General features: G+C 45.7%; 4 protein-coding genes across 21 annotated transcripts in view; 2 read left to right on the top strand and 2 right to left on the bottom strand.

Moving 5' to 3' along the window:
* The window catches only part of FKBP1A (FKBP prolyl isomerase 1A), a 24,713-nt gene extending 19,863 nt beyond the window's left edge, over positions 1–4,850 (top strand). Inside the window, exons 4-5 of the mRNA XM_057701233.1 lie at positions 1,686–1,850; positions 3,753–4,850. Coding sequence (XP_057557216.1) covers positions 1,686–1,814 — 129 coding nt within the window. The 3' untranslated portion in view covers positions 1,815–1,850; positions 3,753–4,850. The remainder of the gene's footprint in view (positions 1–1,685; positions 1,851–3,752) is intronic.
* Positions 4,851–33,847: 28,997 nt separating this feature from the next.
* Positions 33,848–52,080, top strand: SDCBP2 (syndecan binding protein 2). Of its 3 annotated transcripts, none has more exons than XM_057701230.1 (9): positions 33,848–33,986; positions 42,588–42,686; positions 43,322–43,385; positions 43,990–44,090; positions 48,046–48,204; positions 48,854–49,029; positions 49,109–49,280; positions 51,226–51,317; positions 51,568–52,080. In XM_057701230.1, exons 2-9 carry the CDS (start codon positions 42,633–42,635, stop codon positions 51,620–51,622), a joined length of 873 nt encoding a protein of 290 aa, XP_057557213.1. In that variant the 5' UTR covers positions 33,848–33,986; positions 42,588–42,632; the 3' UTR covers positions 51,623–52,080. The 3 variants fall into 3 exon arrangements, with proteins under 3 accessions (XP_057557213.1, XP_057557215.1, XP_057557212.1); XM_057701232.1 differs by having other exon boundaries at positions 33,894–33,986; positions 42,614–42,686; XM_057701229.1 differs by lacking the exon at positions 33,848–33,986 and adding an exon at positions 37,174–37,479.
* A 603-nt stretch (positions 52,081–52,683) lies between these two features.
* SNPH (syntaphilin) lies at positions 52,684–93,730 on the bottom strand. Of its 3 annotated transcripts, XM_057704271.1 has the most exons (6): positions 93,630–93,730; positions 93,280–93,386; positions 65,108–65,204; positions 64,310–64,417; positions 60,192–60,341; positions 52,684–57,053 (listed from the first exon to the last, which is right to left on the bottom strand). In XM_057704271.1, the coding sequence occupies exons 3-6, from the start codon at positions 65,155–65,157 to the stop codon at positions 55,871–55,873; spliced, it is 1,491 nt and encodes a 496-aa protein (XP_057560254.1). In that variant the 5' UTR covers positions 65,158–65,204; positions 93,280–93,386; positions 93,630–93,730; the 3' UTR covers positions 52,684–55,870. The 3 variants fall into 3 exon arrangements, with proteins under 3 accessions (XP_057560254.1, XP_057560255.1, XP_057560253.1); XM_057704272.1 differs by lacking the exons at positions 93,280–93,386; positions 93,630–93,730 and adding an exon at positions 67,796–67,833; XM_057704270.1 differs by lacking the exons at positions 93,280–93,386; positions 93,630–93,730 and having other exon boundaries at positions 65,108–65,896.
* A 7,838-nt stretch (positions 93,731–101,568) lies between these two features.
* RAD21L1 (RAD21 cohesin complex component like 1) lies at positions 101,569–130,347 on the bottom strand. Of its 14 annotated transcripts, XM_057703697.1 has the most exons (15): positions 130,245–130,255; positions 128,700–128,803; positions 128,304–128,479; positions 126,998–127,127; positions 125,290–125,383; positions 123,474–123,580; positions 119,038–119,208; positions 118,006–118,101; positions 116,952–117,062; positions 115,404–115,630; positions 115,071–115,170; positions 114,105–114,229; positions 111,001–111,096; positions 108,654–108,731; positions 101,569–103,104 (listed from the first exon to the last, which is right to left on the bottom strand). In XM_057703697.1, the coding sequence occupies exons 3-15, from the start codon at positions 128,445–128,447 to the stop codon at positions 102,916–102,918; spliced, it is 1,668 nt and encodes a 555-aa protein (XP_057559680.1). In that variant the 5' UTR covers positions 128,448–128,479; positions 128,700–128,803; positions 130,245–130,255; the 3' UTR covers positions 101,569–102,915. The 14 variants fall into 14 exon arrangements, with proteins under 14 accessions (XP_057559680.1, XP_057559679.1, XP_057559690.1 ...); XM_057703696.1 differs by lacking the exon at positions 128,700–128,803 and having other exon boundaries at positions 130,245–130,347; XM_057703707.1 differs by lacking the exons at positions 128,304–128,479; positions 128,700–128,803; positions 130,245–130,255 and adding exons at positions 123,802–124,597; positions 126,730–126,807 and having other exon boundaries at positions 126,998–127,050.
* Positions 130,348–142,763: the final 12,416 nt, after the last annotated feature.

The raw sequence follows: 142,763 nt of genomic DNA, 5'->3' as shown, positions 1-142,763 counted from the left end.
GCCAGGACAAAAAGCAGAGGATCTTTGTGGCTTACTTCCCTTTGGAAACCTCTTCAACCATACATTTCTGTCCCGTCCTGTCCCTACCCCAGAAGTCTAGCAGGCTCTTGGGTCTGTAGCCCATCCCCCATCTCCTGTGCCAACCATTGTCCACCCCACAACTCATCTTCTGTGGCTGTTCCAGCACTGAAACAATTGTTGTGTGTTTTGGGAGCCATAGCTGCCGCCGAGATAGTGTTATCAGCCTGTTTCACATCTCAGGTGTGGTGAGGCCTGATGGGATTTTGGGGAGATGCCCAGTCTCCCCCTGCACCCAGGGTGCTTTGGGTCAGTTATAGCTCTGTTAACTTGTCAGAAGTCTGGGTGGTCTGAGACCTACATAGAGCATCTTCTTTTAAACTCCTCCGTAGAATATTTCTTTAGCAAGTAAGTTAAAAGCACAGGAGGAAGGGGGGTTGTCTTGTGCCCCCTTTCCTGTTCTTTTGGTATTGTTGTTCTGGTTTTCTTTGTTTACAGGTCTGCAATCCTGCCACATGTACTGTTTTGGCAGCTTGCTTTTCTCATCTAACAATGTGTCATCTTGCCGTGTTAGTATAATTAAGGCCACTGTATTCTTTCTGTTGGCTAACCCATGGTGCACATGCATGTGCTCTGAAACCACTCCTCTTGCAGTGGGCATCTGGGTTGCAAGCAAATTCTGGAAGTGGAATTGCTGGGTTAAAAGGATATGATTGTTTTGAAATTTCTTAGATTAAGCCATATGCTTTCAACTGTCCTTACCACCTTGGTCCAGCATGTCCCAGTTTCTGAAGGGAGCTATAGAAGCTAAGCCTGCAGCTTTCTCTTCAGTCACCATCTCTCAGGCTGGGTCAGAGAGCCAGAAGCGCACACAGGGATGCTTAAAAGAGATAGGTAAAGGGTGGGAATAGAGCGGAGAACCTACTTACTATTCAGAAAAGAGATATTTAGACTTGTGTATTTGATTAGAAAATGAAAACCTACAAATAAGTTTTTTAAAGTGAAAAATTTCCCTCCACCCTCTGTTCTCCCCATAGAAAAATGCTGGTATTATTTGTGTCCTTCCAGAGATGTTTTCTGTTTAGACAGGCAGGTGCAAATACGTACGTTCCTCTTTTTCACACAATCGGTAGCATGCTGCTTTGCACATGCTACTTTGTACCCCAGAAAATCATACTATCCTTTTTAGTTTTTCTGTATTTCTGAGTACGAGTATGAATATAGAAAGTACCAGAAAAGTAGACTGCCTCAAATATTATCTTTTGTGTGTTTTCTTTTAAAGCAAAGTTTTGATCAAAGCACTCCTTTTTGAAGAGTATAGATGCTTCTAGTGACAGGCCACTGAAGGATTAGGTGGTGACACTTCTAAAGTGTTGGCTACCCAGAGTCAGATCAGTGAGACCCGGATGGAAAGATTGAGAGCCTGGCGGTTCTGGGAGTCAAGAGGGATTTTTATCTGCTGTCGGGTCCCTTGGAGCCAGGTGTAGGGCTCATCCAGCCTGATTGCCTACCTCCACGTCCTGCATAGGGGGTGCCCGGTGCCCAGGCAGCCGTGCAGTCACTGGAATGTCCTAGTCACACCGTCCTGGCAGGTAGACAGCTCTGCTTCTTAAGGAGACAGTTGGGGAGTTCATCAGCTCATTCATTCTTCCTTGCTCTTTTCACAGATGAGCGTGGGTCAGAGAGCCAAGCTGACTATTTCCCCGGACTACGCCTACGGTGCCACTGGGCACCCAGGCATCATCCCACCAAATGCCACTCTCATCTTTGACGTGGAGCTTCTAAAACTGGAATGACAGGAACGGCCTCCTCCCTGAGCTCCCCATTCATGGGTAAGGAACTTAGTGCTAAAGGACCTTCCCTCCCTTTGCTCCTCCCAAGTCTTGCCCAGTGTTTGATGGGCATCAGAGAGAACCAAAAATGCCATGGGTTTTTTTCCCTTCACATTCTTCCTCTCTCAGCTATCCTTTCAGTTTTGTTATAAGTGTATTCCTTGGAAAGGGATGGAAAGAGCTCATGGGGATGGGGCAGCTGATGGTAGCTGTTTAAATGAAATGTTTTTATAAGTAGCTTATAAACTAAAACTGAGTTGGGAGCTGGAAATATAGGCCAAATTTTTAGTGTCAGCATTTTAATTCTTTAGAAGTAAGATTGGGATGACTTTGCTTGCCCTGCCTGGTTTCTGCAGCTCCCTCATCCATACAGTCTGTGGTTGCTGCCTGTTAGAGGGTATGAGAGAGGCATCACCACCTGGCCCACCTGCCTTGGGGAGCAAGCCCAGGACACGCAAGGACAGCAGGGCAGCTTGTTATCAGTGTGTTGAAAGGTGAGGCCTAAGGATGCTTATGAAGTGTAAGGGATGCTCTCAGTCTAGGAGAGGATCTTAGGGATCTGAGTCAGCCTCTATGCAACAAGTGAGGAGACTGAGGCCCAGAGAGGGAGAGGCCTTACTGAAGGTCGCATCTAGAAAATGGCAAATTAAGATAGAGTCCTTTCCTGCATTCCCTTCCTGGACCTTTTTTTCCTTCATCTGCCCTCGTTTCTAGGCAACCAAACTCAATATCCTAATGGCACCTGACTTTTCATGTGGGTATTAGAATCATAAGATGACATGAATGCTGTCATCTTTCCATGTAGCCCCAAACCTCTGCACTTGCTCCCCTCCTGCCCCTAGAACCAGTGGACCACAATCAGGGGCTGGGTGAGAATGCTTTTGTTTGAAAACAGTAGCAAGTGGTTGCCAGCCTGTGTTAGAGTACCTTTGTCCTGTTGTGGACTTCTTTAAATAGAGGAGCCTTTTTTATTATTAGCTGTTTCCTCCCAGTGGTTCAATCCCTAAACCAGGCCATCCAGACTTGGTCAGGTTTGAGGACTCTGGCTTCTCTTGTCATTCCTGCCAGGAGGGAACTCTGACACTTTACAGAGCCTTTCTCTGCCCAGAGGTCTACACCTAGCCCCCACCCTAGAAAGCTGAGTGCTTTGAACATAAATGTACTTGAGGAAACCTTGGAGTTACCCTGATTTGGAAACAGGCGTTCTGGAAGTCTGGAAGGATAGGGGAAGGAGAGAAAGAGGGGAGAGAGGGCTGAATGACTGTGAGTCACCCTGGCCTAAGCCTCCCCACACATTGCCAAAGAACAGCTCAGAGCTTCTTGCAAGGGTCTTGAGGGAAAGTGCAGGGGCAAACCCAGAAAGTTACAAGTTCAAGGGAGTGAGTGAAGACTGCAGACATTTTCTCAGTCTGTTCGACATGAGGAAAACCAGCTTTGGGCTGTGCACATTAAAGTCCCCAGGAAGCTTTAAAGGCTCTCTTGATGCCCAGGCCACCCTCCAGACCAGTTAACTGCCGTCACTGGGAGTGGGGTACAAGCATTCAGGTTTTTTAAAGTCCCCAGGTGATTCCTATATGTAGCCAGCTTGGAGACTCATTGATAATGGGGAACTGTATTGTGTGCTGCGTTGGTGAGCTATGCCTCTCCTGTCCTCAGCAACAGAAACGTAATCTTAGGTTTAAAAAAACGCGACCAAGGTGAGCAGGAAGGAGGCTGCTCGCCTGGGAATCCAGCCCGAGCCTAGCAGGCCCCCTCCCCAGCTGGAGCAGAAGGGGCGAGGGCCAAGTCAGATCTCACAGCTGCTGGGGAAGGGAGTTGGTGTGGCAGCAGCCTTGTGGCTGTCCCCACGGCACACAGAAAGCATTGAGTTGCTAGAACTCACCAATGTTCTGTCCCCAACAGATGTGCCATGGAAGGATCTGGCGCCTCCAGATGCGCACAGCGAGTCCTGTATGGAGCTTTTCCTGACGTTCCACTACACTCTTTGTATAAACATCTTCCCCGACTGAATGTGTTCTGTCACCAGCTTTGCTCTTCCCCTTTCTCCTTGTATGTGTGTTGACCTGAACTATATGCCATAAACCTCAAGTTACCCATTTTAGTTTGTTTTCGTTTTGGGGTGAAGATTGAGTTTCAGTCCTTTGGATCTAGGTTTCCAGTTAAGTATTAGTCAAGTATTAACAGCACAAGTAATGGGTTAACTTTAGAATAGGAATTGGTGTGGGAGGGGGAGGGTGCAAGAATCTTTATTTTATTTTATTTTTTTTTTGGATGAAAGTTTTATCTATTATATATTAAACATTCTTGCTGCTGCGCTGCAAAGCCATAGCAGATTTGAGGCGCTTTTGAGAGCCGAATTATTCTCCAAGTTGAGAGATGTCCTCGGGTTGAATTAAAAGCCCTACCCAAAACTAAGTGGGAAGGGGAGAGCCTTGGCCTCCACTGTCCCACCCCCACCCTCCCTTTAAACCTCTGCCTTTTGAAAGCAGATCATTTTCACTGAGATGTTGGACACTACAGGTGTCTGTCACCAGGCCAGCAGGGACCTCTGAAGCCTTCTTCATGGCCTGGCTTTTTTTTTTTTTTTTCATCCTGTGGTTTTTCTAATGGATATTTAGGACTTTTGTAATCTCATAGCTATCCAAGCTCCACTTCCTAAATTTTAAGAACTTAAATTGAAAGTTAAATTGAAGGTGCTGTTTGTAGACACTTAACACCCATGAAAGCCCAGCCATCATGACAAATCCTTGAGTGTTGTCTTAAGAAAATGATGCTGGTCATCACAGCTTCAGCATCTCCTGTTTTTTTGATGCTCAGCTCCCCCTGCTGATCTCAGAGTTTCCTGGCTTCTTCCCCCCTCTCACCCCTTTGCTGTCCTGTGTAGTGATTTGGTGAGAGAAATTGCTGCCTACTCTCCCATCCCTACCCCCACCCCCTGCACTACATATGAGTTTCAAGTTTTATTATTGCAATAAAAGTGCTTTATGCTGGCTTTTCTCAGCTCTGTGTGATGGTGGTTACTTTCAGGTGCTTCCCCCTGCCCTTTGGTGCAAGGGGATGGGGTCAGGGTGTGACAGTGGGGGTGTAGTGTTGGAGGCTGTCTTTGCAGAAAAACTGCAGCAGGAACATCCTTCCCTGTTGCCCTCTTGGGAGATGGGATGGGGCCAGTAGATTTGCATCTATGGAGGGAACTATATGGAGGTCAGGCTGGGGTCGTTAGGGAGCCCCACCCCCTTGCCCATCATCAGATGTTCATTAAATGTGTGGTCTGGGCAGAGCTCTATACTGGGTTCTCTAGGGTTGCCAGGAAGTCGGGGATGCAACCAACAGAAGAACTGAACCACAACACATTTGGAGATGTGCTACCAGCAAATTGATGAAATGTTATGAAGGGAAGATTTGGGTTTTATAAAGGTTTTGTTGTTGTTGTTCTTTAGATTTATTATTTATTTATTTTATTTTTGGAAGATTTGGTTTTAAATCCATGTTCCTTGATGGTAGTTGGTATGGAGGCTTTTTGTCATGTGGATAGTCTGGTTGCAGTAGGTTTCCTGGCCCTACCCTATATATGCTAGCAGTATTCCCCTCCTCTCTGGTCACGGACACTAAAAATTGTGGTGTCTCCCTTCCAAAATTTCCCTGGTTGAGAGCCTTTGATTTTAAATACAGTAGTGGTTCAAGGACTTGCTTAATGATTTTCCAGATCCATCCTTTTATTAAGTCACCACAGTATCGTTTCAGGGTTATGTCTTATTTTCCCCAAAATTCTTTTATAAAAATTGCCAAACAACTAATAAAAGATTTTTCCCGTGAATATCTGTATACCCGCCACCTAGGTTCTGCCATAAACATGTTACTATACATCTATTTATCACGTTTATTCATCCCTCTGTCAGACTGTCCTTTTATGTCACATTTCAGAATAAATGGCAGATATCACTACAGTTTCCCCTAAATAGATGTCATTAGAATTTAGTATTTGTTTACACTTTTGTACCCTAAAACCCTACCAAAATACAGAATATCATCTCTGAAAGTTCCTTTATGCCTTTTCCCAGTCAGTCGCCACCCCACCCCTGGAGGCAACAATTGTTTTGATTTTTTTCTCCCGTAGTGTTGCCTGTTACAGAATTTAATTTCACTATGATCTTATGCTACGTCTTCGTGCACTCAGACACACAGGGAAGCTTTTAGTTCTCATTGAACTTAAAGTTCAAAGAAATCATCTGAATCAGGGTCAGTTATCTGTGACAGGCAGAACCATGGGCCCCAAAGATGCGCACATCCTGATTCCCAGAGCCTCTGAGTACCTTACATGGCAAAAGGGATTTTGCAGATGTGATTACGTTAAGGACCTTGATGTGGGGAGATTGTCATGGATTACATGGGTGGGTCTAGTATAGTCTCAAGGGTTCTTAAGTGAGTCAGAGATGTGAGGATGAGAAGACGTCTGAAGATGCCATGCTCTTGGCTTTGAAGATGCAGGAAGGGGCCACAAGCCAAGGAATGCTGGTGGTCTCTAGGAGCTGGGGAAGGTGAGAAGACTCCTCCCCTGGGGCCTGAAGGAACCAGCCCTGCTGACACTTGAATTTTAGCCCTGTGAGACCCATTTTGGACTTCTGACCTGCAGAGCTGTAAGATAATGCATCTGTATGATTTTAAGCCACTAAGTTTGTGGCGATTTGTTACAGTGGCAGTTTGAGCAAGAGGAAACTCATATAGGGTCTTTGTTTCTTTTACTTTTAACTTATAACAGAGAACAGAGTAATAACAACTCAGGGGTTTTTAAGATTCTCCAGGATTCTGCCACTCTAACAAATTAGACTTCAGTTTTTTTCTCCTTTTTCGCCTCCAGTTCTTGCCCTAGGCGCTTGCTGTTTTTAATTTTAGTCACAGCCTAGTATAAATTTTGCCTTCTGGTTTTTTCCCCACTGAATGTTTTCAATCAAGAATATTTGTGCATGTTGCGATCAGGTCTTTATAACTATTTTAAGAGAGCTGTAAATAAAATCAAATGAATACATTAAAATTAACTGCCTTTTTGTTTGTTTGGTTGGTTTTTTGGTGGGGGTTTTTTTGGGTTTTGTTTTTTTTTTTTTCTTTTTTGGCCGTGGCTTGCAAGATCTTAGTTCCCTGAGCAGGGTTTGAACCTGGGCCCTGGCAGTGAAAGCATCAATTCCTAATCACTGGACCACCAGGGAATTTCCCTTAACCACCTTGTTAAAGAACAAATTTTTTTTAGAAAGCAAAATCATGACTCAAATACAAAATGAACATGTGGGACTTCCTAGGTGGCGCAGTGGTTAAGAATCCGCCTGCCAATGTAGCGGACACGGGTTTGATCCCTGCCCCAGGAAGATACCACATGCCTTGGAGCAACTAAGCCTGTGTGCCACAACTGTTGAGCCCATGTGCCACAACTACTGAAGCCCACACGCCTAGAGCCCATGCTCAGCAACAGAGGAAGCCACCACAGTGAGGAGCCCACGCACCACAATGAAGAGTAGCCCCCATTCGCCACAACTAGAGAAAGCCCGTGTGCAGCAACGAAGACCCAACACAGCCAATAAAAAAATAAATAAATTTAAAAGAACTCCATCTCGATTTAAAAAAAACAAAAATGAACATGTTAAAGGTTTTAGTTAACTTTTTAATTAATGAGAGAACCAGTAAGATGTTTAATAATTTCAGTAGGAATACTGAAATGAATTTGCTTAATAGATACAAAACTGGCAAAATTGGCCAGTTTCCACAGAGCAACAATCAGTTAAACCCCACTGGATGAAGCCTGCATTTCTCTGCACAGGAATCATCTGCATTATCAGTTTCCCTCAATGTGCATCATTGTAAAGTAGCTTAAGGAGAGTGAAAGGTGGAGACAGCCCAGAAAGGGGTGGGGGGTGGATGGGTAGGTGGAACACCCAGTAACTGGGGAGGGAGGGACACTATTTCAAAGTCTTTCTCAATGTTTTCTGACACCCTATTGTTGGGTACTTAGGTTATTTCCAATTTTTTGCTTTTATTAAAACAAAAAGTCAATATACATCTTTAAACATGTAGTTTTTTTTCTTTCCTAAATATCTTGATTCTATAGGATCAAACACTTAGGAGGAGGACTGTAGGGCCAAAAGAGATTTTTATGACTTTCAGTTCGTATTGCCAAGTTGTGTAAGCCTTTTCCCACACACCGAGAACAAACCCCACCTATGTACCATGGCAGAAAATGGGCTGTCACTTCCATGGTCTCCTTAAAAAACAAGCACTTTATTTTTCGAGACACCTTCCCACCCACCCACTTTTCCCTCATGTTCCTTGGCCATAATTCAGTGTGGAGAGTTGACTGATCTGGACCAGAGGCACATCACCCCTCCTCCCGTTCTGGCTCTACTGAAGCCCAGAGCCCCGGAGCCCCAGGACAGTATCCGGGATCTGTTACTAAAGAAGCAGGGGCACCAGTGAGCCCGGCTAAAACGGGTTTATATTGCTACTGACTTTGTTTTCCTTTTCTTCTTTTTTGTTTTATTTTTGAGAAGCATGATGGTTACATTCACAGTCCTAAGATTCAGGAGAACTCTCTAATTCTGCTTCTGACCTTTGCTACGGCCTAGACACTGAACTACACTGTTTGAGTTTTTTCATTTGTTGAATGGATTTGGGGTGGGGGCTGGGGTATGCATAGTAGATCAGTGACCAGGTGAACTTTAAGATAACTTCCAACTCTAAAATGGTAATTATTTTAAATTCAGTGATCATGTGAAAAACTTCCATTTGTGTGGCCATGCCAGCCACACACCTCCCCCACCCCCCAATAACCAGAATGACAGTTTGACTACAAAAATGCATTCCACTGACCCCTACTTATTCCAGGAAATGGCTGGCCACACATCCTCCACCCCTTCCTCTTTTGAAATGTCCCCAAACTGCTTGCCTGGCCCCTTGCAGCTAACCGAAGATGGCCAAATGTACTTGAAGAGCAGTTAGTCTCTCCCTCACTCCCTAAATCCTACCCTAAGGGAATGTTTTCCCGTGAGACACTGCATCAGTATTTCTTTTTTACTCAATAAAATATACTCCCTGACACCCTTGAACCCCTGCTGAAGCAAAGGTGACAGCAGAAGAGTTCCCTTGCTGCAAGTTTCTGAATAAACAGGCTTTATTAATCTTGTCTTAGACTTAGATTTGTCTTTGACACATGTGGGATGTGTGTCTGTAAGAATTCTGCCCTCAGCAGACACCTGCTTCCTGGATAAACGTGGGTTCATTTTGGTTGACAGCCTTCGACTGAGCTGGGTTCTTAGGAAACAGCGAGAAAGCAGGGTTTAGGGATTCTTGTTCAGCTCTCTAATTAAATTCAGTGAGTTAATGAAGGACAGCTGACACCAAAAATGCATTAAAATTAAAATGCCAAGGGCAGCCCTCCCCTGGCTTCTGCCCAGAGTGGGTCTTATGAGTTCCTCGAGTTCCCTGCGTGCATCGGGCAGATTGATTACGGACCATCAGGATCTGGGCTTTGCAGCAGCTGCCCTGTAGGGTACACAGGAAAACAGCTGTCAGCTTTTATTAGGAAGGTGGAAATATTTGCTAGTAAGTATGTAGGTCTGATATATTGTTGGATCTGTCTGCCAAATAGCGCTGTAGTTTTTCCTAGTTTAGAATTAATTTGTACATAGGAAAATAAATTTAGTTAATCACAGAGTATGTTTATGGTATGCCATCCCTGTGATCAGTGCTGTTCTAGGTGTTAGAAGTGAGTACAGGATAGGAAAGAGAAAAGGTGCCACCTGCAAGGACCTTCCATTCTAGAGGACCTCTCCTTATAGTGGAGACCCAAAACATGAACAAATAAATAATGTCAGGTATCCAGAGTGTGACAGCAGTGAGGAGAGTGGTGGAGTAGCCAGCTGAAGGCTGGGAGGAAAACTGTTCTAGGAAAATGGAACAGCAAGTACAAAGGCTCTGAGAGGTGGTGAATTAGGGGTGCTGGGAAAACAGTAAGACCTTATGGGGAGAACAGAGGTGTGAGAGGCAGAGCTGGGCAAGGGCCAGGTAAGTCGGGATGTTACATTACAGGTTTATATAGTGAGCATGGTGATGGTATTTGTGAATTTCAGCAGGGGAGTGATCTTTGTTTTTAGAAGATGTCTCTGGAAACTGGAAAATTGGAGGAGATCATGGTAGCTGGTCTTCACAGACAGCCCCCAGTGATTCCTATACTCCCCTTTAGTCTGGGCTGCCTCATGACTGCTTTCACCAATAGCAGGCGGTGGAAGGGATGTTCTGGGACTTCCAACCCCAGACCGTAAGAGGACTGCCAGCTTCCGCTTACTTCCTCTTGGAAGCTACACAGAAAGGCCAAATGGAGGAGAATTGAAGCCTGCAGCCCACAGGTCCCAGCTAGGGACCCAGCCAACTGCCAGCACCAACTGCCAGCCAGGTTGCATGAGCCACCTGGATGATCCACCCAGCCAAGCCCACAGATGTCCACAGCCTCAGCAACATCACATAAACAGAAGAACCACCTCACTCAGCTCAGGAAAACCACAAAATTGTGAGATTTAATACACGGGTTTTGAAGTGGTTTATTTCACAGCAGTGGATGATTGAAACGGGGGTAAGGCAGGAAGCACATACCAAGGAGCTGGCTGTTGGGGTTGCTTAGTCCAGAGATGAGGGAGGCCTTGACCAGACTGGTAGAAGCGAGGGTAGTAAGTAAGTGGTCAGGTTCAGGACACACTTTATCAGTGTAACTTTCAGGCTGGACTGTGAGGGAAAGAGTCCCAGTAGAAAAGCAATGCTTTCCTGCTTGGCCTTCCTCACTCCAGCCAATCCATAGAGACAACTAGTTCAAACTCCTAGCACTCTCTTCTGCAGTTACCACTGTGTTACACCAGTTGCTTATACTGTTGTTTTGGTTTTTGTTTTTTGGCTTTTTTTGTTGTTTCTAAGAAAATAAGATTACAGTAAATCTTTGGAAAGAGCCTGCTTAATCAAGAAGGAAAATTTCAGAGACGTAAGGGAAATTATTGATAGATGTGACCACCTAAAAATGAAATAAAGAACAAAATTTCTGTATCATAAAAAATACCATAAACAAAGGAGCCATAATGGAGGGAAAATTTTTGCAAAATATAACAAAAATCTCCTACCTAAATATATAAATAATTCTAAAGAAAAAGGCAATTTAGTAGAAAATAACATTAAGCTACTCTAAGAATTTTACATTGCATTGCTGTCTCAATATATCACTTTTAGATATCTTCTCATGTGGCCTCTTGTCCTCCAGTAGACGTGCCCAAGCCTCTTCACAGCATGGTGGTCTCAGCTCCACCCTGCACTAATGTGATTGGGGGGACACCCCTCCCCCACCCCCAAACTCCGTGGTATGCTATGGCCAGTGCAGGGTGGAGCCCTGTCATTCTGGCTCTGCACTAAGCAAAGGTGGCAAAGAGGCAGCACCCACACCCTCACAGCCAGAGTGTGTGGGGAGGGTTACAGAGAAGGGAGAGCTGCAGAAAGAGATTCTTTTAATTTGTGTATGAAGTCCTGAGCTCACAACTCAAGTGTCCTATGAGTGAAACCCACCAGAATTAACATACCAAAATTTTTGAGAACTGAGCTATGACATGGAATACTGCATGGTTTCAGACTGGCCTCTGGGTAGCACACGAGCAGGACAGGCCAACATAGCCCTGAATTTGGGACTAAATTGACATTCAAACACACAGGCTGCAAAAGTGAGCCAGGAAGTGCATTCTGAACTGAAACAGGTTGAATGCATGCTAATGTAGAGGGTTTTTTTTTGCTTTTTTGTTTGTGTTTTTTTAAATGTATGTATATATGTATGTATGTATGTATGTATTTATTTATTGGCTGTGTTGGGTCTTCGTTGCTACACACTGGCTTTGTCTCGTTGTGGCGAGCAGGGGCTACTCTTCAATGTGGTGCACGGGCTTCTCATTGCTATGGCTTCTCTTGTTGTGGAGCACGGGCTCTAGGTGCATGGGCTTCAGTAGTTGTGACACACGAGCTCAATAGTTGTGGCTCACAGGCTCTACAGAGAAGGCTCAATAATTGTGGCTCACGGGCTTTGTTGCTCCGTGGCATTTGGGATCTTCCTGGAGCAGGGCTTGAACCCAGCTCCCCTGCATTGGCAGGCAGATTCTTAACCACTGCACCACCTAGGAAGTCCAAAGTAGAGGGTTTTAAAAGGAGAGTCTTGTAATATAATATGCAAAAAGTCCAGGATAAAATCAAATGTTACCAGTTTGAGCTGGAATGAGAAAAGGCAATCAACAGATGCCAATATCAAGATGACACAGATGTTGGAATCATCTGACAAGAATTTTAAAGCAGCCATCATAGGAAAAAAGAATGGGGGAGGGGGAGGAAGGAAAAGGAAAAGGATCAACAAGCAACTATTAACAGTCTTGAAACAGGAAATAGAAGATATAAAGGAAAACCAAATGGAAATTTTAGAACTAAAAAGTAACAAAAATAAAAAACTCACTGGATGGACACAGTGGCAGAATGGAGATGACAGAGGAAGGAAGCAGTGAACTTGAAGATAGGCCAATACAAATTACGCAACCTCAACAAAGAAACAATGGATGAGAAGAGCAAACAGAATGTTAGGAGCCTGTGGGACAATACCCAATACTCCAGTGCTTATGCCGTTGGAGCCCCAGAAGGAGAGGAGAAAGAGTGCAGTGCAGAAAACATATAAACAAATAACTGGAAAATCCCCAAATTTGGCAAAAAAACATAAACCTACCTGTTTAAGAAGCTGAGTGAACCCCAAACTGAAAAGACATAACAGTCCTAAAATAGTATTCACTAAAAGCCAAATTCATAGAGACAGAGAGTAGAATGGTGGATTCCAGGAGCTGGGGATGGAGGAAATTGGGAGATATTGGTCAAAGGGTACAAACTTCCAGTTACAAGATGAATAAGTTTTGAGATCTAAAGTACTGCCTGGTGACTATGGTTAACAATACAGTATTATGTACTTAAAAGTTACGAAGAGAGTAGATCTTAAATGTTTTCACCACAGAAAAAGAAATATGTGAAGTGATTGGAGGTATTAACTAATGCTATTGTGCCAGTCATTTTACAATATATAAGTGTGTCAGATCATCACACTGTATACCTTAAACTTACACAATGTTATATGTCAACTATATCTCAATAGGCTGGGAAAAAATGAAAAGTGAAAAAAAAATCTAGAACAGAATATCTACGAATTGTGGGACTTTTACAGGTGTAACGTATACATAATGAGAAAACAAGAAGGAGAAGAGAGAAAGAAGCAGAAGACATATTTGAAGTAGTAATGACTTACAATTTTCCAAAATTAATGATAGATGCCAGACTACAAATCCAGAAAGCTCAAAAAATACTAAGTAGGATAAATACAGAAAAATCTACACCTAAGCATATCATATTCAAACTGCAGGAAACCAAAGACAAAGAGAAAATCTTGAAAGAAGCCAAAAGGGGGCGGCAGGGGGAGGGAGAGGCACCTTACCTGTAGAGGAACAAGGATGAAAATTCCACTGGACTTTCTCATCAGCAACCATGCAAGCAAGAAGAGTGGAGTGAGATATCCAAGTGTTGAAAGAAAATAACAACCAAGCTAGAATGTTGTATCCAGCAAAATTATCATTCAAAAATGAAGAAACAAACTCCTTCTCAGACAAAAAACTGAAGGAATTTGTGCCGAGTAGACCTGCCTTGCAAGAAATGTTAAAAGAAGTTCTTCAGAGAAAAGGAAAATGATATAGGTTGGACACTCAGATCTACATTAGGAAGGAAGAGTATCAGAGAAGGAAGAAATGAAGGTAAAAATAAAATCTTTATTGCTTGTATACCTACCTAATCTTAGAGATAATTATTTGTCCAAAGTAATAATAGCAAGAATGAACTGGGTGATTATAGCATATGGAAAGTGAAATGAATGGCAGCAATGTTTTAAGGAATGGGAGGGAGGAATTGGGAATACTCTGTTATAAGTCACCTGTGCTACCCATGAAATGGTATAGTGTTATTTGAAAGTGGACTTATAAACAAATATCAAATCATTATGTTGTACACCTTTCAGGTAATATAATGTTATATGTCAGTTGTACCTCAATAACTAACAATGTAAAAGAAAATGGACTTAGATTAGTTGCAAACATGCATTGCACACTCTAGGGAAACCATTAACAACTTTTTAAAAGAAGTAATTGAGAAGAGAGAAAATGGAATCGTATAAAATTAAAACCAAAGAAGTCAGGAAAAGAGGGGAAATTTAAAAAGAAAGAAAGAAAAAGAATTAATGAAAATAGTTACAAACATGATGGATATCCAACTAAAGCAATAATTACTTTAAATGTGAAGATCAATTGTCATTGTGAATGAAAAAAATAAGACCCAACTATAGGTTTTCTACAGGAAACCCACTTTATAAAGACACACATGGATTAAAAAGTAAAGGGATGGAGAAGGATATACCATGCCAACATCAATCAAAGGAAAGCTGGAGTACCTATACTAATTTCAGACAAAGCAAATCAGAGCAAGGAAAATTATCAGGGATAAAGAGGGGCATTACATAATGATGGAGTTATTCTATAAGAAGCAATAAAAATTCTTAATTTGTATGCACTTAACAACAGAGCAAAAAAGAATATGCAAGGCAAAAACTGATAGGACTGTAAAGAGAAACAAATGAGTCCACTATTAGAGTTGGAGATGTCATCACCTCTCAATCAGTAATTGACAGATCCAGCAGGCAGAAAATCAGTAAGAATATAGTTGAACTGAATAGCACCAATGATCAACTAGATCTTATTGACGTTTATGAAATACTTAGCAGCGGAATTCACATTCTTGTGACGTTCACATGGAACATTCACCAAGATAGACTACATTCTGGGCTGTAAAACACACCTTAAAAAATTTGAAAGAATAGAAATCATACAAAGTTTGCTTATAACCACAGTGGAATTAGTTGGAAATCAATAACAAAAAAATAATTAGAAAATCTCAAAATATTTAAACAACACACTTCTAAATAGTGTTGGTTCAAAGAAGTCTCAAGAGAAATTTAAAAATATTTTGAGCTAAGTGAAAGTGAAAATACAACTTATCAAATTTGGGGGATGCAGTAAAAGCAGTGCTTAGAGGGAAATTTATAGCATTAAGATACATACTTCAGAAAAGATTATTGATTAATTTTTTTGCTTAATTATTGATTAAGCAATTATTCGAGCTTCCACCTTATGAAATGAAAGAAGAGTAATATAAGCAGAAGAAAAGAGGTAATAAAAAATTAAACTAGAAATCAATGACATTGAAAACAGGAAAGCAACAGAGATCAACAAAACCAAAACTGATTCTTTGAAGAAAAATCATTAAAATAGATTAGCCAAGCTAATCAAGAAAAAAAAGAAAACACAAATTACAGGACTCCCCTGGTGGCACAGTGGTTAAGAATCCTCCTGCCAATGCAGGGAACACGGGTTTGAGCCCTGGGATGGGAAGATCACACATGCCACGGAGCAACTAAGTCCGTGCACCACAACTACTGAGCCTGCGCTCTAGAGCCTGCAAGCTACAACTACTGAGCCCACACACTGCAGCTACTGAAGCTCACATGCCTAGAGCCTGAGCTCCACAACAAGAGAAGCCACCACAATGAGAAGCCCACACACTGCAACGAAGAGTAGCCCCTACTCTCTCTGCAACTAGAGAAAGCCAGTGCACAGCAACAAAGACCCAACACAGCCAAAAATAAATATAAATTAAAAACTAAAAAAATAAAATTAAAAAAACAAATTACAAATATCAGAAATGAAGGAGGGGTCACTTTTATTGATCATGTGGACATTGAAAGGATAGTAGAGGAATTTTATGAATAGGTTAATGGCTACAAATTTGATAACTTAGGTGAAATGGACCAATTCCTTAAAAAACACAAACTACCAAAACTTATAAAAGGAGAAATAATCTGAATAGACCTATATCTATTAAAGAAATTGAATGAATAATTAACAACCTTGCAAAAGAAGAAATCACAAGTCACAGATGGTTTCACTGGCTAATTCTACCAGACATTTAAGGAATAATGATGTCAGTTCTCTATAATCTCTTCCAGAAAATAGTGATAGAAGCAGAGAGAATACTTTCTAACTCATTCTGTGAGGCCAGTGTTACCCCACTACTAAGACCGGATTAAGACATTTATAAGAAAGGAATATTACAGACCCATATCACTCATAAACACAGATGCAAAGATCCTCAAAAAAAATTAGCAAGTTGAATCCAGCAACGGATAGGAAATTATACAGCATGACCAAGTGAGATTTATTCTAAGTATGGGAATCTGGTTTACCATTCAAAAATCAGTTATTGTAACCCATCATATCAATAGGCTAAAGGAGAAAAATCATATATCAATAGATGCAGAAAAAGCACTTGACAAATTCAACACCCATTAATGATAAAAACTCAGTGACTTAGGAATAATAGAAAACATTCTCAAACTTATTGATAAAGGGCATTTACAGTAATCCTACAGTTAGTATCATACTTAGTGGTGAGACATTGGATGCTTTCCTCCTAAGATTAGGAAATGCAGGGACTTCCTTGGTGGCGCAGTGGTTGAGAATCCTCCTGCCAATGCAGGGGACATGGGTTTGATCCCTGGTCTGGGAAGATCCCACATGCCTCGGAGCAACTTAGCCCGTGCACCACAACTACTGAGCCCGCGCTCTAGAGCTTGCGAGCCACAACTACTGAAGTCCGTGCGCCTAGAGCCTGTGCTCCACAACATGAGAAGCCACCGCACTGAGAAGCCCGTGTGCCACAACAAAGAGCAGCACCCCCTCTGCACAACTAGAGAAAGCTCGCTAGCAGCAACAAAGACCCAATGCCGCCAATAAATAAATAAATAAATAAATAAATAAATAAATAAATAAATAAATAAATAAAAATTTGTATTAAACAAAAGGAAATGCCAAGATGTCCTCTCTCACCACTCCTATTCAGCATCATACTGGAAGTCCTAGTTAATGCAATAAGTAAAAGAAAGGTATACAGATTGGGAAGAAGTAAATAAAACTGTGCACAGATGACATGATTATCTATTTATAAAATCATGAAGATTTGACCAAAAAAAAAAAAACTAGAATAAAGGATTATAGCAAGATCACAGGATATAAAGTTAATATGTAAAAATTGATTGCTTTCCTATATGCCAGCAATGAACAGTTGGAATTTGAAAGATTAGAAACACAATGCCATTTACATTAGCACCAAAAGTGATTAAATACTTAGGCATAAACCTAACAAAATATATACAGGATCTGCATAAGGAAAATTATAAAACTCGAAAGAAATCAAAGAAGAGATAAATAAATGAAGAGATATTCTATGTACATGGATAAAAAGATTGAATATTTTTAAGATGTAAGTTCTCCCCAGTTCAATCTATAGATTTAACACAATCTGAATAAAAACCCCAGTAAATGTTATTGTTGGCATTGACAAACTGACTCTAAGTATACATGAAAAGGCAGAAGACCCAGAATGGCCAGCACAATACTAAACAAGAGTAAAGTCAGAGGATTGACTGCCTAACTTTAAGCCTTATTATGAAGCCACAGTAATCAAGACAGTGTGGTGTTGGTGATGGGATAGACAGATTGATCAATGGATCAATAAAGAGCCCAGAAACAGACCCACACAAATAGAGTCAACTGACCATTGACAAAGGAGCAAAGGCAATTTAATAAGGGAAAGAACAGTCTTTTAACAAATGGTGCTAGAATTATTGGACATCCATATGCACAAAAGTGAAGCTAGATATAGTGTTTAAACTTATTACAGAAGTAAATTCAAAATGGATTTTAGACCTAAATGTAAAATGCAACAGTATAAAACTTATAGAAGATAAATAAGAGCAAATCCAAGTGACCTTGGATTTCATGATCAATTTTAAATTCAACACTAAAAACATGATCCGTAGAAGAAAAATTGATTACATTGGATTTATTAAAAGTAAAAACTGTTGCTCTGTGTTAGAATGTTGAGATTGAAGAGATAAGTCACAGATTGGGAGAAGATATTTGCAAAACACTTATCTGATAAAGGACTGGTATCCAAAATACACAAAGAACATTTGAAACTTGACAATAAGAAAACTAACAAGCCAATTCAAAAGTGGGCAAAAAATCTGAACAGACACCTCACCAAAGAAAATGTACAGGTAGTAAGTAAGCATATGAAAAGATGCTCAACATCATATGTTATTGGGGATTGCAAATTGAAATGAGATATCACTTCATACCTTTTGGAATGGCTAAAATCCACAAAACTGACAATACCAAATGCTGGCAACGATAATAGACCAAAAAGAACCCTTATTCATTGCTGATACAAATGCAAAATAGTACAGCCACTTTGGAAGATGATTAGCAGTTTCTTACAAAACTAAATATGGTCATACCATATGATCCAGCAGTTGTGCTCCTAGGTGTTACCCAATTGAACTGAAAAGATGTCTACACAAAAAACTGCACGTGAATGTTTATAGCAGCTTTATTCATAGTCTCCAAAAACTGGAAGCAACCAAAATGTCCTTCCGTTGGTGAAAGGATGAACAAACTTTAGTAACAAACCTTCGTAACCATTTCTTTTGAGGACCTACATTACTATATTGGTTCTCCTGGAATTCGAAGGAACCTGAATATGAAAGACCTTGTGGCATAGCAAGCACTCGGCCTTTTTCTCTGCTCTGGAAGGATCCTACCTACTCAGAGAAAGTAGCAACTGCCAGGTCCTACAGGGAAAGGGAGAAGCCCAGCCACCACCTGCTGCATCTGCTCTTGCCCTGTGGCCATCTTGCTTCCATGAGATCTGCACCCTTGGCTAAATCCTTATGATATTAGGGTGTGCATTTGAGCGTCCCCACAGTCCTCAGATGAAAAGTGGGAAGGGAGCAGGGGTTCCGGGCAGGGAATGAGGCTTCCTCTCAACCAACTTCCCCTGCACCACAGCCCACAAAAAAGGAGATGGCCGAGTGAGAGGATTGAAAGAGGAGGTCATTTGGGGCCCCAGTCCAGGGCCCTGGGGTCCCTGCAACAGCTGGACACTGGGAGGACATTTCTGTACAGGTTGGGAAAGAGATGGCCACAGTGGCAACCATGAGACAACTCCAAGGGTCATTGGGGGCATCCAGAGCACTGGAGATCAGTCCCTTCACTTGAGGCCGCATTACGGCACATTAAAGGCCTATGGATAGCTAGGCAGCTGGAGCAGGAGGGGTTACAGTGGGCGAAGCTGCACCAGTGTGGGTTGGGCTCCAAGAGAGGTGCCTAGGGTTGGAGCAGGCATGCATTTGTCACTTACTTCTGCCCCTAGGCCTGACCTCTCCATCACCCAGGCTGAGTAAAGCAGGGGAGAGATAACCCATCCCTTCTGAAGCACAGAGAGGGTGTGACTTCTTAAAGACACACAGCTTGTTATAAGGAGTTAGGCCTGGGACTCCCTGTTGTGGGCTCCTCCCTCCTTCCCTCATTCACCCCTCTCTGAGGATGCCCAGTGGTTAAATCTTGTGTTGATCATCAAAATGACACTTACCAGGGAATGAACACAGTGGAGAGCTGAGGGTGGACAGAGAGAGGCCGCCCAGTGCAGGCAAGGAGTGGGGTGTTGTCTGTAGAGAGTTTAGAAGCAATAACAAAATCACTGAAAGTCGCCTGCTTTTTATTAGCACTGGCAATTCTAACCGAAGTCAGTGATTAGATTTCCTCTCCTGGTAAGAATCTTTTCTTAGTCTATGTTCTAAATAGTCACTGTAGTTACTGTTAAGTTTTAATAATAGGCTATTAGCACATTTTAAAACCACTTTTCCTGTAATAAACGCTGTGTTCTACATGGAAGTTAATCCAGAGAACTTCATATTACACTTGGCTCCCAGTACACCCAGACTCAACTACGGACATTCATTTCAAGTTTGGTAACAATATGTAACAGTTAAACTCAACTCCAGACACAGCCTGTGCACCCTCCGGTGTTCTGCACACCCCTGCACCTGAACAGCAAGTGAATAAGCAGTGACAGTTCTGTGACCGTGAGAGGCAGAAACAGCCCGAGTGACCTCACGCCATTGCTCCACATGTAGATCACACTCCGAACTTCTTGGATTCACTTTTTGGGGAGCATTTTTTAATGTGTTGTTTTTTGCAAAAGAGAAAAAGACATTAGTGTGACTTAAAAGTATTAATTCATTATGGTTTCCCTTTTTTTTTGTACTATAATACTATATTTCTTGATTTAATTTGTTATTCTTCACTGCCACAATTATATAAATGTGAAGTCCCATAAAAGAACTTTTTCACACTCTGAATTTCTTTTCTGGACATTATTCTTATTACTTATTTCATTTTGTGATTATTAATGACAATAATTATGTTGCATAGAGGAGAGGGTAGTGAGAAAACAGCTGCTCATGAAGGCTAATTCCTTGTCAGGCTGTGATCAGCCCTAACCTCACCTGAAACTTCACGTCGACCCCATTAGATGGGCTTTTGCAGCCCATTTTACAGGTGAGGAAACTGAGGTTCAGAGACGGGGGAAAGAACCCAGGATTACACAGTTAATAAGTGGCAGGAAGAGGATTCAAATCCAAGCTTGGCCTGACTCCAAAGGCCATGTCTGAAATGCCAGGAGGTATTGACACCCTGCCAGAGAAAAGCACAGGGACGTGGACTGCGGTGGTCAGGGAGGACTTCTTGGAGAATGTGGTGCCAGGATGGTCTGTGGGGAGCAGTGAGGCGTGAGGACCATGTGAAGAGTCAGCGAACAGGGATTCCAGCCTGAACCTTGGCCACTCCCTGAACATATGGCCTTGGACCAGTCCCTGGGCCTTGGTGTTTCCTCTCTGGAGTTTTCAAAGGCCCAGGATTCACAAATCAGGCTGAGACAGTGATCTGGGTGGTGAGTTTGGCTCATGAGCGAGTATGATCTCTCCCTACCTCATCTGAGAACTAAACCCCCAAGTCCTCTCTGGCCCACCCCACCCCCACCTCTGGGGTTAGGAGCCCAGCTGGAAGTCCAGATGGCATAAGTTAAAAACATAACCCTGGGTACTGGACAGGCCTGGTTTTGAGTCCCAAATCCACCACCTCCTTCTCAGATGAGTGACCTTGGACATGACACTTGTCCCTGTTCTCAGTGTCCTAAACCGTAAAGTAGGATCTTCATATAGACCTCAAAGAGTAGTCAAAGAGAACGAAACAAAATAATCATACCTGATATTTATTGGGAAGTTCTGATATACCAAAACTGTTCTAAGAGTTGCACATTGATTTTTCTCATTAAATCTTTCCAGCAACACTGTGAAGCTATTACTCTCTTTTACAGATGTGGCAACGAGGAACAGAGTGGTGATATTACTTGTCCAAGGTCCCACCTCATTCTGCTTAGCTCAGGGCCTGTCCCCCAGGAAATGTCTCACCCTTATGATGGTAACTACAGTAGTTCTGACACATAGGTCCCACATACACACATCTCACTGGTTCTGGAATGAGGATGTGTCCCACAACTGATGTCCAAGGAATATGCCAGCCAGCAGGCAGAGGGGGAGTTAAGTGTCCTCACTGTCTGCTTCCAGTTGCTCAGATGGCTGAAATCCAGGCCTGATGGAATTTTACCAGATTGGATCCCTGATTATCACTTAAAGTGACTTCTAAAATGATGCCACATGGAAACAAAAGGTTATTGAGTGTTCAGAAGGCTATCATCAGCCAGGCAAAATAAAAATTGCTGAATTCATCCAAAGAACGCGAAGAACTTTGATCAAGTCACCAAAGAGACCGTGATGTGCAATTTTAGAAATAAAACATACTACTGTCAGTTTTTAAAGAGCACACCTGATATGCTTGCTTTTTTCACCAAGAAGTTATTAAATACTGTAGATATATTTTCCTTTAAAAAAAACCCTACAATTAATGGTGTCATAGAATCAAGTACACCCAAAACTGGTCACCATTCTTTAGGTTGTGAGCACCAGAGAACCCACTTCAGACTGACTTAAGTGAAAAAGGCATTTTATTGGCTCTTGGACACAGAAAACCTGAGAGTAGGCAGTTGGCTTCAGGCACAACTGGACTGGAGGATTCAGGCTATAGCACAAGCCCTGACCTCCCAGCCCCTAGCTCTGCCTTCTCTGCAAAGGCTCCATTCCCCGTGGAGGCAGGATGACTGCAGCAACTCCAGCCACCAACCCTCCCAGGTGTGAGGCTTCCATTCTTCTCAACATTTGGGACAAGTCCTAAGCCCAACTGCCAGGGACTGGAACGGGGCTGCATGACTAGCCCCTGGACAGTTCACCGGAGGCTCAGGGAATGGAATGCAGGCATTGGCCTGGCCTGGTCACTCTGGTCTCCTTGTAGTCAGGGGTAGACTCAACTCTACCCACTGCACAAGGCTGTGGTAGAGGAAGGAGGCTTCCCCTGAAGAAAATTGGGGGCTGACAGCCTAAGAAGGGGAAGTGGATGCTGGGTGACCCCCAAATTATAGCCATCTTTGGAAGATAATAATTGGTGATGAAAGGAAGGTTCAGAGAGGCAACCTGTACCCGATCATCCACCTGGCAGCTCAGGTGGCCCCAGAAAGGGAAAGTATCATTGTCAGACCACCTGTCAAAGTAGGAAGAGTCCTTGAAAGTCCCTGGTGTGGTAGGGATGAGAAGCTAGAGGCCCAGAGAGGGAGAATGACTGGTCCAAGGTCATAGAGCAGCCACCAGGTGGGGGTAAAACCAAAGCACAGATCGCAGGTATCTTGGTTCTCCATCCAGTGCTCCCTGCTGACCTTGTGAGGGCCCAAGGGGATTTCAGGAGGGGGGACTCCAGCTGGTTCATCGTTCTTGGAGGAGAAGCCCCATCAGCCTCTTTGGGGAAAGGGGTTTCTCCCAGCAGATGTAGTGGAGTGACTTTAACAACCCTCACCTCATCCCCACTGCACTGGGGCTCCCAGTGTGTCTCAGTTGTAAGGGAGTTGGGTAAGAGGAGCCCTAGATTCCCACAGGCCTTCCCAGTCGTTGGCAGTGCCAATCTGATGCCTTAATCTTGTATAAAATGCAAGCCCCGGACTTCCTAGGTGGCGCAGTAGCTAAGAATCCGCCTGCCCAGTGCAGGGGACACGGGTTCGATCCCTGCCCCAAGAAGATACCACATGCCGTGGAGCAATTAAGCCTGTGTGCCACAACTATTGAGCCTATGTGCCACAACGACTGAAGCCCACGCACTTGGAGCCCGTGCTCTGCAACAAGAGAGGCCACTGCAATGAGATGCCCGTGCACCACAAGGAAGAGTAGCCCCCGCTCGCCACAACTAGAGAAAGCCCATGTGCATCAACGAAGACCCAACACAGCCAATAAAATAAATAAATAAATTTATTAAAAAAAAAATGCAAGCCCCAGGCCAGCACCTTTACTTGCTCCAGCTACCCAGGCCTTCTGGAGATTTTGGAGCCACCACCACTGGCCAGGCTGGATCTTCCAGTGTCTTCCGGATCCTAAGAAGGGCCACATCTTCACCCAACCGGAGCCTAAGAAACCTGCAGTGTTTCCTCACCTTGTTTTCAAAGCTGGGACCCACGCAAGCAGGAACCCACCAGCTTGCTGTCTCTGGAAATTCTCTGTGGGAGGGGCTTGGGTGCAGCAGTCTGATTGGGGGTGGGAAGGAGGCCGCTCTTAAAGTTTCATTCGCACGTCATAAGCACATCATTTTATCCAGATGGTGCATCTTTTGGGTGGTACAGGGGCTTCTGATGGAGATTAGGAGGGGCTTAAACACACCAGCCCACCCCTTGGTGCCACCAATTTAAGTCAGAGGAACCATACCTAACTCAATGACAAGGTCCCAGTGGTGGAAATCCAGGCCCCTCAAATGGGGGGAAAGACATACGGGGTGAGGGCTGGATACATGTACAACATCTCCCCAGCATGTTAGGACTTTAAATAAGGATAACTGAGGACTTTAAACAAGCATTTTCGCTTAAAATGCTTTAAGTGAAGAAAGGAAATTTATGAGAAAATGTGAGGGGTAGGTGTGTATAAAGTTTATGGTGGTTAGGAGCATAGGATTTGGAGCCAGACTGCCTAGGTTCACATCTCGCTTTCACCTCTTACTTACCTTGGGCATTTTATTTAAACTCTCTGTGCCTCAACTTCTTCACCTGTAAAATGGGGCTGAATAGGGATAAGGTGAGGATTCCGCGAGATCTATCTAAAGCACTGAATGCACGTCCTGGCATACAATGAGTGCTCAAACGATGTTAGTCGTTAATCTTGTCAGTCTCCTGTGCAGGGACCTCGTTCCCACAGACTTTGTGGCTGCCAGGCCCCAGCCGGCCCCACCCCGGCTCAGGAAGCCAGCAGCCTGGCTGCGGCCAAGGCCCATTGTTCCTGCCTTCCTGCTCAGCCCGACTCCGGGAACCGGCGGAGCAGCTCCAGCCGGGCTGGGGGCGCATCCGGGCTGGGGGGCCGCCTCTGCCCCCCGTGTCGCGCTCAGCCAGGCCCCTCCCACCACGAGCGCTGGACAGGGGTTGGAGCACTGGATGCAAGTCCCAAGGCCTCGCTCCTACTCGCCCCAGTTTCCTCTCTGGAAAAATAAAAAACAGCGGAGGTGCCCATCTCACAGGGCCGCCTGAGGGTTCAACGAGATCACAAGTGCAGGAGGCCAAGCCCCGGGCCTGGCTTCCTGCCCTGAGCACGGCTGTCCTTGCAGGTACTGTCTCCTTGGGGTCGGTTTTGAGATCACTGCTCCCGTCAGAGGGCAAGGGGCACCGGTTCACCCCTAGTGTCCGGGCCTGAGTGGATTTCTTAGACCATGCTGCCTCTCCTCATCCCGCCCACTCAATGTCTCCCCGAGCAGAGGCAAAAGTGGGCGAAAGGGAGGCCGGGCAGCTTTCCCAGGCTGGCAGCTGGAAGAGATAGGATCTGGAGTCCTTGCATCCTGGCTCTGCTATGGAATTGCTGTGTGACCTTGGGCAAGGCCTTCCCCTCTCTGTGCTCCAGTTTCCCTCCTCGAATGGCTGTAGGACCCTGGTTGTACCACTGGCTGGCTGGGTTACTGTGGGAAAGTTGAGGCCTCCAGGATTCAGTTTGTCCTATCTGCCAAATGCCCTGCACACCTAGATTAACGAGATAACTCCTGATCTCAGGAAGTTTCTTTCTTGTCTTTCTCCTGCTGTCTCCCCATTTCTCTGCTGAGAGGAAGCTGTGCTACCACACTGGGTCTGGCCATGTGAGGGTTCTGGAAGAGTACATCCAAGCCTTATTGGTGTGTCTCTCTGTGCTGGTAGGACCAGGATCCGTTTTTTTTGTTCTTTTGTTTTTTAGTGGAATGCATTTTTTTAGTTAATTAATTAATTTATTTTTTGGCTGCGTTGGGTCTTCATTGCTGCACACCGGCTTTCTCTGGTTGCAGCGAGGGGGGGGCTACTCTTCTTTGTGGTGCACGGGCTTCTCATTGCGGTGGCTTCTCTTGTAGTAGAGCACGGACTCTAGGCTCTCTGGCTTCAGTAGTTGTGGATGGTGGGCTCTAGAGCACAGGCTCAGTAGTTGTGGCACACAGGCTTAGTTGCTCTGCAGTGTGTAGGATCTTCCCGGACCAGGGATTGAACCCTGAGTTGTCCTCTGCATTGGCAGGCAGATTCTTAGCCACTGAGCCATCAGGGAAGTCCCCAGAATCCAGTTTTTGATAAGCTTTCTCTCCACCCTCAGCCCAGGAAGCAGCGCGGGCCTCCGTGTCCACAGGTTGGCTTGGATGTGACATGTTCAACACACGGCAGCATGTTGAGTGACACTGTGCAGGTGCAAGCCTCCTGTCATCAGAGGGAGTTTGCTCAAGGTCTGAGGAGTGGGGAGCGAATGGGCTTACATCACATTGCAGCTTCAAAGCCTCACCCTATTTCAGAGTACCCTCCTGCTGCCTTCACCCTCCCAGGAGACTTCCCTGGAGGTTGCATACCTGCCAGCCGCTGTCATCACGCTGCTTCCTTTCTCCTGCTCCCCTCTTTTTGCTCCCCTGTCTTGTGGACTGCTACGGGAACCCCCAAATCTTCTCTTCCTGTTACACAGAACCACTGATCTGTTCCCAGTTTCGATGGGGGCAGTTGTGGGGGGTTGGATACCCCCATAATCTCCATCAGCTCCCCCCAAACCATCCCAGATAAACAAGGTCACCCTCAAAGAAATCTTAGGGATATTTTGTGCTTTGTAAGCACACACAGCCTTAAAATAAACCCCTTCCGACCCACCTCCCCCAAGCCCCATTTCGCCAAGCCCCTGCTCTCAAATTTGCCCACCTGAGTTCATCAAAGGGCTCAGAGGGCAAAGCGTCTTTCACTGAAAAGTATTTCCTTCTGTGGAAGGCTGCTGGGAGTATAAAGGCACATTTCCCCATGTTACTCGTGTATTTTAATTAATCTTCACTAAAATCTGCCAGTCAGGAAATGCTCTTCCGATTTTGCAGGAGAGGAACCTGGCTGGATTGATTGGAAGGCCTGCCTGGCATGACAGCCCCAGGCTCTGGGGTGTCAGATGTCTTTCTTCTCTTCAGGCCCCTCATCCCAGGTAGGTCCCAGCTGGGCTCCATGCAGCACCACCCCCACCTCCAGGACACAGCTTCTCCCTCTGCCCCTGCACAGGTGACCCCAACCTCCTGGCAGACATTCCAGAGGCCTAAGGTGGTCCTTAGTGTCATTCTCCATGTTACTTCCCAGGCTCTGCCCTCCAGGCATGTGGGTGGTTGGCACTTCCTGTCCCCTTGTGATCAAGTGGGGTCATATTTCCAGCCCTGGCCAATGAGGTGTGAGTAGAAGTCACATGTGTCCCTTCACGCTGGAGCATTCAATTGCCAGGTGGAGACGCTCTTCCTCCACGGTGGCTTCTGATAACCTTTGAGGTGGTGGCTGCCCCATCGTCTGGGCCCTGGGGGGAGGTGACTGGAGAGCCCCACCAGCCCTCCATAGACGTGCCAGTGCATGAGAAATAACTTCATATTATTTGGGTTATTTGTTACTGCAGCACAACCTTGCCTACCTTGACTAGTACAGATCTCCAGAAAGCAAAACCAAGATGAAGCTGAGAAATGGCATGGAGGACGTTCTGTCTCTGGAGACCAGTCTTGTGTTCTTTTATGAGATGGTCCATCAGGTGCGGCCACAAAGGAGACAGAGGAAAGGCTCAGGGAAACAAAGTTTCTCTATGCACAGGTCCTAGAGACAGGAGACACACATGCCACACGTGGAAAAACACAGGGTGGTCAGGAAAGGGAGAGGAGAATGCTTAGGCCACAGTCTTTACTGGGGTTTCCATGGGAAAGACAAGATAGGTCAGGGTGAACAGTTTGGGATAGACTGGTCTGAATAATTTCGGTGGGCTATGGGCTGTAGGGGTCTCTAGATGCCAGGCCCCTGGCCTTGGGGTGATTAAGGCAGAGGAATATGGCCTCCTGGGGTGCACGGCCTGATAGAGGTCTGGCTCGGGATGTACAATGCCAAAATCCCAGGCTGGATACCTGTGGTGTCCAGCAGGAACCAGGTGACACTAAGTTGGCCCTTTGTTGGATCTTAACACATCTTGACATGAGTGGCTGAGACTGCTTGTTGCTTACCCAGTTACCCGTGTTCCCCTTTTCCTCTGAAACAGAGCCCCCATATTATCTGGCAATGTGCCCAGTCTCAAGTGCAACTGTATGGCCATGTGACTAAATACTTGCCACCTAAATAAGTTGAAGTCCACCTGGACTTGGTGGGCTTCTTATAGGGGCTGAGTCAGCTGGAGGTCCTTCTGCCTCCTCCTTCCTGCTGCCAGAAACACAGCTGTTGCTGCAGTCATCTTGGGTGGTGCAGTTGGTACACGGTGAGTGTGAAAATTGTGAAGACGGGGAAGATGTTTCAATATCTAATGAAGGTGTCACAAAATCTGTAAAAATCGACTATGCAGGAAGATGGGCCACAATTCCCATGTGGTTTTGTACCCAGCTAGCAAAGCCCTACTGTATCAAGTAAGTCACAGAAGGGGCTGGAAGAGATCTCTCTGGGTAGGCTGAAGGGACTGGGGACATTTCTCCAGCCCTGGAGAGGGCAGTTCTTTGGCAAAGCAACTCAAACAACTGGAGAAGCGGGGCACTGACTGTACATTCCAGGGCTCTCTTCACCTTCCTTCTCCTGCCCAAGCTGTACCAGGGCCCATGCACCCCCACCCCACATCCTTCCCTAGAAGCTGGATTTTGCCAGGCAAAGGTAGGGAGGGGGGTGTTCCCAGCTGGCTCTCCAAGCTGTCTTCAGAAGAGCAGCCAGGCCTCCCCAAGAAATGGGGCAGAGAGTTAGTGAGAGAAGCCCAGTGCAGGGAGATCCCAGACCTACAATGACTGCTCCTTAAGCCAGACAAATCTTCCCCACTGACTTAGGTTCTCCATCTATAAAATGGGATAATAATACTCACCCTGCCTCCCTCCCAGGGATGCTGAGGGGTCATTCTGCTGAGCTAGGAGGCGTGCAGGAGGCAGGGGAAAGGCAAGTGTGCAATCTGGAGGTGTGGAAACTGGTCCCAGTCACAGGAAGCAAAAAGCAGTGACATACGTCCTGGTGGTCACCAACCCTGACTCAGGTGTCTGATGGACCTGGCTCAACAGCGCAACCTGTCACTCACGCATCTTGTGATCCTGGACCTGAGCTTTCTCATCTGTAAACTGGGTGTTATTTCTACAGATAAAGATTGAAGCTAACAAATGTGAACCACCTGGTGCAGTGTCTCGTGCGTGGCAGCCCTCAGTAACCAGTGGGTCTTCAACAACCCATTCTTGGTCTTCGTGAATATTTGCATTCTTACTGGATGCCCTGTTTTCAAGCCACCTTTCCACGTCTGGTGAATGCCCCACCTAAGGACACTTCCAACAGACCAGCCTCAAATTACCAGCACGCTTTGCGGCAAGGGCTGGGCACAGGACCTAGACTCCTCCAATCACACGCCCCCAGTGCAGAGCTCTGAGGGCCTCCATGACCCAAGGAGGCAGGGACACACAGACCCACTTTGGCAGTGCCTACATCCCGTGTCTGGACAGGGACAGAGGTTCTGTAGGGACTGGCCAGGTCTGGGTGCCAGCGGGATGGGCTGCCATGTCAGTGCCTCACGGTGGGGGGCTGAGGGGTGATCTGGGCCATGAGACCTCCACACTGGGCTCTCTGACTCTCTCAGAGGTTGTGGGCTCCCCAGTAATCTTTAATACGTTTCTTTCCTGCTTAAGTAACCCACAGCCAGTTTCTGTTGATGGGCGATCACAAACCCCGGCTGACTCCCCTGCTCAGGCCCAAATGCTGACATCCTCCCCACCCCCCATCACCCGTGTGTATTTAGATGCTCCTCCTGTGCCTCTGGCCAAGAAGCTTGGCTGTAGCAACCAGCTCTCACCAGAAAATTACAGAGTTAGACCCAGGCCCAGACTAATGGGGGTGGCACAGCCACATTTATGGGAGAGCCACATCTGCAAGGGGAAAGCAGACAGATTCTGGGTTCAAATCCCAGTTCCATGGTTCACCACGTGTGATCAGGGGCCCACAGTACACCTCTCTGAGCCTCCGTTTCTTTATCTGTCACAACACCCCAATGGTCATTTTTTGTATGTTTTAGGGGTTTAAAGGATGTAAGGGATGGAAAGCCCCTTGCCCCATGCTTAGCTCACTGTAGGCATTCGATCTGAAAAGAAACTGGGTCAGGAAGGAGCAAGACAGTTCTCATGTTATAGTTCGCATCTCAACCACCTGGAGAGGTAAGTCAAATGCAGAGTTGGATGCAGCAAGCCTGGCTGTGCCCCTGGGATATGTATTTTCAGCAAATGTTCCCTGCGCAGAGGTCTCTCTTGCAGGTGGCTGTGGGGTCATTGCACTTGGAGAAATACAGGATCCAAGGGGAAGAACAGAGGAGGCGAAGGCCCAGATGGCTGGGCCACCACAGCAATGGGGCCTCTGAGGACCTTAGCTTCCTTCTGGCTGAAAGCTTCTACAGTGATGGTCTCAGGGAGAATCCAGCCTGGATTTGTGTTCCAGAAAGGATGCGGGTAATTTGTTTGTTTGATCTTTGATCACATTTAGGACAGTAATGGATACATTTTTCTCACTTGGATAATGCAAAATCCAATAATGTGGATATTATAATAGTTCAGATTTATCTGGCTCTTCCCATGAGCCCTGAATAATGTGAGTACTCTGTCTGTGCTAATAAATACAAAGTGAAATCATTCTCCCCATCTCACAGGTGAGGAAACTGAAGCCCAGAGAGGTAAAGGGACCTGCCCAAGGTCACGTGGCCCTAAGTGCAGGGATTTAAGCCCAGGCAGGCTGGGATTCCATAGCCATACAACATGCCGTGCCCCCTTTAGGATGTCAGTTTAGGGTACTATAAGGGCATTATAGATTGGGGTCTCTGGCAGGTGCCTGTGCTTCCAAGCAAGGGCCTGGGGTCCTGGGCAGGACTAAGTGGGGTGAAGTGTGAGGGAGTCAGCACCCTGGGCCTGTGACTCACCAGGGCCCTGGGCCACCAGCTGAGAAATCCATGACTCAGCTGTGTGGGGATGGGAAAGACTCCCGCAGTCCCCATGGCTCCATTCAGCTCACAGCCAAGGCCTGCTCACACTCTTGGGCTGCGTGGCCTTGGGCAAGGTGCTCCATTCTCTGAATCGGGGGGGGGGGGCTAGAAACAATGTGAGACCGGGTTCTACCCCATGCGCATCAGGGCACCCAGCATGCAGACAGAGCACTTCCTGTTATCATTCAGTGGTACTGATGCAGCTGTGGTGACATAACCTGGGTTTTCTACATCATCCCAATTCCATGCAGATGGCAGAAGTGCGCACCTGGTGCTTCTCTCTACCCAGCAGCCATTCCTCCTTCTTCCATGAAAAGCGTCCCCGTTTTCACTTGAACCAGGTGCCTTTGTTTCTGTATTATAGCTGGATTCATTCCAGGAGGAAGTTGGAAACTTACATTTATTGAGTGCCAGCTATGTCCTAGGCACTACACATGATTCATTTAATCCTCAGGACAAACCCGTAAAGCAGGTACCAACACTCCATTTGTAGATGTGGAAACCAAAGCTCAGAGAGCTTTAGTAACTTGTGCAACATCACAGATCTGGGACACGGATCTGATGCCCCAGCCCAGCACATATTTTAAATGAGTTAGCCATTACGTTTATAACTATGATTGACTTTTCTAGGAGTGGCATTCACTCACTCAATAGATACTTACTGAGAGCCTACTATGTGCCAGGCATGGTACTAGGCCCTATGGATAAAAACCCCACAGACAAGTCCCTGCCCTCAGGGAGTGCCCATTCCAGATGGCACAGAGCTTTCATCTCACAGGCCAAATCCAGGTGGCACTAGCTACCTATGACATTATTGTGAGAGAATTCTGAGTTGCCTCTGGGCTCAGCAGGAAGGGGTATAGTGGCTGATTACTCAGATCTGCGAAGGGTGCTGTTAGAGAGTTTCTGAGTATATGGCACGTATTGGATACCCATGGTTTAAATTTTTGAAGATTGTTCATACAAATGTATAACAGAACGGAAACATATCCTGGTCATAGCACAGGTTCCAGTTTTCATTTTGAAAATAACCACTGTAGATCTAATAACTGGGCTCTACTCTCAAGGAGCTTAGGGTTTAATTGGTAGCCTAAGGACACATGAATAATACAAGATGATCACTATCAAAGAACAGCACGGAACAGCACAGTCTGATCCAGAGCTCAGAGGCAGGACAGGCCACACGGATGGGGGTGACCAGGCAGGCTTCCTGGAAGAGGAGCTCAGTGGATTTGGCTAGGTGGAGTGGGGGCAGGGGAAAGGCATTCCAGGAGAAGCAGCAGCACAGGCAAAGGTATGGAAGTGTGAGGTGGGAGTGGAGAGGATTGTGGCTTGGCTGGGGCAGAAGCGCTGGGGGAACAAGGTTGAAATGGTAATGATGGGGCTGGACCGTGGAGTCTCAGTGTCAGGCCCAGGAATTTAGTCTTTTTTTTTTTTTTTAATTTAATTTATTTATTTATTATTTGGGGGGGGAGGGGTACACCAAGTTCAATCATCTGTTTTTATACACATATCCCCGAGGAATTTAGTCTTGATCCTGACCCTCCCTCCCACCCTCCCCCTTCAGCAGAGAGCCCCTGAAAACTTCGAGCAAGGCGTGCCAAAGAAAAGTACTTCCTGTTGGCTGGAATAGGGGATAAGTCAGAGCTGGAGGTGGCTATAACACCAGGGCATGGAGTGAGTGCCCCTGCATGTAGGTGGGGGTGAGGGGACATGAGTTCTAGTCCCAGATCTGTGCTGATGTGCTGTGTGACCATAGGCAAGTACCTTAAACTTCTGGGCTGGCGTCTTCCTCCATCTTCTCAAAAAGGCCCCTTTTAGACCTTGACTGAGTGAACTGAGGTATGTGTGTGGGTGGAGATGGGGGTGTCACTTGGTTCAGTTAGGGTCTCTATTTTCTACTTTTCTTTGGCGTTGAAGACCTGACCTAAGGTGGGTCTGTCACCTACCGTTTACCACACGCTTCAGGACCCTATGGCTCAGCCCTCAGGTGTGTCCACATCTCAGCTTCAAGTGCATTTGTCTCACAAAAGAGAAAACTGGACCTTGGAGCCACTCTGCAGCTGTGTCCCTTGAGAGAGGGACTTTGCCTCTCACCTGCTGCACAGGGATGGCAGGAGCTACTGAGATAATGACGGAGAAGCACCTGGGGCGGGGTCTCGTGCTCTGCAGGCTCTGAGGGTTCTATTGGCCACCGGCTTCCTGGTTGTTGTTCCTGTTTCTTGCTATTGCCTCTGGTGTGGGGCTCTTGGCTGTAAGCCTCGGAGGCTGGCAGTGTCTCTTGCACGGGCTGAATGCCAGCTGGGCCCTGGTCAGGATCTGACGCCCAAGGCTAGTGCCCCTCTTCCCAGGCTCGTCACGGGGACCGTGAGGTAGGCCGGCTGCTCGGCCTGCCGAGCAGCCCCGCCCTGGGCGGCTGTCCTGCGTCACTCCTCCCGGGACTGCCCAGCACACGGGGCCGCCCCTCCCCAGGCACCCGGTGTGACAGGCACCTCTGTACAACCAAAACCACCAGGACCCCAACTAAATTCCTCTCCCTTTTCTGTTTAATTTTTATTTGGGGGGTGGGGGGGATAGTCAAATACGTTAATTTTTTTCAAAATTTAAAAGGCACCAGAAAGTGTGCCATTAAAAACTCCCCTCCCACCTCAGCACACAGCCCCCTAGTTCTCCTTTCTGGAGACAACCCATCTGAATTCCTTTTAAAAACTACCTTAATTTGATCCCCCTTACAAAAATCATAAACATTCAAAGCAAAAACTAACTTCAAAACAAAAAGAAACAAAACCCCACCACCTTGAAACAGACACAAAACCAAAATCCCACCATCCGGATTTCCAGTGTTTTAGGATATGCCCTCCCAGACTGTTTTCACTGCATGTTCACTTTTCAAAAAAACGAAAAACATGGTTATCACAATATTGAGTTTTCAATATCTTGCTGGAACATGTCCTCATGGCTTCTTTCTTAAGTAGGAACCCAGCTTTGTGATCTTCCACAGACGCTGCCTTATTTAACTGACCCTAGCTATGGGCATTTTGAGATTTCTAGATTTCCCTATTATAAGACACAGTGATGGGACCTGAGACCTCACTGCCTACTTATTTTCTTGAAACAAGGAAATGCTGGGTCACAAGGTATGGCCATTTTTTAAGACCCATCAAACTGCCCTCATGTTCAGCAGGACTAGATGTCCAATCCAAGTCCGATTTCCTCAAGGCCAAGAAGTCTTGGTTCATAACCCTCTCAACAGGAACTGTGAGCCCCTAACCCCACCTTCACATCCAGACTATGGCCGAAGTCCTCCTCTGAACCTGGTGACCTAGGGCAGGTCGACCCAGCCACAGGTCCTTACCTGGGCCCAACCCAGTCCCAGGTGAGTCAGCTGACTGGGGAGTAGGAACCCAGCTGGGACAAGGGCCACCACTTTCCAGGGAGGGGACCAGACTCTGTCAGCAGTGGCTGGAGAAGGACGAGCAGCAGCACCTGGCCTGCAGGTAAGAGCAGGGCACGGGGTATCTAGAGGTGGGGACAGGGATAGGCAAGACCTGCTCTCACCTGCCTTCTTCCCTCCCTGTCCCAACCCTTCTGGGACTTCCAGGCCTTTTCCTCGCAAGGTGATTTTCTCTGGCAGTGAAATGTGAACTGGGGTTTCCTCTTCTGAGCCCAGCCATGGGCCAGGTTCGAGGGCTGGGTCATCTTCAGCCAGACATCACTAGGGCTCCAGGCTCCTTCTGACTGCCCGGGACAGTTCTCATGGAGATGGGACCCACCCTTTGCTCCTTGAAGTGGGCCCTCGGAAAGCCAAAGAGCAACTTCCACAAGGAACTGAGTGCAGGCCTCAGTTTATGTTACTTACTTCTCTGCCTGAAGCTGTTTTCATCAACAAGCTCCCTACCAGGGCAAGGAGAACCTGCTGGGGAACTGGGCAAGTGGCCTGATCTGAGAACTGGTTTCCTCCTGTGCAGACTCCCACACAGTCAGGGGAACTGAGTGAGGTGGTGGATATAAGGAGCCGGTACGTGCCCTCCACACAGCAGGCCTCAGAAAATGGTGCTTAAGATAGGGCTGTTGTGTGCTGGGCAGGCACTGTACTGGCTGCTGCACATGCGGTGGCCCCAACTACTAACTCTACCACATCACTTCTTGCCTGTGCTCCCTGCCCACCTGTGCACCCTAATTTACCCTCCAAATGAAAGTTATACCACATCACTCTGCTGCCCAAAACTCTCCAGTGGCTCCCATCTCACCAGAGTAAATGCCAAGCCCTCAGCACGACCTATAGGCCCTACAGGATCTAGGCTCTCTCACTACCTCTCCAATCTCCTGTCCTACTACTTCCCCTCTGAACAACTGACTTCAGTCTCACTGGTCAGATGTTCCCTAAACAGAGGGCAGTGGCTTGCCCTCAGCCTCAATGCTTTTCCCTCCCCACTTAGGCTTTTACTCAAAAGCCGCCTGTAATCCCCCTACCCTACCCCCCAGCAGTGAGGTTCTTCCAGATCTCTGGGCTCTCTCTATCCTCCACTCTGTTTTCTCTTTCTCTCCATCACTTCCCACCACCTAACATGGCATACACACTTATTTATCCAGCTAGGAAGTGACACTCAAGGACAGATTTTTCTTTTGTTCCTTGCCTTATTACTGGTACTTAGAACAGTACTGGGACTTAGGCACTCAGTAAATGTACTGAACAATAGCTAATGATTATTGCATGCCCTTTATGTACTAGTGCTTTCCATACATATCTCTTTTCAAGAATCTTTTAATCTCTACGATAACTCTGTGATGCAAGTATTGTTACCCACATTACAAAGGAATAAATGACATGCAAAAGGGACTTGTCCATGCTTGCTCTCCCAAGTCAGAGGCAGCTGTCTGAACCCATCCTGCCTGCCTCCAAAGTCCCTGCTCCTGCGCTGCCGCTCCTGCGCTGCCTCTCCTGGGCCTGGGTTCGGGAGCATCCGCACTCCTTGAAGAAGTCCACAGCTTTTCTCCAGTAAGCAGTACAGCTGGAGAGAAGGAGGGGAGTGTATGCTGGTGGCCTAGCAACAGCCTCTTCCTTTCCAACTCACCACATCCCTGGGCTAATTTGGCTTTCCAGGAGCTATTCCTCTGACACTCTAACCCACGCTTCCCTCCCGCACACTGTCTTCTGAAGGATGGATGAGTTGTCCACAGGAACAAGTGGGCGTCCGGTAGTTTCAGCTCTTTGGAACAAAGTGTTCCAAAGGAGTGTTCTCATTCCAAAGTCCAAAGATGGGGGCTGGCGACCCCTTTTCAGCCCTGCTGGTCTCTGAGGACCTGATTGCTACTTTGTTGTGGGAGTTGTTTTCACTCAGAATAACACAAAGCACAGCTCAGGGATGGAAATCCTGGAAAATGCAGTGGGAGAGGAAAATTTCTCTGGGTGAGATAGGTTAGATGGGTTCTTTTCCTTTCGGAGGAGCCAATTAATTGCAGGAAGTCATCAGCAACCAAACTGAGCAAACTCTTCCACTGTCAGATTGCAAGAGCCAGCCTTTCAATCTACCTCATCAGGGCACTGTTTTTCCTCCCTTTCTAGGCCCAGGATTTTTCTTCAAAGGACTTTTTGGGGCTTTCTCTTCCCCTTGGGTCTGCTTTTCCACTTAAGAAACAGTAACTGGATGCCTGCTGTGTGTCAGGCAGTGGGCACAGCACTGGGGCTTCAGAAACGAGCAACATTCCTGACCAGAGAGGAAGACAGGCAAACAAATACAGCTCAGTGGAAATCCAGCCCAGGAAATGCAGAAGACCGTGCTCACAGTGGGTGCTTAATAAACTGTAGTGGAATGAATGATGAATAGGCGAATATGAGAGTCTGTAGGCTAGAGAAGGGAGGCTTGACTAACTTTGTGTTTTGTTTTGGGGGCTTGACTAACTCTGTGTTTTGTTTTGGGGACTTGGGGGGAAAAGAAGAGTTAACCAGGTAAACAAAGTGGTGGTGGGGGTGTGTGAATGGCGTTCAAGACAGAGGGAAGAGCACCTGTAAAAGCACAGAGGCATGAACTAGCAGGCTGAGTTTTAAGATCAGCAAGCAGTCTGGAATGAGTGAAATGCAGGGTGAGTGTGCAAGATTGAGGTTACCAGAAGTCACTGGAGAAGGTACCAGGAATCAGGTCATGGAGATCTGAATATCAAGTTGAAGTCTGATATTTTATCCTGCGGGCAAGAGCTGGGTATGGCTGGAGAGCAGGAGCTAAGGATAACTCCCAGACTTCTGGCTCAGACCATGGGGTGCATTTGGTGGGGTCACTGTAGAGGGGCAGCAAAGCTGGGGAAAAATGAGTTCAATCTGAATAACCTGCAGGAGGTAGTAAAGATCTGGAAGGCAGTTGGACTCTTGGGCCTGGGCCTCCCTACCCTTGGAGTAACATACTCCACTCTCAACCTCCTGAACTTCCATTCTTCAACAGTCCAGTCGTTGCCTCCTGCCTACCTCTGGGAGGCCTTCCTTTCCTCCAGGCTCTTATCCTGCACCCCACAAACCCAACTGCCTGAATCTCTAATAACGAGCTGTGGATCCAATTTTGCTGCCGGGCCAAGCCCAAGACCTCTGCCCTAAGCGGCAGGCACTCAGTCATCCTTGGGTGGGATCCCAGGGAGAATCTTCGTGGAGTGGGGCGGGGCAGGTGCAGTTCAGCACGAGGACAGGAAGTCAGGGCCAGGAAAGAAACCTCGGGCGGTGACGTCACATCGGATAGGAAATACTCGACGATCCAAGGCGCTTCCGAAATCGTACAGAGCGAGCGAGGGAGCTTCCTCTTCATTATGAGCAACAGGCAGCCCGGAACGCAGGCGTGTCAACTTTGCCCTCTTCCCTCCCACAGCTGCCTTAGAACGGAATCTTATCAGCAGAGGGTGGCTCAATCGCACCCTCACCCCTTCGGGAGGCTGTTAATGGACCAGGCGTCAGGGGCGCGGGGAGGCGAAAGAACACTCGCTCCTTTAAGGCGCGATTTGATCCGCGTAAGCCTCCACACCCGTAAAGAGCGCGGAGCCCAACCGAGCCTTCCCATCCCTTACTTTGCTGCTTTACCTGAGTGTGTGTGGGTGTGGGTGTGGGTGCGTGTGTGTGTGTGTGCCAGCCAGGAGCGCCTGGAAAAAGCAAGAGGCGGGTGGATTCTAGGAACCCACCCGACCAACAAACCACGGACAGAGGAGGCCGCCATTTCCTACCCCCCAGCCGCTGGGCACCCTGGGAACCGCCCGTAGCCGCGCGCAGCCTTGGGTAGGTGAGACGCATGCGCTCTAGCCGCCGCAGCGCGCCCCAGCGGCCTGGCGGGGTCTCTGCGCAGGCACCGTAACCCATAGCAACCAGGGGAGGTCGCCTCTGGTAGCGTTCAGAGCTAACGGGAGGGTCAGAATAGGAGTTATTTGGAGATGTTTGGCACGAGATCGTTGTACAGATTGGGCAACTGATGCCTGGGATGAAGAGCAGGCCCTGGGGACCTTTGGGGCTTTCTCCGGTGTCCCAGTGCACGGAGTTTTGTGCCTGGCTCCATTCAAAAAGCGGAAATTGAGGCTGAGGGAGGGGGCGAGTTCGTCCTGAGCAGTGGAAATAGATAGATGGATAGATAATAGATAAACAGATAGGTAAATAGATCGATAAATAAATAAATAAATATCAACGTGATGCCCTGTCCGTACTATAAAGGAGAAATGAGGGCAATGAAAGTAATTTATAATAAAAGAATATGCACTTCATTATGTAAAATCTCAGACTGGATTACACCCGATTACGCCGATACCTAACTTAAAATGAGAAAGTTTGGATTTAATAGTATTAAACTGAATTTAGCCAAAGTTTACATTTGGCATCTTGAGTCAAAGGTTAAATGTATTTGTATACAGGCGTGGAGTCACTGTGACAGCTACACAGTAGACGTAGATGGGCGCATTATGGTGACTCACCTGTGCTCAGAAGGATTGACAATGATTTTCCAAAGCGGTAAACAAAACAAAGAATAACTTCCTCGGTTAAGCTGGTGTATACATTTCTGGATAATAGATTGTATATTAAAACCAGTGAAAGTTTCATTATATTTGTATATAAAACAGGTTATAAACAGGCTTTTTGCCTCCATGAAGGTTTGACAGGATATTGGAAAGTTGTGCAGGACAGTTTGTTGTGCTGAGCTGTTCTGTGCATTTCAAGAGGTCCTGGTCTCTACTCCTTGCTTCTTAAACACTAGCAGTGTCCCCTCTGTCTTGTGAGACCCCAAAATGCCCACACAAATTTCCAATCTGTTCCTTGGGAAACCACTGATTTATTCAGTCAAATAGCAATTTTTGCCAGCCTACATGTTCTGGGCTCTGTTTTGGTGGGGAGGCATAGGGTGATGAACAGGACACAGTCCCTGCCCTTCTGAGTTGAGGTCCAGTATGAGGAAATAGCCAGGTAGTAATCATATAATATGATAAATAACTTGAGAATGGAGCAGTATAAGTCACTTTGGGAACACAAGAAGACCCTGCCAACTAGCAGGGGTCCCACGGCCCAAGAAAGCCAACCAGAGAAGTAGCATTTGAGCTGAGCCTTGGAAGAGCACTATGAAGAGAAGGCTGGTGTGCTAAGCAGAGAGTACAGCATGACTGAAACAGGCCCAGGGTCTCTGGCACACAGTGGACACTCAAGTGTTGTGAATGAGTAGATGAATGATTGAATGAGATGCATATTTGCTGGCAGGGAGCCATTCCCCACCATATGAGGAGCTGCTAAAAGGCAGGGCAATACCTGTCTCTTGATTCTGCCCAGAGCCCAGACCTTAGTTGAGACCCAGAGAAGGTGGCAGTGGTGAAAGTGTCCCATACACAGAGGAAGGGTTGTATGGTTCTAGCCTGGGAGTGATTTCTAGGAACTAGATGTCTGATTCTGTTCTCCCAGAGGGCAGCTGCTAAAAATATAAGTTCTCTGCTGCTTCAGTGTTTGAAAAAGCAGGGCAGGGGTGCCTCTTATTTTCACATCTGTCATTTAAGCGTGATCCTGGTGGCAGGGCATGTTTTTGGCAGATGGTACCTCCTGAGATCTGTCCCCCCAGCCAAGAGTCTCTCAGAGTGTGTGCACATTGGGGAAGGCCACAGGCAAAGTGGTCTCTTCCCCCAGCTGATTTAAAGGAGGTCAGAGCCGGTTTTCTTCCCCCGCTAGGACAATCCCTGTCCTCTTGAGATGATCATTTCTGCCCCAAAGTCCAGGCTAGGGCAAAGATCTGGAACTGCCTGCCCCCAGGAGCCAAGCAGGCAGTGTAAGTTGGCTGGATAGGTACTTTGGGAAACAAGGTACGTGCAGCCCTATCTACGGGCAGGCTGTGACTTGGGCCTGGCTGAGCGTTGCTGTGTATGATTCCTGCTCTTGTGTTGCCAAATATTTTGATTTTTTTTTTTAGTACAAGTTAGAAGTGAGGAATTTTATATTCCAGATTTTTAAAAAGTTGGCACTCATTCAAAAGAAAACAAACAAAACCAAGCCTGTGAGAGGCGAGTGAAACCTGTTTGGGACCTATTATCCTTGTTTCCATCTTAGGAGGGTGTGTGTCCTTAGGACATCAGAGCTTTACTTTACAAGGAGAAAAGTGGAAGCCCAGGCAGAATGTACTGATTTGGTGTCCATGCTAGGGGCTAGGGGTCCCACGGCAAATTAAAAGGTCCATTTCCTTCCCTTCTGGAACTCCCAATACGTAGACAAAGAGGCAACTACAGGAGTTGTGTATGATCAATAGAGTAAGAACATGAATTGGCTGAGGAGGGGGCATGCGGAGGCAGGGGAAGCACAAAGCAGGGCCAGCTTCCTGAAAGGAGGGCCCTCTGGTCTGGGGACTTGAAAATAATTGACAATTAGCCAGGTAGGGAGTGGAGGTGGTTGGAAGGTATTCCAGATAGAGGGAATAATAATACATGCAAAGGCCGGGGGACGTGAGAAAATTCAATTCATTCAAGGATCTGAAAGTAGCTCATTGTGGCTGAAGCTGAGGTGGGGGTCGGGAGAAGGATGTGTGGAGAGAAATAGGCAGGAGAATTAGGCAGGGGGTGCAAGCAAATGTCTGCTGGGACTCAGTGCCAGTGAGTAAAGCAATCTTGATGTAAGAGACAGCAGAGGCTAGTGGGGTCTGGGGAGCCCCGGAGTCGGCTGTGGCTCAGCTGTAGCCACTCAGCAGCGGTCTAGGGTTGTCAAAGTGTCCTGTTTTTCAGGAGCAGTGTGAAGTTAAATTATTAAATGCAGTGTCTTGAGTTCTGCTTTTAGGTTGCAAATAAAATCTGTTCGCATCTGGCCTGTGAGCCACCAGTTCCATCTCTGGAGGAATCATAAAGGGAATGTGGGCAGGATTCTGAGACGGGGGGAGCCACTGGGGGCTTTAAGCAAGGACATGACATTTCAGGCTCATGCAGAAAGGGCCTGTTGGCTGGAGAACAGCAACAGAGGAATTAGGACTCACTGGAGATGTTGTGGTACCTGCAGAAGGGCGGGGAGATGGTGGAGGTCTGCGTGACAGCATGGGATTACGGATGGGAAGTGGGGGAGATGGAATTTGATGTCACATTAGAAGGGATGGTGTGTGGGGCGTGGGGGGTCGTTGGGGAGGGTTAAGGTTGATACAGGGTCAAGGCAGCAGGTGGAGAGGAAGGACAAGGAACAGTGATGGATGAAGATGACCTTGGTCCCTGTGGGTCACTCAGGGGAGATGCCCAGAGGATCTGGACCTGGTCCAGGGGACGTGGGCCCAGTGGGGTGAAGGAATTGCAGTTCAGGTGGGAAGACAGACTGAGGACGATTGAAGAGTCCAGGGCCGGAGGCTGGCCCAGGGTCTCTTCCGAGGGCAGAGCCCTGGGAAGGAGTGGCAGTGACCTCATTGCCTGAGGAGCCAGGGTGGGAGGGTGGGGCAAAGGCCTCCAGCTGGCGTGGACTGGCCCAGCAAAGGCCTGGAGATGTGTTAGTGGGTAAGTGGAAACGAATCCAGAAAGACAAGCTTCTCCTTCCTCACATTTCACCTAGGAAAGAAATAAAGCATTTCTGTGAGGTAATTTTTTTTCTTTTTTTTGGCTGCGTTGAGTCTTTGTTGCTGTGTGCAGTCATTCTCTAGTTGGGGCCAGCTGGGCTACCCTTTGTTGCAGTGCATGGGCTTCTCATTGTGGTGGCTGCTCTTGTTGCAGAGCATGGGCTCTAGGCACACAGGCTTAGTTGTGGTGCGCGGGCTCAGTAGCTGTGGTGCACGGACTTAGTTGCTCTGAGGCATGTGGGATCTTCCTGGACGAGGGACTGAACCCATGTCCTCTGCATTGGCAGGCAGATTCTTAACCACTGCGCCACCAGGGAAGTCCCAGAGGTAATTTCTTTGAATTTCTTTGGATACCTTGCTCCAAGGTCCTACTGGTTCTCCTCTGAACGGGTAGAAGGCATTTGGTAAATGTTTTTCGTGCTCCCCGCCCCATTTCCTCTTCCGTCTGGAGCAATACTCTGTTGAGTTTATAAATTCTGCTACAGTTTGTATGTGTGTTTTTAGGAGTTTCCTCTGGTCTTACTTCATTGTGATGAAGATCAAGAGTCACCGGCAAGGCCAGAAATGGCTGGTATGCAGTAGGAGCTCAAATGCTCAGCGATGGAAAGGGGTGTGGAGGACGGGGGAGGAATTCTAAAGTGCCCGCTGCCTTTCTGCTGTAATATTGAGTCCCCCCTCACTTGACACTGGACCGAACCCTGCGTAGTTATGGGATGATGCTGTGCAAACCCCTAACGCCGGCCGGGTATACAGCAGGTGTTCACTATGCACCACCTGGACTGGATTTAGGTCTTGAGTGATCAGACCTCATAAGCCTGTCTGATCTTTGAAACATGGCAGGGAAGGACGTGGCCCCTAGCCCTGCTCTGCCTGGTCAGCACAGGTTTTAAAGCCCAGAGTCGGCTGAACATGGTGGGATGGGATTTTCATGGGGTTGAAAGTATGGGCTTGGGAATCAAACAGACTTTGGATCAAATCTCAGCTCCCCCATCTCTAAAATGGGGATAACAATACCTTCCTGACATTTTTCTCATCCTGAAGAGTGCTGAGTGGCACATGTCTGTACCTCCTTTTACCCCTCAGCCCTCCTCACCCTTCGTGCCCTGCAGGGTATTCCAGAGAGCAGCCATGTCCACCCTGTACCCGTCTCTGGAGGACCTGAAGGTGGATCAAGCCATGCAGGTAAACCGCCAGGCTATCAGCCTGGGGTCCCTGGACAGGGCCTTTGGGATTTCCCCAGGGCAGCTAAGGGAGGTTTGTCTTGGGTCAAGTGTTGGGGACCCCAGGGAGTTCCCGATGGGCCCCAGGGCACGCAGGTCCTCACTTCAGGGCCTGCTGGGCAGAGCAGGTGTCCAGAGGCCAAGGCAATGGAGTTACAGCAGGTGGAGAAGACCAAGTAGCTGCAGACAGGCCCGTCTGGTGCCTGCTCTGTCCTGGTGCTTCCTCCATCCAGGGTCATGTAGAACCCATGCTCTAGGACAAGTTTCCAGAGCAAACCCCGTGGCCGTGACTTTTGACCTACTCAGCCCCCAGAAGCCCTTTCCTGCTTCTATCCCACATGAAGTCCTGGTGGGTTTTGAGAATTAGGGGCTTTTAGACAGACAGTTTGCCTTGGCTGCCTCAGGTAGTAAACAAGTCGTGACATCTGGTGGGTCAGGGGCCCCTGGGAGAACCTCCCTCCAGAAGCGTGGACATCTGCAGAGGTCCAAAGGGTCAGGGACACCTAATGCCCTGACCCCCAGGCTCAGGGAGTCCCAGGCTCCAAGGGCTCTGGGGGTCATGGCCACAGCTGACCAGTACTCCCCATGCCTCCCCAGGCCCAGGCCAGAGCGGTACCCAGGATGCCCGCCCTGCAGGGAACAGAAGACTCCCAGCCTTCAGGTGAGTGAGTGGGCTGGGGTGCTCCTGGGTGAGAGTGACCTCTGCTGGACATTTCTGAGAGTCTGTCTCTTGCCTGGCACTGAGCTGTGGGCACTATGCACGTGATCCTCCCTAGAACACTTTGAGGGGGACACTGAGAAAGCTGTGGCTTTGTGAGGGCACTGACTGCCCTGACTTGGGGTCACCGGGGAAGGCTGCATGTGGTGGCCCTGGAGTTGCTCGTGGCCGTCTTGATTCAGGCCCTGTGGTAGCAAACCTGAATTCAGGCGCAACTTTTCTCCTCCTCACTGAGCCGTTTCCTGGCGCTGCCCTTGGGTCTAGCCGGCGCCAAGTGAAGTCAGTTGAATTGAACACCAAAGTGATACACGAGGGACTCAGTGTCCCAGGCTGCTCCTGGGGAAAGCTTACCATCTGAGGGGAGGACCCACGTTGCCAGCGAGTGTTCCTGGGGGTGCAGAGTGATCGCAGGGATATACAACAGCATCCCCAGGCCCCGTTTCTTAATAAAAATGAGTGACCACCTGGGAGCCAGGCAGGTGTGGTTAAGCTCATGCCCGGAGTAACACCTTTCTTCTTCTTCCTGCCTTCCTCCCCTTCCCATCAGTTTTGTACCCAAACCTGGCAGAGTTGGAAAATTATATGGGTCTTTCACTCTCCAGCCAAGAAGTCCAGCAGAACCTGCCTCAGATTCCAGAAGGTGCCATTGTAGGTATCTGTTTCTTGCCTGATGTGGGCCCTCCTTCTTGGACTTACCCTTTTTTTTTTTTTTTTTTTTTGTCTGCCTCTGCTGGGTCTTCGTTGCAGCATGCGGGCTTCTCTAGTTGTGGTGCCCAGGCTTAGTTGCCTCTGTGGGATCTTAGTTGCCTGACCAGGGATCAAACCCACGTCCCGTGCATTAGAAGGTGGATTCTTAACCCCTGGGCCACCAAGGACGTCTCTGGTCTTAGCGTTTAAACACACTTGAATCTCCTCTTTCCCCAGCATTGCTGTAGCTCTGTTTCTTGATGACACTTTTCATTTTCATTAAAAGTGCTGAGGGGTTTCAGGGTTTCCTGAGGGCCTTGGGGCTGAAAGGCCACTGCCTGCCCTTTGTTCTCTGACCTGCTGGCCTGAGCCTGCTGGATGAGAAGGGAGGACATTAAACCCAGCCTGAGCCTGGGCACTTCTAATGAAGGGCTGCCTGTGACTTGAGAGCAGCTGCATGGTTAGGCAGAGCCCACCGGGGAGGAGCTTGTCACCCAGCCCCAGTCCCCAAATTAAACAATAATGTTTGATTCCTGCTCCCCATGGCTTCGGGGAGCAAAGGAAACCATAACATAGAAATATTTACTTCTGAAAATGTATTCACTTATAGAATCAATCCCAAACCCTCTCCAAATCAGCTCCGGCATCCCTGTGGGCCATTTGTCAGCATCCTTGTCTGCCAGCCTCTCCCTGGTCCAGTGCAAATCGATTGCAGAGTGCAAATGCAAATCTTACTAAGGCTGCAGGATTTCATGAAATTGGTGGAAATGAGGATGAAAACTGCCACCCTGACAAATGAGGATTTTGCATGAGAAATCAACAAGGATGAGGACATGTGGGACCCTGAGAAAAACTGGTGACACCCTGGGGTGTTTTTCCAAAATGACCCCCTTGACAGTCATGTAGGGAAGTACACACATGAAGCAAAGTAGGTCATGTTTTATACAGTCCAATTTTAATCCATTGATTGAATCTCTCTTTGGTCCAATAATTAGGACAACCTAAATTTTGATAAAAATATAACAGATAATGCATTTTTATAATTAAAATTTTTAATTAGTCTTTTTCATTTTAACTTCTTAATTTTAAGTAATCATAAATTCACAGGAAATTGCAAAGGTAGAGAAGTCCTTTGTACTCTTCACCCAGTTTTCCCAATGGTTCCATTTTATGAAACTATACTATAATGCCAAAACCAGGCATTTACATTGGTACAATGTACATCTAAGGGTCGATGTCATTTCTCACCTGCAACCACCAGCACAATCAAGATACAGAACTATGTCATCACCACAAAGGTCTCTCTCATGCTGTCCCTTCATAATCATGCCCAGCCTCCCTTTCACTGTGCCCAGCCCCTTGTCAGCCACTGACATGTTTCTGCCCCTATAATTTTGCCATTTCAGAAGGCTATGTGAAATCACATGGTGTGTGACCTTTTCAGATGGGCTCTTTCCACTCAGTATCATGCCCGGGAGATCCTTCCAGGCTGTCGCCTGTATCAACAGTTCACTTCTTTCTATTGCTGGGTTGTGTTCCATGTGTGGACATACCCTAGTTTGTTTAACCTGTTGAGGGACATTTTAGTTGTTTCCAGTTTTGTCTATTATAAACTAAGGTATTATGGATGTCTGCGTACAGCTTTTTGTACAGGCATAAGTTTTCGTTTCTCTGGGATAAATGCCCAGGGGTGCAATTGTTAGGTAGTGTGATAAAGGTATGTTTAACCTCTTTTTTTTTTTTTTTAAGAAACTGCCAAACTATTTCCAGAGTGGCTGTACCATTTTATTTTCCTGCTAGCAACACATGAGGGTTTCTGTGTCTTCATATCCCTGCCAGCATTTGGTGTTATCACCATTTTACATTTCAGTCATTATGATAGGTGTGTGGTGATGTCTTACCAGAGTCTTAATTTGCATTTCCCTAATGGCTAGCGATGAACATCCTCATATGCTTTTTTACCAGCTATCCATTCTTTTTGGTAAAATGTTTCTTCATATCTTTAGCTCGTTTTCTAAATGGATTTTTTTAAAATTTATTTATTTACTTATTGGCTACACTGGGTCTTTGTTGCTGCTTCTGGGCTTTCTCTAGTTGTGGTGAGCAGGGGCTTCTCTTCGTTGCAGTGTGTGGGCTTCTCATTGTGGTGGAGCACAGGTTCTAGGCGCACAGGCTTCAGTAGTTGTGGTGCACAGGCTTAGTTGCTCCGTGACATGTGGGATCTTCCCAGACCAGGGATCGAACCTGTGTCCCCTGCACTGGCAGGCGGATTCTTAACCACAGCACCACCAGGGAATTCCTAAGTGGATTGTTTTTTTAAGTCAACTTTATTCTAGAGTCCTTTGTCAGATATATGATTTGTAAGTATTTTCTCCCACTGTGTAGCTTCTCCTTCCATCCTATTAAAAGGGTTTCTTGTGGAGCAAAAGTTTTTAGTTTTAATGAGGTCCAATTTATTGATTTTTTCTTTTGCGGATCATGCTTTAGTGTCCTATGAAATTTCACTGAGCCTTAGGTCCTGAAGATTTTCCCTTTTAGTTTCTTCTAAAACTGTTATAGTTTTATGTTTTACATTTAAATGTATGATTGAATTTGAGTAAATTTTGTATAAGGTGTGAAGTCAGGGTTCATATTTTGCCTATGGATGTTCAGTTGCTCCCGGACCCCATTCGTTGAAAAGACTCTTCTTTCTCCATTGAATTGCTCTTGCACCTCTGTTAAGAAGCAGTTGCTCCCTCCTCATGTGAGGCTATTTCTGGATTCTCTTTTCTGTTCCATTATCCATGTGTCTGTCTCTCCACCAATACCACACTATCTTGATTACTGTAGCTATATAATAAGTCTTGAAATTTTGTAGAGTGAGTCCTCTTGCTTTATTTTTTCAGAATGGTTTTAGCTATTCTAGTTCCTTTGTCTTTTCATATAAAGTTTAGATGAACCTTGCCTGTAACTACAAAACATCTTGTAGAGATTTTGATAGAATTTGCATTAAATCTGTATATCAATTTGGGGACAGTTGACAGCTTTACTACGTTCTTCCAATGAACGAATACAGAATATTTATTTAGATCTTTTTTGATAACTTTTATCAGTGTTTTATAATTTCCAGTATACAATTCCAGCATATGTTTTGTTAGATTTACACCTAAGTATTTTTTTTTGAGTAATTGTAAGTGGTATTGTATATTTAATTTCAGTTTCCACATGTTCATTGTTAGTATATGAAAGTACAATTGATTTTTTGTATACATTGGTCTTGAATCCTGTGACCTAGTTGAACTCACTTATGAGTTCTAGGAGTTTATTTGTAGATTCCTTGGAATTTTTTAGTAGAGCATCATCTCATCTGCATACAGGGGCCATTTTATGTCTTCTTTTCCCAATCTATATCCCTTTTATTTCCTTTTCTTGTCTTATTGCTCTGGCTAGTTCTTCCATTACTATATTAATAGTAGTGATGAGAGTGAACATCCTTGCCTTGTTCCAGATCTTGGGGGGAAAGCATTCATTCTTTTTGATAATATTAGCTTAATTTTTTTTCAAGGCAAAAATCAAATTGAGTCCCTTTCCCCCCATTGTTTACTATTTTCTGTGAAACTTCTATTTCGAATGGATTTTACAAGGTTCTTCTCCTGACACCAGTTTTTCATGGAATATGGGGACCCCTTTCCTGTTTACCTGTCCTCTCTACCTACTCTCCTGGCTGTTTTTCAGGGGTGTGGACTTTGACATCCCCTAGTGGCTTCACGGGAGCCATGTTCCCTCTCGCCTGCGTGCGGGAAAGTGTGTGGTCCGGGGTGGGCTAGGGCCCAGGATCCACGCCATTCTCCTTTCCCCATCCCTGTTCCCACCCCGGGGACCCTGAGGCACGAGGCCCCAGGCGCTGGCTGACTCCCTGCTCCCCTGATGTCTGCAGGCAGCGGTCTCGGGCCCCTCGCCGGGCCAGGTGGTGGCGCCGGTGTCCGGGAACAGCCTGGGGGCGCTGCGTGCAGAGATCAAGCCCGGGGTACGCGAGGTTCACCTGTGCAAGGACGAGCGTGGCAAGACGGGGCTGCGGCTGCGGGCCATCGACAAGGTGGGGCTGGGGGTCGGGCGCGAGAGGAGGGGCCCTAAGGAGGGCGGAGGGCAAGCCCGCGTGCTGGACAGTGCGCGCCCGCAGCCTGAGCTGCCCGTGCTACCCCGCGAGCCTCCGGGGTCCTGCCACCTGGTCCACCAGCGGAAGAGGAGGCAGCGCGGAGAGCCCCGTCCGCAGTAAGGAAGGTGCTGTGCGGGCTGGGAGCCAAGGCCCACCTGACGCCTAGGCCGGGCTCTTCCTCTCAATCCCCTCCCATGAGGCCCTAGGGCTGGCGCCAGGGACCCTCCACCTGCCCCTCCGTGGGCTCCTTGTCTCCTTGCCCCCCACTCAAAGGGATCTGGCTTCCTGGCAGCTGTCTGCAGGCAGTGGAAGCCGGGGGCCCCGGATGCCAGTGTGAAAGGCCTTATAGTCCAGTGGTTGGGGGTGCAGCCTCCAGTCGGGGTTGAATTCCTGACTCCTTTACTTCCTAGCTGTGTGGCCTGGAATGTTTCCTCACCAGAAAAATGGGGTGGCCTGTATCTGCTGCGCACAGCTGCAGTCCCAGTGCCCTGTAGGCTCTGGGAAGATCAGGAGGCAAACAGCAGTTTGGAGGAGGGGTGTGGGCTCAGAGTGGGCCGGGGGGGCTGACTGTGGGGCCTATCTCCCCCAGGGGCTCTTTGTGCAGCTGGTCCAGGCCAACACCCCCGCATCCTTGGTGGGGCTGCGCTTTGGGGACCAGATCCTGCAGATTGACGGGCGCGACTGTGCCGGGTGGAGCACAGACAAAGCCCACCGGGTGGTGAAGAAGGCATCTGCCGAGAAGATTGTCATGGTCGTTCGGGACAGGTGAGTAGCCGGGTCCCAGGAGCCTCTCTGTCCACCCCCAGCCACACCCCAGCCCCAGCTCACTGTTCCTTCCCACCAGGCCATTCCAGCGGACTGTCACCATGCACAAGGACAGCACCGGCCAAGTCGGCTTCGCCATCAAGAAGGGGAAGGTCGTCTCTTTGGTCAAAGGGAGCTCTGCGGCCCGCAATGGGCTCCTCACCAACCACTGCGTGTGCGAGGTGAACGGGCAGAATGTCATCGGGCTGAAGGTAAGCTAGGCAGAGCAGGGGATGTCGGGGGTAGGGATACGCCGGGTGGTGGTTCTTATCTGCAGGCGGGCTGCTGCCCCCACCCCAGCCTCAGTGCCTCACCCTAAGGCTGCTGCAGGGATTTGATGAGACAATGGACACAGAACTCTGAGCACAGTGCAGGCTCAGTAAATATTAGCTATGGTTACTTACACATGGAGGCCAGAGGTGTGACGGGGCTGGGGGCGATGACGGGTGTGAGGATGCAGGTGCCCCGGTGGCTTCTGGTGGCATGGACACCTCGCTGCTCTGTGTGGCACTTCTGTTCGTATCCTGGATCATGTTCAGTAATAGGAATATTTTAGAAAATTGCTCTTTATAAGTCCACGTCTTACATCTCCCCCTGCCAGGGGGTGTGTGTAGCGAGTTTTGCCTTTAACTACAAGAAGGAGCAAGTGACCCAGGGCCAGTGCTGTGACCTGGACTGGGAGGTGGGTGCCTTTGGGGAGTGGACCCCAGAGGAGGATGAGTCACGCGGCTTCTGGTCCCTGGACAAGTGAGAGTGGTTTATCCTGACTTGATGCCACCGGGACTGATGGGGCTTCTTAATCCCAGCTGGAATTTAGAGTGAGGGTCCCTCCCCTCCTGCAGCCAGGGCTTCGGGGCTCACAGGCAGGGCTTCCCAGGGGTAGGTGGCTTGGCCAGTGGCATCTCACGCCACAGATGGCACAGTCTTTTCAACCAGTTCTCCTCCCCTTCACAAGGGCCATCACCAGGCCATTCCTGTCACACGTCTTCTTCCCTGTGCTTGACAGTCTCCCCCCCTTTCCTTGGAGGCTTGTTCTGCTGGCTCACGCGCATTCTGATCAGGAAGTTCTTCCTAACGTCTGTCTGAGATCCCTCCTGCTGCATCTCTCCCCTTCCTCGGGGATCAGGCACAACAATCCAAAGGGAACCCATTGTACCTAAAAAGCTGAGTATGGCAATACAAAATTCTGAGTGGCCGTCTCTGTTAGATAGGAGTGAACTCACTCCTTTCGAAGCATTACAGTCCTTTGATCTTAACTGTTCTGGAGAGCAGTCATTCTAAATTGTGCTGCACATTCTCTCATCCTCACTGATGGCTCAAGACATCACTATGAACTTATCAGTTATCCTACCAAACAATGGTATAAGCCTGTCCCTTTGCTGAATGGCCCCAGATAGCTATGCTTCTTGAGATCACCTATCTTCTCAGAGGTCCGTTTCCACCCCGTGGCCATCACTAGTCCCACCTGGCACATCGTCTTCCATTTATCCTGGAACAACTAAGAAAACACATACCTGGGTTAGAGATCTGTGTAAAGTAAAGTACACAGATCTCTACCCTCTGAGTAAGGGCCAGAGGCTCTTCTAATGGCCACAGCGTTAGTCTTTGGACTGCTTGGCATGCTTTGTGTAGATGCTTTTTGTTTCTTGTGCTCCCCGCGACCTGAATGGCTTCTGCAGGCCTCTCTTTTTCCTGGTCCACAAGCGGTACGAGGAAGAGGTACCCCATGGGCTGGGCTCAGGCCGACAGGAGGCAGTGAAGGGGGGGGTGGTGAGTGCAGCTCCTGTCCCCCTCACGGCACGGTTCTTCTCTCTGTGCTTCGGGGCCAGCACCCGAGTACGACTGGGGCCTGGGAGATGACACAGATGTGTGCTTGGTGAGAGTCCTGGGGCTCTTTGGGGGAAGTCACGTTTGTGAGGCCCTGTTAGGTGCCAGGCCCACACAGGCCCTCCAGGGGAGGCTGGGAGGGGCACACTCCTTTTACTGAGAGAGCCTCGGATGGGAGGCCCATGTTCTTGCTCACCTCAGGGACAGTCCTGTCCCTGTCGTCGGGTGTCAGTGGCATCCTCCAGCAGGGGCCACGCTGACCTCTCCACAGAGGTGCCTTCAGAGTTGCCCCTGGCCCCTGGGGTGACTGCTCACTCACCTTTTCTCCAGGACAAAGACGTCACAGAGATTCTGGCCACAGCCGGGAACGTCATCACCCTGACCATCATCCCCACCGTGATCTATGAGCACATGGTCAAAAAGTAAGGCTGCTCCCCTCCTGCCGTCCCCCTCACCTCCCCGCCTCCCGGCTTCCTCAAGGCTCCTGCAGAGCCCAGCCCAGCTTGCCCTCTACCCTCCTGCCCTTGGCTCCCTTCATGGTAGCCAGTGGCTTCTGGTGATGTGAACGTCTTAGACATGGAAATGAGGGCCCACAAGGGATGCACAGGCTTTGGGGGAGGGGGTGGGGAAAGCGCTGCCAGTTTTGGCGACCGTCCTTGTTGCTGTATCTAGGTTGTCCCCGATCCTGCTCCACCACACCATGGACCACTCCATCCCTGACATCTGAAGCCACAGGAGAGCAGCTCAGCCCTCCCACCTTCCTGTAGGAAAGGGAGAGTCCTTGGGGACAGGCTGCAGAGGCCTGCTGCCTGGGGGCTGTCTCGAGAGGGGCATGTTCTGGGTGGGGCGACACTGGATCACATGAGCCTGTCATTTATACACACTGGTCTCCTTGGAGCCTCAGCCTCTTAACTGGGCTAAGGCAGGGGCAGGGCCCACGGGCAGTGATTCTCTGTGCTGATTTAAATGCTGGGCATGTAGGCAGGCCGACTAAACACTTCCTAAAGTTGCAGCTGGGTCCCTTCCAAAATTTTGCCTCTACCAGGAAAACATTTTCACGTTTTGAGAGAACAAATACGTTTTTGGTAAGCATTGTTTCTTTTTCCTCTATTTGTCCTTTGTCACAAACTGTATGTAGTTATAACCCTTCCCTGTCTTTTGAATAAAGATTTGATTTTAAATAAACTCTCTTCCTCAAAAGTAACTGAAATTCTGGACTCCTTGGTCCCATGACATGCCAGGGCTGGTTTTCTTTTAAGCAGTGGTGAAACCAAGGCCTTTTCTATGCCTTGCCTCTGAGAGCAGTGACTTGGCTGTGCCCCCATCACGTGCTGCCTGCTGGTCTGGGGCAGGGATGACTAGAGAGGGGACGGTGTGGGGCTCCGGGCGGGGGCACTGGCTTTAGAGCAGCCCCTGCTCAGCGACTGCAGCTGGCTTCTGCAGCTGCAGAATGGGTGTGAGACCCACTTCAGGGGTGCTGGAGAGGATGGGATGCGTGCACTGAACAGGGCCCAGCGGGTCTGACACGCGGGGGCAGGGGCAGGTGACCCCCAGGAGGGGCGTCAGACACAGGGCAGAGCCGAACCAGCACACAGCTGGTTCCCTCATGCTCAGGAAAGATCTCTGCCCCCTCAGCTTTTTCCAGGGTGCATGTTATAATTCCCACGCAGGTGGGGGCAGTGGGAGCCCGCTTCCTCCCCCTCGCCCCTCCCCCCCACCAACCGGCCCCCCACAACATAAAGAAAACAGGCCAAGGATCTTGCTGTGTTTTCATGCTTTAATGCAGAGCTGTCTGCTGTAGGTACAACTCTGTCTGATCGAAAGGACAAAGGAGACAAAAGTGCAGACCCCTCCCCACCTCCCCCCTTCCTGTATCCCCTGAAGTCTCTGTCAAGGGCATGGCTGAGTATAACAGTGCAGTGTGACTTGTTTGCACGGACTCCTAGGTCAGAGCGGGGGTCGTGAGTTCACTGGGCAGAGGCCCCTCTGTAGGCCTTTACCCCAGAACCTTACCATGTGCCCCCGCCCGGCCCCCCCCCAAGGTGCTGCCAGATACCCCTGTGCTAGTGGCGGCTGGGAAAGGCTGTTCAGAAAAGCTAAGTTATCCCCTCGGGAGATATCCTGGCTAAACTCCACTTGAGGCCAGCTCTCTGAGCAGAGTCCCGGCCTCCGACTCTGATTCCTGCTTGAGCCTGGACCAGAAGAGCAACAAAGCGGCTCCAGCCTGGACCCTACAAGTAGGAGAAGCCACTTCTGGCAGTGGGGCTCCAAGGGACCAGCAGTTCCAGAAGGTGGGTCCTGAGAACACTGTCCCTTAGGATCTAATCAGCTCTGGCCAGAGGCTGGGGAGAGGGGAGACCCCAAAGATTTCTGCTGCAAAAGCGGAGGGCAGGAGGGAACGGTCACAGCCCAACAGGAGGAGGTATTAAGCAGGAAGGAAGAGGGGAGCCTTGGAGGATGAGCACGCAGCCGGAGGCCCCCAGGGCCCCGGCCTTGCTCCCCAGCCCCACATTCTGTGCCCTGTGGTCAGGGCTTGGAGCCTGAGCCCGTGGGCTGCTGCGCCTCCAGCGCCGGGAGCTGTCCAGGCGGCGCTGCCCCTTTTGCATAGATGCAGGATACCGGCACACACACGCACACATGCACGAGCCAGGGCCCAGCCAGCACGGCCCCAGCACCTGTCCCAGGCCTGGGCCAGAGAGCCGCCTCCTCCACCCATAAGAGGCGAAGCCCATCGAAGGGCCCACCAGATCCCCCAAAAGAGAGGTCCCCCAACACTGTGGGCTGGGGCCCCTCAGAAGGGGAGGGCGGCACTGGCTCCGCTCACATTGTCCACAGTCCTCGGTCCATGCTCTTCACGCGTGGCTCCTCCAGCAACAGGGACACAGCGGACCACGGCCCCGGCCCCCCCCACGTCCACAGAAACACAAGACACAGGAGGAAGGCCACAGACAGCAAGACGCAGACGGGAGCAGAGGGGCTACGCCGCTCAACCAGATTCCAGCGGTGAAAAATATATAGATTTCATGTTGTCAAATATAGTCATACATTTATTTTCTCGGCAAAGCTTTTGACTGTTTCTATGGAGACACTACGCAGCTCCGGGCGAACACGGCACGGGAGGCGGGGTCCGCGGCCAGTCCTGGTTTGGCTTTGGATTGGGTTTGTCCGCTGCCCCTCCATGTCGTGACCCCCGGGGCCTGTGGGGCATCCCAGCCCAGCCCCCAGAGTTTGGGTTTGGTTCGGCTGGGGTGGGGGAATGCTCCGCAAAGGACGGCAGGTCTGAGGCCCGGAGCGAGGAGGGGGAGCTTTGGAGGCACAAAGTGCGTGGCAGAGGGGCCCTCCCCACCGATGGCTGGGCCGGCCGCCCACCCCCAGTGCATGCAGGTGTCCCCCCTCGAGCGGGGGGCACAGAGGGGAAGGGCAGAGCCCACGAGTCAGGTGCCAGCTGTCGGAGCAGCAGGGGTAGGCAAGCAACCCTGGCAGAACCAGAGTGGCCCCTAGGCCAGAGGGGTGAGTAAGACATAGGGTCCCACCAACGCCCCCTACCCCCCACCCCAATGTAGGGCCTAACTCTGAAGAGTGGGTGGGATGACCAGATAGGTATAAGCCCTGCAGGGGAAGCGAAATGGGTTTACTCTGTAAAACAGTAATGCTAATAAAATGTCAGCAGCTTTGCTGGGGGACCCAGGTGTGGTCCCAGGGAAGGAAGGGGTGGGCCGTGAACCTTCCCAGGATGAATAGGCTCGGTCTGGGAGCCCCACTCCACCCCAACCTGGCAAACATCCCAGGGCACCCTGCTTAGGCCTGGACGGACATCATGGCTTGAATACCTCATCCTGCCACTCATCCTGCTGGAAGTCCCCCCAGAGGCAGACAGGTGTATGATTTAGGAACTCTCATCCTAGAAAGCAAGCAGCCACCTTGCAGGAGATCCTGGAATGCGTGAGAACCAAGCCCCAAAGTGAACACAGTGCATAGCAGAAGTTGGTCCTAAGGTCCCTGGAGAAACTCGGGCAAGCTCCAGGGGCAGTCAGCCCTGGAGGGGTCAGCTGGGGGTTGTGTAGGCCCGCCTTGCCTCCCAGGCTGCAGGGCCTTGCCTCAGAAGGCTGGAGGTGCCCCCTTAAGCTGCCAGCCCCCGGCTCCTCCTTTCCTGCTGGCAGAATCTCCAGATGGGAGCAGGGGCTCAGGCAGGCTTTCACACCCTGGCACGCGCCTGTCTGGCTCTCACAGAAGAATTACCTGACACATTCAGAAGCGCCAAGAGGAAAACAGATGTGGGGAAGGTCTGGGATGAACAGACAGACACAGAACCCACACTGCCCTTTGCCACCTCTTGCCATCACCACCTTTCCTCCAGCCCATGGCCTGGACTGTGCTCCTGAATCCCAGAGTGGGGAGCAGCCTGAAGAGGCTGGAGCTCAGCCCAGGCCAAGGGGTTCCAGACCTGCTCAGAGTCCCGGTCAGTTGCCTGTACTTTGGGTCGCAGCTGCCTCCATCTGAGGAGATAATACTGGCCCAGAAGCCTGGGCTGAGGGCAAGGGGTGGCTTGGGAGAGAAGGCCTGGGGTGAGCAGGGAACGGGACAGGACACGGGGGTGGGGCATGGGGAGGCTCAGTAGGGAAGTCAAGCCGGGCCTCCGCAGATCCACACACCAGAGACTTCCTGAGCTGGGGCTGCCCTGTGTGAGGGGCCGGGGGGCAGGGGGGCCGGGTTGGGGGCCTCACCACCTGCTTTCTCTGCAGTGTGTCCCATCAGTGCGCCTCCCTGCCCTTGGTCTCTCTTCCCTTCTCTCCTGTTGAAGTTTTGGGAGGCCTCCCCCTAACCCCCACTCCCGGCCCCTGACACGGTTATCATTCTGAAAAAAACCCAGAACTAAATAAATAAGATGATGCCCCACAGGGATGTGTGAGAGGGAGGACGGCACCTCTACAATCAGTAGTCAGGCCGCCAGAGCCCTGGGCGGGCCGGGGCCTCCTCAGAGCTGGGAGCTGCCGCCTGCCGTGCTGGCACTCGGGCCGTGCTGGCTCAGCGAGCGGCAGCTTATCCTACGGATGGAGTGCAAGGCCACGGTGCAGCAGCCCCGCAGCAGGGAGCTGATGTTGTAAATGGGCTGGCCCTGGCGCCGCTGGGAGCGGCAGAGCCAGGCCACCGTGGGCACAGCCGGCACCACCACCGCCAGCAGATCCACGATGTAGTGGCGGCTCCAGTAGCTCTTGGGCTCCTTCTCGGCTGCGGCTGCCTCTTCCTCCTCTTCCACGGGGCATGCCACGCTCACCGACGGGCTGGGGTTTGCGTTGGCACCAGGGTGGTGTGGGGTGGGCCCCCGGGTGATGGGCTCTGGGGCCTCGAGCTCGTCACCCACCGTCACCACCACTGCAGAGTTGAGGTCCCTGGGCCCCGGGGGGTGGGCCGACTCCGGGCGCCTGTCCCCTGACTCGGGGACTGTCCCGCAGACCTGGGCCTTGGTCACTTTCTCCAGGATGGTGTCCAGGTCAGGCTGGTACTGCACGAAGTCTGTCTGGATGGCACGCTCCTGCATGCAGCTGGCCTGCACGCCGGCCTCCATGCCGCACAGCAGCTTCTCGTAGGTGTTGCTGGCGGGGAAGCGGGGCCCCAGGCTGAAGGAGCTGTGCAGCGAGGAGCCCTCCTCGGGACCGCAGTCCACCCCCGACGACAGCAGGCTGCTGGCCTCCAGCGCATCCATCCGACTCAGAGTGTCATCGGTCGCCACAAAGCCACTGTCAACCCCGTCCTCGGCAGAGGTGCCGCGGTGGTCACCAGGCGGGCGGTCACCGCAGACAGCAGGATCGCTCAGCTTCGTGTAGGTGGAGCTGCGGGTGAGGGAGCGGGCTGGGGACCCGCCGGCAGACTCAGCAGCGCCGTCCTCCTTGGCTAAGCCGTTCTGGGCCACCTCCATGCTGTGCAGCAGCGTCTCCAGCTTCTTGTTCTGGATGTTGATGTCCACAAAGTACTTCTGCAGCCCCTTGTCCTTGTCAATCAGGTTGTTCTTGACGGTGTCAATGACCTGCTTGAGCTGCTTGATCTCCTTGCGGGCCTCCTTCAGGGCCAGCTGGGCCTCCACACGGTGGCACTCCTCCTCAATCCAGTCCTCCTGCATGCGCGACAGCTGCGTCTTCAGGTCATCGATCTCTGTGTCCCTGTGAGCAGACGACACACACGCGCTCACCGCCTGGCCTGTCACCGCCTCCAAGGACAGACGAGGAGGGGGCTGTCCCCAAGGACAGCCTGTGGCCTGTGCTGCTGCCCCTCAGAGCTAAAAACAAAGGAATGGCTCAAAGCTCCTTCCTCATCCTCCTTATTCCATCAGGGAAGCAGTGGTGGCGGGAGAGGGGCCAGGGGTCAGGACAGGAGAGGCCTCCTCCTCGGGGAAAAGAATGAGCCACCAACGCGTTCCCACCCCCTAGAGCCAAAATGCAGACAACAGTCCACACTTACATCCACTACCCAGAGAAGAGGGTAGATGATAAAGATTCTCAGTTTAAAAAAGCCACCGCTATAAAAACTTAATACATCCATTTAAAAATCTTAGCATAAAAAGACAAAAACTAAACCTAAAATCTCTGCTCTGCAGAAAGAGATGTCACCTGCTACAAAAGCCGGTGGTAGAAAATTCAATGGAGGGCTATTTGAGCAGTGACCCCGGGGAGAGGGTGATGAGCCGCTTTGTTTTTATGAGAGAAATTACTGCCTTGAATGTAGCTGAGAAGTTTGTATCTTCCCTCAAGTGGAGGGATGAGAAGCAGTGGATGAATCCGAGGAGAATGATGGGAACAGAGTGGCTGTCTTTTATCCAGGCTAGATGTTTCCTCTTTGTATCTAATGTAGAGCGGGAAGGCCCAGAAGGTTGCTGAAAAAGGCACAGAGCTACTCCGGAAAGAAGAGGCAAGAGCAGGCAAACTAGATGGTCAGAAGACGCTTGTCCAGAAACTCTCAGGCTTTTAAAATCCGTGAGGCATAGATGAATCTGGGGGATGTAGGGGAGGGAGGTGAAGTAGAAGATGGTGCCATCAAGTCCAGAGGTAAAGCCAGGGCGGGACGGAACAGGATGGACCAAAAGCAGTGAGAAAGGAGGCGTATCATTCACGGGACTGAAGTCCCGCCCTGGGTGCTCCTCCACCAGCAAATGTCTCATTGATCCACCCACACGCAGCCACTCAGCCCAAACCCTACATTCATGTAAATAAAATCCAAAATGACATGACTGTCACTTTGGGGTTCATAAGGCCAGCAGAGTGACCGACCGAGATGAAGCACCATGCACTTTTCAAAGTCAGACTAGAATTCAGGAAATGGGCCCAGGAATCTCACTCCACTGAACACTGAAGGGACTGGGCCTGAGGGCCTGCAGTGGCCACAAGGGCAGCAACAGCATCAACTGGAAGGGGAAGGAGGCGAAGGGCTGCCCCATAGGATACAGCACGGTGATGGAGGTGGGATGGCAGTGGGGACCTGGACCTGCTCCGAGCCACGATAACAGACATCCCCCCAGGTATGGGGGATGCTGTTCACTCTTCCTGCCTCAGGGTGGGGAGCTCACCCTAGGGTAACCCTCCTCACTGATGCGGAGCCCTGGGAGGAAGAGTGAGTTTGGAAGAAGGGACAGGGCATGCTCAGCTCGGCTGGGCTCCAGTCCTCCTTGGAGCCAGCAGGATCCCAGAGCTATGGCTTCCCAGCTCTGTCTAGGTCTCAGTGGGCTGCAGGACATTACATTTGAACTGGGTCTTAAAGCATGAGTTTTCCAAGGAAGCAAGATTAGGGAAAGGGCATCTCGGAAGTGGGGACATAATATATGAAAGCACAGAGTGTAAAAGCACATCTTTGAGGAGAAGGTAGGCTACTGGGGGAATGAGAGGTATCAGATCAAATGTTCAGAGCCTGCGTGGAGGGTGACAATATCGCAAGTAAAGACCGGCCACAGGTATTGCAAGAGTAACAGGCGGAGAGGCCGGGGAGCTGAGATGCAGACATGTCTACTACAGGGCATCCTGCCCAAACCACACAGGGCAGACGGTCTGCTCTGAGCCACAGGGCAGTCCTAGAAAGAAAGCAGGGAGATGGGCTGTCTGCTTCCTTAGGACATCAGTGCAAACAGCCAAGCAGACCCAGGGCATCACTGAGAAGACAATGGGAAATAAAAATAGAAATCCTAGCTCTACAGACAAGGAGGCCCACAGAATGCCACCTGTGACCTCCCCAAGTTCAAAAGCACAGCAGATACAAACTGGATCGGCTACCTGGCAGAGCTCTGGTCAAGAAAGATGAGGTCATGCTCACTGTATGCTCCCATTAATATGGACTATAACAGACAAATCCACAGAGGCAGAAGGATTAGGGGTTGCCTGGGATGGGGTGGTTGGGGAGAGATGGAGCGTGATTGCTACTGGGAACAGGGTTTCTTTCTGGAGTGATGAAAATGTTCTAGAATTAGTTACTGCTGATGGTGGCAGCGTTCTGTGAATATACTAAAAATCACTGAATTGTTTTCTTTAGATATGTGAATTATATCTCAATAAAGCTGTTATATAAAAAAAAAAAAGAAGAAAAGAAAAGATGAAGGAAGGCTTGGTCATGGTGACCTCCCTGCCTGCCCTCCAGTGCCCCGCACAGCACCTTGTCCAGCTCAGTCGGCTGCGTATTTGAATTGACACAGTCTGGAGAAGACAGGTAGACAACGAAGAGATCAGAGGGCAGCCCTGAAGCTTCGATCATAAAGGTGAAGCCGCCAGCTTGGAAAGGTGGAGGCCGGGTGGGTCAGGACTGGCCCTCAGGTCTGGAGAATGAGCTCAGCCGGACCCACAGGGGCTCCTGGGAGGCCCCTGGGTTGGGTGGGAGCTCAGAGAAAGGTTTCTCACCATCTTACATCATCTACACGTGGATGAGGAGGAAGGCTTCTGGGGCCTGAACTGGTAGGTTATGAGCCCCTGGTGACCCCTGGGAGGAGGCAAAGGAGGGCTAAGGGGGTGCTTCTCCCCCCCAGAGACAGGTCGGCCAGGAAGAACGCCCTGTGCTCCTACTTCCCAGGTAGAAAGGAACCAGGGGATGAGAAGTGGCCAAAAGGGGCTGCCAGGCTACAGCCGGGAGAGCCCTGCCTCGGTGGGGAGGCCCTACAGGCCCTCACAGGGGACACTGCTCCCCGCCTCGCCCCAAGCAGCCGCCTGATGCTTTAAGCAGCAGCTGAGGGGAGGGCAGGGAGGGGCGGGGTTTTGCGGAGAGAGAGAAGCCCGCAGCCACTCCTTCCTCCCAGAGACACCGCAGGGCCCTGGCCTCCCGCTCACCGGTCCTGGAGCCGGTCCTGCGTGTCCTTCAGCCGGGCCTTCAGGTGCCGGATGCACACCTCCTTCTGCTGCAGGGGCGTCAGGTACTGTTCCGGGGTGGGGGGCTTGATGCCGTGGTTGTCACTGCACAGCGTGTACTTCACGGAGCGCCTGCCAGGGGACGCTTGTCAGCGGGGAGGGAGGAAGAGGTCTGGCGAGGCACCGTGTCTCCAGGAGCAAGGGGAGCCCCGCCTACCCACCCTGGCCCCCCGGCCACTGGAGCCGCAGGCCAGGCCTCTCCCACGGGGCCCCTGTGGGCACAAGAACACCTGGCCCTTTGGGAAGGTGGGTTCTATTGAGGCTCTTCCGAGTGAAGAGCACAGCATCGCGGTGGGGAGAGCTCAGGGCTCCTCTAGCTCTGGGTGGGGAGACACGTCACAGAGTGTGTGCACAGGCCTGGCGCCGCCCGGGGCAATGCCATCTCTGCCAGCCCAGCCCCAGCGTCGCAGCCCAGAGCTCAGGTGTCCAGTCTCCCAACCCAGAGGACAAGGCTGAGGGTGGGAGAGGCTTCCCCCTCCGTGTAATTATCTCAGGGCCTGCGTGGTGAGCAAGGACTTTTCTACTGTGTGTGTGTATGAGGAGAAGTAATCACTGCACGGCAAGAACTGTATGAGCTGTTTCTGTGTCATCACCACCATCGCCTAAGCATTCATCGTGTAGAACATCGTGTGCAAGGCGGGTACGAAAGGGGCAGCCTGCCACTGGCATAAGGTGGGTGAGAGTTAATATAAAATTAGTCATGTGTTAGTTTTCTTACTGTTCTACAACTTTGCTTTCAGAGAACCGTGTTACCCTACAGTATGCCTTTCTCTCCTAATTGGAGAAAATGTGTATCAGCCTATCATCACAGGTAAGTGGTTTTTAGAAAAATGTAATGATGCTTCTAATACCATATTATGAAGATGACTGTAATACTGCACGTCATCAAAATTTTATAAAGATTCATTCATTAGCTGAGCTAGGCTCCCAGGAAGCAATCGCACTGCTGCTTCTTTGTTATCAACGCGTCCATCATGATACTTGTAAATAAACATGAATTTCTTTTTCACATTATCTTTTCATTTTTGATGTCTAGTCTTAGTAATGCGTATAACATCTACAGTGTTTTGTATCATATAAGACAATACTGATGTACTGACAGATGATTCCTCTTAGAAACAATGTAAACTTACAGTATCAATAAATACAGTACAGCACTGTAAATGTATTTTCTCTTCCTTATAATTTTCTCAACATTTTCTTTTCTCTAGTGTACTTTATTGTAAGCATGTACTTTATAATACATACCACACACCAAATACCTGTCAATCAACTGATTATGTGATCAGAAAGGCTTCTGGTCAACAGTAGCCTATTAGCAGCTACCGCTGGGGGGAGTCAAAAGTTATATGTGGACTTTCAACTGCACAAGGGGTCAGTGCCCCCACCCCCTTGTTGGTCCAGGGTCAACTGTTCTAGGACCCCAGCTCACGAACACGGTCACACGAAGGCAGGCAGACGCTTTCCATCAGCATGTGCCCACACACGCTCCGGGGGCACACGCGAGCACACACGTGAACACCAGCTGGCTGGCTCTGGGCATGGACCTGCTCACAGCTGTATCCTGCGGTGGCAGCAGGTTGGATGTGCGCCGCTCCCGGCAGCCACACGCTCCCCAGCACGGGGTGGTGCAGACGTGCATGTGTGGTGAGCACGCCCTGGTCCCCACCCGGTAGAGGAGGGAGGGCTGAGGCTTTCCCCCAGGGAAGGGGAGCACCCCAATTCCACCAGCAGCCTGCAGCGCAGCCACCTGAACTCACAGCTTCCTGTTGGCTGTTCTGCGTGTGAAGAAACCTCCTAAAGATCTTGGCTTAAAAACCTGGGCGTGTTGTCACACAGTTGGGCAGAGGCCTTGCCGCCATCCACCTCTGTTCCCTCAGGGGACGGGGAGCCCCAGGTCTAGCGAGAGGTAATGATATTTTATGGGTGTAGACAAGACAGGCCCTGGTGGGGCCCATTTGCTGAAGCACCCAAGTTGGAGGCAGTTTTAAAAGTTTTGGGGACGCTAGCTAATGTTTCCTGAGGAGAAAGTATCTATAAACTGTAAACTGTTAAAGAGAAAGTGTGGATAGAAGTAAGTGGAGAGAAAGAGAAACGATTCTCTTCTACTCACTCAGCTCCTGGCCTCTAAGTTTAACTCAAGTCAAGTCACACGCCGGCCGGTTTTCTGTGTGGCAAGGGGCAGTGGCACGGTGTCAGGTGGGAGCTTGGGGTCCCCTCCGATGGGCTCTAAGAAATCTCCTTCCAAAAGAGAGGAAGCCAGCAAGGGCCCCGAGCCCCCCGTGCCGGGCCTGCAGACATCCTGGTGCCCTGCAGGGGCTCTGGCGAGAGGGACCCAGAGCGGTGGTGAGAAAAAGAGGCCTTTTCCCTGTGCTGGGGCGGAGGATTGCTTAAACGAGTCAGAGCTGAGGATTATAGAGGAAGGAACTATTTTAACTTTTTTCCATTTGCTTTCACGAGTTTTCCTTCTCAATATAACATTTCACACTCATATATTTTTAGTCACTAGTGCTATCTTTGTGGGAAAAAATATTTTTTTAATATAGTACATATTTACATATATACTATACATAACCGAGAAGAGAATTATATCGTAATTCATGTCCCTCAGCTGTTCACGCCTTGGAACACCTGGCTCCTTATAGTGAGGTCACAGCCGAGGCCCCACTGCTCACCCCACGGCAGCAGCTCTGATGGGGGCAAGGAGACCCTTCCACAGAAGCAGCTCTCAGCCTCGGGGTTGGGACGGCCCCGCATGGGCTGCAGTGTGGCATGTGTGGCAAAAATCTGCTACCAGTAAAAAAAGTATTAACATTGCCAATTACACACTTTTCAAAAGGTACGTTAATGCATCAATCTCACTCACACCCTCCATCCCCATTCTGGATGGGGTTACAGACAGGATGCTGGGGCATGGGTCCAGCACACGTGCGTCACCCCTCATGCGTGTCACGGTGGAAAACTCAGAACTGCTGCCGCGGTGTGATCTGGACACACAAATGACACTCACTCAAGACAAGCCTTCCCAGGAGGTACTCTGGCCATGGGAGCTGCAGGCCAGAGTCTCCTGGCCTTCTCTTGCCTACGACTCTCAAGTTGAACCAGAGTCCTCATGACGGCAGTTTATGAGTTACGGGCCATCAGCAGCACGTGGTGAGTGCAGCTATCAACTCCCTGAAGCCTCCGGGTTGTAAGCTCCGCTTTACAGATGTGGGAGTGGAGACTCAGACTGAACGGTATCCTAAGCCTGTGCTCCTCCCTCCTGCTCCTTGTATTTCAACGCGGGGAAGCAGGATGGGCACTGCCATCACAGCTCGCACATTCTGGTCTCTGAGGACCCCCCGCTCCCCTGACCTGTCTCCCCAGCCTGATCCTGCCTTTCCTCTTTGCTGAGAGCACAACTCGGCACGTGCCGCATTTGTAACACACTTCGCTTTCCAAACCAAGTCCACTCTGCCCCCCTCACAGTATTCCACCTAGAAGAGCGGGCTGGTGGACGCCATGAGTTGCCTTCCAATATCCATTCTTGCCTTTTCTCCAGGAGAACTCTCAGCCTGCTTGGCTGGGAACCACTAACTCTCCCTGCAGACAGTCACACCCGGCACCAGTCAGCATGGTATAGACAGAATTTCCTGGGGAACGTGCCCTGTCTCAGAAAACATGAGCCTCTGGGGGTCAGAGGCCTTGGCCTTTCTACCTTCTTTCTTCCTGGATGCCGACCTGATGCCTGGAGGTGTAGGAGCCAGCTGTGCACTAAGGATGGTGGAGACGGGGTCCCCGACACTTTGGGGAGCTGCCTGCCTCTGGCCCCTGTTCTGAAAGCATCGCCCCTAGTTTGTCTAAGCCACTGTCTTTGGTTACATGCAGCTGGGTGTGATCACATGCATCTCACAAATGGGAACTGAAGCTCAGGGAGAAGTGACCTGCTCAAGGGCAGGCACTCAGGGAATGTACTAGAACTGGGGTGGTTAGAACACCCACCTCCCTGACCCCCAGGGCACCCAGGGTCCTGGGCCAGGCGGGATGGAGGGGCTGGTTACCTGGGCGTGGGGCTGCTGTCACTGCCCTTGCAGGAGCCGGAGTTGCTGCTGCTGCTGAGGGAAGAAGTGCCGTAGGCATCCCGCACACTCACGGGTGGAGAGGTGCGCCTGGAGGCAGGAAGAAGAGGCAGGTGCTCATTCTGGCTGGGGGGCAGCTGCGGACACTGGGTGAACACCGCCAGGCCGCTGCGGCCCAAAGGGCCCCCACTTCGGGGTCACCGCCGGGGAGAGAAGCAGAAGGAAGGGGGGGGGGGACACACAGACGGGGGGACAGAACAGACAGTGCAAATCAAGATGGAAAACCAGAAGGAAGCCGGTCCTCCTGGCTCCCCAGGAGGCTGAGCAGGGCTATGGGCCAAGGGTGGGGTCCCAGCTACCCCTACCAAGGGTCCTCAACTTCCAGGGCCCCCAGCCCAGAAGGAAAGGTCCCTGCATGGACTGAAACAGAGGTGGAGAGGAATGGGGCAGGCAGGAGTAGGGACAGGAGGACGGACACACGGGGAGGCCAGGTGAGCCGGGGTGGAAGGCTGCATGCCGTCCCTGCAGTATTGTGATGATCGAACCACAATACTGGTGACAGTTGCGATCCAATGGTTTGAGGCTTCGAAGAACTTTTATGTCCACTGTGTCATGTGAGCCCTTAAATAGTTCCTGAGGTGAGCATCGGCAAGCCCATTTTAAAGATGGGGAAACTGGGGTAATGACTGGCTTGAAGACAACCCAGTGGCGGAGGGAAGACAGAGACCCTCCCTCCCCCCACCTTCAGAGGCCAAGCCTCTAGGCAAGGGGGAGACTCACCTGCGGGATCCAGCAGAGGCACGTCTGCTGCCTGGCAGGGACATGGCCATGAGGCTGCGGGTCCGGGTGAGGGGCAGGATGGGCGGTGTCCCCGGGGCTGAGGAGAGAGGGCGGGTTGGGGGGGCCGTGGGGAGGGCCGGGCCCGGCCACGTCATCCTCTCGCTGGGGCCGCTGCCCGGCATGGCTTCTCCTCTCGCCCTTCAGCAGCACACCGGGACCGAGTGAGGGCACTGGCAGGCCAGGCTCTGGCCACAGCTGCCTCCACCAACAAATTTAGCAGGCTCCCACCACCCGACTTAAAGTCACAATCGTCAGAGCCTCAGGGCGGCCAGAAATCATCAGTCCAACCCCGTGTCCTCCAGATGAGTGGATGCGCCCCAGAGAGAGCGAAGGTCTCGCCCAAGGTCACTGACACTGGGGCAGGGCCTCCTGATGGGCTCAGCCCAGCACTGAGTCCTCTACGCTATGAACCAAGTCCCCAGACCCTTGACTCTTGGACCCCCACCCCCGCGCTGGTCAATCCTCCCTCCTTGGCGGGGGCTGCAGACTGGAGGACTCCTGGGGCAGGACCAGGAACCCCAGATTAGGCTGGGCTAGTCTCGACGTCACCTTCCCAGAGTCCCTGCTGGCGCGTGGCTCGGGGCTTCCCGTCTACAGGGGAGACAAGACAGACCAACACACCAGCACACGTGTAGAAAGACATATGGATATACACGAACATGAAAAGGTACCACGTCCCTGCCATTCCAAGGCGTGCCGCACGTGGCTCAGTGCATGTGCTCAGGGGGCCTGCCCACGATGCAGGACATGCAGCCCTCGCCTGCCCCACCCCCCACTGCCCACACGCTGCCCACAGGTGTGCCCACACACACCCATGCAAATGCACATGCTCATTTTGGGATGCGCCAGGAATGCAGGGCACAGGCTCAAAGCAAATGAGGAAGGAGATGGATGGGAGAAGAAGACCCCCTCCCTGGGCCCAGGGGGTGTCTCTGTAGGCTGGACCCGGTAAGAAGTGACCGTGCCTGCAGAGATCTATCCTTGGCCCTCTTTTTTTTTTTTTTTTTTTTTTTTTTCATCCTTGGCCCTCTTGACAAGTGTGTAGGGAGACTCAGACCTCGGCTCCTGCCCAGGAATCCCTAGGCCCCTTTCCTGGGTAGGGGCTTGGGCTTCAAGGGCAGCCCTACAGAGGTTTAAGGAGGGTAGAGGCCCCATGCCAGGCTGGTGTTGGCTGTTGTGGCAGGAGGCCTGCACTGGGCATTAGCCCAGAGCTCCTGGAGTCCGAGGTGGAGAGGCCTGAGCTCTTTGCAGCCAACATGCTCGTTCTGTGCCAGCTCCAGAGACCGTAGTCCCCTCCTTCCACACTCAGAGCAGGGACTAGGAGACCCGGCCGAGGACACAGTGTGCCGGACCTGCCCCCATGCTGGGAGAGAAGCGGTCACCAAGCCCTGCTCCACACCAGACCCGTGCCAACCACATTACGTACATTACGCCATCGACTCCTCCCAACAACCCTATGAGGAAGTGCTGTGATTAGTCCCTTTACAGATGAGGAATCCGAGAGGGAAGGGACTGCCCAAGTCCCAGCCCCAGTGTGTGGCAGGGCCAATACCAGAACCAGGCCAACACCAGATGCTGAGGGGCTGAGACTCAAACCCCAGAGCCCCCGACCAGGGCGCCACCCCTTCCCACGTCAGGGCCTCTGGGGAGCCGGGTCATCCCGGCCAGTGGCGGGGCTGCCTCCTGAGCCGACAAAGGCGCTGCTCAGGAGGCCTGTTTCCTGGCTGTGACACAGACGTGGCCTGTTCCCTGGAGGGCCCGGACACAGCCAGCATTGTCTGCCCAGAGGTGTCAGGTGCCAGGCACAGGAGGCGCCGACACCCTGCCTGTCACCTGAGCCGCTTGCCCCAGCCTGGCGATGCATCCCACCCATTGTGCCCCAACCTCCCAGGTGGGGCCTCCTGGAACTGCGGGGCCGGCCCCCAGAGGGGGAACCGTGGGACAGGGGCTGGGGGGACAACAGTGCTCCTCCACACTTGCCAGGAAGGCCACCGACAGCTCACCACTCCCGGGCAAAGGAGGGCCTCAACGACGTGCAGCAGGGGACGGGCTCGGTCCTCGCTCACGGGTGGGCGAGGGCTTCAAGGATCCCCTGTCACTGATTGAACCCTTCTGCAGCCAGGTGACCATGCTGAGTGCTTTTATGGGCCTTGGTCCATTACTTCAAATAAAAATCCTTCAAGGTAGGATTTGTCATCACATTTGGGTCCAAGGTCCCACAGCTGCACGTCCCACAGACCCTGGCTTCCAGCCCCAGTCAGCCTGGCTGCGCCGGCCATCCTCCCATCACCACTTCTGGCTTTTGGGAGGATGCTGTGGTTTCAGGAGGACTTCTCAGTAGAGGCAGGACTCAGAGCTGAGGCCGGGCCTTGCTCTTCCAAGCCAGCTTTGTTGAGTGCTGCTAAGGAGCTCGGAAAGTCCGGGCGGAGCTCTAGGCTCAGGTCCTAGAAGGCAGGCACGATGCCTGCTTTGCCTTGGAGCTGCGTGTGGCCTTGGTACAATGAGGGCTTTGTCCCCGCCGTCCCTGCTCCTACCTTGCTTGGCAACCCCACGCCTCCCTCCTCTCTTGCTCCCTCTTCCTTCCTCTCTGGCCAGGGGGTGGGGGTGGGAAGGGGATGGCATTTGTACCTGGATGGAGCCAAGCGTCTCCTGGGAGGCCGAAGCCAGCCATTCATCTGAGACAGAGGTGGAAGTGGCATTTCCCCTGCTGGGACGGGACCTTGCAGGCTGGGGTCCCTCTGGGAGGGCAGAAGACACCAGGCTCAAAGGGAGTCGCCTCCCCAGGATCCAGCCCAGGAGTGTCAGCGAGCACCCTGTGCTCTCTCAGGTCCTCCCTTCCTCTCTGAGCCTCAGAGAGGAGGCAGGTTGCCCTGGTGTTTGTTGCCATGCCACCTGCTCGGCCTGGAGTCCCACAGGCCTGTCCCTAGTGGCCACTTGGAATGGAAGGTGGAAAGGAAACCCCTAGCCGTGGGGAGCTGGGCTGATAGTCACTCATCACCTTCATCCCAGGGTAAGCCCAGCCCCATTTCCCCATCCTGCTCACACCATGGCAACCCTGCTGCATCCACCCCTTAGACCAGTCCCCACATGCCCAACAATGGGGGTTCAGGGGATATAGCAGGATCCAGGGAAGAGGAAATGGAAGGAATCAGAAACACTCAAAGAGATCTGGGCTCCAGTCCCAGCTGTCACCCTCCAGCTGCATGACGTGGGCAAGTCACGCACTTCTCTGAGCCTTAGCTTCCTCATCGGTAAGTGGGGCTGTAAGAACACGCACCTCATACGGTTACTGTGAGAATAACACGGGATCACACGTGCACAGGGCTTAGCCCGGTGTCCACCACACAACAAACACTCAGAAATGGGAACTGCCAGGATTTGGGTGATAGATAATTGCAATGCAATGTGAGCTTCAAAACAGAAATACTCAAGGCATAACAGTGGCTTCAGGAGGGCCAGGGAAAGCGTCTCCAAAAGGAAATTCACACTGGGTCTTAAAGGGCGAATAGGAGTTCACCAGGCAGAGAAAAATGAATGGGAGGGATGGAGATGCCTGGGCAAAGGCTGTGAGTAATTCAGTAGCATGACTGCTCAGGAAACTAGGGGCCTAGTGGAGGCAGAGGCGCAGAGGGGTGAGGCTGTAGAAGGAGGTGGGGCCAAGCCACACAGAGCCACAAAAGCCAGGATCTTGTCCTGTGGGCCACAGGAAGCCACGGAAGGGCCTTAAAAGGGGGATGGACACAATCAGATTTGCAGGCCCCCCTGTGTAGGGGGCCTTTGTGGACTATAGCTGGAAAGGGACAAGAATAGAGGCAGGGAGACCAGTTGGAAAACTATCAAAAAATCAGAAGGGCCTGGGTGAAGGCAGTAGCAGAAGCAATGGAGAAAAGGGCCTGGAGCCTTCTCAAATTTCATCAGAGGCCACTGATTAAGTAAAAATTAGGGCAAAACTCTTGATCTTGGTGTTCAAGGCCCTCTCGTCTATACCCTTTCCAACCTGCTCTCAGCTGCTTGCTGACCCCCAAGGAAAGTCCTGTTTGTTGCTCCCATATCTTTGCAAAGGCTGTTTGCCAGGCCAACAGCACCCGCTCTGCCCTGTCCTCACGCATACTTCACACTTTCTGCAACGCTCTGTCCTGCAGGCCTTTCCTGGGACTCCACCTGTCACGTACTCTCTTGCCCACTTAGCGTGCCATGTTGAAACTCAGGGAACAACACTCTCTGGGGAATTTCATAAAAATAAACACAATCAACACACAACTGTTAGTAGCACAATGGGTTAAACAGGCATGTTTGATAGACCAAGGGGTTGGATTAGATGGTCTCAAAGACGCTTCTGGATCCAACATTTTCTGAATCTAGGGCTGTTATTGAAATGATAGAATTCTAATTGATGCTTTCTTCCCTTTCAATTACTAGAACTCCTGGGTTTCAGTTTCTACATCTGTAAAACTAGGAAGCTACATCCTTCAAAGAGACACTATGGCATTTTGCTCAATCAGCAAGTCATGGGGGAGAAACCAGGCACTTAGGTTAATCTAATATTCTAGCTAAGTGAAAGTCCCTGTATGCACTATAAATTATCTTTTTTTTTTCCAAAGAATTAGCCATCAATAAAAAAAGAAAGCTATCCTAAAATCCAAGGGAACAGAACAATCTGTGTCTGATGACTCAAGCCTCTCACAGCTGTGGAAAGCAGAGCACTGTAACCAACAGAACAGAACTTGGGAGGAATCCTCTCTCTGCCAAGGCAACACTAGAAGGCAGAACATCCCACCCGTCAAACAGCAAAGCACCTGGTGCTCCTAGAATGCTAGTGGAGAGGGAAGTGGGAGACGGAAGACGGGCCTGGGAGTGTTCCAGCCGCCCCCGCTGGATCTCAGAGCAGTGATGCTATGAGAGCTACTCATGGCTGAGGAGTTTGGTAAACCTTCCATTGGCCTCATGACCTCATCAGCCACTATGCTTCTCCAAACTATTAGCAAAACCCAGGACCTTTCTTCCTGGACTTGGGAAGGGAGGCAGTGGTGACATTTTTCCAGCTTGCTTCCTGCTTCCTACAGCAGCTGCCCTCAGAGCTGGAACCACAGATGGAGCCACGGGACCCCTTCTCACCGTGGCGACCCCAACACAGCACAGGGCAGACCCACAACTTGGCCAAGTGCTGTGAGGGCTCCCAAGGCAAGCAGGATGGGAGTGAGGGCTGAGGCGTCTGCTGGGCAGGCAGTCTCTGGTGGTTAGACTCAGATTCCAGAGCTTGGAGGGCATCGAGCCCAGTGGTCTTCAAACTACCTAGAGAACTCGCCCCTGGGACTGTGAGGGGTGGGCTCGGGTCTCCTTCCCCATTTCCCCTGGAGAGGCTCCTCTTGTACCTGTTCTACTTATGGAAGGTCTGCAGTAAGACTACCTTTTAAAAAGGTTTTTGGTTAAAAAATCTACGAGGGTAAGTCAAAAATTACCCGCACTCTGGTTATATTAAAACTTATGTAAATTCTACAGCCAGAGTGTGGATAAGTTTTGACTCACCCACGTATGTAATATATATTTTCCACAATGAGATACTACTTCACACCCACTAGGATGGCTATAGTCAAAAAGACAGACAATAACAAGTACAGGTGAGGATGCAGAGAAACTGAAACCCTTGTGTATTGCTGGTGGGAATGTAAAATGGTACAGCCACTGTGGAAAACAGTCTGGCAGTTCCTCCAAAAGTAAAACATTGGATTACCAAATGACCTAGCAATTCCGCTAATGGGTATATACCCCAAAGAAGAGAAAATAAGTGTTCACACAAAAACTGGTACAGGAATGTCCATAGCAGCACTAGTCAAAACAGCCAAAAGGAGGAAATGACCTAAATGTCCATCAACAGATAAATGGACAAACAAAATGTGGTCTGTACATATGACACAATATCATTTAGTCATTAAAAGGAATGAAGTACTAATTCACGCTACAACGTGGATGAACCTTGACAATATTTATGCCAAATGAAAGGAACCAGACACAAAAGGCCACATATTCTGATTCCATTTATATGAAGTGTCCAGAACAGGCAAATTCATAGAGACGGAAAGCAGATTAGCGGTTGCCAAGCGCTGGGGAAGGAGGAATAGGGAGTGACTGTTAATGGGATTGATGCAAATGGTTTAGAATTAGATAGTGGTGACGGATACACAACTTTGTGAAAATACTAAAACCCGTTGTATTGTACATTTTAAAAGGGTGGATTTTATGCTATGTGGCTATTTATCAATAAAAAACAAAAATAACCTATATGATATATATTTTAAATGAACCATTGTAAAAGGACAGGCATGGGCCAGGATGGGGAAGGGAATGGCTCAGGATGGCTCAGCAAGTAGTGAGAGGACAGGAAGTAAAAGCAGCCCCCCTGTCTCTACCTGAGTTCAGGCAGCTGGGCCCAGGGCGGGTGGTGCCCTGCTGCTCCTGACTCTGGGTCAGCCTGGAGGAGACAGGCGACTACGTCTGGCCCTTTGGAAGGTTTAGCATAACCCCAACCCCATCTGATCCTCACAAATTCCCCGTGGAAGGAGGTCAGGTGGAGATTGATCCATCGGACACATGGGAAACCTGAAGCTGCGGAGCTTTCAAGATCACTCTAGATCACACCTGGACGTCTAGGTCACGAGTGCCTGCATTTCTACTGCATCATGACAGTCTCATAGTACAAGAGAACTGAGACATCTACCATTATGCTGCATAAAAAAGCAAAAATCTACTTTCCCAGGAGACTCCAAAATACCATGGTGGAGATGCGGGGGTTACACCCCTGCATCCTGGGCCCCACATGCTTCTGTAAAAGCAGGACATCGCATGTGCAGAAAAGGGAACTCTTGTACACTATTGGTGGGCATGTAAAATGGTGCAGCCTCTGTGGAAAACAGTAGGGAGGTTCCTTAAAATACCGAAAATAGAATTACCATATGATCTAGCAATTCCACTCCTAGGTGTATATTCAGAAAAAAACACTAACTTGAGAAAGTACATGCACCCCAACATTCAATAGCAGCACTATTTACAATAGCCAAGACAAACAACCCAAGCCCATAAACAGATGATTGGATTAAGAAGGAATGGCGCGCGCGCGTGTGTGTGTGTGTGTGTGTGTGTATAAAATGAATATTAGCCATAAAAAAGAATGAAATATTGCCATTTGCAACAACATGGATGAACCTAGAGAATATTATGCTTAGTGAAATAAATCAGACAGAGAGGACAAATGTATATCACCGATATGTGGAATCTAAAAAATAACATGAAAAAATCTATATGCAAAACAGAAATAGACTCACAGATATAGAAAACAAACATGTCATTACCAAAAGGGAGAGGGAAGGGGGAGGGACTTATCAGCGGTATGGGATTAACAGACACAAACTACTGTATATACAATAAATAAGCAACAAGGATATACTGAAAAGCACAGGTAATTACACCCATTATCTTATAATAACCTATAAAGGAATATAATCTGAAAAAATACTGAATCACTAAGCTGTACACCTGAAACTAACACAATACTGTAAATCAACTATACCTCAATAAAAAGATAATACATAAAACGAAACATTCCTGAAAAAAAGAAAGCAACACAGAAACAGGAGGTTAGAGCAAGGAAGACTGTTCAAAAAAAAATTCTTCATGTGTCTTCTCCGTAATCAGTGTAAGTCTCTCCATGTCCCTCCAAGAATCAGCCGCATGCGCAACGGGGGAGCCCTCACCGTGAGGACCACTTTGTTCAACCCTTCCAGCAGCTGCTGCATCCTGCCCGCTAGCCCAGCACTGAGAGACCCTCAGCTCCTGGAGCCACACCACACGGTCCCTTTGGTGACCTTGTGCCCTTGACCTGTCCGCGTCTCAGCTGCCGCACGCGTTCAGTGGGAGCCACCCTCCTGACCCTGCCTGTCTCTTCAGGATCCGACCAAGACAATGAATGGAGCGAAGGGGGACGTTCTTAGACAAATAGAGGACAGAACATTTCTTGCCATTACTACTACTACCCACCACCTCTTGAAGGGGATCTTTTCCCCTTTTTCAGAGGTATTCCTTGCTTTAGGGCAAGTCAGAGCAGGCCCGGGGCGGGGCGGAGGGTGGGGGACTCTGAAATTACTGGCACCCTCCGCCACGCCGACTGCCCTGGGGTGGCTCTCCAGGGCAATGTCTGGCAGGTCTCCTATTTGGGGAGGGGCAGCAGGGGCAACGCTGGTTTCCATCCCTCCACCATCCAGCTGTACCAGGGCTGCCCCCCTGCAGACAGCCATGGGGAGGCGTGGGGGACCGAGGGGCCCTGGTGCTGGCCCCAGCTTGGCAGCTGCCTGGCAGGTGGCTCCTGGCAGATGGAGGCCCTTCAGTGACCTTGGCCACAGCATATGCTTCCCTGGGCTTCCTGGCTGATAGAGCTGTCAAGCCACTGCCTGGCTTCTCTCCCGCCACCGCCTCCTCCTGAGGTTCCAGCTCTAAGGCATCACAGAATGGGGCCTCTGACCCTATGGAGTCTCTCTTTTTTCGGATCTCTGCCTTGGTTCTTAGGATCCTTGAGTCCGTGGCCACCCCTCCCCTGCATTTGCCCCCAAGTACCTACAGGGGCTAACACACACACAGAATTGTAGAATGGAAAGAATCTTGGGTAGACTTTGTCAGAGCCCATCGTTTTACAGAGAGAAATTGAAACCCAGAGAGAGCATGTGATTTGTCTAAAGTTGCCCAGCAAGTGGTGGACAGAGCCTGGGCTGGGAGCTCAATTCTTGACTCTAGTGACAAAGCTTCTGCACTGCAGCCCCCACCCCACACCCCCATTTGAATCCAGGCAGAAGTTTGATAAGATAAGAGCAAAAGGTAGCTTTCTGAGTAAAGAAGTCATGGAAGGAAAGCCAAGGGTAACACAGAAGTCTCACTAACTTTAAGGCAGCTCACAAATGACACAGTAAGACATACATTGAAACCAGGCCTGGGGAAGAAGGCAATACCACAGCCTGACCACACACGCAAACACAGCAGCAATAACGAGATTCAGATTTCACTCTGAGCTTCCTGGCCACCAAAGCAAAAAGAGAAACTATGCCCAGTCTTCCTATTCTTATAGTTAGGGGAGAGTGGGAAGCAGACTAGTTCTTTAGGAGAAATAAAGCTCTCCCTAAAGTTAACGCTAAAAGAAACATTATTGCATGGAATATGCTGTAGGGATAGAGCACTGCCCATTGCAAGGAGGGTCTCAAGGCAAAGGAAAGATGGTGCCCTCAGGGCTCAACCAAGTTGCCCTATATGTGCTGTGCTCTGCTGACAGGAGATTGAGGGACCTGTGGAACACAAGGACCAAATGGCTAAAGGGATGTGCAGGTGTCATCTGATCTGCCTGGGACCACCACCCCTTTCCATGGAGACAGCCCCCAGCCAATCTGAGATCAGAGAGTTCTGTCTTCCTGGGAATCCAAATCAGGGAATCGCATAAACTCATGCTGTCCCTTGCATTCTCTCTCTTTTGCTCTCTCTCCTGGCATTCATGACAATCTAATCCAAATGCCACATTTTCTTAGCAGAAAACCGACAACTTGCCAAAGGCCACAATGTGAGCTGTAGGAGCAGAGGACATGAGACTGAAGGTGGGCGAGCTGATTCCAATCCTACCAACCACCCTGGGCATGCCGCTCCTGCTGGAAGCCAAGTCTCATCTATCTTCTTGAGGCTCCTGGGGGCTTTGCATGGAGACACAGGCCCAGCTCACCCAACTGTTCCTGTTTAGCCCAGGAGCCATGCCAATCCCATATCAGCATCCTTCTCCCCTCCTCCCAGACCCCCTTTCTTCCTCCAGCTGCCAGCTTCCCTGCCATCCTCAGCAGCTGATTCCTGTCCAGCTGATTTCCAGTGGCACCTCCCCTGTCACGCTGAACTCTTCTGCTTTCACTAAGATCCAGGGCCTTTGACAGTGCACAACATAGCTCACACTTGCTGAAAGAGGGTGGGTAATTACAAACCCCTCTCCCCAAAAGACTTCCTACTTTGGAGAAGCTGCTCCACCCCTTGATTTAGCAAAAGTGAGCATTTTAAAATGTTTTAAAACGGAGACTCTGTAAACATCTATGTCTATATTAAAATCCCTCTGTCTCAGAGTGAGTTTTTCCCCTTCACTGAGAGGCTAATTTAACAGAAAGAAACCATGGCTTTAGGCTCAAATATGCCTGGATTTGAATTCCAAACTGCACCACTCACTATATGACAGTGGGAATGCTGCTTTACTTCTCTGAGACTCAGTCTCCTTATCTGTAAAATGGGGCTAATTACAGACATTGTGCACGAGTACAATCACAATTAGCAGTTATACATGCTGAATGCCTAGCGAGGACCTGGCATAGGGAAAGCACTCCATAAACAGTATTTATTTATTCACCTAAATGGTCTTATTCTTAATGTTATTGATATATGTTCCATCTTTATCCCACTCCAAAATCTTCATCTGAAATAGTTTATTTATTTCTTTATTTATTTAATTTATTGGCAGCATTGGGCCTTCATTGCTGTGCACAGGCTTTCTGTAGCTGTGGAGAGTGGAGGCCACTCTTCATTGCAGTGCGTGGGCTTCTTATTGCGGTGGCTTCTCTTGTTGCGGAGCATGGGCTCTAAGCGAGCGGGCTTCAGTAGTTGCGGTACGTGGGCTCAGCAGTTGTGGTGTACTGGCTTAGTTGCTCCGTGGCATGTGGGATCTTCCCAGCCCAAGGCTCGAACCCGTGTCCCCTGCATTGGCAGGCAGATTCTTAACCACTGCACCACCAGGGAAGCCCTGAAATATTATAATAGCTTGTATTTCATGGGTCCCTCTCTTTCTCCCCATGCTTTATTTTCTCTACAGTCCTTAGCAACAGCTAATATAGTTACGTATTTTGTTTATCGTCTCTAGAATATAAGCTCTAGGAGGGTAAGAATATTTGCCCATTTTGTTCTTAATTTAGTTCCCAGTGCCTAGACCAGTGCCAGGCACCCCCTAGGCCCTCAACAAGTATTTGCTGGATGAATAAGTGGTTCTGCACTCACTTGAGTTGCCGTCACTAGCCTAGTAAGTGTGGGCTTCTTAGCAAGTCTAAAAAGGGGCAAAAAGAGCCTTGCAGTACCTAGTTTATATTATAGTTCTTTTCACACATGGTGTCCTATTTAGGTAGGCTGGTCTTGCTGGCTAGATTTGTAAGCCACGGTTTTATCCATCTCTGAACCCTTAGTATCTAGCAGAGTCTTGAATACAAAACTCTTAAAAACTGCTTCTTAAGGGAAAGCATGAAAGCAGCCCAGTTTGAAAGCTGCTGTTTAATCAGCCTCTTGCCAGGCACTGTCCGGGGTGCTCCACATTTATCGTCTCAATTCACCCTTATGTTAGGCGGTGTTCTCTCCATTTTACCACCAAGGAAGCCCAGGCTCTAGAAACCAGTGAACTTGCATGAGGGCACGTGGCAAGCAGGTGGTAATACTGAGAGTGGAACTCAAATGATTCCAGCTGCCGCTCCAAATTACATCTCTGCACTCAGAAAATCCAGTTCGTTGTGTCAATAACCCCACAGCCTGACAGCAGCCCTCAGAGAAAAGTAAAAGATACAGCGTTACAGTGGATCCTCACGGTTTGCAGATTCCTTGGGTGTGAATTCATCTACTTGCTAACATTTATTTATAAGCCCCAAATCAATACCCACTTTCTTCACGGTCATGGGTGGAATGTGCAGAGCAGTGAAAATTTCAGGTGCCTGATGTCTGCGTTCCCAGCTGAGTGGAACAAGGCTACCTTTTTGTTTCATTTATTTTATTTTCTTTTTTTCTTTAAATAAAATTTGATTTAAAAAATAGTATTTCAAACTGTATAGTCACCAGAGGTACACAGTTATCAAAAATGTACACACTTTACTTGGTTTCATTTCTTATACTACAAATCAGTGTCCTTCTTGTGGTCTATTTAGAGCCATGTTTTCAGCATATTTTGTGCTTTTGGGAGGCGGGGGTGATTTTGCTATTTAAAATGGCTTGCAAATGTAGTGCTGAAGTGCTGTCCAGTGTTCCTAAGCTCAGCAAGGCTGTGACATGCCTTATGAAGAAAATAAGCATCAGATAAGGATCGTTCAGGTGTGAGTTATAGTGTTGTTGGCATGAATTCAATGTGAATGTATCGAAAGTGTATATTAAAGACAGTGTCTTTAAACGGAAACACAAATAAATAAAACAAGGTTATGTATTGATCAGTTGATGAAAATGTGACCAGAGGCTCCCAGGAACCTAATTCTGTATTTTCCCTCAGGAGCAATGGTTTTGTACTAATTCAGGGTTCACCACTGATTTATAGAACGTAACTATGGCAAAGAACGAGAATTGACTATATTAAGCCGAGGTGCCCAGCACCCAGATTTGCACACACCAGGTTCAGCTGTGTCCACGCACAAGTCCACACACAACCACACTCATTGGCATGTGCTCGGCTCCGTGTGCTCAACACTGCCGTCGGCACCGCACCAGTCGAGCCCTGCGAGGGCCGTGAGGACTAAATGCAGGAGGCTCAGAGGGTACAGCCAGACCCTCCTGGATTCAAATCCCAGCTCAGGGGGAGCTGTGTGCCTGCAGGCCAGTCACGATCAGGGCCAGTTTCCTTAGGTGTACGTGAGGTTAATCACTGTCACGATGGGGTCAAGCTGCCAAGTGCAGTGCCTAGCACACCACAAGCCAGAGAAGGGATAGGGGTTGCGGCAGGCAGCAGGACAGAGGCTTTTAAGGCCCTTGTGTCTGTGTGGGACACAGCAGCCCAGGAGAGCCAAACTTAGGGCCCCCTCCTCCTCCTTAGCAGACTGGCCTCCCTGCTCTCCCAGGCCTGGGCCTCACTCTGCCCAGCGCTGCCTCCAGGAGCACCTGGAGGCCGGGAGACCAGGAACCAGGTCAAAGCCAGAAGGTGCTCAGAGGCAGGCAACGCCAGCGGTCCCAAACTGGCAGCCCACAGGCTGTATCATGCCTAGAGACCACTCTTCTTTGGCCTGCATGTACGTATATTTTAATTTCAGTCAACATATACAACTCGAGAGATTTCATACTTGAAGAAACCAGATTTTTAGCTTGTCAACCCCAAAGATCCTGCAGCTCTGTGCCCGCACTCCTGCTTGGCAGCGACAGGCTGAGGCTGAGCAGTGGCTCCTTTTTGACAGTCCTTACCCACACTCTTGTTCTTTACCTGGGCTGTTTTGTTTGTTAGCTGCCTGGCACTGGAGTTTGGAATCTCCAGTCTAGTCCAATCCCATTTTATAGACAGAGGATCTGAGGTCGGGGGGGAAGGGATGGCACTTGTCCAAGGCCCCAGGTGAACTGGCGGAGCTGAGACTCAAACCCTTGCAGCTCTGAACCCAGGGTGCTGGACACACAGGGAGGCTGGGAACACGGAACAGGGGACTTGGGCTGAGGGGCAAATCCTATTCAGGAAAAGGCTGCTGGGGCTGAAAGGAAAAGCAGAGACCAGCAGCTCTGGCTGCAGTCAGCAAAAAGCTCTCTCCTTTCCAACTGCTGGCAAACACCAGCCTCCCCCACCCTGTAAGATAAACTCCTCCCAGGCTCTGTTGACACAGTGCTCTCAGGTGTCCCTCTCCCCTGCCTTCTCCCCTGAGCAGGCAAAAATCTTCGTAATCACAGGGGGCCCCAGGAAGGTGTGCAGAACAGGGGCTTTTCCTAGAGCAGAATCCAGCTGGAAAACCTAGTTCTCAGCAGAGGTCTGACCATGGGTTTTGGCTTCCTCATCTGCAACATGGAGATTCCATTGTGAAGATGTAATCAGGTAACGCTGTGAAGAGCCCTGACCCACACTGCCCAATGAGCTGTCATTTCTTTCCCTTATTTTATAAACCAAGCCCCAGAGACAAGTGAATAATTCATCCCAAGAAGTTCACGGAATCCGCTCCAACTGGGTAATTTTTACATGTGAAATATAATTCTATTTAGGAATGTTGTTCCTCTAGCTGTAAAAGCAGCACACACCTTTTTTAAAAAAAAAAACAACCTCCATTTTTGCTACTCAAAGATAAACTACTGGTTAATTGGATCGCTGCCCCTAAGCATAGAAGAAAAACTATTTTGGAGGAGGGTTTGATATTTTTACAAAGTTACAACCATGGTAGAGAGGCACCTTTATATCTTTTAAAAATTTAACCTGGTTTATGAATTGCCCAGGATAGGGCATATTCTTTATAAAAAGTATTTTATGGGCTGTATAATAGTCCATTTCGTTGGTCCATCACGTACCTTAACATCCCCCTCTGTTGAACGTTCAGAATTTCTCACTCAAAAAGAATGCCACAGCAGGCATCTTTGTGCACACTTATTTTTCTATATTTAGAATGATTTCCTCAGCACGGATCCCCAGTAGTAAATGTACAGGGTCAAAAAGTATGAATATGCTGCCAAACTGCTTTTCTAAAGGGTTGAGTTACCAGCCAGTTTTCCCCCCATAACATATGCACAGCAGCTGTGTTTCCCCTTGACGAAACCACTGGTGCTCAGCCTTGCCTTCTGAAAGGCAAGGAGTTCGAACGCAAACACAAGAATTACCCAAGATGGTCTTTCTGTGTCTCTCTGGCCTTGTGACAAGTGTCTTCACCCCCACGTGGCAAAGAGGGAAACTGAGGCTCCCTGGAGAGACGCAGCTCGAAAGTGGCCTGGCTCCAAGACTGAAAGCAAGTCCCCTTAAGCTTCTCCCCTCTCCTAATCACAGCCCTTCTTATCTGCATGGCAGCTCTGGCAGGGCCATTTCAGTTAATGTTTACCCAGCATCTACATGTGCCGGGTTCTCCCCAATAGTCCCAGTAAGCAAAGCGTGTGTCAGGGAGGGGCTGGGCAGAGGATGGAGGGAGTCTTTCTGCAGATCTCAGGAGCAGGCTTCTGTGGACGGAAGCAGAGCTGTCTGTGGAGGAGCATTCCAGGTTCAGCGCAGGGGGCAGGGGTTAACATTACAGAAGCATGCAGTAGGGGAGTAGGGGAGGTACAAGGGGCTGGCTACACCAGACCGGAAAGTGTAGGGGCAAAGGGGGAGCAGAGAGGAGACCAGGCACTAGGGGAGCACCTTTTGAGCCTATAGAAAAGTTCTGAGCAGACGAAGGATGAGGTCAGGTTTAGATTATAGAGGATAACCCTGTACCAGTTCTGCTGAAAATGAGATGGAAAAGATGAGAGCCACCAGGAGAATGAAGATGGGAGAAGAGGAGAAGAAATGAGAGAAGTGAAGATGGCGTCAAGAGAAATTTAGGGGGTAGACAGGACCCAGGAGAGATGGGCCGTGCGGAAGCCAGGAGAGGGAAAACCCGAGGTGATGTCCAGGCCTCTGGGTAGGTGGGGGTGGTGCCTACCCAGTGTTCATCCCCCCTCCTCCCTTAATAACAGACCCCATTTTGGTTCAAGGGCAGCAATATGCCCAGCTTAAAACACAAGTATGCAGAGTGGCGCTGGCAGTTCTGGCCTGTGTGCTGTGAGCAGCAACACCCGGGCTTGAGAGTCTGGCTAGGTTGTCGTTTAGCCTGCGAGGGCCAAAAGAGAAGTGGGCATCACGCCTTCAGTGGCTCGCAGTCTCCCAGGTGCCAGGAAGAGGGCCTAGCAAACACCAGCTGAAGGAAGTCAGGCAGCCAACCAGGTGATCGGGGGCCTGAGAACCCCACGCGCAGTCAATCCAGCACCAGGAAAATGGCCTTGAGGCCACCGTCCATCCCCCCTGGGACAGAGCCCAGCACAGGAGAGAGAGCACAGAACTGGGCACCCGGGCCCTCAGCTCTGCCACTGACTTACAGGCCTGAGGGCGCCCATCTCTTGACTTGGAACCCCAGGGTCCCATCTATAAGTGCAGGTAACGCTCCCACCTCACGGAGCTGTGTGACCACCCAGCCTCTGCCTTCCTGTCAGCCTCACCTCCCATCACATTTTCCCAAACACCCTCACTGAGTCACCTCATGGATTCACCATGCTTTTGCCTATGCAGTGCCCTCTGCCCAGGAAGCCCTTCCAAGCTTCTTCCACCTGCTTATCTTCCAAGCTCAATTCAAGCATGGATGCCTGTGTGCGGCTCCACAGGAGACAGAGTTCACAGCTCCCGCCACGGTGGCCCCACTGCACGTGCTCTTTTCGGAGCACTTCTTATACCAGTAGGACATAGGCTGTACACACATCCGCTGTGGATCACTATCTTCCATTTTTTGAGGGTTTCTAAGTCCACGTCCACATCCACATCCACACGCAGAGGCATCTGGCTTAAGCAGCATGTGTGCTCTAGCGAGCTGTGAAAGGGCACTGGCAGAAGAGGTAATGATGCCCTCAAGCAGGCTCCACACGCCCAGAGCGAAGCAGAGGAGGCTGCCCGGCAGTGCTGCAGCCTGTGCATCTCAACCTGGCCCAGCATGGAGCTCAACAAACCTTCCTTAATGAATATACGGCTGCTTCTCCTCTGTCTCCCAAAGGACTTTTGTGACAAGAGACGGTGCTGACACACGCCTTGTGCTTGGAGCTGGGATGATCACTAGAGAGCTCTGCACCGGCCTCTCACCCGCAGGAAGGCACTGCCCTGCCCACTGCGCAGACGAGGTGAGGGAGAAAGGTGCCCTGCCTCGCCGAGGGTCACAGGAATCAAAGGTATCAAGGCACCCAGCATGGGCCCTCTTCCTCTAGAGATCAGAGGGCTGCAGTCTCTCAGGAAGCCAGTCTCTCTTTGAGTCTCTCTCTCTCTCGCTCTCTGACACAGACACACACACATACACACTCACACTGCATCTGAAACTCCCACAGAGCCCTCTGGGGCAAGACACAGATTGGGAGAAAATAGTTGCAAAATATGTATTTGATAAGGAACTTGTATCAAGAATGTATAAAGAACTCTTACAACTCAATAATAAGACCAACAGCCAGATGGTTAAATACTTGAGTCGGCAAAATATTTAAACAAATAATTCACCAAAGAAGATATATGGATGGCAAATAAGCACTCAAAAAGATGCTCAAAATTATTAGTCATTAGGAAAATGCAAATTAAAGCCATAGGAGATACCATTACATTTCCATTGGAATGATCAAAATTAAAAAGACTGATCATATCAAGTGCTGTTGATGATGTGGAGAAACCAGAACTCTCACACACTGCTGCTGGGAATGGAAAATGGTACAACCACTTTGGAAACACTTGGGCAGTTTTTTAAGACGTTAAATACATATTTACTAAGTGATATAGCCATTCCACTTTACTCCTAGGTATTTACCCTAGAGAATAGGGAGGTACAGCCATACAAAGACTTTTATACATATGTTCTCAGCAGCTTTATTTGTAATAGCAAAATGCTAGGAAAAAAACAAATGTCCATCAGCAGATGAAGGGAGAAACAAATCATGGTTTACCCTTACACATAATGGAGTACTACTCAGAAATAAAAAGGAATAAACTATTTTTTTAAAGACTTTTTAATGTGGACCATTTTTAAAGTCTTTATTGAATTTGTTACAATATTGCTTCTGCTTTATGTTTTGTTTTTTTGGTGAGGCATGTGGGATCTTAGCTCCCAACCAGCAAACCAACCCGCACCCCCTGCATTAGAAGGCGAAGTCTTAACCACTGGACCATCAGGAAAGTCCCAGGAATAAACTACTGATGTACACAACTTGAATCTCTAAATACATCATGCCAGATGAAAGAAGCCAGCCCCCTCACCCCCAAAAAAGTATATGCTGTATGGTTCCATTTATATAAAATTCTAGAAAATGCAAAGTAATTGATAGTGACAGAAAGCAGATCAGTGGTTGCCTGGGGGAGGGACGGGAGAAGGAGGCATGAGAGGAAGGGATTACAAAGGTGTAAGAGGAAACTTTGGGAGTTGATGGATATATTAATTATTTGAATTGTGGTGATGGTTTCATGGGTCACATACTTTGTCAAAACTTACCAAACTGTGCACTTTAAGTATGTGCAGCTTGATGTATGTGGACTATACGTCAATAAAGCTGGAGGGAGGGGGAAGAGGCAGGAGAAAGAGAAGAAGGGAGGGCAGCAGCAAGCAGGAAGAGTCTCTCTGGGAAGCTTGGCACATGCTCAGACATGGACACAAACAGACGTACATGCACTTTCTCTTAGGAGAAAGCATGAGTATGAAACTGCTGCGTGACCTCCAGGGAAGTTCTAAGAGTCTCTCAACTCAGGATTCTATCTGCGAGAAACACCAAGGCTAATTGCCATTTGCTCATTATTTGTCCAGGGTACTTCCTGTGTCCTGGCTTGTGCTGGGCACTGGGGATTCAGAGACAACTCAAACACAGGCCTTGCCCTGGGCAGTTCATGCTTTGGGTGTAGCCTTCCCAAAATTCAGCCTAAACATTTAGCCTCATGCCCCAAACATCCCAGCCAGGTTCCCTTCATAGGATCTATGAGAACTCTTCTTTTTGGACCTGATTTTGTTTCTAGCTTTGCCATCTCTCAGGAGAAAGCCTTCAATTAGCTCATAACTCCAGCAGAATCCTGTCTTTTATCTGTGCTAAGCAGACATCCAAGCTGAACCCCAGCTGATTTCTAATACTTGACTAATGAGATCTGAGACAAAGTCTTTGCAGAATCGCAGAAATTCAGGGCAGGAAAGAATCTGAAGGTTTCAAAGCCCAACATCCAACTGATTGAAGTTCCACTTCTCTGAATAACATTCCTTCCTGTTCTGCAGTCACCCAGACCCAGTGTGAATACCCAGTGAGAGGGGAGCTCACTACCAACTAAAGATGTATTGGATCTCTGGAAACCTGGAGAAGTTATAAAGTTCTTTCCTTCTAACGGTGGCTGGAAGGGTACTGGCATTTATTAAGCACCTGCTGTGGGCTAAACCCTGTGCTGGGGGCTTTACACACATGGGGTTCCTAATCTAGTTTACACCCCTCCCCAGCTTTGCTCCTCCGAGGCTGGGATTATGATTAAGATGCCCATTTTTACTACCGAGGAAACAAAGGGTCAGAGAAATCAAGTGATTTGCCCACGGTCACAAAGGACGTCCGTGGTTGAGACCAAGATGGCTGTCCAAGCACGTCGGCTCCAAAGTCCAGGCTCTCTGCTCTCGGCCACTCACAGAGCAGGCCGAGCGGTCGGATGCTGTCTAGGCTCGGATCCTGGTCTCCTTCATCTGAAGGCTGACCTCTGGGATTCCTTACAACAGCGATCTCCTGCCAGTCCTAACAAACTCTGGGGCCCAACCTCTCCCGGGCACGGATGTCCCCCCTTCTTTCCAGAAGCCAAAAAAACAGAGACGTGGCTCAAGTTGTCCTACAGCTCCAGGCTGGGTCCCAGGTACCACCCAGCATGGGCTGCTCTTTGCAGGGCAGGGAACGGGAGGGCGTGGAGGGCCAGGTGCTCTCCATCCTCTGAGAGCACAGAGCGTGGCCTGGTGACTAGGAGCCTGGGCTCTGGGAGGCAGCGGATGAAGAGGGACCCCTGAAAGATGGCATGTGAGCTGGGCCTTGAGACAGACGGGAACCAGGGAAGATAGCAGTAGTGGGGGGGGGGGAATTTCAGGCAGAGGGAACTGGGGTGAATAAAAATAACTGAGGTGGAAAGGAAGGGCCCACGGAGGGAATACCGCTGACTGGGGTAGAATGCGTCCTTAGGGACATTCCTGAAGGAACAAAATGCCCTTCTCTAGCTGTTAGGCCGGCTCACTCCAGTCAGGCCCAGGGCTGGTCATCTTGCTTGTAATTACCTCAGCTAAGGGCTGAGGAGGGACGAATGAAAAAGCAAAGGGAGAAAAAGGGGTGGGGAGACGGTGTGCTCTGGAATCAGATATTTGGTAGCTCAGCCACATACAACAGACACGTTGCTTAAATTCTCTGCGACTCAATTCCTCTCCTATAACAACACCTTCCTCACAGAGCAGTGGGGGATGCACCGAGCCACACATCCCTGCGCCTGGTACGTGCTGTCCCTCTTATCATTCAGCGGGACGAGGGTTGGGACCTGGGGGGCAGCGAAACGGCTGAGGCCGTGGAGCAGCGGGCATCTGTGGGGACGTCTGCTGTGCGCCAGGCCCTTTCAGCGGGTCATCCCTCTCCTTTCAGGCAGGAGTGATCGATCCCTCTTTGGTGGATGAGAACATGGCCCAGGGGGTAAGACAATTTGTCTGAGGTCCCAGGCTGACGAGCAGCAGAACTGGAGACCAGCCAGGCCTGACTCTGAAGCCAGTGCTCACCCTGAGCCGCAAGCACCCCCTTGGAGGCCCAGGGCGGCTTTCGCTCTGGGCCCCAAATGCGAGGAAGGTGGCCTCTGCCAGACGCCGCGGGCTTTGCCTCACAGCAGAGGCCACGTTTGGCAAACCCTTCTCCCAGGAGAGCTCAACGTCCAAAGTCTGCCACCTCCGAAAGGGAGGGCGGGAGGGAAGCGAGTGGTACGATGAAGAGAGGAGGGGTGGTTGGGAGGTACGTGGGGATGTGGTGCCACATCAGCCACCTGATGAGGAAAGACCCTGGACTCACTGTGCCTCCATTTCCACCATGTAAAAGGCCCCAGAGAACTGGGGAATGCCCTTGGCTGAGAGGCACTAACCCCACAGTCCAGCTAGACTGGCAGGCTCCCTGCCCTGGGGCTTGCTCGGCTTACCCAGTCCTACTCTTCTCCCTTTCCCCAGCCCTCTAGATCCGGCTCTAGTTCCTCCTCCAGGAAGCCTTCCCAGATAGCTCCAGCCTACAGTGACTCTTTCTCCTGGGGACACCAGTGGCACCCACTGCCTGCATCACCGGTGACCAGTCCTGTACTAGAACTCCAGATCCTCTAGAGTGCTTGACAAGCACGGCCTTTACAAACTGCATCACATAGCAAGAATTCCTTCTAGAACATCCAGACCTATGTGAGCAGCCCAGAGATGGGGAGCTAGCTCTCAAAACATACTGTTTCATTGCTAGATGGTTTCTCAATTTAGAATGCTCTTCCTTGAACGGAGCCAAAATGTCCTCCCTGGCTGGCACTTGTAAGTGCTGGTCTGGGGTCTGCCCCCCAGGGCATATGGAAGCCTGGGCTCGTTCCTGTGACTGAAGACAATTATCTTTACCCCCGAGGACTACTATTCTGGCCCAGCAGTGTGGGAAGCCATGTCCCATACGCCTAGGTTGGCGTCCCAACCCCACCACTTCCTGGTTATATAAAACTCTGGCCAGTTCCTTCTTTCCACTGGTCCCAGCTTCCTCAATTATAAAAACTCCCCACCTCACCAGGTGGCACTGCCTCACCTGTTGAATGTGGCAGTTTTATTGTTTTGTTTATTAACCACTTCTTTAGAGGCAATATGGCTTAGAAGAAAGAACACAGCTTCGACGCCAAACAGACCAGCATTTAAGTGTAGGCTCTGCTACACAGCAGCTGTGTAACTCTGAACAAACAACTTCCCCTCTCTGAGCCCAGTGTCCTCATCTATAAAATGAGGATAACATATGCTAAGTGGGCCTGAATTGTTTTGCTTCTTGTTTTCTCGGACCCATCTGTGTTTTGGCCTTTCTTCTGAATCTGCCCAGTTTTCCAAGTTAACAGTAATGCAGCTTCCTTTTATTGAGCACCAGTGTGTGGCAGGCAGAGCGATGAGTGCTTCAGATGAAGATTCCATTCAATCCCCATATGCACTCTCTAAAACAGGTACTATACGAGTAGTATCTTGTACTCAGAAGACACACAATCAAACGGTAGCTGTCATTAATATTTCTATGAACCAGGCTCCATGTACCGTCCATATATCTTTATCAGCCTAAACAGCTCCCTGAGGGGCAGGGACCACATCTTGGTGCCTCTCAGAGAGCAGACACTCTGTACACATTGGCTGAATGAATGGATGGAAACACTTCTTTGCATTCCCCCACAGGGGCCCGGATAAAGCCTGACCACAGTAGGTGCTTGATGAATATTTGATTAGCTAGAGCCACAAAAATGTAAACTGTCCTCCGTGGCTTTCGTCTGAATCCCAAAATGCCCTGAAAGCATGTCAGCGTGGGGTTCCTCCCGCGCACTGGGAACTCCTCTGAGGTCCTTCCCCGAGAACGCTCCAGGCCTCCTCCACACTCAGATCCCAGCTTTTCCTCAGTGGTGGCGGTGTGGCAGAGCTGTCTACAGAGAGACCGCTGGCTGTCCAGACCTCATCACAACCCAGGGAGAGGTGACAGAATCAGCACGGCTTCCAGAGAACAGGAAGCACCCCTCCCACCGAGGAGCTTCCAGAGTCTCTCCCCACACCTGCCGCTCGGGGGTGGCTTCTTGTGCCGGCTTCTCAGGTCACCAGCCAAGTTCCCTCTTCTGAGGCTGCCCACCAAGCTTCCAGAGACCGGAAGGGAGAGAGGGAGGCTGGCTGGTGCCAGCTTCAAGGAGGCTCAGAGGTGTCTGGAGGCCTCAGTCTCTCTAGAGACTCCATCCTGACAGTGCGCTGGAAGGGAAGGGGCACAAACTGGCCTTTGAAGAGGATCACAGAGCATCACAAGTGGCCAAAGTAATGTGTTCCTTCACCTTGCAGATAGGGCATCCCTGGCCCAGGCCTGCACTTCCAGCCTTGTTCCCCTTCTCTGCCCTCATCCTCAGCCGGAAACTCTGAGCACTACATGCTTGGCAGCTAACGGTACCTCAGGGGACACAGACTGATGGCCTGCCACAGACACGCTTTAATGTGTGCATTTTAAAGTATTTCCTAGTTGGCTACATTAAGAAAAATCAAGAGGTGTCAAAAACAGCCAGATTTCTGTCTTATAAATGAGAAGACCTGAAAACACGAGGCCCACAGTCTGGCGCGCCAGGAGTGGCAGGAGCAGGCTGGCAGCCGCCTCTTGCAAGCAACACTCTCTAACTTGCTATCATCCCCACACAGCCCAGCATAGACAACGGGGCTTGAGGGCCCTTGCTTCCCATGTTTTATCATGGCATACGGACCTCCTAACGACCTCATGAGGTAGATAGCATTATGTCCCCATTTTACAGATGAGGAAGCAGAGGCTCTGAGAGAAAAAGTAACTTGACCAGGATTCGGACCCAAGAAGCCTGACTTCACAATCGAGCACAAGGACACTGGTGTGCAGCAGAATGTGGACAATGTGATGAGCGTTTAATAAAGCAAAGTGCATTTGATTTGAAGGAATATTTTTTTTCCTGATTTTATATAGCCTTCTCACTTTGGGGATAAAGGTATTAAAGTGTTCTTTCTCTCACTATATGATGGTAACAGCGAACAGAACCCGTGTCACTTGCCCTTATCTGGCAGAATAAACAGCTGGCCAACCTAGGATGGATCTCCAAATGTACTGATCCTTGACATCTAAGTCTGAGGACCACTGCTCTGCTATACACCCTTCCTGTCCCAGAATGACAGCATGTTTCTGCTACTCCTCCTGGTTCAAAAAACCCCCACCTCTATCTGCATCTCATCCTATCTTTGAAGAGGTGGCTTTTGAACTGAGCTTTTCCCAAGCCCTCTCCCTCCAGCAAACCCACAGAGCATTTGTTTCACAGTTCTTGTTATATTTATCTCATTCTTCCTCAAGTTACAGTTACCTGTATTCTATCCACTCTGGTACCCCCCAAAGCGGTTCTGGAACAGAGCAAAGAGTTGCTGAATTGAGAGCCAGTCGGTGCTCAAAGAGTCCTCAGAGATCACCTCCTCTATCACTTTGCAGGTGTGGAAAAGCAAAGAGCCTTGCGCCAGGCCACCCAGGGAGTCCTGGCAGAGCTGAGGTGAGTCTCCCGGCCCCTCGGTGCTGGCTCTTTCCACGGTACCAGGCTGCTTCCCAGAGGCTCCCTTTTGGTTGGCTTAGCACCTCAATTCAGAGGTGCTAGCATGTGACAAACACTTCATAAATATCTGTCCACTAAGCGGTACAAAGCAGCCTGGGAACACAGGCCTTGTACTCTCTGAGGGCCCTCAGCTCCAGCTTCACAAGACCTGCGTCAACCCTCCACTCAGTGCAAGCTGCCCATCAAATGAAGAAATGGCCTCTTAGGTCCCTGGTGACCCAGATGTAGAAAGATCCCCATATGGTTCAGAAAGGCAATCCCCACTAGGCCAGAGTTCTGTTCCCAGGCTTGCTGAGTAATCTTGGGTAAATGCCTTCACCTCTCCAGGTGTCAGGTGCCCCAGACAGGTGGAAGAATGACACAAGGAAGCAGTTCCCAAGCCTACTGGATGGTTATAGGCACTAGGCAGGCTCTCCAAGGGGAGCCTCAGAGTCCTGCTTCTAGAGGCCTCTGATGAAAGGGAAGGTTCTGGTCCACCTGAGATGAATGGATGCTTCCTTTGCAACTGTGCCACAGGGTCAGTTTGCATGGTCCCTCAGAAGCTGTGGCCACATTTTGGGATTGCTGGGGTCAAGAGCCAAGAACTGTCTGGAAATGTCCTAAGCTGGGTAGAACACTTTTATTATTATTATTATTATTATTATTATTATTATTATTACACACAAATTCAATGCAGAAAATGGCATCATCTCTCTAAAGCCTTCCTGACCCACTGAGTAGGAAAGGCCATCCCCCTCTCCCTGTCCCATTACACCCACATCAGTGTTATCACAGCTCCCAGATGCTTCATCATACCTACACGTTTAGATATTTGTCTCCCTCTGTGAGCTGTGAGCTTCTTGAAACTAGGGATCGCCTCTTACTCTTTTCTGTATCCTGTGCATTTGGTCTGGGGCCTGATAAATAAGTCATAAACAAAGGCTGATCCATGTTTAGCTGGACAAGGAATCCCCTCCAGTCCTATTCTGGGACAAGGCAGCATTTAGGCCCTTTAGAGCCATAGGTGCATCCAGTCCATTTGGGACACGCAGAGGGAAACTGGCTGACCCAACGTCATTCCGTCAGTGAAAGGGCTCAGACTAAAAGCAGCCTTTTCAGCTCTCAGTACAGTGCACTTCCAGCTAAACTATCTCAAGTTCTACAACACGTTAGCTGTGTAACTCTGGGCAAGATCCTTTGCTTCACTGCCCTGGCTTCCTCACTTGTAAAATGGGTAGAATTACAGTGCCTATATAATGGGATTGTCTGAGGAGTAAGTGAACCTGTGTAAAACAGAGCACAGGACATAGGAGGAGCTCAAAAAGTGTGCCTGTCATGACTGTCATTCTCCTTGGTAAAAGGACACCGGCCACCCATCAGCAAAGCAGAGCTCACAGTGCAAGGAAGACTTTCCAGCACTGACTTACATGCTCTTCATACCCAGCAAGTCCCCTGCAATAATCCCTTTGGGGAAATGCCTGATCTTTTGTCACGAATCCTTCACAGCTTTCCCTTCTCCAAAGCCCAAGGTATGTGTGCAAGTGTACACACAACTCACCGCGATGACAAGAAGGAGAGGTAGTGGAACCTTTGCAAGTGCTCCCCCTTTTGAGTTGGACAGGCCGGGTATCAGATAACAGGTCTGCCACTTCGAGCTGCACAGTCTTAGGTAAGTCAATCTCTCTAAGCCTCAGTGTCTTCCTCTTTCAAATTGGTATAGTTTGTCATGAGGATTACCTGAAATATGTAATGGTCTGCTATTCCATAAATGATCCTGAGAGTAGTAATAGTTGTCTCATTTTTATTTAACAAGATCCACTTGACAAAATCTCAGAACCAGAAGAGGCCCTAGGGATCATGTGGTCCAGTCTTCTTGTCTTATAGCTGGGGTCTTGAGAGGAGGTGTGATTGACCCAAGATCACACAAGGAGATGGTGGTAGAACAAGACCTGGGACCCAGGTCTCCTGATTTTTTGCTACACGTCCATTTTGGCCTGTTTGATTCTCCTTATCTGCCCCCCTCCCCCAAACACAGGAAGTAGCCGGCATCACTCTCTTCCCATCCTCTTCCCTTCACGTTCATCTTTCACCAGCCAGAACCATCTGTTTGTCAACATCATCACACCCCCAGGCACAGTGAGTCCCTTCAAGCCTGACTTGAGGAGAAGGTAAAACACCTGCTGGCCACTGGCAATAGCAATAATAACATAAGAGCAACAGTAATGACAACCAACAACCGGCACAGTGCCCTATACCTTAAAATGCTTTTCCCTACACTGTCAGCGCATTCCCGCAATTTCTCCCTAACCTAGTTGGCTTAGGGGCATAATTTCCTCAAACTTATTTGATTTAACACTTACTGAGGACCTACTTTATGCCTAGCCCTGGGCTAGAGGTTGGAGACACAGAGAGGAAAAAGTCCAGGCCTCTGCTAGGAGGAGCTCACAATCTAACGGGGATTTAGGGCAGGTGGGGACATAACAACTTCTCTTGGCCCAAATGGTGCAGCGGCAAAATGCCCTGCCCCTCCCTACAGGGACATACACGCTGTCTAGAGACAGAATGTATCTGTGGAATAAACTGGAGTAAGAAAAGGTGAATGCAAGGCTGAACAGGACAGCAGGAGGGAAGATAAAGAACAGAAAATACAGACACTGAAAAGCTTTCCTTTTTGTCACATGGAGAGTCTAGTGAGAGACTCCTGGGAGGGCAAGGGAGCAGCACGGGATCCGTGTGAAACCAGGAAGCCTTGGTCCCTGCCTCCCTGCCAGCACACAAGATTCTGATGCTTCTGTTCCCTTAGGGACTCTGCCCTCAGATGCCAAGATTTTCTAAACCCAGTCCCGGGCTACATATGCCTCCTTGGGACCATCATTTGTTGGAATGATGTCAGCACCCTTGCCGTGGAAATGTTTGTACCTCCTGGTTGCTTCCTAGGCCCTTCAGCCTGGCAGGCCAACATGCTCCAGCATTCATTATCCCCTGGCAAGGAACCATCCGCAGGGATGAGGAAGAGACCGGTGGGGTGGGGGAGGTGGGAAAGAACAGGACTAAGAGCAGCCACCCCTCCCCTCTTCCTCCAGTCTACCTCCCAAGTCCTGCGTCCCTGAGAACCTACTATGTGCCACACGCAGGTACTATCTTAAGTGCTTTCATATATGTCTCATTCAGTCCTCAGATATGAGGACTGAATGAGACATGTACCCTTCTTCCCAGATTTACAGATGAGGAAACTGAAGCTTAGGGAGGGGAGGTAACTTGACAAAGGTCATCCCAGTGATGGCGCAGAGATGCTAATATAGGACTGTCTGATACCTCCAGTTCCACGAGGCCCACACAGTCAATGTTTTGCTTGAGAAGTTCCGAGTTGAGAGAGATCAACTAAGAAAACCCCAATTATTTCATAGATCCAATGTAAAATTCTGGGTTGCCTTAATAGAGATGTCCCCCTGACATGTAAGAGCTGCTTGAACGGCATATTAAAATTGTACAGACCATCTAATGCGACTCCTGAATTTAACAGATGAGCAGACAGACACCCACGCCTAAAGAATATGAAGATGGCTACTTGTGGCCTACGAGCTAGCTAAGGGACTAGAACCCCAATCTCCGGCACTTTCCTTACCCCACCCTGCCTGCAGAGATCACCTTTTTCTGGGAAGCAACTCCAGCCCATCCCACCTCCAGATGGGCAGAGAAGGCAGAGGAAACAGGCAGTGTGTCGCCAGGACTCTCCTCAATCTGCAGAACTGAGGAAGGGAATATGGGGGCTTCCCGGGCTAGTAGGTGCATCCAACAGCCCAGCTCCCTACTGAGGAGCAGAAGGAGAAACCATCACATCCCGTGGAAGCTCCAGGGAGACTGAGGCTTAGATCGCCTACTCTAGGGGTCATGGACATTTTTTCCAGATCTACCGCAAGGCCCTCATTCTTCTCAGGGGAGAATATGGGAAGCAAGCAGTCATTGGCACTTGACCTTGGGCTGGGTGTGGGGTTCCATGCTTCCCCCACCCCCAGGTACCCTTGCTCCTCCTCCAGGAAGAAAAGAGGCTTAAATGTTTGCCAAATGCTGGAAGAGGAAGACAAATAGGAATGGGGTGATTCCTGAAATCCTCCTAATCGCCCACTTTGGGCATCTTCTCTGCTGCCACCAGCATCCTCTAATTAGTGAATTTCAAGGTGGTGGTGGGGCGCTTAGAAAGATGTAGGGGAATGAAGGGAGGGTAAGAATGAGTCAGTTAACCCCTCCTCGGCTGGTGCCCTCTGAGGGATTCTACCGCAGCGAGCAGCCCCCGCCCGCCGCCCCCCGCGGTGCAGCGCAGGCCCGCCTCCCTGCTCCGCCGAGGCCTCCTCACCTGAGTCCACTCGCCCTCCGCAGCCCCGCCGGCTCTCACCGCTCCGGCAGGGCTTGGCGCAGCGCCTCTGCAGTCGCTGCTGCAGCTGCCTGGCCCAGATCAGCAACCTGCGGCGGCGGGGAAAACAGACAGTCAGGGGCGGGTGAGCGCAGGCGGGGACACCGGCAGCCGAGTCCTCGGCCGCCGACAGCTGGGCCGCCGCAGCCCGAAAGCCTGGAGGGCTGGCTGCCTGCCGGGCGCTCCGGCCGCTCCCCGGCGCGGCCCGCTCCTCCCCTCCCCCCTCCCCGCACTTGGCGCGCGGGGCTGCGGCGGCACAGCTGGGCGGTGGGCCGGGAGGTCCCTGTCATCACCTGCGGAGGCTTCCATGGCTTCGGCTGCCCTGCCCAGGCCGCCGAACTGCTCTCCGGAGCCCCTGCTGGAGGCGGCTAGCTGGGTGCTCGCCGGGGCTGGGGCTGCCGAGAGGGAGGGGAAGGGAGGGTGAGGTGGATGGAGGGGACCAGCCAGTCGGCGGCTCGCCGGCAGCTGCGTAAGCGGCCCGTCCTCACTTTCCTTCTTAAAGAGATAGTTAGCATCTTGCTCCAGAGGGCGCGGGAGCGGAGATGCCGGCGTGCACGGAGCAGGGGCCTCTCCCACCTCCGCACCGGCCTGTACTGAGAGCTGGGCGACGGGGGCCTGGCGGAGAGCACGTTGGCCCACTGACAGGTCGTGTGACCCTGGGCAAGTCCATTTACCTCTCTGGGCCTCAGCTTTCTCATCTGTAACCTGGGGTGATGATTCCAGTCTTACTTCTGTCACACGGTGGGCTTAAATAGTAATTTGATCCGAATTCCTTTAAGAACATTTTTCGCTCCTCAAATCAAGTACCTCTGAGTATTTAATGCAAAGAGCACTCAGACTACTTAGAAAAATGATAGCAAGAATCTTAAATATCTGCAAACAAAAATGTTTTACCTTGAGGTATTAAGATGGTGAATCATTGGAAAGATAAACAATCACAACCTAAAGTAAATGTTCATTATACACTTTTTCCCCTCTGTGTCTGTCTTCCATCCACTATTCAGGGGAAGAAGAGGAAGAACAAGTGGGACAAGTCCAGAAGATTGGACTCTGCCTAGCCTTTCCACTCCCAGCCCTGCAACTTTAGATAAGTTAACTCACTCTCTGGGCTTGGTTTCTTACCTGCTCCATGTGTGGGAAGCGGGGGCGATGGGAAGGGGCTCCCTCCTTCTGAATCAGCTCTAACCATCTGATCAGTCATTCCTCTGCTCAAACCATCCCTCAGTTCTTCCAGATCTCTGCTCAAATGTCACTGTTCTAGGGAGACCCTCCCTGACCACCCTAAATAAAATAGTGATTCCCTCCTCCCTCACTTCCTCCGCCCCAGTTTCACTGTGTTTCACCACCAGATTGTATTTTTTAGTATTTGTAGTCTTTCATCATTATCCCCACTAGAATGTAACACTCCATGAAGGAAGGGACTTTGTTTCCTGCCATATCGCCAGTGCCCAGAATGGTGCCTTACACATACCAGGTGCTCAATAAATACTAAGTGAATGAGAGAGCAAGCATGCATTGTGCCAGGCCCCAGTCTTCTATAAGAACCCGAGGCCAGATGCTATCCTAGTCTCTTAAGACTTTTAAGTCCTTAAGTCTCTGTCTACTCTTGGCAAGGCTGAACTTGGTACCCTCCACCCCAAGCTTACTTTTCCAAGAGAAGTATTTGTAAAGTGACTTCACCGACTTCGTATCATGACTCTGCAATACTGGCCTGGTGAGGAATAGTTAATATTTACAATGTACATGAAGAAATAATTATTTTAAATGAACTGCTACTTTTCAAAGTTAAATCTTTTTTGTAGCTCTGATTTGTGGTAAATCCATCACTCTATAACAATACATATAATTTTGCAACAAATGCCTATAGGTTTTTTTGGCATTGGTTATATTTTTCCCACTTCAATTAAACTGAATTTTCCTTTCAGATGGCCATCATTTTATTATGCTTTGTGGAAAAACATGACAGAGCAATTGTAGCAGGAATGGGAAACTGTAGTTGAAAAAGCCACGTGAAATAAAGCCTGCTGTCTAAAAACAAAAAACCAAAAAACAAACCAAACCTAAACAAACCTAATGCTAAATTAGCAAGTTAACTGATGAAATGTTTTATCTGCCCTGAGACCCACCTAAATTATATGTGACTTATTTACACTTAAAGCAAAACCAGAGGAAGCCATATAATTATTGTTTATCAGGAGATAATTTCTGAGATCCTCACTTAAAAAAATATATTTTGTCTGTCCTCATGTTTTTTCCATTGGTACTTAGAAGATTACATTTCCCAGAAATATCCACAAGGAACTTCACCCCCCCCAAAAAAGAGAGGACATCTATCCACATTACTCCCATCTGGGATTGTGTTAGCTAATAAAGAATCTCTCCTCAGCAACATAAAGCATGTGATTGAAAAGAAGAGAACCAATGTTTAGTTACAATATAAATTGTAACAAATGAGGATTTTATGCATAAAACAAATTATTCTAAAGAAATTAGTAGTTTTGTTTTTATTTTGTACAAATTAGAATGTACTTAAATTTGTTCAGTTTCAAAAGCAATTTTGGTTCCAATTCTGCGTAAGCACATTCCTCCCACTGAATGCTACAATCAACCTAAACAAAATGCATGTAGCAGCTACTTGAGGACTCTGAAAATACCAGCAGGCAAATTGGGGAAGAAGGATAGAATTTGACATACCGCTCACTAGTGAATTTACCAGTTTTGCCTCCTCTGGTGTCCCCCAGCCTGGTCTCAAGGCAGCCCAAAATCTGGAATTGGGGAATCAACAGAGAAAGTGCCCATGAATCTTCCTAGTTCTGACTTGACATTCAGGAAAGGAGATCCCTAATGCTCAGGGTGAGAGGGAGAAGTAATTTTTCTTTTATTTTTTAATCTTTTCTTATCTCATGATCCAGCCCCCAGGGAATCCTGCAGTGGTGGCTGTGACATCAGGGACCCATAGATCCCTAAAACTTGGAGGGAGGAAAAACTTCTCCAATCAGAGTTTCTGTGGTCCTAAGAGAGTGTGAGCCTCTGCTGGTTCCTTGTTTTTATTTTTTATCTATTTATTGTCTCTTTCTGTCCTCCCACCATTTGGCTCCAGATGCAGGTACAATTGTGGGAAGAAGGCAGTAAAACAGAGCAGAGCAAATAAAGCTACAAGCTCCAGCTTTCTGGTGATCCCCAGGGAGGATAAGTGAAATCATAATAATGATAATAATAGAAAAATAATAATTCCAGTTACTATTGAAGATTAAAAATAAAAAATCTTGAAACCAGAGAAAAATGATGTGTTAATTACATAGGAATAATGATTTGAATAACTGTGAATTTCTCAACTAAAACCATGAAGGGCAGGAGAAAAATGGGACAAGAATTTTAAATTGCTGACAGAAAAGAGCAGTCAACCAGGATTCTATACCCAGCAAAAATATCCATCAGGAATAAAAGTAAAATAAAGACATTCTCAGATAAAGGTAAGTTAAGAAAATTCATTGTCAGCAGACCTGCTCTGAAAGAACTGTTAAAGAAAATTCTTCATACAGAAGGGAAATAATATTAGAAGGAAACTTGGAACATCAGGAAGGAAAGAAGGACAATAAAAATGGTAAATATTTGGGTAAATGTAATAGACTATTCTCCTCCTGAATTCTTTAAAATATGTTTGACAGTTGAAAGCAAAAATCATAACTGTCTGATGGGTTTCAATGTAGGTAGCTGTAATATATGACAATTACAATTACAACATAAAGCAGGAAGTATAAAGGAATTTGTATGGTACAAGGTTTCTACGCTCCACTTGAAGTGATAATATATTTTTTATACATCTTTATTGGAGTATAATTGCTTTACGATGTTGTGTTAGTTTCTGCTGTACAACAAAGTGAATCAGCTATATGTATACATATGTCACCATATCTCCTCCCTCTTGAGCCTCCCTCCCACCCTGCCTATCCCACCCCTCTAGGTTGTCATGAAGCACTGAGCTGATCTCCCTGTGCTTTGCAGCGGCTTCCCACTAACTATCTATTTTACATTTGGTAGTGTATATATGTCAATGCTACTCTCTCACTATGTCCCAGCCTCCCCTTCCCCACTGTGTCCTCAAGTCCATTCTCTACATCTGCATCTTTATTCCTGCCCTGCACTATGTTCATCAGTACCATTTTTCTAGATTCCATATATATGCATTAACATATGGTATTTGTTTTTCTCTTTCTGACTGACTTCACTCTGTATGACAGACTCTAGGTCCATCCACCTCACTACAAATAACTCAATTTCATTCCTTTTTGTGACTGAGTAATATTCCATTGTGTCTATGTGCCACATCTTCTTTATCCATTTATCTGTCGATGGACATTTAGGTTGCTTCCATGTCCTGGCTATTGTGTTGCAATGCACATTGTGGTACATATATCTTTTTGAATTATGGTTTTCTCAGGGTATATGCCCAGTAGTGGGATTGTTGGGTCATATGGTAGTTCCCTTTTTAGTTTTTTAAGGAAAGTCCATACTGTTTTCCATAGTGGCTGTATCAATGTACATTCCCACCAACAGTGCAGGAGGGTTCCCTTTGAAGTGGTAAAATATTGATTCTAAGTAGAGTGCAAAAATTTAAGTATTTATTTTGTAATCCTTAGAGCAACCATTTAAAAATATCTATAACAAAAGATATAGTAAAAAACAACAGGTAAACTAAAATAGAATTGTAAAAAAAAGTTCAAATATCCCAAAAGAAGGTAAGAAAGAAGGAAACAGAGGATGAAAAATAGAGGAAACAAACAGTAAACAAATAATAAAATGGTAGCTCTAAATCCAGACATATCAATATTTACATTAAATGTATAAACACCAATTAAACAGAGATTTTCAAGATGGATTTAAAAAATGACTTAGATACTTTCTACAAGAAACTCACTTTAAATATAATGATATAGGTAAGCTGAAGGTAAAACATGGGGAAAGATATACCATAATATGAATCAAAGGAGAGCTGGAGTGGCTTAATATGAGAAAAAGTAGGCTTCCAAGCAAAGAAAATTACCAGAGATAAAGAGACTCATTATATAAAAATAAAAGGGTCACTTCACCAGGAAGACATAATAATTGTAAATAATTGTAGAAGAGCTTCAAAATACATGGAGCAAAACCTGTCAGAACTGAAAGGAGAAATAGCTGCAGACATGAACACTCCTTTCTCTGTAATCAATAAGAACTAGTAGAAAGAAAATAAACCAGGATATAGCAGAACTGAACAGCACTATTAACCACTAGGTTCAATTGACGTTTATAGAACACTCCACCTAACAACTGCAGAATATATTCAAGTGCCATGGAACATCCATCAAGACAGACCCTATACTAGGCCATAAAACAAACCTTAATACATTTAAAAGAATCAAAATCATTTAAAATATGTTCTCTGGCCATAATGAATTAGACTAGAAGTAATTACAGAAAGGTAACAGGAAACTCTCCCTTAAAAAATTAAACAACATACTTCTAAATAATCCACAGGTCAAAGAGGAAGTCTCAAGGGAAATTAGAAAATATTTTGAACTGAACAAAAATGAAAATACAACATACCAAAATTTGTACAGTGCAGCTAAATTAATGCTTGGAGGGAAATATATAGCATTAAATGTTTAAAGAAGGAAGGTCTCAAATCAATTAAGCTTCCACCTTAATAAAACTAAAAAATAAGAGCAAAATAAACTCAAAGCAAGCTGTCAGAAGGAAATAATAAATATGACAGCAGAAATCAATGAAGTTGAAAAAAGAAAAGCAAAGGAGAAAATCAATGAAACCAAAAGCTGGTTCTTTGAAAAGACCAATAAAATTAATAAGCCTCTAATATGACTGAAAAGAAAAAAAGAGAGAAGATACAGATTAACACTATCTGGAATGAAAGAGGGCTTATTACTATGGACCCTGCAGACATTAAAGGAATAATTAGGGAACACTCTAAACAACTCTACCCACATAATCACCAATTTAGGTGAAATGGAACAATCCCTTGAAAACCACAAACTACTAAAACTCACCCAAAATGAAATAAATAACTGCATAGCCTTACAACTATTTAAAAAATTGAATTTATAGTTTAAAACCTTCCAAATATAAATCTCCAGATCCCGATGGTTTCAAGGGTGAATTCTACCAAGCACTTAAAGAAGAAATGGCACCAATTCTACACAGACTTTTCACAGAAAAATAAAATAGGAGGAAACATTTTCCAAATTATTTTTATGAGGTCAGTATTGCCCTGATACCAAGATCAGAAAAAGACAGTACAAGCAAAGACAAATACAGGCCAACATCCCTCATGAACACAGATGCAAAAATCCTAAACAAAATACTAGCAAATCCATATGAAAAGATGCTCAACATCATTAGTTATTAGGAAAATGCAAATCAAAACCATGAGATATTACTTCATACTCACTGCGATAGCTATAATCAAAAAAGAGTCAATAACAAGTGTTGGCAAGGATATAGGGAAATTGGAACTCTCATACATTGTTGGTGGAAGTGTAAAATGGCACAGGTACTTTGGAAAACTGCTTGACAATTCCTTAAAAACTTAAACATAGAATTATCATATGACGCAGCAATTGCACCCCACGTATATATCCAAGAAAGATGAAAACATGTATACACAAAAACTTATAAACTATTGTTCACAGCAACATTATTCATAATAGTCAAAAATGGAAACAACATACATTTCAACCAACTGATGAATGGATAAACAAAATGTATATACATATAATAGAATACTAATTTCACCATTAAAAGGAATGAAGTACAGATACATTCTACAACATAAACATTATGCTAAAAAATTATGAAAAAAGCCAGAAACGAAAAGCCATATATGAGCGACAGAAAGTGGATTAGTTGTTGCCAGGAGTTGTGGGGAAGGAGGGAGTGAGGAGTCATCGCTTATGAGGATTGCTTTTTGAATGGTTAAAATGTTCTGAAATTAGATAATGGTATTGGTTGCATAATACTGTGAATATACTAAAAACCATGAATTTAACTTTATAAATAAGGGTTTTTTAACACTTTAGAACTTTTATGGTATGTGAATTATATGTCAGTAAAGCTAGTAAACTATATTAGAAATTGAATCCAACAATGCATGAAAGAAATAATATACCATGACCAAGTAGAGTTTATCCTAGAAATGTAAAGCTGGTTAAAAACTCAAAAATTGGTTGGTGTAATATTTAATAGTCTAGAGAAAAATCTCAGGATCTAATCAATTCATAAAAAGCATTTAACAAAATTCAAAATCCACTCATGATTTTAAAATAATAAATAAAAACCTCTCAGCAAACTGGGAATAGAAAGGAATAACCTCAACATGAAAAAAATTGCTGACACATTCCCACCCCCTCACCCACACAGCATACAAAACCAGCTATACCTAGCATCATACTTAATGGTGAAAGCGTGAATGCTTTCCTTCCTGCATTGGGAACAGATTGCAAAGGAAGAAATGAAACTCTCCCTATTTGCAGACATGATTGTCTGTGTAAAAATCCCAAGGAATCTACAAAAACCAAATTCCTAGAACTAATCTGTGAGTTTAGCAAGGTCATGGGATACAGAATTAACCTACAAAAGTCAACTATATTAATGACAAAATTATAGAATTGGAGAATAGATTAGTGGTTATCAGGGGCTAGGGAGGAGAGTAGGGAAGGAAGTGGCAGTGGCTACAAAAAGGTAGCACAATTGATCCCTGTGATAGAATTGTTCTGTTTCTTGACTGTGGTAGTGGTCACATGAAGCCACCTATGCAATAAAACTGCACAGAGCTAAATACACTCAAATGAGTGCATGTAAAACTGGTGAAATATGAATAAGGTGAGTGGACTGTATCAATGCCAATTTCCGTGATATTGTACTATAAATATGTAAGATGTTACCAATGGGGGAAACTGGATGAAGGGTATACAGGATCTTTCTGTATTTTTCTTTTTCACAACTTCATGTGAATTTACAGTTATCTCAAAATAAAAAGTCAACTGGAACTCTCATACATTACTAATGGGAATGCAAAAAGGTACATCTGGAAAATAATTTGTTAATTTCCTATAAAGTTAAACATGCACTTATCATATGACCCAGGCCTAGATATTTACCCTAGAGAATTAGGAACTTATATTCACACAAAAACTGTACACAGGTATATGTAGCAGCTCTATTTATAACTGTAAAAAGCTGGAAACAACTTAAATGTCCTTCAGGGGGTAAATGCATAAATAAACTGTGGTATATCCAGACAACAGAATACCACTCAGCAACACACAACTACTCAGCAACACACAGGATTGAACCCCTGACATGTTACAATTTGTACTAATCTCAAAGACACAGTGAGTGAAAGAAGCCAGTCTCAAAAAGGTTACATGCTATATAATTCCATTTGTATGACATTCTTAAAAAGATAAAACTATAGTCAGTTAGAGGAGTAGTTGCCAGGAGTTAGAATGGGGGAAGGGTGTGACTACAAAGCAATAGTACACGGTAGTTTTTTGGTATCCTGGTTCTGGTGGTGGTTACAGGAATCTATACGTGTAAAATTCATACTGTGCACCAAAATAAAAAAGGTTTTCTGTGTGTTAACTAAAAAATTAAAGGAAATTTTTTAAAAAGGCAATTTGACATTTAAAACTTATAATTAATACATTCAAAGGGGCCATTTTAGAATTTAGTCTGTAGCATAATTCCAGGTACAATAATATTTTAGAGAGTACCACAGGCTTCATTTTACAGTACACAATGAAGCTCACAGAGCATTAAATGAAAATTTAACTCAAACTTCAACTAAGAAAAAAGAAAAATTATGGTTTTAATGTAAAAAATGCTCAGTAAACACCAAAGAATATTTATTTTAGTGACCTTTACTTGAATTGTAGCTGCATGCTGAATAAGTGTCCATTAATTTTTTTTAACATTAAGAAGCAGATTTAATTTTGCTGATACATAAATAATGGTCATAATAATCATTAAATAGTAAATAAATAGGCTGAATGATCTATAATTAGACGAAAGCCACTCAGATAATTTAAAACTAAGATGAATTTTATAACTCTTCAATTAAGATAGATTAAAAACCAGGGCATAACAAATCAAGAATGATATGCACTGGAATCAAATAAATTATTGTCTGTGGGGAAATAAGACAGTGTTAATTATTAATTAATCCCATAAAATTTAAGTAAATAATCCAATTTTTAAAAATCCTTGACTGTTTCTTGAAGGCATAAAGCATATAGTATTTTAAAAATGTATTCTGAATGCAACATTCAAGTCAGGGAAATGGTAAATGATATGCATTCAAATCAGCTAAGTTAAAAATATTACTTAGCTATAATTATTTCTGTGAGCATATAGGTTTCCAATTCTGGCTATGATTATTCTGAGCTTACAAAGAGGAAACAGGAGATCAACCTATCTATGAAATGGATCAGACCTTCCGCTGCTTGCAGGTGGCTTCTGCATTAAACTGAACAATCTCTACAGAAATTCCAGTGATGACATAAATCTGCATGTTCTGGATTTCCTTCACATGTTATGGAACATTGGTCCCACTGTAGCTATAATGTCTGCATAGGGAGCACTCTGGCTCAGCTCAATAGCCCGCTGTTTTTTGAGGACAAGAAAGCTATAAAATTTGGCAGCAGCTTGTTTTCGGTCATTATTTCTGCAGAGCTTCATCAGACTAAAGTACTGCATCCCCATCTTGTTGGATTCCTGGGAAAACAATTATAAAAGAGGAAAGGAAAGGGAAACAAGATCATTAGAAATAAAGCACGCTATGGATGCATAATGAACAACAAAATATTGATTTCTTTTTTTTTATTTAAACGGTTTTATTTAGAAAATTTCCAAAGTCCCTCTCTTTCTTATAACACACCCCCACACGCACACACATCCACAAAGTCACAAAATATTGATATTTTTGATAAGTGACTGTGAAATTCTTAGATGGAGAAATGCAAAGGACTCATTAGGAAACATAAAAAACATCATAGGTCATTGAGTACAGCTTGGTTCATTGAGAAAATACATGCAAAAGAACTCTTAAGCGTTATACAAATTTCTAATGTGTTATACAAATATTAGGTCTTTTAAAAAATTGATGTTAACATAAGTGGCTCCTGGGGAAAGTGCCATTAATTTAGACTTGCAGAAAAAAGTCCACAGGACCTTGGGAATCTTCAAAAACAATGAAAATTATCAGCCTATCAGCCTTGTTTTCTTTAAAGGTACAGCAGGATGGGGGTGACTAAACAACTCTAGTGGTAAATGTAATGGCAGGAGAATATGACTAAATACATCTCCCAGTTTCTTTCCACAGATTAATAAGATGTTGGGTTCACTAGAGGACACTTGTGAATCTACTAGAAAGAACTGAGGTACAGTAAAGTATTTAATTAGACTATGTACTTGGAATCAGATTTCTAGAATAGGAGTATTATTTTTTAGTTAGAAATACTGTGGTGAATACTGGCCAGTATCCCTGTGAGTATTGTACTAATTTGATAGCTGTGGAGCATTTTTTTAAAAATACCATATAAGAGTTTGTTTTTTTTTCCTGCAAGTCCATAACATTTAACAAATTAATAAGTTTAATACTTTATCACACATTATCTCAACCAAAGGAGTGGCCGAGTGTCAGCAACCTTTCAGAGGTGGCATGCCAGGCCTTCATTTATTCCCCATCTTGAGGACACAAAATGCAGATTGGGTGGCTTTTTCCCCAGGGGGAGAGCAGGGACAGCCTTCTCAATTTCAAGAATCCTTTTGAAAAACACCCTGAGAGGATTATTCTGTTTCCTCCAGAAGCTCCTCTAACTGAAGGTAAAGGAATAAATGAAGGAGAGAAATACAAAGTGGAAGACTATCAGACTTAGAGAAAGCTGAAACCTAAATGCCAGCAGACAGGAAAGCCAGCAAAAAGCAAGACAATTTGAGATGCAGAACCTTGACCCTGTTTGAGGAAAGCATTTTAGGAACTTATTTGCAGAACAAGGATTTCTGAGGAATGCATTAATCATTCTGCCTCTAGACTGAGTTTCTTGCCGGCTGTTCCAATCTATGGATCCCAGACTCATACTGCAACATCCAATTGGCTTTTTAGCCTCCAGCCAGCCCTGCTTACTTCTAACTGGCCAGACCCTACAATCTGAATTGGCATGAGCCAATTCCTTAATCTATCTTTTTGCTACTGTTTCTCACGACTAATAGGGATTTTGTACAATTCAGTGGTTTTTGTACACCCAAAAAACTCCTTAGTTTGTCTAAAGTCTGAAGTCAAGGGGAGATTCTGTCAGCAACCAAGGACCTCTCAGTTCAGTCCTGAATGGGTTTTTCCTCCAATTGCAACCCAAAGCTTTACATCTGTCTTCCTGTCCCTATAGAGTTTACTTGTGCCACTAAACGTGTAAATGTGTATAGACAGAATGTTACTACCCCCTAGATTCTCTAATTGTTTAATATATTCTACAATGTCTAATGTATCACATCCTTAAAGCCATCCGTCCATTTATCTTTACATTTCAAATGTCTGGACATAAGCCCAGCATATATTTATGCTCACTATTTAATGGTGAAATTTAAGTGTAAATACAATAAAACATGAAAACTGTAAAAAAAAAAAAAAAAAAGGCATTTCTGGCAGTGACAGCTTCCCCATGAGAACATGCCTGTTGCAAAGGATCTCCATCCCTCTCCAAAAGAGGACAAGCGGGAAACATGAGAAGAAGCACCTGGTCCAGAGCCCCAATTCCTAGTCCATGGATGTGAAATGCCCAGGATGCTATATATAAAATCACCACCATCTCTAGCCATACACAAACAGTAGTTTTATGTGTTGGCTGCTCCTTGTTCTTGCCAGCCTACAGGAATAAAAGCAAGGCTTACAGAAGGATTCTCCTTCAGACAGGAGCAGCACTGAAAGCACCCTGAATCAAGATGAGTGGGAAACCATCCCAATAAACACATTTGAATAAAACAAAAATAAAGCCCCCAAATGAAACAAAACCTAGGAAAAGATCAGGAATTGTAGGCAGCAGTATGTCATAAGATGGAAATGAGGGGTGAAGCTACAAACATGAGAATTCCTTAAAAGTCTGCTTGGGAACAGTTAGATCCTCAGGTCTACTCCATCACCTCCCAGAACCAGGAAACCGCTGCTCCCATACCCAAGCAGGAGGCAGGAAGTTGTCTTTCTGGAGATACCAACCAGTGAGGTTCTAGACTTGGGATACCAGGCACTGTGGATGCTGGAGAAGTGTTACAAACTGGGGGATTAAAGGAGATTCTAATGTCTAAACAGTGAGCCTGCCAGCCTCTCCCTTACTCCCTTTTGGTTCCTAAACCACGGACATCATGCTTATATCTCCTAGGCAGTAGATCTGAAGATTAATCTGGGGAAACTGACCATTCCAAGGAAAAAATCCTATAGACAATGACATCTCTGTGTGTGTGTACTGGGGAGGCACCACTCAATTATCTCACTTTAAAGATCACAAGTCTACAAGCCCCACCCACGCTTATTTAACCTCCAATCAGCTTCTTGGTGTCTCACTCTTAAATAAAAACCAAAGATCCACTAGACACTTGGATAAAATTTCCAACATCCAAGAGCAAAAAATAATGCATTCAAGAGGATCACTAAGGAAACAGACAATGCAGGTAGCAGAATAAAACTATAACCTCTGGGAGTTAAGAGAAGATACTGCATCTGCAAAAAGTGATTAGGATGATATTGAGAGAAAGCAGATCAGTGGTTGCTTGGGGATGGGGGGAGGGGAACCATTGGGAGAGATGGGACAAGGGATTATCAAGATACACAAGGAAACTTTTGGAGGTTATAGATATGTTCACTATCATGATTGTGGTGATAGTTTCACAGATATATACATAAGTCAAAATTTATCTAACTATATCTAACCTAAATTTTAAATAGGTACAGTTTATTGTTATGTTAATCATACCTCAATAAAGCTGTTAAAAATAAATAAAAAGATAAGGATGCTGTAAAATAAAAGAATAATTAATAACTAAGAAAAAAGTCTTGGAAAACAAAAAAAAATCAATAAAGATGAAGATAAATTTGAAGAAATCTTCTAGAGAGCTGAAAAATAAAGAGACAAAATTAATACAGGGGATAAAAGACTTTTTAAAAAGTAAAGGTGCAATTCAAGGAGATTCAACACCTGACCCATAGGTAGTCAAGAAAGAGACACTAGATTAACAAGGAGGAAGTTCAAGAAATACAAAAAAAAAATTCCTATGCAAGGACATGAACTCTCAGAATAAAGAATCTATTACATGTTTACCACAATAAATGAAAAAGACCCATACCAGAGCACATCATCATGAAATTTCAGGCCGCTAGGGATAAAGGAAAGATCTAAAATCTTCCAGAGAGAAAATAAAGGTCACCTACAAAGGACCACCAACCAAGCAGCATCTGACTTTTCAATAACAACAGACGGCTAGAAATGTTACAAAGCCTTCAGCATCTGAGAGGTATTATTTTCAAACTATGTTCAGATACATCCAATAAAGTTAAAGGTAAAATAGAGACATTTTCAGACTTGTATGTAGGGTCTCTATCTCCTATGCACTCTTTATCTCAGGAAATTATGAGGATGTTAACCACCAAAAAATTAAGATAAAGATGAAAGCACCAAGAAATAGAGGAACTAACAAAGGAAAGAGACAAAGGAATTCCCATGTTGTGGTAAAGGAATGTTTCAAGACAAAAACTGTGGAGAAGACTAGAGAGCAACTGGTTCAGATTAGAACAAGAGGAGGATGATCTCTGGGAAGGATATCTTCAAAAAAAAAAAGGAACTGATGAATCAATTGATGTATTTGACCATACTAAAAGGGATTTTATTTTATTGTCAGAGAGTTTAGGAAAAGAGTTAAGGATGGGTATATAGACACTAAGAAAATGGGAAAAATGAGGTAATGATTAACTCCAAAAAAAAAAAACAAAAACCCATAAAGTTGACAAGAAATGTAATTATGCTATGAGCCTTCAATTTAAACTAATTTTTACATAGTGATAGCAACTGATGGTTGTCCCTTACTATCCATTCTCTTCTTCTTCCATAGTAATAGAATTATTAGCTGGGCCCATGTTTGCCAGACAAGGACTACATTTCCCAGCTAGATGTGGCAAGATGATCAAGTGCCGGTCAATTAAATGTGAAAAGTGATACATACAATTCCTGGGATGTACCCTTAAAGGAAACTTTGCTGCTGATTGGAATGCAGATGTGGTGGCTAGTGAGCTATTTGGGATCCTGAGAATAAAGAAAATGAGATAAAGGGAGCCTGGGCCTCTGACAACTTTGTGAGCATAGCTGCCATACCAGATAGTACTTTACCTGAGAGAGAAATAAACTTCTATCTTTATAAGCCACTGACGTTTTGGCTCTCTGTCACAATCAAACCTGCATCATGACTGTTACAATTATAACATTGTAAGCACTGAATACTGTGCTGAAAATAGACTGGGGTGGGAGAGATATAACTAAGCTAAATTTTCATTTTCTGTTGAAAGAAGTCAATAGGTAAAATATAAAGCTGAAATATTAGGAACGAGCGGTCAGAACATGTAATTAGAAATATAGATATAAATACTAAAAGAAACAGTTTATATAGTTTCCTCTGGTAAGCAGAACTTAGGGATAACGAGGGGTGGGTCAAAAGACTTCACTGTTTCCCTTTCAGCCTTACAGCACAGTACTACCGAATTTTCAAAATTATATACATGTATTATTTTGATAAAAATACAAATTAAATTTTAAAATTATCTGTTTCATTCTTAAACTGTTATAAATTTAGTTTCATATTGAGGATTAGCTGACAGCCTGCTAAACACAAGAATGGGACACAGAATAGATGTCTTGGGGCATGAAAATTGGTAAGAATTTATTAGAACATGTAGGCACCAAAAACAAACATATTTAGGTCTGGGTATACAGCTTAAAAATTATTTCATTCTAGTGTAATCTGGCCTCAACAAATGAAAATGGTTTCATTTCTATTAATATCTAGAAGATTGAACTCAACACTTTATTTATTTATTTATTTATTTATTTATTTTTTCAGTTCAACTAGTTTATTATTATTTTTTTTTTATTATTTTTTTGGGGGTACACCAAGTTCAATCATCTGTTTTTATACACATATCCCCGTATTCCCTCCCTCCCTTGACTCCCCCCAACACTTTATTTTTAAAAATAAAGATAGGGTTGACAAACCCTACCAAGTCTTACCCGCAAACTATGTAACATCTGAAGTATTCTTCGACTCCATCTCTCTGCCTCAATATTTTGTTCATTCCCCAATGAATCCTGTTTGAATAATTGATATATTTCATTTAACCATATTTTACTGAATGTTTACCATTTGCCAACCATAGTGTTAGCTACCACAAGAAACACAACTGTAACACTGGGTGCTGCCAAATTAGGAGCTTATAGTCTGTTAATTGAGAATAAGACTAACATACAAATATAGCTCAGTCTTTACAGGATTATACCTATGTTCCCAGGCTGTCTTCTGACAAGGGGCTCCAGGGTAGGAGATTCTACCATCTCTACTGGTGATGTATCCCAGCCATTGTGCCCTTACTTTTAAAAATAAAGTTGACCACTTTTGGCTAGGACTGTCCCAGCTCTGATCGATCTGAACTCAGATGACAGGTGTAAACAAAAAGCTACAGAAGAACTAACTTGTAAAGGCCTTTATCTGAATTTATCTGGTGATATAAAAGCTCTAACAATAACTGATGTTTATGTACAACTGAGTTAAGAACCTTTCGAATTTCAAGGGTGTCTTGTCCAAAAAAGATCAACCTTTCATGTTATTTGAATAGATTCAATCTTTTTCTTTTCAGTTTTTAGCCACTTTCAGAAACACCTTAATATTTAAAAATTGTAGAGTTGAAATCCCTTGACAGGAACTCACTCTAAGCCCGTACCAACTAACTCCTTCTGAGAACAGGACTGGGCATAGGAAGGGTGCTGATGAGTCTGATAAAAGAGCAAGCCTACAAAGGATCGGGGGAGGCAAGTGGCACAGATCTGACCTATTTTATAATTTTTCCTATGTTCTCTCTGACCATGCAACCCTGCAGCTTCTGTGTCACCCTTATCACAGCTCCACTGTTTGTCATGCTTTCGTGCATATCTCTGGAGCCCAGACACTTCCTAAAAGTGCATTCAATTTCATGGACTCCAAGATGATTTCAGAAAGCTTCAGAATATCCTGCATGATATTTTAAATCATTTGAGGCTAAGAGGACTGCCAAGTCCTCATTCCTGCCAGCTGTGCTGGGTTCCTGGTTCTGCCTATAAAGCATCCTTTCTTACATTCCAAAGATACTGATCTGAAAATATGGTCAAATTTATTCTGAAGAGTTTTCTAAATTCCTCCAGGTAAAATTTATGTTTATTCCCTTCTGGTTTATTCTGGGATAAATTAGTTCACCCAATTACTAATGTTTCTTTTATTGTTAAATACACAAATGCTATTTTTCAAATGTAAAAAGCAATGGCCCAATGCTTTGTTAAAGATCCATTAGACTTCAGCTTCACCTATATTGCACAACTAAACTAACCAGGAAAAGGCTCAGAAAAAAATAGCCTGTGCGCTTTGCTGAAGCCTGTCCACTTGATCTATCTGGACACCCTACAGCTGAGTCCATTGTGTGGAAAGCCCAGTGGATTATTAAAACAGCTGAACTTGTGCTGTGTTGTGGTTTTCTTGACCACGTATGAAAATAACCTGTGTCTAGAAGCAAAGAGAAAGGCAAAAGTGACTCAACTCTCTTCTGGCTCAGCTGTTTGGATGTTTCAGGTAAAAATTTCATGTGTGTATTCTGTCTTAGATTATCCAGAGAATTCAGTCATATGAAAAAACAATTTAATAATCTTGGAACTCATTGTAAAGATACTTTATTTAAAAACAAACATTAGGCATTAGTAGGTGTCTTGATATTATTTACTAAGAAACTTTTGTAAAATTCATTACAATCTTAAAAATGCCTTCAGCACTGTGAGACAAGGACTAGAGAAATGAGGCAGTAATCTATATGAAGTCAGGTGAGTCACATGTTAGCTCTGGCTTTGCTACTGACTTGTGGTCCTCTGTGCAGACCATTCCCTTTTTCTGATCTCTAGAAGTCATACAGATATAGACCTTGAGCCATTATTTTGGGAAATAATGCCCATACATTTTTCTTTAAATAAAATGAAATTTCAAATGCCCTAGGACATAGTCCTAATATAGCTGTTTCTTTAGAGATGTTATAAGAATAACTTAAAACAATGATTCTCAACATTTTTAACCTGTGACTACCTTTGATAAACATAAAAATCCCATATCTTTCTTTAAAATTCCTTGAAGTTTCAAAATAAATTCAAGAAAGAATAAAAGATCAAAGCAATTTTGAGTATGTTTTATCAAGCTACTGATACACATCTTTGTTCAGATAACAAATTTAAATTATAATTTTAGAAAGTAACATGGCAGCTAAAAACAATTTTTAGGTAAATAAGGTGTCAACTATTTAGGAATAAAGTTTTTAAAGAACATTCTCAAGACTGTACATCTATTTACCAATTCAAATGAACAATTTTCAATCTCTTGTGTGAAGAGGGCATTCATTAAAGATGATTCCTCAGCAGCTGAAGATACCATTTCAACAATATCCTGCTAAAGCAAATTCAGTAAATATAGGTGAGTCATCACAGTAGTAGCAGTCATCACAGGAACAATCTCTTCTTGTTAAATGCTTTAATTACATGGATGCTCATTTCTAAATTTTAATAATTAGTAATTTAAAATACTACCTGCATTGTCAAAATGTTATTTCTGAAATATCCCAGATAGGCAGTCCCTGAATTAAATATTCCTGTTTCCTTTCTGCCTCCCACAAAGAAGAACCTGTGTGTTCTGCCTTCCTGGCTACCTTTTTCCCTCCTATTTCCCTCACCACTACAGACCTCATATCAAGTCTCTGCTGCTGTGCAGCTAAGACCACTTTCCTTTGAAGCAGTTTGTCTTTGCCCCAGTCCCCTACCTCTGTTCTCATGCCAGATCCAGGTGGCAGAGGAAGAATTGTAAGCAGAGGGAACAAGAAGGGGGAAGGGAAAAACTGGAGGAATTCCCCCTAAGAACAGGAACAAGACAAGGGTGTCCACTCTCACCACTATTATTCAACATAGTTTTGGAAGTTTTAGCCACAGCAATCAGAGAAGAAAAAGAAATAAAAGGAATACAAATTGGAAAAGAAGAAGTAAAATTGTCACTCTTTGCAGATGACATGATATTATATATAGAAAACCCTAAAGACTCTACCCGAAAACTGCTAGCACTCATTGATGAGTTTAGTAAAGTAGCAGGATACAAAATTAATACACAGAAATCTCTGGCATTCCTATACACTAACAACGGAAGAGCAGAAAGAGAAATTAAGGAAACTCTCCCATTCACCATTGCTACCAAAAGAATAAAATACCTAGGAATAAACCTGCCTAAGGAGGCAAAAGATCTGTATGCAGAAAACTTTAAGACATTGATGAAAGAAATCAAAGACGACACAAACAGATGGAGGGACATACCATGTTCCTGGATTGGAAGAATCAACATCGTGAAAATGACTGTTCTACCCAAAGCAATTTACAGATTCAATGCAATCCCGATCAGATTACCAATGGCATTTTTCACAGAACTAGAACAAGAAATCTTACGATTTGTATGGAAATGCAAAAGACCCCGAATAGCCAAAGCAATCTTGAGAAGGAAAAATGGAGTTGGTGGAATTAGGCTTCCTGACTTCAAACTATACTACAAGGCCATAGTGATCAAGACAGTATGGTACTGGCAGAAAAATAGAAAGGAAGATCAATGGAATAGAATAGAGAACTCAGAAGTAAGCCCAAACACATATGGGCACCTTATCTTTGACAAAGGAGGCATGAATATACAATGGAAAAAAGACAGCCTCTTCAATAAGTGGTGCTGGGAAAATTGGACAGCAACATGTCAAAGAATGAAATTAGAACACTTCCTAACACCATACACAAAAATAAACTCCAAATTAAAGACCTACATGTAAGGCCAGACACTATAAAACTCCTAGGGGGAAGGGATATTAATATTCCTAGGTAGAAATCCCAACAGGATTCTTGCCACTACTGCTGGAGCTGCCACTGGCAAGAGGGAAGAAAAACTGTCCTCTGGAAGGGGAGTGAAGACATAAAGGAAGAAGGAAAAAGAGAAACTCCCCATTTCCCAACACCCTTCTTTCTCATTGCTATGGAAGCTGTTGGCCCCTTTTTCATCTTCAACTTGTCTTCAAGCTTCTTTCCCCAGCTGTCATCTGTGACTGTGATTAAGTTAGAAGATTTCTACAACATAGCTTACTTGATTTTTCACTTTAGCTTTTAATTTTCATGAGTATAAGACATTGCATTTTATTTTTTAATATACATGTTTGTGGAGCCCTATCATGTTTTTTCCCTTTTAATTTCTATGAGTATTCTACATTTTAGATACTCTCAATTGTGCAGTTACTTTACATAAAAATTGTTTGAATTTCTTAAAGATTTGAAAATGATTGATCAGAAAATATTTTTCTGTCCATTTAAGTTGACTATGTTTCCATTCCTGACTATATTTCATATCTGTTCACCATTTTTGGAAGCAAATAAGAATGGAATTGAAGGTTAAAGCATAAGCATAGGGTAGAGGAGTAAAAGGTTCAAAAGAAATAGTGCAATGAACTCTTTCCTTCATTTCAAGCACCAAAATTGGGAAAAACCAATTTTGTTAATATGTTAAAAATATTAAACTAAACAAGCTTGCCTAATCATAATTTTCAGTAGGTGCATTCTAAGAAATGTCCAAATCCAAATAAGGAAGAGAGTAGTACTGGCAACCCAGTATCTCGATATTCAGTATGTGATCAAATATTTAATAAAACACATTTTGTTTTACTGCATTATGAAATTGTCTTTCCTTCCAAGGGCATTCAGTTTCAATGTGGATTGACTCTGAATTCCCTGAGTGGTTATCAAAATACAGTGATGATGGAACAAACCAGAAAAGCACTGATTTATTTTTATCTGGTGTGGTATAATATTTACACTTGTACAGTCAATAAAGTGACATTGGGAAAATATTTTAAAGCACACTGTTTCCAACTACATTTTTAATAACTATGTTTTTCAAATAAAAATTGTCTTCGAGTAAAAATTTTAAAAAATTGTTTTGGTAATGAATCTTTAGTCTTTCGGATTCAAGGCTAAGGTAATTGCTGGGTCTAACACATACCATTCTTAGAGGTAGGAAGGGTGAGCTTATGATCAGAAGCAAAACAGGTGTATTGTCTAGAGTCCTAAATTATTCCATGACATATTGAATGTGAGGTCTCAGCATATAATCAGATTCAAGTATAACCATTTATTCAGTGTACCATGCAAAATACTATTGGAGTATGAAACTACTTGTGATTTACTATCCTAAACTTCTAGAAAATACTGTTCTGCAGATGGAAATTATGTTTTACCCTGCAGTATTGCTATCCATACTAAAGAAGTTAGAGAATAACATAAGATAGAATATAAACTATAAATGTAAGAAGATATACCAGTCTCAATGTTCCTTCACTGTAAGTGTCAGGAAGATAATATTTTTATGATTCTCTCTGGTTAACTTACATCAGAGTTAGTATTTTTATTGGTATCCTCAAGAGAGTTACACTTAGATCCATCAGTCACTTCCTTCCAAGTTTTGGATTGACTTAACTCTTGCAGGGCATTTGGTTCTTCCATCATGGAGGTCTCTGAATCATTAAGGAAGTAAAAAAGATTTCACTAAAGTATCTTTCAAACTTAAAACTGGGATATGGTTGTTACAAAAGAAAACTTCTGACAGACAACTTAGAATCCAAGAATTTAAGGGTGCACAAGCTTTCTTATAGCACCACAAGTCTCACATTTTTACCCTCCCTTTCCCCTCATCTGCCTCTTTATCACCTTTACTCCCCATGTTCCACCAACTATCTCCTCCACACTTGTTCCCACACGTTCAACTCACAAGACAACATGGGTAGTTCAAGCCCACCTTGGTATATTGTTCTGCAGATTTTAATGCCTTCAGGAAATAGAGGTTTACTTACCACATAAGTTGGTTTTATTATTCTTTTATAATAGTCACAATAAGAATTAATTATTAATATTAATATTTCATGTATCTTCTGGGTGGATAGAAATATCTATGTCTCAGGTTAACTGTATTGTTTAAATGCTATTCTTATCACTAAGTGATTTTCACGTTAGTTGTCTTAAAGTGAAAAATTATTCTACTAGATATAAAAAGTTTCTTTGTTGAAAGCTTGTGAGTACTGCCTTTGGGGATGGGAGAGGTGGGAAAGAGTGATATTAAGAATAGTCCACATAGTATATATATTTCATCTTTTTAAGGTAGTTTGTTGGACAAAAATTAATCCGCATAGTAGAAAAATGCAATGCTGATCTAATAATTTCTTTTAAGTTCAAGCACTCTTCTAAGAGCATTTATAATTGGGAATATGAAATTGGATCCCTTTTTAATTTTGAAATGCAAAATCAAATTTTTGTTTCTACAACATTCCCCTGAACACCAACAGAATTAGGATGTCTCACCTATTATGTTTTTGCTTCCCATTTCTTCCCTTAATGACTCCTTCTGCATCAATTTTCTTCCAAGTTTAAAGCCAGAGGACACAAAGCATTTTGTAAACAACTGTAAAAATATACATTTTTGTTTCTTACTTTTGTACGAGTAAAGCAATTCAACAAAATGCAAGCACATATGCTAAAAAGTAAAAACTGTAATTCATGCACACACATCCAGCAAATTAATTCAAAAGTAAGGGGGTATTTTTTCATGTTTAACTTCTGTTGTATATGTGAATATAAATATGTATTTATTTATCACCAAACATTGCACCCATGTAAAAGGATGGAAACTATTACCATTTTCAGTTCGGCATGAGTCAAATCCAGGGCAGCAGTTGACAGAAGTGTATCTGCTCCTCCCCTCAGCTTCCACATCATCAGTCTTTGGGTAGGAGGTGCAAGTTCCAAAACCACGAGTGTGTCCATAAAGAAAGTAATCTGTCTATGCATAATTTTGCTACTGATCTCCTTGACTGGATCTATGAGCAATTTCCTCTTTTTGCCTTTTCTTTTTTCAGCAAAATCTAAGTATAAGAAATACGTATGAATGTGATAGGTTGTACAGCTTTGTAAAATGATATTCTAGGCACTGCAATATCTAAGAAATGTACCACAATACAACCTACAGAGTTTCCTTGGGATGAAAATCCCCTTCTCTCTACTGAAAGGTATGCTTTATAAGGTTTTTGCACAGGTAGCATGTCTCAGCAGCCAAGGGTTAACACATTTTGTAAAGTGCTTAGGAGGCAAGCACCCTGTTGACCTACTAAGCGGACAACTGAGAAATGTGGAGCAGAGAGTGTATTGAGAGGGAAGTCACTCAGTTTTGAAGCTCCTTAAAATATCTACCTAATAGGATAACTTTTTAAAACATTAATTTGTACTTGTTCAATGTATTTTCCCCTCCCCTATTGAAATTTATATACAAGTTCCAAGTAGGTAGCTAGGGCCATGGGATTTTACTCCTTTAACTAATTTTGCCGAGTAGAAAGAAGTCAAACTTTCCTTAGTCAAGATGCAAAAGGGGGAGGGGGGGCAGTTACATTTCCTGGAATGAGCGGAGATCTAAGATCACATGGAGCCAAAGGAACCTGCTTGCTTATGTGCCTCAGTAAAATCCTGGGACTATGACAAGATTCCAAAGGGGCTGGCTGTGTGATGACCCTAGAGGTTATGTAGGCTGAGACGCTGGGTATCACAAAGTGGTGTCACTGATGACCAAAGGCTCCCTTCCACCTCCCTTCCACCCTGACCCAAAACTTTGATACTACAGGGCTCAGGGCAGATAGGGGAGCTATCTCACCAACCAAGTGGAATAGAGGCTCAGAGTTGAATTTTGCAAATAAAAAGTTGAATGCTTTATTCTTTGCATGCCTGAGTTTATAAACGGAAATTCATATCAAGTATACTACTTAAAACTAGAATATTCTTAAAAGGTCTAGTTATATTTTAGATTTATATTCAGTGCCTCTATTCCAACCCTTTTACTGTCTTATTTTATATTCATTTGCATGTTTATTTATCTTCCTGATCAGATTGTAAGCTTCTTAAAAGCAGGAATTATGTCTTCTTCATTTCTGTGCCCAGAATAATGGCTCGATAACTACTGGAACTGAACTCAGTTTTAAATTTCCCAGTTTCCCAAACTGGATAGGTCGTTTGACCAGGACTGAATATAATGAAAGAATCATCTCAAATTTTCTTCACACTTTCCCCTTATTGTATTATAAATGTTTTTACTAGATTGACTATCTCCTATAATATTTCAGGAACTATTAAAATGTCTCAGGGTAAATAAGATAGCAGTGCATCAAAACTAAAAATAAAAACATGAATGACTCTGACCTGAAGTATCAATTGGGTCAAGGGTAAATCCTTCCTCTTCAATTGATAATGTGGTTTCATCCATTTTTTCATTTTCAGGTGGACGTACACACTCTGGATTATCTGGTTCTACTAATCAACATTGTCATAAAAGGATTTATTTAAGAAAATAATGGTTATGTTGTAAGCTAGAGGACTATATGAGAGTTAAAGTGAAAGATAAACTGTAGATTTATATTGTTAACTGGAGCCACATCTGAATTCTTAGAATCATGTATTTAATAGAGTTGAAGAGGCTCAGAGATTATACAGTCTGGGACCCACAGTGTTCAGGTGAGTCAAATATTATCACCCTCTTTTGCACCTGTGACATCTAAGGCTGGACTACAGTCATAGCAGAAGTGAAAACAGAGGTAGCAACTACAATAAGTGACCGACATAAATTTGACAAGATGTCTGCTAAAAATTTATATTCTGTTAATGATTAGTTGACCCATAAAGAACCACACATGAATTTTTATTGCCTGTCTCTTTTTATATTGAAAATTTCTACTATTGTGTCAGAAACCAAATGTAACATCAAAAAGTGAAAAATCAAAATGGGGCTAATCATTCTTTTATTTATTAAGAAAATTCAGACTATAAGACTTCAAATTATCTGAGGTACTTTTACATCCATTTCAAGTGGAAAAATCTCCATATTTGTAATTTCTATCAAATTATATATAGATTGTCAAGCCATATTAATAGTAACATGGTGTTAATATTAATAATTAATAACAATGTTAATGTCAAACATTAATGATGCTTTTACAGTGTAACATATATTATTTTAATGATTCAAAAGGGTATTTTGGCAGAGTAACATATAAATACCCACCATTGTAATACTTTGTAATACTGACTTTAGATAATACAGAACTTAGTTTTCTATTCTATAGTCAGACTAAGAGTTTGAGGGATGCTCTTTATTATCGTTCACTATACTATACGGCTACTTAAACCCAAGAGTTTTGAGGCATAATTTGAATATTAGCATCTATTCACTTTCTACACAAAAGAAAATTCCACATACCCACTATAGTATCAGGAGGCTCAGGAAGCAGGGAAATTTCTCTCTTTAAATGCATGTCATCTAACAGAATATTCTGACCATCTTGCAATAGATTGTCTTGAAAACACAAACACTTTTGTTATACAGAGCTGAATCTGTCATTTGTTCACTAAACACTTGACAATATTGTATACAAGGAATTGTGAAGAGATACAAAAAATGAGTGAACCCTACTTAATTAGATTTGATTGGTTATATAGACTACCACATTTCATGCAGTATTACATAGAATTTTATATATTTAATTTCCTTTCCTTTATTAAAAGTCTATTTTTAAATGTTTAATTTCAGGAAGTATTTACTAAACTACCAAGACAGTAGCCTTGTTACAAAGTTATGTTTAGATTTCAAATTAAGAAGTAAAAGTTTTCAAACTTCTTTGGTAGAGATCTAAAGTAGAGCCACTATTTTTCATAGTTTTCAAATTTCTAACAGTTTGCCATAACCAGTCTTTTACTGTAAACTAGAGAATTAAAAAAGATTTGATATATAATGGTCAATATCTTTAAAATTAAGTGCATTTAGATTTCCCATTTTGTCTACCCTATTTCTATGATGACTTTTTAATAATATCATAATATAAATATAAAATAATATAAAATACTGGACAGATCTTTTAGAATAGCTGTCACATAATATCTACTAAAGAAAACAATGTTTTCTAGTATACAATCTAGTATGTTTTGTGAGGAATATATTAACCTCACTTCTTCCCCTCTAAAAACTAGAAATTTGTAAAAATAAAAACAAGAACCTATATGATTAAATTTGTTGCACAACCTATATGATGTGTTTAAACATAGGGCTCTTTACTTGGAATTAGCCTAAATGTTTAAATATACCATAGACTTTGAAAACTTATGTAAAAAATGTGTTGACCTACATGACACAGAAGCATATCTGAAATTTTAGTTTGATAGAATAAAACTTCCAGTATGTTGTAGTAATTTGACTGAAACAAATATCCAATTTCTATATGACCAAATAGCATACCAATCATTTCTCCTGCAGCCCCTTCATCTCCAAATCCATCTCCACTGTCATAGAACAGAGACTTATCTCCAGTGAGGCTTCCAGAACTATGTTCAACTAAAGGACCACTAGAATTCAGCAATATGTTGTCATCAAAGAAGCTATGTCTTCTGAGAATTTCAGGTTCCTCCCCTAGGTAAATACATATCATTAATACTGAGTTAGTCAGAGAAACACAGAATTTTAGGCTTAGAAGCTAGAATTTAGATATCATCTTGCATAGCTAATCTCATTTTACAGATGAGAAAAAGGAGAGCTAAAAATTTTATTTGAATTATTCAAAAAAGACATACAGATGGCCAGTGGGCATATGAAAAGATGCTTAACATCACTAATTATTAGAAAAATGCAAATAAAAACTACAGTGAGAATACGGGGATATGTGTATAAAAACAGATGATTGAACCTGGTGTACCCCCCCAAAAAAATAAAAATAAATAAAATAAAATAAAACAAAAAAACAAAACTACAGTGAGGTACCACCTCATACTGGTCAAAATGACCATCATTAAAAAGTCTACAAATAATAAATGCTGGAGAGGGTGTGCAGAAAAGGGAACCCTCTTGCACTGTTGGTGGGAACGTAAACTGATACAGCCACTATGGAGAACAGTATGGAGTTTCCTCAGAAAACTAAAAATAGAATTACCATATGATCCAGCAATCCCACTTCTAGGCATATACCTGGACACAACTATAATTCAAAAAGATACATGCACCCCTATGTTCATAGCAGCACTATTCACAATAGCCAAAACATGGAAACAATCTAAATGGCTATCAACAGATAAATGGATAAAGATGTGGTATATATATACAACGGAATACTACTCAGCCATAAAAAGAACAAAATAATGCTATTTGCAGCAACATGGATGGACCTAGAGATTATCATACTATGTAAATTAAGTCAGCCAGAGAAAGACAAATACCATATGCTATCACTTATATGTGGAATATAAAATATGGCACAAATAAACCTATCTACAAAACAGAAACAGACTCTCAGACAGAGCTCAAACTTGTGGCTGTCAGGGGTGGGGGGGGGAGGGAAAGGGATGGATTGGGAATTTGGAGTTCGTAGATGCAAACTATCGCAGTTAGAATCGATAAACAACAAGGTCCTACTGTATAGCACAGGGAATTACATCCAATCTCCTGGGATAAACCATAATGGAAAAGAATATTAAAAAAAGAATGTACGTATGTGTAAAACTGAGTCACTTTTCTGTATAGCAGAGATTGGCACAACATTGTAAATCAACTATACTTAAATACAGATAAAAGAAAAAAATTTATTTGAATTATTTCAAGTACAGTTATTCTGCTAATCAGTGGAGGCTGTATTTATAGTCTAACACTTTTCTAATACAACAAGCAAAAAATTGCCAAAATATCAGGATAGAGTTTTCGGTGGTGGTACAGTTTAATAATTTCCCAGAAGGTTATTCCTGGCAGTGGAATGATTTCTTCTACCTTAAGTGGGTCCTATCCCACTTGATCAAATATTATTTCCTATTATTTCAAGGACAATTGCTTGAGTTGTCTGTCCATAATGAGGGACTGGAAATAGAAGTATGTCTGCCTTCTAAGTAATGGAAAGGTAGGTGAAATTTTAAAGAATGGGCTTACAACATTTGTTCAATAAATATTTATTGAATGACTATGTATTAGGCAATATGCTAGGGGTTGGAGATAACAGCAGTAAAAAACATAAAACCTGGTCAGCTAACATAGTGTTTATTATGTGCATTGTGTTACGTAGTAGAGGATACCATTATAATTTTCATTGTACAGACAAGGAAACATCCACAGAAAGGTTTCATAACTTGCACACAGACACACCCCAATAAATGATAGAGCCAGGATCCGAATCCAGCAAAGATAGTCTTAGTATCAGTGTTAGAATTCTGGCAAAATGTAGACTTGTGAGAGAAAACTCCTAAGACACTGACAGCAGCAGATAAAATGAACTCCCTGCTTCAAACTGACCTGCTTCCAGATTGGCTGTCAGTATATGCATATTCTTTCCCTTCCCCTTCTTTGGGTTTGAATCTCTGGGTCCAGAAGTCTGAAACCCCACAGGTCAGTGTCTAGAAGCCTGAAATCCCAGAGGTCAGAGGTTGGTCCTCTCTTCCCATCCACTAACATCCCACATTAGTACTAGTCAGTAAAGAAAATCATTAAGTATCACTCACTGGAAATTTTTCTACAGGCCTACATCTTCTAGAGAGAAAGAGCTAAAAAAGGCAACCTTCATTGCACTGGACTAAAGATTTGCTCAATAGAAAATATTAACTTTTTCAAAAGAACTAAAAATATTGTTCACACCTTCCAGGTGCACCTTGATAGCTCCCAAAAGAAAACTCAGTCTTGGTCAATAACATAATAACATTTATGAACAGACAGTATATTTTGAGCACTAAGCATCATGAGAACCTGAGATTACACAAAAAATTAAAGAAATAATCTTTGCTTTCACTCTTATAATCCAGAACAGGCTGGATTAATATTAAACATTTCTTAGAGAACATTAGGTTTGAGCTAGGTTTTGAAGGAGAGAAAATCCCTTATTGGTAGGGAGTACTAAAGAAGAGAATAAGGTAAATAACTCTGTGATGTTGCTAGTAATATCCCAATTTCACAGATAGGGCTGTAAGGCTTAGAGAAGCTAGGTGATCTGCCCAATATTACACGGCAAATCAACAGAGGAAGCCCAGATTCAAACCCAGGTCTGTCACTCTACTCAGGACATGTCCTCCCCGCCTTCTTGAACTGTAAAAGACAGAACTGAGAACAACTAAATTGTACTGGCTGACTGGTAAGACATTTGCTTAGTACAAAAATTCTGTATTAAGGTAAAGCAAAGGTAATAAAGATGGTGATAAATTGGTAGAGGGCCTTGAGGATAAGTTACAGGGACCCAAGGCACTTAAGAAGAGAAATGTGATGTGGAAAAAAAATGGAATTTAAGGACAATTGCTCTTGCAGAGTGGGAAGAGACTGGAAGAAGTTTTGTAGGAGGTTATACAGCACTCCAGGCCTTTAGTACTGGTGAACTGTATTGGTGGCTAGGGAAACAGAGAGAAGACCTAAGAGACATTTCCAATTTTTGTTTTTAATTAGCACTGGTATGAAGCTTACAGAAAGCATAGTTAAAAGTGATCCTAAAGTTTCAGAGCTGAAGAAGTGTAGTAGCTTTTACAAGGAAATGTGTAAAGAGTGTCTTGGGCAGTAGGAAATATGATTAACTCTTTACCAATATGTTACACTTCAAGGTTTGGGGTAACAACCAGTAAGCGATGTATGGTACTCAAAGTAGGGTCTGTGGATAGTGTTGGTACACAACAGAGTAAATACACAATTTAGAGGTTAATGTTTACAAAGTTTTAATGTTATGTCGCAGAGTAATTTTGTATATGTTGGATTTAATTACAAAAACTTGAGGCTTACATGTTGATTTTTAAGTTTTAAATTTTTTCCAGTAATTAATTTTTATTATGTTTTATAAAAGTATCATTCCATGACAGATAGGAAATTGACAAAAATTATAAAACTGGTCCTTCACCACAGATCATCTGAGAAACAAAGCTGTAGATCATAAGAGTTACAGAAGGAGAGTCAGGATGAGAAGCGGAGGTCACGAGGTAGCTCAAGCATTACTACTTGACCACTCTCCTCCACCTAAGACAGATTTAGGCCATCCTTCTCCTATGCTCACTGCTTTGGGCACTATAAGAAAGTCAAAGATGAACATGACACAGATCTTACCCTCATGGAGTTTTCAGAACAATACAGACGAATACAATAAATATCATGATACAAATCAGAGAATGGTAAATGCCATAAAAAAGAACAAATACTATATAGTTAAATTACACCATATACCTTCAATTCCAAAATACATTCAACAGCTTCTCTTTCCTAATTAATTTTATTTAGTGTGTATTTCCTCCTCACTCCCAAGCTATTTTAAAATCTGTTATTGATGTTATATTTAGAGGAAATATATTTTGAAGCACATGTGTAAAACCTTGTGTATACGTTAACTCTAGCAACTGTTTATTTGCGTGTCTCTCTCAGCCTGAAGCTCCCTGAGGGCAGGAAATGCTTCTTTAAACTTTGTACTGCCCATGCCTATGATAGCACCTGACATATAGCAGATATTCTATAAATGGTTGTACACTGGGAAGGGTAGGATATGCTAAGACTGAGTATTGGCATTGACACCTGTAATAGAAAAAGGCAAGAATAAACTTACTGGGGGGTTACATTTATACATCAAAAATTCATTCTAAAGATATTTCTACTAGCATAGAAATAGCTTTGGCATTGTTTTAATACAAAAATGCAAATATAATTATGACTTGTAATGTTAATTTCTCAAATATTCTCACCAAAGCTCGCAGCTTGGAAAAGTAGATCATTGCCATAATCTTCTCTAAGTGTGATTTCTTCTGGTTTGCTTTGGTTCTGAGCAAAGTGTTCTGAAACAGCAATAGCACTATGCAGAAATACAAGATTGAGGAAAATATGTGAACAGAACACAATTATTTTGCAATATACTGCAAAATAAACACCCTCAAACGAAAAACAGGTTTTATTATAAAAATAAAGGAGAAATTTATTTTCTCAATAGTATTACTTACAAACACTAGTTCATTATACATGCATATGATCTCCAGGTTGTCAAATCCAATGGGCAATTCTCAATCCTTATCTTACCATAACCAACAGTGTTTGAAATTGATGTTCACTCCCTTCTTCATGGAACATGTTCTCCTCTTGGCCTCTGCAATACTATTACTGTCTCTTGATTTTCTTCCTACCTCATTGGCTGCTCCTTTTCCATTTCCTTTATTAGTTCTTCCTCATCTCCTGGATTATTAACTATTAGGAATGACCCAATATCCATTCCTCAAACTTCTCTCTCTTTCAGATCTACACTCACTCCCTCAGGGATCTCTTATGACTCATGGTTGAAGTTCCATCTGCATACTCACAACTCTCAAATTTATATACCCCATCAAACATCTTTCCTGAATTTCAGACTCAGATATTCAACTACCTATCTACCCCCCTTGGATGTGTAACAGTCATCTTAAAACTTATATCCAAAACCTAACTTATTTCCTTCACCTTGCCCCCTTTAAACTCGCCATTCTCTAGTTATCCTAATCTCATTAAACTGGTAACTCCATTCTCAAATCATAAATCATATAGACAAACTTCACTTCTTTCTTTCTCTTAAAGCCATATCCAATCCTTAGCAAATTCTGTTAGCTCTGCCTTCAAAATATATCCATAATTTGACTGCTAGCACCTTGAGAAAATGAAGACTGAGAACTGATTATAGACACTGTCATCTCTCACCTGGACTTCTTACTGCAATAATCTTCTCACAGGCATCTCTGCTTCCTCCCTTTCCCCCTTATAGTAAGTAGCCAGAGGAAGCATGCTGATGCTGAAGTCAAGTCAGATCCAGTCACTTTTCTATTCAAAAACCTCCTGTGCTCCCTATCTGAGTAAAAGAAAAGTCCTTATTATAGTCTACAACACCCTGCATCACCTGCATCCCAGCTACTTCTCTGACCTCATCTCCTACAACTGGGCCCTTCATTTACTCCACTCCAGTCTCACTTGCCTCCTTGCTGTTCTTTGAACACGTCCAACATGCTCTGCCTTAGAGCCTTTCCATTTGCTTTACATGAAACATTCTTCCCCATATTACTGAATGATTTGTTCCTTCATTTCCTTCAGGTTTCTGTTTGGACCTTATTCGAAAAGCCTTTCCTGACCTATTATTTTATTTTCTATTTCTCTTCATAATGCTGATCATCTCCTAGCATATTGTATATTTACTTGTTTGTTTATTATCTGTGTCCCCCAACTAAAATAAGATTCATGTGGCCAAGAACTGTGTTTTATTCATTGCTCTCTCCTCAGTGCCTAGAACAGTGCTTGGCATATGGAAGGCACCCAACAAATACTGAGTGAATGAATGTACTGTCAATATTGCAAACTACACGCAGCAGACATAATGATACATTTTTGGTGTTGTATTTCAAAATTTCACACTGAATTTAAGTCTTTGTCAACTGCATGTATACTTCAGTTGTTAATTATGTTCCATTTGTACTCATGAAATCTGAAAAAGTAAAAAATAAAATATCGGGAAAATCAAACTGAAGGAAAATAAATAAAATAATTTACTTCGCACTCTGGGTATCAAAATCATGAAATTGTTCTGGCAATGTGATTGCATTGTAAGCTGCTTCAAAATTCTCTTTTGGAAGGTCAACCAATCCTGAAAAGGATAAAAAAAACACATTCAATAAGCAATGATGCGAACCTGGTATACCCCCAAAAAAATAAAAAATAAAAAATAAAAAAAAAAATAAATAAAATAATAGGATAATCAGTAAAAAAAAAAAAATAAGCAATGATGCTATATAAAATAAACTTCCAACTAAATCTCTACTTTCACTGGACTAACTGCTTAGCCTAACTGATGTCCCTGTATTCACTCCTGCCCCACTTCAGTTCATTCTCTACAAAACAGCCCGAGTGATATTTTAAATATGCAATTAGATCAGATCACCTCCACACTTAAAACAACTCAGTGACTTCCCTAGTGCACTTCAGTAAAATCCAAATTTATAATCAGGATCCTGTATCCCTACAAAACCTATAGGCATCATCTAACACTTCCCCTCACTCACTCTACTCCAACTGTACTGGCCTTTTTGCTCTCTGAATGAGTCAAGCACTTTACCACCTCAAGAGCTTTGCTCTTGCAGTTCCCTCTGCCTGGAATGCCATTCCCTCACAGACTCCTTACATGGCTGGATACTTCTCATTCTTCAAGTCTAAGCTCAAATTCTAACCTCTCAAAAAAGGCTTTTCCCAATTAGCCTAACTAAAATACACTTCTCTGTTATTTTCTGTGGTAGTACTCTTTTCATATTCCTTCATAGCACAATCCATAATAATAATTTTTTTAAAAAACTTTTTCCATTATCTGATTTTCTCACCAGGCCAAAAGGGATCTTATTTGCCTTATATGACCTTGTATCCCAGAGCCTAACACAGTGTTCCACACAAAGTACAAGATCAATAAATATTTATGGAATATATAAGTGAAATAATGAACAAATTTATTTCACTGAACCATATTTGATATGATTATAAATCTACCTAGAGATTCTACAAATATTTTAAATAAAGAAAAAAATTGTCAATCCTGATTCACCAATATTAATTAAGGGAATAGTATGTGCAAGGCACATTCAGAAAATGAATATGACAAAGATGTTGCCTTCAAGGAACTTGCAGACTAGCGTGAGAGGCAAGGTCTGTACCTAGATAAACATAATACAAGGTAGAAAATAATGAAAGTCTTAAAATTAAATTAAAATTTGAAGGCATTCTAATTTATGACACATGTAAATCTCTAGCACTTTGGAATGCCTAGAGATTTCCTAGAATATTTCATAAATACATGCTACTTAGAGTCTTGCGAATTCTGAAAACAATGACAATTATTGATATCTAGGTTTTGTCAATCACACTATTTCTAATTTATTTCATAAAGGCAAAAGCAGACATGGCAAACCAAGTGACCCATTAAAACTGAATGTCAGAGTTTCTTACACAAGTGTGGTAGCTTTAAGTATATTTCTCATGTAAATATGCAGGAACATTCCAAGTTTTTGAAAGCATAACCTTTTCCTGCAAACACAGGAAAAGAGCAAGGAAAATAATTTGTTCTTAACCATGGAAACAGGTTCAGTCAAAAGGAAGTTTACATTCACTATACTCACCCTGGAATTAGAGAGTGCCACCAGTTAAAAGAGCCCACCCAAAATAAAAATGCAAAAGGAACAAAGACAACTGAGACCAATCAATATTGCACGTATACCTGGGCGAAATGTCATCTTCATTTTAAGCAGTGCTTCACTGCAATCTGCCAAAAGATATTTTGCCTTCCTATTATAGATTCGAACAACTCCCAAAAGAAGATGTCCTGAAGTCCGAAGTGCAATTTTCACCTTTCAATAATTTTTAAAGTATTAGAATATTAAAAATTACATTCATAAACTGTTCTTTGAAAATTATAAAATCGTAAGAATTTCTTCTCTTTAAAAAACAGACATTTTGTAATCTTATTTAAGGTGAATCACTTAACTTTTATCTAACTGTAAAATGATTAACTTTTTTATTCATTGAAGATAATCTAATGTGGCATTTAAGTGGTTTGCTATTATTGGTTTTATGGGAAGTATATAAACTTTGCAGTCAGGCAGACTTGGGTTCAAGCCTTGGCTCAGTTGCTGAGGCTGAGTCATTTAACCTTCCTGAACTTCAATTTATTAATAATGGCTATAATTTATTATACACTTATTTTTGTGCCAGGCATTGTCCTAAGAGCTTTTCATACATTAATTTAATTTTGACAACGACCTCTATTTACAGAAGAAAAGACTGAGACTCAGACATGATAAGCAGCATGCCCAAAGTAACAAAACTATTAAGTGATGGGACAGGAATTAAATTTAAATTTGACCAACTCAGAAGTGCATGCTCTTAATTACCACACTTCACTAAGGCTAAAAGAAGCCTATCTCATAGGGTTATTGTGAAGATTAGGTAAACTAATGAACATAAAACCTAGCCCAGTGTCTGACACATGGTAAGTTTTCAATTATAATTCACCCTTCTCTTAAGAAGAAAAATACCTAACCTATAAAATATTAAAATATTTTAATGCAAATTCTAATAGCTTATTATTGTGTTTTATAATGAACATAGTACCTTGTTTATGAAGTGTTTTCATATATACTTTGATTTATACTCAATCCTCCTTTCTTTCTACTCTCCCTATTCATTCATTCATTTTTCTAAGAAATACTCATTTGGTACCTACTACATATATAGTATTTTTTGTTAGGGAATAAGAAACAATCACAAAATATGTATAAAACATACATAGCCTTTATCCTTCAGGATCCAATCAGCTGATGATAAACATATAAAAGAGTTAATTACCAACAGAAACCAATATATGTTTGTGTTCAGACAATAAATGCTACAGGAAATAAAAAAGAGAAGACGATTGGAGAAGTAAAACTTCCTTGGAAATATATGTCATGATATAATGTATTTTAATTGCTTTCCTTTCCATAAGTCATAGCAAATACACACTATAATTTTAATCAGTAACATACCTTAGGTGAAAGAATTTTTTCAATGGTTATCTCTAGATTACATTCAAATACATGGACCTTTGTAAGTTTCTTCTCCCAGTGAGCTGCAAGCCAGATTTTGGCCAATGGCCCTCGCTTACTCATAAGCACATGTGTGTAGAACATGTTGCCTGTATTCCTTAGTAGTATTTAATGAACTAGAAAGAACATTAAAAGATATTTGAGTTTTGATACAAAAATCTTTTAGTGCTATTTTACAGCAAGCAAAACCATTTTTTATTAATTCTATAAAATAATAAATTATCTTCTAATTCAATGCATTATTCAATTCAAATTATTTTCTTGTAAAAAGAAACTTGTATTTAAAATACAAAACTATAAACTAATGACAGAACTCTATTAGATTGTGAACCACACCTGTTTTAAATGTATTTTGATCACTGAGTCCTTATATTTTACATATCTTATCCCACAAAGGACTTGAGTTCTCCTAACATGGTCAAATAAATAGAGGAGTAAGACTGGAAAAAAAAAAATAGGCGATGGAAATAGGGAAAAAAACAACAGAATAGGAAAAGCTGAACAAAACTAAGAAAAGCAAACACAGGTAACCACTTTTTCTAAAACAAGAATTTGGGAAGGGTTGGATCATTGATTTATATCCAGCTGTTGAATTTCTTTGTTCTTTTTAAGATGCTAGAGTTTATTCCACAATATATTAGTTTGTGAAGTTAACTCCAAAGGAGCATAAAGTGGAAAAATTAAGAAAATAAGAAACTATAGGAAAAGAATAAAAAGGGGAGAAAAAAAAGAATCAAATTTAAATGTTTAGAAATAATAATGGTAAAAGAAAACCTTCACTTAAAGCCAAAATTTATGCACATTTCTACAAATTGTACTATTCTCAATAACATCATAGGGCTTCATTATTACGCAAAGGGATGTCATACCGCTTTGGCTGACTTCTAGAGAAGAATCAAGCTATTGCTTACATATAAGTAACCTTAAACTGCCACTAGAGAAGCATCTTTTAACTTCCTAAAGTTCTGATAAAAGAGAAAACTAGACCAAAATGAATACAAAAACAAAATCAGCCACAGAATTAAAAACTTAGATAAACTTTGATCAATGCCCATTTCCACCCCAACAATCAAATCATTTGGCCCAAAATAAAGGTTATGCAATCTACCAAACCACATATGGCCTCCGCCTGCCTTGGCTCTACTTTCTTCCTTCCTCGTCTGTGTGTTTGGTATCTTGGAATAAATTCCACTTTGTCTTTTTCAATTGCTCCCAGGTGTCTTATTATTAGTAAACTTCTTTAAGAAAAAACAACCCTGTGATTTAGTATTTCTGAGACATTGATTTTCCTCAGCACATACCTACCTCCGGCCCCCTCCCCCCCAATCCCCCACAAAGCCTCCAATGTCCTGTGAGTTATTTCTAGGTTGAACTGACTACATGCCAAGTAAAGCTAAGGACAGTACATGGAACTAGGAGCCAGGGAGTGGGCTTAATTCGTGGGAAAGGATCCCAGGTGAGGAGAGTGAGGGCGGTGGGCGAAGGGGAGCAGAGGGTGGGAAGAAGGAGCAGAAACCCGACGCTCCGCTCCGGGAGAGGGGGCGGGGAGAGAGCCACAAGGGGCGCTCCTTCCGGGGAGCGAGGGGGTGAGGGGCGAAGAATGCAAGGTGATGGGGTGGGGGAGGGGGGCAAGGGTGTGAGGAGAAGACGGCGACCAACAAAGGCACGGACGCCTAAGGTGCCCCCCACAAACTATTCTTCAGAGTTGAAGGCTGGGTGCTCAGAGAAGGACGCTGAGGCTGAGGGGTGACCGCAAGCGCCCTTTTCCTCCCCTCAGGGCTCGTGCCTGTGAAGAGCCCGGCGGGCGCGTGGGGATGAGGGTGACCGGGGCCCCCGTGACTCAGCCCGCCTCCAGCCCCCGGGTCCCGCTTGGCGCCCTACTTCCAGCGCCGGGTCTGAGGCGAGGCGCGCCCGAGCAGCAGCTGGAGGAGGAGTCGCCGGATCTGCGCGTCGGGTCCCAGGCGCTCTGCAACCTGAGCTGCTAGGCGTCGAGCAGTGAGAGGCTGGGCGACAGGCGGGGCGGGGCAGGGGGCTGGGGCGGGGCAGGGGGCTGGGGCGGGGCGGGGCTATAGAGGGCAGTGGGCTGGCCTAGGGCGGGGCAAGGTATGGGCGGAGCAGGGGCGGGGCAGGAACCCGGAGTGGGGCGGGGTTGGGGGGGCGGGGCGCTCAGTCTCTCAAGCGGAGCTCGCTAGTGGAGCTCACCTGTCCTGGGACCCGGCCGCTACAAAACAATTGTGAGAGGTGGTAACGTCTGACCGCTCGGCCTGGCCTCTGAACATCACCAGGATGGTGTCTCATCTCTTGCACAGGGGGGTCCCTGGAGAAGTTATTAAATCTCTTTAACCTCGGTTTTTCTCATCTGTAAAATGGAAATGATGATAATAAAAATACCTGTGCCATAGAGTATTGTAAGAGATGAGTGAGATGAAGCATGTAAAGAGCTTAGCAATAATAAATGCTCAGTAAATGTTAGCTATCATTATTGTTGTCAAAAAGATTATTCACATTGACCTGCCCTTAAGCGACAGCAAAAGTTTCCTGCCTGGAATGTCACAGCTTTCAATAGCTAAAGCCAACTGCTACAAAGTAAGAAAAATCATAGAGCATAAGGATCCAAGGCTGGTTTCCTCCCTTCAAGTTCATAGTAAATACTGATAAATCTTGGAATAACAACGGTATCCAATATACAGGTTATTGATAAGGTCCCTGGCTCCTTGCTGATGGGTTGTCTTATTTAATCTTCAACCAACCTCACAAGATAGTTAATAATTCCACACCCCCCCCCACCTTTGCGATGAGGAAATGGCCTGGAGAGGAGAAGCCACCTGTCCAGGGTCACGTAGTTGGGAATGGTAGAGACAGAATTCAACCTGGGTTTAGCTCCCTTTTTCCCACCTCAGGGAATGATGTCACCGTGACCACTCAGGCAGACATCTGGGAGATGCCCTTGATGCAAACCTCACCTCTACCTTAATATCAATCCATAAGCAAGCCCATCACTCCACCTTCAAATCAGACTTTATCCACTTCTCACTGCCTCTACCCTCTCCACCCTGGTCTAAGCCACTTCCCTCTTGGAAAAGCTCCAACAGTCTCCTCAGCAATCTCCTTCATGTCACGTGCCTCCCTTGAGCCCATTGTCCACACTGATGCCGGAGGGGTCTCCCCCTTTAAAGTCCTGCTGTTGCTCTTAGAATAAAACCAAACTCCCTCCTAACAACTACAGCGTCCTGCATAGTCTCCCCCTTACTTATTATTCTAGCTTCATGTCCTGTGGGTGGATTTATCCTGACTACAGTGAATCTTCAGTTTCAGGGCCCTTGCCTACATGGGCCCCTCCGAGGCCCTGGGATAAACATAGCAATGTGTTCACCTGGGTATATGTTTTTGTAAATATTGCGGAAGTAAGATATTTAACTGTAATCCTTTAAGATGGATGTCTTTAAACTCTCCCTTTATCATTCTATATTGTGGCAATGAAGTACCTGAAGGATACAGGTAAGGCAGAGTTGAGTCAGGTGTATATTAATTTAGGTTCAGAGGTGTTATGGACTGAATGCCCCCAAATTCATATGTTGACATCCGAATCCCCACTGTGATGGCATTGGGAGATGGGGCCTTTGGGAGGTAATTAGGTCATGAGGGCTCCACACTGATGGGCTAATAATAGGGGATTCGTGCCCTTACAAAGCAGAGCTTTCAACCTTTCTGTCATTTAAGGATACAGCAAAAAGACAGCTGTCTATGAACCAGGAAGCAGATTCTCACCAGACACCAAATCTGCTGGCAACTTGATCTTAGACTTCTCAGCCTCCAGAACTGTGAGAAACAAATGTTTGCTGTTTAGCCGCCCAGTCTATGGTAGTTTGTTATAGCAGCCCGAACAGACTAGGACAAGAAGGATCCTTTTATATGGTTCACAGTCGCTTTCATCTATAGTTGTGTCATTGCTGTGCATCTCAGTGTAGGAATGGCTTCCAGGAATACCCCTGTTGTCCACTGTGCTGACTCACGCTGCACTGTGACAGGAAAGTATAGAGCCACATGTTGTATTAGTGCCCAGTATCAGAGGTTTGTACAAGTGGGAAACAAGGTTTGAAACATAGAGTGCCAGGGCTAGTCTACAGAAAGTTCTCCTGATCATCAGACATATTAAACTATATGCAGAGGACTTGGTTCCCAGCAAAGCCTGGTTAAAAGCAGAAGTATATTTGGCAGTACAGCCTGTACAATTAAAAAGTGCACTGGATGTTTTTTCTTCCTTTCTAACAGGAATTGCACAAGCTAGAAGATATTGAGATCCTATGTTTGTAGGGATATGGCAAACTGTAAACAGTGAGTATGTCCATGAAGGAATTTGAGTGTTATATGATCTTATTGTGTTGTCATGCCTTACTCAGCATTTCTGCCCTAGCAATATCTTACAGATGAAATGGCCTGTAGAGCATTAAAAAAGTAGTATAGTAGGCCCTCCATAGCCACAGGTTCTGCATCCATGGAATCAACCAACCTCGGCAAAAATATTTGAAAAAAATTTCCAGAAATTTCCAAAAAGCAAAAATTCAATTTGCCACACAGTGGCAACTATTTACATAGCATTTATATTGTATTTATAACTATTTACATAGTATTTACATTGTATTAGGTATTATAAGTAATTTAGAGATGATTTAAAGTATGGAGGGGTGTGAGTAGGTTATATGCAAATATTATGTCGTTTTACATAAGGGACTTGAGCATCTGTGGATTTTGGTATCTGTGGGGGAATAATTGCCCCACAGATACCAAAAGGCAACTGTAATTCATTAACAGGGATAGATACATTTCTTTATTTTTTTAAATTTATTATTTTTATTATTTATTTTCATTTTTGGCTGCATTGTGTCTTTGTTGCTGCGCACAGGCTTTCTCTAGTTGCAGCCAGCAGCGGGTTACTCTTTTTTGGAGTGAGAAGGCTTCTCACTGTGGTGGCTTCTCTTGTTGCAGAGCATGGGCTCGAGACACATGGGTTTCAGTAGTTGCAGCACATGGGCTCAGTAGTTGTGGCTTGAGGGCTCCAGAGCACAGTCTCAGTAGTTGTGGCACTCAGGCTTAGTTGCTCCTCGGCATGTGGGATCTTCCAGGACCAGAGCTCAAACCCAGGTCCCCTGCATTGGCAGGCGGATTCTTAACCACTGCACTGCCAGGGAAGCCGCAAGAGGAATAGATACATTTCAAATCGAAGTAATGAATAGACTTGTAGATTGTTGTGATAATCTAATTAAAAGGAGTGAATACATTTAGGGAAGGATTCAAATATCATTTATTTGACATGAAATATTGACATGGATGAAGAGAATGTAGAATTCATATTATGCCACCACATGGGGATGCTGACAATAAAACTAGTTAATGTGCTGTCAACCCAAAAGGTATTTAAGCTTAATTACTGTGTAAAAAGATTTATAGCTCATGTATTAAAGAAATTTAGAGATTTTCTCAAATTTGACCATAATCCTAAGAATTTACATGGCATTAAGCTTTACAACTTAAAGACAATTGTTTAAACTATCACTAAATTATCATCTTTATATTTTTATAAAAAGACAACAAAATCATTGTCTTATGACTATATGGTCAAAGAATATACAGCAAAAAATGTAGAGAAAAAATTATTGTAGAACCATATCGTGGCAGCTAATTAATAAAAATATTATCCTATATTTTCATATGTTATGATTTTTGTCAGCTTTTAAAATGTTATTATTTGTTATTTTATGTCAGTCTAAAAACAATTTCGCTTTCTAACATAGTTCTGTATTTATGACCTTGTATTTTTTTTCTTTAAGAAAAGAATACGCTAAGTTTTATAAGCATCAGGTCCTGTGAAACCTGGCCCTATCTCTGCCCAACCCTGTGCTCTTGCTCCCTATGCTCTAGCCGTACTGGAGCCCCTCTATGCCCATTGCTTAGGAAAGTGCCTGGCACACAGTAGTACCAGAAAACTATTTGTAGATAAATTAATAAATGAATGACTCAGAAATCAGAATGCTAGAATGTTAGCTACAGGGAAACATGATTTTTGTCTGTTTTATTTGTTCTTACATACCCACATATAGATCAGTGCATGGCATACAACAGGTGCACAATAAGTATTTTTCCAAATGAATCCAGACCTGTTTTATTGCAGATAATGCTTCTTTTCATCGCCTCCATTTATTCCATTTACGAAGCACTTTCCCAAGATCTCACCACAGCTCTGAGAGGTGTCATTTTCATTTTAAAGTTAAGGTTCAGAAGAGGAGAAGTGACTTGCCCCAGGTCATTCAGTCAGTGGCAGAGCTGAACTAGATCTCCAGGGCCAGAAAGTCTCATCATCCCCAGCTCCCCCAATAACCTGTCCCACAGTAGGAAAGCAGGCAGTGAAGAAGGAAGCCTGTCCCACAACGCAGAGCAGGCTGGTTCCCAGAAGAGTTACTCTGCGTGGACACCAGGTGGCGCCCATCACCAAGTAGTTACCCTATCTTTGATAGCACTGGATAAGGAACACAGTTTATCAGAAACCAAAGTCTGAACCACCAGTTTCATTTGCTTTCAGCAGGCCTGCTTTTTCTTCTTTGACCACTTGCTCTTTGGGTCTCAGTTTCCTTTCTGTCAAATGGGAATATTGACAGGTACTTCCTAGCCAGGTGGTATGCTATGGTACCCATGCATATCCCATGTTCAACAAGCATGCGTCCTCCTTCTTCTGACAGGGCCAATGGTTATTCCCAGCTGTACAAAATTCTTCTTAGCCATGCACGTTGCCAAAGAATGACTTCCAGCAGGAATGAGAAGGAAATTCCTTTTTGCTGATCACCTACTCTGGTAGGTGGAAAAATGGCCCCTACATCCTAATCCCTGGAGCTTGTGAATGTTATTTTATATGGAAATGGGGGAGTCCTTTGTAGATGTGGTTAAGTTAAGGATCTTGAGATGGAGAGATTATCCTGGATTATCAGGTGGGCCCTAAATGCAATTGCATATATCCTCAGTAAGAGGAAGGCAAAGGGAGATTTTACACACACAGAGCAGAGGGCAGAGGTGTGGCTTCAAGTCAAAGAATGCCAGCAGCCACCAGAAGCTAGACAAGATCGGGAACAGATTCTCCCCTAGAGCTTCCAAAGGGAGTGCAGTCTGGCCCACACCTTGATTTTGGCCCAGTGAAACAGGAGCAGAACTGTGACCAGGGGGCAGAGGCAGGGCAGGCAGAAGCAGGGCAGAAATCCCACCTATGAATTGGGTTCAAGACATGCTGGGAGCAGGGAAGGGGGTGCACTTTGGGGACACCCAGGCTCTGGGTCTGCTCACCAACCATGGAGTGTTGTCTAGAGATGTCTTTGAGTTCCTTTCACACACACAGAGACTGTCTTGCCCCAGACTCTGCCAGAAAGAGTGGCGAGGGGTGGGGAGCCTGGGCATGTGAACACGGCATCTCTGCATCCTCTTTCCCACGGCACCCCTCCCTCTACTGCTGCTGATCAGAAGAGCACCACTATACTGTGGGTCAGAGCTCTGCTTAGGCAGAAGATAGATATGAGATTTACTCAGTGTGTTATTTTGGGCCACTTAGTTTGGGCACTAAAACTCAATTCCTTCATCCATAAAAAGGAGATATAATATCGTCCTTGCAGAGCTGTTGAGTGGGTTCAGTACAACAAGATCTTTACAATGTTTGATATGGTGCTGGTAGTTAGGGTAAATGATTGATAATGAAAATGAGTAGCTTACACAGCAGTACACAGCCCTTATAGGTGACTGGCACTGTTGTAAACATTTTACATGTATTAATTCATTGTTCCTCACAACAACCTAGGAGGTAGGTATATTATTATTCCCATTCTGTAGATGATGAAACTGAGGCACAGGGAGTTTAATGACTTGCCCAAGGGCACACAATTAGAAAGTGGTAGAGCTGGGATTTGAACACTGGCTGTGAGGCTCCAGGCTGTACTTACAGCCACTACACTATCCTGAGCTTAAAAACGGAAGCTGTTATTATTAATTATAATAGCTGAGATTGATGTGACAGGACCATGTTGACTCATCGCATTTGCTCAATAGCTATATGAGGTAATTTCTGTTGTGTCCCCACTTTATAGAGGAATAAATGGAGGTTAAAAAAAAAAAGTTGTTATGTTCTTAAGGTCACAGAGATAATAAGTAACAGACCCGGGATTCAAGCCCAGGCAGCTTAGTGTCAAGGTCCTTAATCACTGCATTATGTTACTTGTGTATTGATGATGATGATGAAGGAGAAGAGGTAGAAGAAGAGGAGGGGGAGGAGAAAACAAACGTACCTTATACTAACCACCTATGATGTGTTCAGGTGTCAAACGTTGAGCTGATCTGTCATATTCCCTCTCTACAGACTTTGGCGTAGGGAAATAGCAGGAGAGCGAAGTCTTTAGCAGTGGGAGTGGAAAATAAAAATACGCAGAAAGAAGACCAGAAAGCAAAGCCCAGACATCGTTAAAGGAAGCTGAAGCTGGGAGGTAGGACAGATGGCAGAACAGCCCTCATTCCCTGGTTCTTAGCCTTCCGCTGGGGGAGAAACTCAATTCCCTGACCCCAGCTCAGAGGCTTTGGTTCAGCAAACCTGGGTGGGCCAGGGTGTCTGCATTCCTTGTGTGCACCCAAGGAGCTTCTGGGGTGGTTGTGGAGACTGATGAGGACCCACTCTGACATGCTGAGGAAGCCAGTCTGTTGAGAGAGAATGGAGCATGTGTCTGACACAGTGATGCTCGCCAGACTCTCCTCCACGCCTCACATTTCCCAGCAACCCCCCTTTGCTGGGACAGACCATGTGACTAATTCTAGCTGATGGGCTGTGGGCAGAAGGGACACACATCACTGCCTGGCTAAAGTGTGGAAGAGACAGTGCGTGACTCTCCTAATGTATCTTCCCTGTTGCAGCATCTGGTGACATCACAGATGGTGGCGGGTCCCCAAGCAGGTGTACCTTCCCTGACCCACACCTACATAGACACACCGGGGCATAGGACATGTAGTGTGAGCCAAGATTGGACCTTGATCGTTTTGAGGCCCTGAAATCTCAGCAACAGAGCTGAGCCCACCTCTCAGCAACACATTGAAACACAGTAGTGCTGGAGCAATGGAGTGAATTCCTGTAGATGCAGATCTACCCTTCATCTCCTGGAGTTCCTGCTCTTTTGATGAGATTCTATCTGTCTTATCATTCTGCCTGAGTTTACAATAAGCCCCACCTGAGTCAGTGCCTATTCCTTGCAGCTGGTGTGCCACACTGGAAACCTATTCCGTCTTACATGGTATGGTGGCTTTAAAACATGTCTGCAAATCTTTTATGCTCCTCCCATCAAGAGATGGTCTAATTCTCTTCCCCCTGAATATGAGCTGGCCTTGGTGCCTGGCTTCTGCTGCAAAGGGTGCAATGGATATGACACTGTGTGACCCCCAAGACTCAGTCATAAAGTCATACAGCTTCCTCTTGGTTCTCTTCAGATGCTTGTTCTTGGCACCAGCCACTGCTGTGAGGTAGCCTAGGCCACACGGAGGGGTAGCTGTTTCAGCTGACAGCCTCTGTTAAGATCCCAAGTAACAGCCAGCATCCACTGTCAGACATGTGACTAAGCCTCTGAGATGAATCAAACTGGATGCCTTCTGACTGCAGCCACTTGAGACACCAAAAGCAAGAACCACCCAGCTGAGCCCAGTCATTCCCCAGAACCGTGGGAAGTGTGATTTACTGCAATGATGAATGGTTGTTGCAATAATGAAGTGACTGTTTTTGTTTTAGGTTTGGGAGCATTTTGTTACACACCAGCCAGAACACGTTCTGCAAGGCATCACGCGTGGCCCAGGGCTGGACGCTGGCCCCAGGTAAAAGTGAGCCTCTGATCCCTTCTGGTTAGTCACAGTGTGAGTCCTGAACTGCCTGCCCTGACAATAGGTATCACATCTTGAACTGTTCTTCTGCTCCTAATTTTTAAGCTTCTGACCTCATCAGTCCTTTCCCCATCTGTGTCCCCTTCTCTCCTCTGGATGCGAGGTTTGGGTGTATAGTCCTGTTTACGCTGCCTCAGCAGAGAAGACCCCGGACTTGCCTTTGTGACCGTGACCCACAGGCTCCCTCTGGTGCTCGCTGGCTATGCTGGATGAACACGATCTATAACCCAGTCCTCTAGGAACCCACACTGAGGATGTCATTTCCACTCCAACACCCTTGTCCCCCAGCATCTGGGCTCAGTCTGAGTTTCTTCTAACCTGGGATCAGGAACTGAACATTGGTTCCAGAGGTGGGGTCTGTAAAATGGCAAATACCCCAGCAGAGGGGCAGGTTTATCTTCCCAGATTGGTAGAGGGGGAATCGGCGGATGTTTTTGGTCTGGGAGCCCTGGTGCGGGGAGCTAGGCGAGGCAGGGGGTGCTGGTTGTTGGCACTGGGCGTGGGAAACCCATGTCATTGCTACTTTGCATGGCCAGGCAGATCTCTCTCCTAATGATAGTTGTGAACAAGCTTGTCTGTTTGTAATAGTCATAGTTTCACAAATCAATATATTTGTGATTACGCAGCAATAATAACAAGCTGTCATTTATTAGCCTTTACCATGCCAAGTGTTGTGGAAAGTGAGTTATATGCATTCTCCTATACAATATGTATAATAGTCCTATGAGGTAGATACTACTATTACCCCTTCTTTTACAGATGAGGCTCAGAGAGGTTGAGTAACTCATCTAAGATCAAAAAGTAAGTAATAGGTGGAGCTGGAATTAAAACTCAGGTTGCAACCACATTTGTAGGTATATGCAAGTTAAGATCACAATGTAGGGACTTCCCTGGTGGGCCAGTGGTAAAGAATCCACCTTCCAATGCAAGGGACACGGGTTCTATCCCTGGTCGGGGAACTAAGATCCCACATGCTGTGGGGCAACTAAGCCAGCAGGCCACAACTGCTGAGCCCACACACCTCAACTAGAGAGCCTGTGTATCGCAAACTACAGAGCCCACCTACTCTGGAGCCCATGCACCACAACTAGAGAGAGAAAACCTGCACACCACAACTAGAGAGAATCCTATGTGCTGCAACAAAGAGCCCGCATCGCAATGAAAGATCCTGCATGCTGCAATTAAGACCCGATACAGCCAAGGAAAAAAGATCACAGGTCACAGTGTAATACCATTCTGCACTCATTACATTGGCAAAAATTAAGAAGATTGATAATACCATGTGTTGCTGAGAATGTGGAGCGACAGGAGCTCTTGGACACGGCTTGTGGGAGTGTAAGTGAATACCCCACTCTGGAAAACATGTTTCTTGTAAACTTGAGTATTCACATAACTCCAGTTCAACTCTTTGCTCTACAGGTACCCGTCGCTTTTTGAAAGTTCACTTTACGCTGCTTTGCTTTTATTAAAGAGCTACATTAGTACCTGTTTTCATGAACTGAAAGCCGAAGATGATTTTCACTTTTACAAAAACAGGTGAAAATTGAAATGGCTTTCAGTGTTTGATCTGGGGTGAGCCATTACAGAGGCAGCAAGCACCCGGGGGGAGTGGCACCACCAACCTACTTCCCCAAGAACTGCGCTTAGCATTTCTGCACCAAGCTACCATAGCTTTGGCCTGGCTTTAACCTGTGTCTGTGAGCATCTGTGCTTTATCTCAATTTATTTTGTGCCTCCATTAGCAAGATGTGTCCTAAGGTAAGTGCTCTATCACTTTGCACAATTTCGGCTTGTGAAAGGTTTCATAGGAATGCTCTACTTTCAGATAGTGGGGGGAAACCTGTATATCCTAGGGCTCATGCACCAGGACACATGAACAAAGGTGATCACAGCAGCATTGGTAATTATATTCAAAAACTGAAAACTGTTGGTCAGAGACAGGCAGGTGACAGAAATCACCCCAGTTATTTTAACAGAGAAAATTTAATATAAAGAATTGCTAACTAGGTATAAAGTTATTAACTGGGTGACTAAAAGGTTATAAGAAGAACTCTTAGAATGACGGTAGCACTTGTAGGAAGTATCTACCACTCCCAGGGCTGTGGGAACAAAGAGAAGAGGCTGAAATTATTAAAGATGAAAACATAGAGGAGAAGACTTGCAGAGCTCCACTTCAGGTATTTGAGAAGGGAGCTCTGCTCAGCTGGGGCTTGAGTCTCAGAGAGCAGAGAGGGGCCAGGAAGGACAGGAACTCAGACTTCAGGGAAGGAGATGCTGGCCATCGGGAGCTGGTGTTTCTGAGGTTGCGGGAAGGGCCTATGGGGCTGGGACCTAGAGCCTCAAGAAGGAGGTGCTGGCTGGTGCCACGGGGAGGAATTGCTGCCTTGAGGTGAAGGATCATTGCTGGGTGACGCTGATGGGAGCAAGAAGGCCACAGGAAGCTACAGAGAACACAGATGAAGAAGCAAGTCTTTTCTCCCTCCTCCAGCCCTGTGGTGTCCCTCTAGCCTCATCCTGCTTATTGGCAAAGTCTAACCCAGAGCAGCTAGTAACGCAGAAATGGGGTTTATGGGGCTCCAGCCCCAGCATCACACAGCAGGTAATTTTGAAATTTAAAGTATTTATTTTTCATTGTGGTAAAATATAACATAGGATAAATATTACCATTTTAGCCATTTCAAAGTATATAGTGCATCAAGTACATTCATGTTATTATACTACCATCCATCCACAGAACTTTTGTCATCTTGTAACACTGAAACTCGGCACTCATTAAACAATCCCCCACCCCCCACTCACTGCCCCCAAACTCCTGAAAACCAGAACTATTTTCTGTCTCCATGAATTTGACTCCTTTAGGTACCTCGTATGAGTGGAATCACATCGTATTTGTCCTTTTGTGACTGGCTGATTTCACTCAGCATAATGTCTTCTAGGTCCATCCATCTTGTGGCATGTGCCATAATTACCTTCCCTTTTAAGGCTGACGGATATTCCATTTTATGTATATATCACATCTTGTTTATCCATTCAGCCATTGAGAGAGAGCTATTTTTTAATATAAATTTATTTATTTATTTTTATTTATTTATGGCTGCATTGGGTCTTTGTTGCTGCACACGGGCTTTCTCTAGTTGTGGCGAATGGGAGCTGCTCTTTGTTGTGGTGCACAGGCTTCTCAGTGCAGTGGCTTCTCTTGTTGTGGAGCATGGGCTCTAGGCGCACAGGCTTCAGTGGTTGTGGCATGTGGGCTCAGTAGTTGTGGTGCACGGGCTTAGTTGCTCCGCGGCATGTGGGATCTTCCTGGACCAGGGCTCGAACGCATGTCCCCTGCATTGGCAGGTGGATTCTTAATCACTGCACCACCAGGGAAGTCCTGAGAACTATTTTTTATATTATCAAATATTATATACAAACCCCAGGTTAGTCTGACCATGAACATATAATTCAACCCCCACCCTTTGTCTCTGTATGCGATGGATTTACTTTTTCAAAGCCATTAAAAACAGTGTCCTAACAACCAGCAATAAGATTTTCAAAAATAAAAAGGCCTGATGATAATCACACCATCTTAACACCAGGATTTTATTTTCAGCTGTTCCATTTGAAAGCCTTTGTTATAGGCACATATAATTTTTCAAAGCTATGACTCCTGCACCCCATACAGCTGAGGCTTCTGCCACACCATATACCTTGTTGCCTGCCTGCCAGACTGGGTTGTCGGAAACACCATTTTTTTCATGATTTCTCTTCTTTGCTTTGAACATCCAGACTGTTTCGGTTGCAAATAAGGGAAACCCTATTCAAATCAGCTTCAGCAAAAACAAATTGGTGTGTGTGTTCATGGGTGGTGGTGGTAGAATTTACTGGTTTCTGCTCTGGAAAGACAGCAGGAGTAACTCCCAGAACTAGGGTCTGAAACCAGGGACTAAAAAGAACCAACCCCCTTCCTCTCTGCCCATCTCTTCTGTGGTCCTCTCTCTCTCTCTGCTTCTCTTTGAAGATTAGTCTCTTTCTTTCCTACTGCAGGCAGGTCTCCCTCACCAGACAGCAATCATGGCCACTGGCAGCCCCAGCTTTAGGACTGCAGTAGAAGAAGCATCGAGAGGGCAATCCCAGAGGAGGGCTGTGGGTGGCTCTGTTGAGTCACATGCCCACTCACTGGGCCAATCACGTTGTTAGGATGACTATGAATTGTAATTGGCCAGGCCTGGTCACATGCCCATACCTGTGGCTAGGGTGATTATAGGGCCAGTTGGTTTCAGATAAAGAGGAATAAGAAGGCCTGCCCAGAACATAGAAAACAACCATCAGGTCACTACACTGGGCTTCTGGTTTTTTGCCATGGCAACACTAGATAAACATCCTGGCTCACTGAGATCTTTCATTGTTTTAACAATCACCTTGTGCGAAATTCCCAAGGATGGGATTACCACCATGGTGCTTGCCAGAAGC

This window comes from Hippopotamus amphibius, chromosome 12 (assembly GCF_030028045.1).
Source record: "Hippopotamus amphibius kiboko isolate mHipAmp2 chromosome 12, mHipAmp2.hap2, whole genome shotgun sequence".
Taxonomy (NCBI): domain Eukaryota; kingdom Metazoa; phylum Chordata; class Mammalia; order Artiodactyla; family Hippopotamidae; genus Hippopotamus; species Hippopotamus amphibius.
This window is presented reverse-complemented; position numbering and strand designations above follow the sequence as displayed.

Coding starts and splice junctions, on each gene's coding strand:
- SDCBP2 (XM_057701229.1), top strand. CDS start 37,282: ATGAGCAACAGGCAGCCCGGAACGCAGGCGTGTCAACTTTGCCCTCTT. Junction 43,386..43,989: donor AGAAGACTCCCAGCCTTCAG/GTGAGTGAGTGG, acceptor CCTTCCCATCAG/TTTTGTACCCAAACCTGGCA. Junction 49,281..51,225: donor AGAATGTCATCGGGCTGAAG/GTAAGCTAGGCA, acceptor CCTTTTCTCCAG/GACAAAGACGTCACAGAGAT.
- SNPH (XM_057704270.1), bottom strand. CDS start 65,289: ATGCCGGGCAGCGGCCCCAGCGAGAGGATGACGTGGCCGGGCCCGGCC. Junction 64,418..65,107: donor GCCTCTGCTGGATCCCGCAG/GTGAGTCTCCCC, acceptor TCCTGCCTCCAG/GCGCACCTCTCCACCCGTGA. Junction 60,342..64,309: donor GACAGCAGCCCCACGCCCAG/GTAACCAGCCCC, acceptor GTCCCCTGGCAG/GCGCTCCGTGAAGTACACGC.
- RAD21L1 (XM_057703696.1), bottom strand. CDS start 128,447: ATGTTCTACACACATGTGCTTATGAGTAAGCGAGGGCCATTGGCCAAA. Junction 117,063..118,005: donor GCCTCCTGATACTATAGTGG/GTATGTGGAATT, acceptor AATGTTGATTAG/TAGAACCAGATAATCCAGAG. Junction 114,230..115,070: donor GGGAAGCAAAAACATAATAG/GTGAGACATCCT, acceptor TTAATGATTCAG/AGACCTCCATGATGGAAGAA.